The sequence below is a fragment of the Lichenostomus cassidix genome, chromosome 9 (genome assembly GCF_008360975.1).
Source record: "Lichenostomus cassidix isolate B80296 chromosome 9, HeHo_3.0, whole genome shotgun sequence".
NCBI classification, from domain to species: domain Eukaryota; kingdom Metazoa; phylum Chordata; class Aves; order Passeriformes; family Meliphagidae; genus Lichenostomus; species Lichenostomus cassidix.
The window spans coordinates 14,933,362-15,077,540 of record NC_139490.1 but is presented as its reverse complement, the minus strand read 5'-3'; the positions used below and the strand labels follow the sequence as shown (position 1 = coordinate 15,077,540).

Below are 144,179 nucleotides of genomic sequence, written 5' to 3'. Positions count from 1 at the left end.
CTAGAAATTCTAAAGGGATTTTCTTTTGCAAGAGGTAGAAAGGTCAAATCAAAGAGGCTCTTTTTGTCATAGAAAGATTCTCAATACAAAGCTTCACTCAGAGAAAATCGTATGGCCATGTACTCATTCCCTAGCAGATCAGATGTATGGAACTGTCTCTATTCAAATAAAAATCCAGTTTCATGGCAAAGGCTGCAATTTACTTCTTCTCACAGCCCAAACGCCATGTGGCCAGAGGGACCCCTGTGGGTAGATGTTGCTGCTGTCCACATACTTTCCAATTATTATTTTACTGCACCTATGTTAAACAACCCCAAAATTTCAACTCTGGTTGTGGTCATCTTTAACAGATAAAGTTTAGGCCTGAAATGTTAAAAGATTTTCAAAGAAAATAAAAGCTGAGATGGTTTTTTTATACCTCTCTTGCTTTACTTTTCAGACAGTGTTAACACTGTTCAGCCACTTCATTGAACCATGGATTAATCTGCAATGCAGCAGCTCAGCAGCAATTCATTTCTGCTTTACTTAAAGTTTAACTTTTTTTTCTTTTGAGCTGGGCAGGACAGAAATAGAGCCTCATTCTATTTGAGAGACAAAACAGAAAAGGCCACTCATTGCACATGCTTCAGACATTGGCTGGTTTTGACTGACACCACTAATATTGTGCAGATCTAGACATTTTATCTCCCCTATTGGAATCATTTCAGATGTACCTTTAGCTGATCCACCACTCTTGGAGTTTAGCTGTGCAGATAATTGTAGCATGTGAGGAAAAATACAAAACAGGGTAAAACTACATAGAAAGCACACCACAATATGAAAGGAAACCTTCAACTTAACCTAACCATCTTTGTAGCACATGAGAATACCTTATCCCTGAAGGGAATGTGACACACACCAGGTGTGAGGTTACACAGTAGGCTCTGAAATGCAAGAGGCACCATATCGCTGCTGATTGCTCATGGTCACTCCACAAAAATCTCTGCTCAATATTATCACTTTTATTTATTTTTATTGTAAGCAAAAGAGAGCACTGAAGAGGGAGCACTCCCAGTATTCCTTCTGGGAAACAGCAGCCCTGTGGATGCTGGGTGCTCATGCTCACCCAGGTCTGAGCCTTTCCAAGTAACCCCTGCCACAAACTTTCCCAATCCTGTTATAGATAGAAATGTTCAGCTCCTTCCCTTCTTTTTAAGCTTCTGTTTTGTTGGGTTTAACAGCCAAGAGCCCTAGCCCAAGTCAGAGTCAGCTGCATTTCACACCGCTAAGAGGGACACAGAGCAGTTGGGTGACAGGAGCAGGGAGAGACCAGCCAGAGCAGATGTGCAGGATTTCTTCGTGTCTGTGCCCTGTGGGAGGCAGGCAGGGCACAGAGGCAGTGAGGCAGCTCTGATTTATCCTAACAGCTGGCCCATGTTTAAGAGTCAACTAAAGCCCTCATACAGAGGAACCCATACCAAGGAGCATGGTGAATTGTTTTTCTTGGTACATGATGCTTGCTTCTTGTGTTTCTTGGGTTCAATACCTACTAATAATCTCTTCAGTAAGTTGTTACAGTGGCCTCTGAAATCTCAAGTGGTTTAGGGCTTTACTTGTTTATCCTCTTACTCACATTGCCTTTTCTCTTTGTCATTCTGTTTTTCAGTGTTTGTTATGGCATCGCAGGCGTCGCCCAGAAATCAGTCTCTCACTCGGGTGTTACATAACAGTTACACCAGATATTGCTGGTGTTTCCCACTGTTTACAAAGCAAACTCGGTTTGCTCTTCATGTTTTCCAGTACACAATTGTCAGTTTACAAATGAGCACTGACTGAGTCATTTTTGCCGAGCCATCGTCTTTCCACTCGCTGTATCCTAGTCCCCAGTGACAGGGAGCACACAGCAAGAACAGCCATAACAGAAAGGGCAGATAAACTGCTGCTGTAGAGGAGGGAAGTTGTTTTAACTTGATGTAAGTGGTTATGAGGTTATTTCAATGCTACTAATAAGTATTTTAATTTGGCAGTGTTGATGTAGGGTTATTTCTTTTAACTGGTTTGTTCTTTAAAAGGTTTGTTCCCTTTCAATTCCCAACATTCATTACTAAGACCTAACTCTTTGGCCACAGTAAACTGTCTCTTCTCTGTCCTCCCTAAAATTACACTGAATTACACATGCTGTGGCCTCCACCCTAAATCTGTGGCCATGTATTTAAAGGGTGCTTGCAATTAAATTTTAAAAGTGAAAAAATAGGTTTGGTTTTGGTTTTACCTCCTGTGTAAAGGTGTCACAGAGCATTTGGGTAGTGATTCTGAGCAAGGCAGAGCTAACTTCTGGGCCAAATCCTGTCTCTTCTCTGAAGATTTACCTCTCTTAGTCTGTCCTCTGCCAGCCCTGGCATGGTCCTTCTATATGCATGTACTCTGGAAAAGGGGCCAGGTGACATGCAGGGAAAGAAATGTGGGCTATGCAGAGCATTATTCTCTTGATGTCACTATTTCCCAGTATTGTGTAGAGCCAAGCAGAGCTGTTTCTCACCTATCACAGCTCTCCCTCTAAAGGTTTAAAGCCATGAGCAATGATTTTCTTATGCAATGCTTTTCCAGGCCATGGTAGAAGAGTCAGTCCAAGGAGCCAGTGTGTGAATCTGCTGTCAGACAGCTCTTCACTCCACTCCTGTGTGTTTCCAATAGGCACAGTAATGATGCAGCATCAGCACCACTAGCCTGCCCTTTGGGTGATGGATGTTAGCAGTCATAAATAATCACTGAATCCATGAGAACCAAGAGGAGCTCATTTCTTTGCAGTCCCAATAGTGTGTCACGCCATGATCCATTGCTGTGTCTCATAGAAATGAATTGGCCTTTTCTCTTTTTGTTCCTCCACATTACCAGCCATTAGCATTTCTCTGCAATGGATTTTATAACCAGGCTGAGTGACTGTTCTTCACAGAACTGGTTTCAGAATTTCCAAGGCACCATGGAGGAGGAAGGTTGTCACACAGAGAGCTTCACTATTGCCTTGATGCCTTCTGGGCTGCAGTGAACTGAAATGTTTTCATTTTAAAGGCTCGGCTTTGAAAGAGCGATTTCACCTTCTGAGTTGCTAATGAAATAACTACATTCATGCCAAATTGAGACTTACTGCACACTAAAAAAGGACAAGGAACAGCTGTGTTTGACATTATGTCTTCCACTTACAAAAGGGTTTCCTTCTTAGCTCCTAGATCTTTGCACGAATAAGCAAAGCTGCAATTGCACAGGTTTGAGAGCCCTGTCTGTTATGCATTTTTCTCAGGGTTTGCCCTGAGGCTGCATGGAGGAAAAGTAAAGAAGTGACAGATAGAAATAGATGTCTTAATTGATACTGGTCTTTACGCTGATGACCAGATGTTTGAAGTTAAATGTGACCAGTCCAGGCACACTGAACATCCACTTCACCTGAGTGCTTTGTTTGGTTAGGGCTTTGCTTTGTTTTCTTTACTTTTCAAGAACCCTTGGATGACTTCATATGATCTTACAAAAAAAAAGCTAACCACAAGTAATAAAACAGCTCCGGTCTACACACACACGCACACACACACACACACACAGAGTGATAACTGCATTAATGACATTGTTCCTTTTTCTATTACAGTGAAAAAGTATTCACCATCATCCTTATCAATTTCCATGTACAGAACTACCATAGAGAGGAAAAAATAATTACACTGAGTATTTTGCCATTAAAAGCAACCAAGTGGGGCTTTAGGTCATAGCAGTGTTTTATCTGGGTGACTCATTTCAATCTTCCTGACACACACTTCACTCTCTTCTCTATTGTGCCTGAGCAGAACTGTTAATGAGTCTTTGCAAAAGGCCTTTAACATTTCCTAAGGTATTTTCCCTGCTCATCAACTCATTACTGTCCATTTTATGCAGTTTCAAATTATTTCTTCTCATACATGCTCAGAATATCCTGTGAACTTTTGGGTTCTGGGTTCATCAGTGACACCCATGGCTGAAATGTACCCTTTTGACACCCTGCCCTGAGCAATGACATCCAATAGTCAGCCATACCATGCTGCACGCAACTGTTGGAAGGTGATTAAATTTCATTATCTAATCTTTTCTCATGACTCATGTTGCAATTTTCTTTGTGATGCAGCCTCCCTCCTGCAGCACCACCTCTGTAGCAATCCACTTTGCATTGCTCCCAAATTGCAGCCATAGCAAAATTTGATTGCTGCCTGAGGTAATGCATTGGGTAATGAAAATCATGCCTGTCCTGAGCACTTCTGCCTCAGTGTCAGCAGTGTATCAAAAATATACACCTTTATGGCTTAATCTAATGCCAGATGGCTTGTACTGAGATATGGTCAGAGGGTTGGTAGATGGTCCACAGATCTTCAGCTGACACAATGCCAGCCTTTTCCTGCTCTCAGGTAGTGAGATACCCCCATCTGTAGATGCAGAAAGAAGGCCCAGCCCTGGTACCCAACTGTGCCACAAACAGCTGCTGTAGAGGATTGGAGGAGGCAACAGGAATTGTTCTCATGTTTCACGAATGTGCTCACGCTGTTTGCTGGATGGAAATGGTGAGCCAGCACTGGGCAATTTCTTTAGGAATACTCAGGAACATGAATAAATTTGGATTAAAGGGTGGCTTGGGTTATGTGACAGCCATTTTGGGCACTTGGTGCAGTTTATCACCCATAACTGAATTTGTGATCTCATAGTAAATTACTTTCAACTTGGTCTTCTCCTTAACACTTATGAAATCATCCACTGATTGTTACCAGTGTTTCCTGAAGATGAAGTAGTTCAGTCCAACAGAGCAGACATTTTTGGCAGGGAAAAATATACTCTTTCTGCAAAAGGTTATTCATCCCTTTACCTGCTTTCTTTACATACAATGGTGGTCTGCAGAGCAAGGAGTGACAACCCCAGGTTTGGCAGAGAAGGCAGGAAATACAACCCCTGGTTTCCTTAGAAAAACCCCATTGGGAGTTGGGCATCAAAGCTGGCTGTCTATTCAGGCTTGCAGGCAGAGCCCACCTCCAGACTGCTCGCTGCATTGAGCCCATGTGGAGCAGCTATTTGATGTATACAAAATGGAAGCCTTTTTCTTAGTTCTGAATCTGATCTGGAAGTCTGCAGTTCTGTAAGTCTACGGTTAAGTCTCTTCCTTTTGCAGACAAAGGAAATTTTTCCTGAAGTTTGTTGGATTTGCTTCATAGTAAAGTGGTTTTCATTTAAGATGTCTTTGTGTGTTGACAACCTTGTCTGAAGGTTATTTCATTGTATTCTCCTTGATCAAGTACTATTCACAATACAGTGGATGTCATGACCCAGTAATCCCATTTAATAAAATTCAATGTCTCCTGACTAGCTAGCAAAAGGAGGTCCTATTCAAATAATTACCAGACCTTAGCATTGAACTTGTGACTAATATCAAATCAGAAATGGCTTTTACTTTTCCCCTTTTTCTCACCTTGAGTGAATTTGGGTTTGATTAATAGATCTAGATATCACCAAAGTCCTGAAAATCTGCACACACACTATAATAAAGGCAAAAAAAATTTCTGATGGGTACATTAATTCACCTCATAAGGCATCCTGTTAATTCCCTTGTCTCTTGAACTATCTAAAGCTGATGATGTTGCATATTTGTCTCCCTAAAATAATTAACTCATCAAAATCCACTATGCTCCATTTACTCAAGCACAACAAGCTTGTTGCTCACAACACAGTTTGTCATTGATATGGAAATAATGTGAAAGAAAGAGGCTCTAGATCCATAATGGGCACAGTTGTTTGGACTGTTATTTCCTACTTCCCAGAGGAATGACTTCAGCTTGTGAATTTGTGCAAGAGCTTGGCTGCTGAAACACCTTAGTGTGGATTGTGCAGCACTAATCTGACTATATTGGGAAAAGTGGAGCAGCTTCTGCAGAAGAATGGGTACCACAAGGTTACCTGCAAGGAAACACTCTTCTCTTGAAGTTGCTGCACTTTTCCCAATATTAAATACTTATGGAGCTGTGGAGAAAAATACAATGACACACGAGCTGGTAGGACTTCTGCTGGGTGGGAAATAGGAGAAACCACTGACCAGCAGGATACTCTCTGGACTTGAGTGTGACTAATATGGCCAGTGTACAGGAGAAATTAAGATGCCCAGATACCCTTTTTTGATGGAAATTTGAGCATTCCAACAGGTGTAGGGTTTTTATGTGAGTTTCATACTTGCCCAGTTAAGCTCTGATATAGGTGAACTACCAAAGGACTATAGGGGGTGAACAGCTCTTTAGCATCACTAAAGCAAGAGAGCCTGAAGGTTGCTCATGTCGCAGCCTCTGAAATTAGCAAAGGCTGCTGACTTTTCCATCAACAAAGGCTCCGAGCATTTCTGGGCAGGCAAGATTAGTAATGATGACAGCACAACATGTGTAATTTAATGCAGCCTGCCTTAAATGCCCTGAAAAGTCAAAAGAAAAGGCATCCTGCACTTCCTGTTCTCAAAGATCACATACAGCTGCTGTGTGTTTCCAAACAGCTGCAACATTTGTCTGAGGAAGATGCAGGAATCTGTTTAGTGTCTGCATATTTGTCTGAAGAGTGCTTAACAAACCATGGGGATGATCAGCACTTTTAAAAAGTACCTTACTATAGGCCAATTCCTCCATGTCACACACTGAAGAGACCTCAAACCCATATATACTGTGATTTAAACCTATATATGCATGAAGGATAACATATACAAATACCCAGCAACACCCAGAAAAACACTCACCACTGTGGTAAAAGGTGGCAAAGCAATAAAGTTACCATGGGTTTCAATGTACAGAGGTCACAAATACCAGCAAAATAAAACATTCTTTCAAAAGTTAAATAAATATAATGTGAGAGAATTGAATACTTAAATGAAGACTTCTAAGCACTTGGTGGTTTACCCTTTGGGTTATGTAATGGACATCTATTTTTTACAGCTTTAACAAACTTTATAATGTGGTTGTGCATGTTGTCGTTGGCCTGGTGAGGAAGGGATGGGACAAACTGACTGGTATGGAAACCAAGGGAGTCAGCCAGAACCAAGCCACTCCTTTTGGCTCAGTCCTAAATCCTGGCACCGAGCTAAGGGAGCAGTGCAGCACACAGGATCCCATGGCACAATCCTTGGACATCCATTGTCACCATTTAAGGATGTACTGAGAGATCAGCTGGGTGGGAGTGGGGAAAAGCCAGGAGTGAGCATTTGTCCAGGCCAGCAAACTGTTCCTTGAGCTGCTCTAGCTGAAGCCAACCCCACAGACAGAGGAAAGCATCCCAACTATCCCAGCTGGCACACATTATTTTTTTCCTTTTGAGGAAAAAGTAAAGTACCATCAATTAAAGAATATTTAAAATATCATTCAACATTTGTTTGGGTTCATTGTTATAGCAGCACCGCGTGGCTGATGGATCCCTGGAGTAAATGAGTCGTTGCTGCTGTAGAAAGGTATTTCTGCCTGGCCATGACTTCCTGCTCTCTTGACTGTGCTGACAGATCTAATCAGATACTTAATTGTGTTCTTTCAAAAGTGAACAGGAAAGGCATTCAATGACCAGTGAAGACATTTCCAAAGGAAAACACTCACTTTCTCCTGAAAAAAAAATATAAAGGATTAGCTCTCTTTGGAAGTATGTTATTGAGAATGAATGGCTGTAAATGTGGATTGCAGATGATTTACTCTATATCCCAGGATTTGGGGGATGAGTCATATTACTGTACCAGACAATGGCTGGACAAATGAAAAAAAATTCTGCTTCTATTGGGAGAAAGAAATATATAGTGGGGGAAAAAAGTGTTCTCCAGAACAAAGATAAAAATAAATATATATTCAGAAGAATTGTAGGACTGCATTTATTTACAGCTGAAAAAGAAAAAAAGGAAATGCTGTCATATCTGGATTTTTCATACTTGTTTATGTAACAACTACATAACATATACACACTATGTTTGCATTTTATATGTCTGTATGCATATATAAAAACAGCACATTTTTGAAAACTTATGTATTGTCTGGCACGTCCTCAATCCCTGGATCACTTCTGGACAGAAAGAAGGCAAACCCCAGAAATCTGCTTACTTTGGATATGGCCTCTGATACTCTTTGACAGATAACAGATAAGAGTGTCATTTTTAAGAGGCCTTCAGCTGAGATAAAAACCTGTAGATTAACCGCCATATTTCTGTGCTACATCACAGAAAAAAAATTACCCCCTTGGCATGTGCTGATATAAAGGAATATTAAGTATTTTCTTCCAGCTCACTGAGCCTTCCTAGATTTAAGGCAGACCAGTATAGCTGTCCACAGCAAGGTAATACATAGTACAGCCCTTTCTGGATGAAGTGAAGGAGACAGCCAGCCTGAGGAAAAATGCTGAGCTAAATTCAACACAATATTATTGTTCATTTCTCTGCTCATTGAAACAGACTTGGAAAGGAAAGTGAATTTAAGCTCTACAGTGTGTGAAGTGTATATTAAAGAAGAAGTTGAATCAAATTTCTATTTATTAGAAAGTACAGCAGATCCTGAGTAACACTATGTATCCTAAAACCAGTCTGAGTTGTAGGAATGCCAGTTCAGACAGCCACTAAAAGCAAAACCTGGGAGCTGTGTTTCAAAGCATGAAATTCAGGGGGGAAAGAAGGAGATTAAGATGCTTATAAAAGTAGGGTCCTTAGTATGCAACTACTTGATTTATTCTTCCCCAGTGTGAAAACTGCCGTGTCATTAGAAGTAATATGAATTTGTGGACAACTGCCAACAATGCTTTGCTCAGGGTAAAGAAAAGCAATGCAGAATTCTACTCCATCTCTCACCAGATTGCTTCAACTCTTTTACGCAAATAAAAGTCCATCATAATATTACAGAATATTTTTAAAATATTCTTTAATTAATTTCCAGAAATAATTTAGCTAACAGTGAATGAATTACAGACTTTTTTTCCTGAACATACCAGGGCGATCAATCCTCAGAGATATTTGAAGCTGGAAAAGTCAAAACTGAAAGCAGTGTTAGAGCCTTGCCAGCCCTGTACAACTTTCTCATAATCAGGTCCTGGCTTTCATTCCTTCTTCTTGCTGTCTCCAAAGAGATACACTCCCACTGGCATGATACTTGTCCTGCTTTTTCAGGAGTGATGTGGAAGTATAGCAGAGTTGTGCATGGTTGAGCTGAGCTTCCAGCTCCCTTTGAAGTCAGGAGAACAGCAGACTGTGTATGTTAGAGTATTTCTTTTATTGCATTTCCCAAACCAGTGCTGCCTGTGAGCTTGCCAACACTAAGGAGTTGTTAGTTTGGTGTACAGGAGAGCAGCAGCTGCTGGGCACATGCCAGTTCTTTTAAATATCAACAATACTGCCACATGAACCAACCAAAACACAGCAGAACCAAGGAGAAAAATGCCACAAACTCATCTATACATTTATATCCTGTGCTGCTGTGGGCAGGCTGCAATAATCACATACTCAGCCTTTCAAAACAGGGCTAAAACGAAAGTGACTACAAACACAACATAGCCAGGAGCAGGGCGAGTGTAAACTTCCAAGTGATGGTGCCCCTTTGGGGTTTGCTGCCAGTTTTCTGCTTTACTTCTCAAATAACTTTACTGTTGCTTTGAAAACCTCTGTGCTGTTACAGCCGAAGTAGTAACCAGCAGTTCACTTGTTAATGTCACAGTTTGGGCTAGCAGCAGAAGCACCAGCTGGTTTGCTTCTGACAAAGGCTGTAAAAAAGGGCTCTGGGCTGGGAGCACACAGCACTTCAGCTTTGCTGTGGAGAGCAGTGAATATTGCCTTCTGATGTACAACTGCTTCCATCACACAGTACAGGGCCTCCTGCATTCAAAACTGTATCCATGATTAGGGAAGTAAAACCATAGGACTTTGGCAACACATCTGAATGTGTAAAAGTTGTCTCACCTCCATTACTGCCCAGTGGTTGCAGAGTTCTGCATTTGCTGTTTACCTTGACACATATTGGGGCAATTAATACTGAGTTATCACAAGACATTCTGCAAGATCTGCAGGAAGTAGTTGTATACTTTCTTTTCTTCATTCCACCTAGAGTAATGAATTCATGAAATGGTTATTTTAATCCCTCTCTCATTTTGTCCCATCTCACAAAACAAAGTGAATGGGAGATCTCACACTAGAGCACATTTCCTGCACCTTGCACCACTGCTGTCAGACATCCTCCTCAACACAGTGCCCACCACCGTTTCTCATGAAGTATGAAGTGCTCCAGTCCTCCTGTCTAAAGCCAGTCCTTCACACCCAGAGAAACGGAAGGAATTTAGCATTATCTTCCTGCAAGCAGACATGAAGCCAGTGCTGAGGGTGGAGGGGCAGGGCCAGCGTTCAAGGCAGTGTCCTCTCCAGTTCCTAAATGTCTCCACAAGACCTTTCTACCAGCAGGTGCTCCTGAACAAAAGCAAACAGCTGTTTGCAGTACCAGGGTCTCCTTCACACTGCAAGAACTTCCCATAGGAAATCCCTGCACATGCTGACACCTGAGAATAGGCACCAGCCTGGGGGACACCAGAGCCTCCATGAGCTGCTGGCATGGGCAAGATGTTTCTGACAGGCCGATCTCTGGGGAGCAAAGCTGCCTGCTGGAGTCTGCAGAAATTCCTCCTCATAGCAGGAAACGGAGTGTCCTTTTGGATAAACACTGGCAGCAGTGCAGTTAAAGATAGCTCCGAAAAGCCAAGCACAAGTATTTCAATGGCAACCTTTTTTCCTGGGGTGCTGGCAGCGGCTGTTGTACCAGCACAGCTGCACTCAGAAACAAGGCATTTCAGATTTAGGTGCTAAACAGAAAACTTGAAAGCATAAACATTGCTGGGGCAGGGAGAGGAGCCAAGAGAGATTTTGGAAAGCATTTATGTGCTCGAACTTAAAGATAGGAAAATGCTACTCATCTGGGATATGCAATTTTTAGGAAAATCCAGACCTAGTTGTCTGGGTTTTACTAAGTTTGAGGATGTCGTTCTGACTATTTTGGTTTGGTTTTTTTAGAAATAAGGTCATATATTCTATAAGAATTTAAATTACCTGTGTGCCTAATTTGTTTTGATTATCTCTGTTAGGCTATGAAAAATGGATTACACATTCAAATCTCTCTAGAGTGGCTGCAGAGTTTTATGAAGGTATAACTGATATGATGCTGCAAAGGCCAGCTGGTTTCCACAATAAAAGATTATTTGAGATTAAAAAATATATTAGTTTTCCTGAGCTCATGCCTATTCCGAAATGATTTTTAAAAGGCAGCTCCAACACTGGTTAGAAAAGGGGGTGGATGAGTATCAAAGACATTCTCCTGCCTTTATGAAGGTCCGTTAATGAAAGGAAAAATTTTAAAAGTGAAATATACTTCAACCTAAATAATATTACCCTCCTCCCCCCCCCCCAAAAAAAAATGGTAGTTCAAACTTACAGACAGGCACTGAGGTGAGGTTGGCTTTATATGTGGATGTCATGATAGTACAAAAGAAATGCTATACAGGGTAGGTGACCCACACCACAGGTTAAGTAGGCCATTCCTTGAATGGTATTAAAACTTGAAATGGAGTTGAAGAAGATATAGGAAATAAAAAGGGTGATGGGGGTAGAGATGCCATAAGATAAGTGAAGGTAGCAAAGCAATAAGAACAGAGCCTTGACTGCACTGTTGACAGCAGCAGGGACAGAAGATTAAAGTCCTCACCTGGGACATAATGGTCCATATCTCTCATGCAGAACTCTGATGGGAGTGAGGTGTTAGGCCAATAACAATAAAATGTAAGAGAGCAGGGAAGAAAGAGCCTTTGGACAGGTGGGGTGCAAGGGTGGGCAGTGTGGTGTGTGTCCATCCATGGCTGCACCCCCTTCCTCCAGCCCCTGCCAGGATGGGTGAGTGGGTGCTGGGAGACCCCAGCCACAGCCCCAGGCTGCACAGACACAGCTGCTGACCCAGCCAACATGCTCATCTCATTCCCAGATGGGCAGTGAAAGGCTTCATGGAGTCACTAACCCAGGGCAGAGAAGGAAAATCTGTGTTTGCATTCCATACTCCAGCATTTTCCATCCCATTCTAGGTCATTTCCAGCCATGAATGTTCAACTAATTAAGAGAAAACAAGACATTATTTAAACTCCCAAGTTGAAACTGCAGCCTTTTCAAATTTCTTCTGCTGTCATTAATTTCTGTTTTCTTTTGGGGTTTTTTATTCCTTTATCTGGTTTGAGCTGTCTGCAGAAGGGAAAACAAGTCCACTTGGAGGTTGTTTCTAAGGTATTGCCTCTCACAGTCCAGTTTCAAGTCTGCTTGTTTACACTAAAATGCACCTGCTCTAGTAAAAAAGGCTAACACATGCTACAGATAAAATCCTAACTAAAGCACTTAACTCTTTGGGAGTTTATCTACTGTGATGTTGAATTTACTGTGTAGAGTCTGAGGTGTGCTGCCAATGATGGATCCAGGTTGTAATCTCAGCAGGGGAGGCAGCTGAGGTTTTGACTGTATGTAAATTGCTGACAATGTTAATGGCCATCAGCAAGGAACAAATAATCCTACTCATAATGCCAGCACCAGTTTCCTGTCTTTATCACAATCCATTCTTAGGAAAGAGTTGTAAACTGAATATAACAGCTGCCTCTCTCCCCACCATTTGTGTAGAAACATTCTTCTTGAAGGCTTTAATCTAATTAAAAGTTGGGGTTTTTCTCTTTGCAGAGAAAAGATGTTCTTCCTAGGGATGCATGTGCATTATCACACTTGTATATTTGAATGTCTTTGTTCTTAACTTCTTTTATTAAAAAAAAAAAATCCATTTGAATAGGAATTTTAGGCACCAGAAATACAATTTGCACATATAGTTGAACTGCAGAAATACTGGCCATGTGGTTAGATACACAGCTGGACAGATTTTTGTCTCACAGCATTCACCCTGCTCACAAGCTGGGAATGCCAAAATCCCTGCCCATCACTAACACTCCTGAGTTTGTGTCACTGATCTGTTGTAATACAAAGTCTCACTGTCTCTCTTCATGGTCTGTCAAATTTGAAGGTACCATACTGATACTATTGGAAGAATAACACCCTGCACTAATCCTGCTCACACAGAGAAGAAAGTTGCTCTCTGGGAGAGAGACTATTGGCATCGGGATTATGCAGCTAAATGGGTAAGACCATCTGCTGTCATTAAGTTGGTAATATTTACAATAAATATTTTCCAACAAAAAAATAAAATGTCTGAAATTTGCTCTACTTTACTACATTTTCTATGAAATGTTCACAAAAGATTGCCCATTTCAGGTAATTATATAGTGATTTGCTGAGAAATGGATTGAAAAAGTTGAGTTTCATGGCATCAGGCTGAGTTGTAGTGATCTGATTTCTCTGTGTGCTTTTCAGCACTGCAGCAGCAGCTGAAGTATAGACTGAATTCTTAGGTGGTTGTTTTGATACCAATAGCAAGGCAGAATTTATTGCCTGCTGTCATCCATTAAACCATACACATTTGAATAATAGAAAGTAGCTGAAGATGATTAGCAGAGTAAATTACCTAAAGTAATGTAGTTAAAATAGTTCTGTAGTAGCACTACAGCATGTCAGTGTCACTGAGGAGAGTGCTCTGAAAAGGAGTGGAGTTAATGAAATGCCACTTCACTGTCAAGTGCTGAAGCACCACAAGTGGAGGATTTGTCAGAACAAGCTGTGGTGGTGGTGAATGGGGAAACAGATGGAATGGCACTGGCAAACAGGGCCTAACTCTGGCTGCAATCTGTGCCACCAGGTCAGATACCACTGCAGTTTCTTGTGGTGGTCTCCAGTACATCCTAGCAAAGCACTCCAGGTGACTCTCAGAGCCCTATTTAGCACCAGTGATGGCCAGAAAACAGGGCTATGCATGGAGAAAGAGTCATCCATGTCTGCAGTGGGCTTCCGTGTCTCTCTGGCAGAGTTTTTGGCCAGGATTTCTGGCCATATGGGCCCCATGGAATCCCACAGGCTCCCATCTGCAAGTCTGGCAGCATCATTTTCTTGATAATATTTGCACTGGCTACTTTGTGAAATAAAGTCCATGAAATCAGGTTTCTGGGTTTACATTGTCAGTGAAATACTGAATAACAACAGAAACTTCTCCCTGTGTAACAACCTCAGGCTTCTCCAACCCAGAAGTCAGTGACTTCTGCTCAAAGCTGACTTGCTTGTCTGGCAGGTAGCAGAAAATTCCCAGTGTGGTAAAGAATTATTTCAGTGCTACCCCCAAGGGGCTCTCTGAGACTCAGGGAAAACAACAAGACAACCAGACCTCTGAATGCTGGACCTTGTTATCACAGGTCCCAGGAGTGGCTCAAAAATCTCTCAAGGAATCTCCCTGTTTAAGCATCTAAAATATTTCAACAGCCTGTCCCCTTCCAGAATAAAACTCCCCATCAACTAATTTTTTAGGCACACACTTATAAAATGTGCACCACATTCCATCAGGGAGCTGACATAACCTTGCTTTTAGCATGAGAAAATTATTTATACTAACCCAGTGTGGTGCAGCACCAGCAAGAAGGATGAATTCTGCAGGCTGGGAAGGAACCTTCCTGAGCTGGGCTTCAGCAGATCATTCATTCTACAGATCATTCAAACAATAAATTATCACAGCTGTAACACTGGCTGTGCTATGCAGCCACATTCCTCAGAGCAGAATGGTGTCACTTTAAGACATAAAACTGCATAATTGTGTGCTTACTGTTCTAGCTGCAACATTGACAAGCACTGTATTTTATCTCCAAAGAAAAGAACAAATGAGAGAAGTGTTCATAAATGACCCCATCAATGAGCAGCAGGAGACATAGCAAAGAGTCTGTTTTATGTAACATAATGAATGACAAGCCAGAATTCCCATGACCACCTAACTGCTATTGATGATGAATGCAGGTGATTCTGGGGCAGGTACCCAACAAACCAGGCACAGGGGTAAAAAGGGCATTCCAAGATAATGAATGTAGGGTTTCATTTCTGCCATATACATTTTTTCTTCATGTTTCAGTCTTTTATCATTTTACTTTTTTTTTTTTACTTTTTTTAACCTTTTTTTATTTTATTTTGTTTTTATTGAGACTTTCTGCTCTTTCTATGCCTTGATGGACAGCTGAGAGTGAAAAGTGAATTTCTTGACCACCCTGAAAAACTCACATTAGTTGAGTAAATTATGGACACATATTCTGTGTAGGGTCTGGGGACTTCCAGCTTGCTGTAAATATCAATTTGTGCTTTATTCCTTTAAAAGCTTCACTATGCCTTGAAGCAGGAGTGCTTTTGTTGTACAAGACCAAAGCCACTCCTTGAGAAGCTGTTAGGAAACAATAATATTAAACTACAAACCAAACAACATGTTGCCTTCCTGTTTTTAATGAGGGCTTCATTTTTCTTACCTTGCCAAGCTTGGCAAAATGCTTTAGAAATTAAATGTCATTCCTGAGGCCTAGAGATGTTCAGGTTGGATTAGAGCCAGACCTAAGTGAATCAGAAATTAAAAAATGTATTGAGTTGTAGAATTAGAAGTAGAAATATACAAATTCTTCCAAGACCATCAAAAGTCTTTCCAAAGAGAGCATCAGACTGTAGCAGTCAGAGGCAGAATATGGCCAGAGTGTATTTAAACAAAATGGAGAAAAAGCCATAGAGAAAAAAATCAAAGCTTTCCTTGAAATAGACCTTGTTTAATTAAATGCACAGCATGGTTTTTTTGGCTTTAATTCATTGTGATGTTGAGATCTGAGTGGTTTAAATCTTAGTGCAGGCTTTCCACTGCTGTGTGTTTACAGAGTTATTCACGCCTTTGAGAAGTATTTTCAGGGAGATGGCAAAGTGGCCCCAAATTCAAATGTTTTTCTTACTTCACCTACTCTGTTCGCAAGTGCAAATATATGATCATAGAGTCACAGAATCACAGAATCTCAGAACGGTTTGGGTTGAAATGGACCTTAAAGGTAACTCGTTCCAACCCCCTGCCATGGGCAGGGACACCTCCCACCAGGCCTGGTTGTTCAGAGCCCCACCCAGCCTGGCCTTGCCTACAGCTTCTCTGGGCAGCCTGCTCCACCACCTCGTAGTAAAGAATTATTTCTCAATGTGTGATCTAAACCCACTCTGTTTCAGTTTAAAGCCATTGCCCCTTGTCCTATGCCAAGGTGATCAGCACAGGCATGGCGTTCTCTGTGCTTTGCTGAGCAGGCCTGGCTGGGAGCACAGTCCAGAGACCAAGCCCCATTGCCATCTCTGCTGTGGGACTGGGGTCAGGATCAGGGTGTGCTCGGGTGTGAGTGTGCATCTCCCCAGACAGGAGAGGGAGTCAGCACGCTCTGCTGTGGAGCAGCAGAATGAAGAGCAGCAGGAAATGAAACATGAAGGAGGCCAGAAGCAGCTGGGAACACTCGTCTTTGTTCGTGTCTTTTCACTGCACTGTGAACAAAAGCATGGCTACAAGAGAAGGCAGAACTCACCAATGAGATGCAAAAACAGAGATGTTTTCTGAGGGTAAAACCATTTCTACAATCATCTGGAGTCCTGCAGAGGACACTGCTGGCACTGGCCCAGGGCTTAGTGGCTCTGTGGGCACTGCTGCCAGGTGAGGCACTGGCACCCAGAGTTGCCTCCTCCAGCTCCGAGAGGAACCTTGGCTGTACAGACACCTTGGAGGCTTTCATCTCATATCTGTCCCTGCTTGGGCTGAAATTATTTTGAATCATTTTACAAGTTCTGGAAGCCTCTGTCTAACCTTTATCCACAAAGGAAGCTGCAAACTTCCTGCAATCCAGCAAACCCATATTTAATATTCAGCAGCAGTCAGCTGGAGGCCCTGTCCCTGCTCTCTGCTGTGCAGGTCGCTTGATGCTCTCAGCACCACGCAGCTTCTTGACACTGCCCTGCACGGCAACACAAATCCATGGGTTCTGCTTGAAACACATAAATCTAGAGAGAAAAGAGACATTATTGAACACCGTGTAGTGCAGGAGTTTCAACTCTCTGCTCTCACACCCCACGTCTCCCAGGCTGTCCTGATTCTGTGGCAGCACTTGAGGAAGAACAGTCTGCAGCAGCTGCAAAGCATCAGCAGATATGGAGCTGCCAGAGCTCTTTCCCCTTGCAGTTTTATGGAGGGATACATAGCTGTGCAGTGAGAAAGCAGGACATTCATCCAGCTACTTCTGCAGAAGAATGAAGACAGCTCTCAGAAAAACACTGTAACATTCAAATATCAGCAACTACCACATAACCACTACTCAGGCAAGTGTCTCAGAAATGCTGGCTTAATATTAATGTTTTAAAAGAAAATCTGAGGGTCTTTCTGTCACAGAAACAACATTTTTCAGAAGCATGCAGCATCCAGAAATGTGCGCTGGAACACGCAAGGGGGCTCCCCAGTGCTGCTGGCCAGGGCTGGAGGGTGCTCAGGCTCTGCTGAGTTATGGATAACACATTAACCTCATCAAGTTCAAGGCAGTGCTCCAAAGCCCCAGGTGAAATCAAGAGCCAGTGCACCAGACATAATGCAAGCCAAGGGCTAGGCAGTTCCTACCCTGGATGCTGCCAGATTAGGTAGCAGTGGAAGCATCACTTTCCTTGACCAGCCCCTGAGGAACCATGACAGGAAGAAGGGCATGGCAAACTCTGTTTTTGTACATGGAAAATTAAAGCAGACTGAGTTACTGAGGCTTACAGGGGAGAAATCTGTGAAAGAGCTCAAAATCGCCATCCCATCCCAACTCTCCATCCTGAGACTGAAGCAGACAGCCACAAGGTCTGACTGTCATACAAGCACACAGGGACACAAACCACAGCTCTCCTTCTGAGTTGCCAATTGGTTTGATACAACACTTCATTTATTTTCAGAAACTGAATTTCCTAGGGAGAAATAAGCTATTGAATAGAGAGAATGGATGATGTTCCCTCCAATACCTTCTGGAAGCTGGAGAACATTTTCTTTTTTATTTTCAGGGGTTTTTTTCTTATTTTTTTAAAGTACCCTGTCATTGTAACTCCTTGAAGACTTACTGCTAAATGTTCAAAAATCAAGAGCTGATCCTTAGACCAGACTCAAATATCTTGTTTGTGCAAGACTGTGAATTACATTGGCCAAATTCCCTCTTTCTGATATAATTCAGCTGACTTAGAGTTACTCACACTTTATAGCAGTATGAATGAGAGGAGATTCAGGTTCAATGCTTCATTTTCTGTCCACATCAGAAGTTAACTACCACCTTTATTCCCTGATCCTGCTGAAAGAGCTGATGATGGTGGTACACAAACAAAGGCGCCTTGACATGCAAAGAGTTGAGTATGTTGTTGCTAAACAAACATGCCCATGTTAACTTCAGCCTCATTAAAAATACAAGACAAACATTCATCCTGGGATCCCAGACAGGCAATTGGTAATAAAGGATGTGTTCTAAGCATCAAAAAACACACAAAACACTCCAAAACAAACAGGAAAAAAAACCCACAGTAAATCCATGGTAGGTAAACATTCAAAATTATAAACCTTAAAAAAGAAAACATCTTTTCGATGTCCTGTCTAGCATGTCTCGAATGTTGGATAAAAAGATTTAACATTCTTTTTACTCTATCCACTTTTAATAGGAAAATCCAGGTGCAGATGTGGGCGTGATTCCAATGCCAAGATCCCTGCTCTCTTCAATGAAGAGTTTAATGCAATTTAATCCAGAGAAGCAAAGAGCCCTAAGATACCAGCACTAGAGATTCAGAATCCTAATTAATCTTCTATTGGTCACAGTTTTCACAGAGATTCCCTCACTTGTGCTTTTGCTAATATGGTTTAAAAATATTAAATCTAACAAATTGTAGATAACTGTGGATAAATCAGTTGCAATTCTTGGTGAAATAATTAATATTTATATAAGAAAATAGAATATAACCAACCAGAATTATTCTGTTTATATATTCTTTATAACCAACCAGAATTATCTCCTCACTCCCCTTGGTTCATCTCTGCCCACGACATTGTTCTATCATTAATAAAGGGATAACCATAAATGCATGCAAACACCACTGGCTGAGCCTCTCTCATCACACACTGGTGCTTAGGAACAGAAAGCAGAAACAGATGTTCTCACCCCTGCCAGCAAATCCAGGGGGAGACATGACACAGGGACCTTTCCACCACACGAGGAGGAACAATTTTGGGTCGCTTATGATGATGAGCAGTTGATTTGAATTTCATAGAATCACAGAATGGCCTGGATTGGAAGGGACCTTAAAGATCACCCAGTTCCAACCCCCCTGCCATGGGCAGGGACACCTTCCACTGGACCAGGTTGCTCAGAGCCCCATCCAGCCCGGCCTTGAACACTTCCTGGGATGAGCTAGTGGCACTATTTCACAGCAAGCAATTACAAACCATGCTCCCCTTGGCCTGGAAGGAGTCATTGGCAGAAAAGCCACTGATTTATTGTACATGCAGCAGCCTCAGCCCTCCCATCAGGGCCACACCAGGGCCACACAGCCAGGCTGGCCAGTGTCTGAGGGAAACAGCAGCAAAACGGCCTCAGTGGGACATGCAGTGAAGGCATCAAGAAATTCAGCAGCCTAAGATGAGGAAAAGTTAACTGGCACATTAACCATTGTAGCTGGAAGGAGGTCTGAGGTTTTTATAGCCAAATTCTAAGCACGAGGAGAAACAGCCTGTCCTGAGTGGCTGTGCCAGAGGCTCTCCCAAGGTGATGAACACATCTGTAATGCCCACAGGTCGTGTCTCTCACCCGTTTGGAGGCGAGCAGCAGCTGCCTGCCTTTATGAGACTCCAGGCAGGGTCCCAGGAGAGGCAGGGGCTGGCCCTGTGCTCAGCACACCCGCAGCAACTCCCGTGTCCTGGACCCACCCACGGTGATATCAACAATTTCAGCAGCCCTTTGTTTCTAGGAGCACAGACCACACACTGATTGCATTTCCTTCTGGACTAGGGTGAAATTCTGATTGAGAAAAGCACTGACAGGAACTCAAATAATGCATCACAAATTCAATATATTCAATACAAATGAACAAACACCAGAATTTCTGACCTCTAGCCACAATATCACTTTTGTAATATGATGACACCATACCAAGCTATTTCCTCCTGGTTCATGAGCCAAATGCTATTTGCTGAAAGCCAGTTCAGTTTGTCTGAACTTAATAAAATATCCTCCTGCAACAAAGCATAAGGATTTTCTTCTGAAAGAAATTAATAAACATTTGACAACTTAAACAAACTGAACCCTGCTGAAACCCTTTGAGGCTCAAACATATTGCTTTTTTTTTCTTACCCCCAAATCACAGATTTTAATAAATTGCAGAAGTAGACCATGTTATTCAAGGGATTGTTATTAAGTGGATTTGGGAGAATACTAAATGTGCAGTGTCTGCCTGCTCACTAAAACTGTTCCATTGCATTGATGGGTTTCACGAATATCATTTTCACTCTCATTTCAAGATACCTGACACAAAATGAGTTCCAGTGAAGGGACAAGCACTGACAGTGATTATATGGTATTCCAAGCCATGAGCAAAGCAAGAGAAAGAGATTTTATGCACAGGATGCCTTCAGAGCTGGAGAAAACAGCTGAGACAGTGGCAGTCTCACTTGCCCATTCCTGCAGCCATTCTCTGTCATGGAGGTTTGGATCTTCAGATGACCTTCATTTGAAAATGTTCAGCTCTTGAATTTGCTCCATCCTCTGCTCTCTATCTTCCTCAGTAGGCTGAAGATCTCAAAGATCAAGAGACTACCAATAGTATCATAGGAAATATGGCAATAATATTAAAACTATGGCAACGTGGTTTTAAAAGAAGGTTTTTATAACAGTTTTCTATGTGAAAACAGCCAGTAGCCAAGCACAAGGCAATTATTATACAAGCTGATTTCCACTGCTGCAGCAAAGAAGCTTAGCAAAAGAGATCGCCTTCTCCTTATTTATGTACAGTAAATCACACAGTCAAAAACAATAATAATTAAAAAATCAAAAAGCCCATTACATAACTAATTTCAGGAATTTCAGGTGCTGGGCTGTGAGGGGTTTTTTTAATAATGTAGTCTTTTGCAAAGATAAGTTTTAACCCAGCATCATGCAAATGCTGAGCTGTTCTTAATGACCACAGTAGTGGGTCAGCCCCTGAAGGAGGTGACACCTGAGTGCAGTTGAGCTACCCAGGAGTGACTCTAATCACTCAGGAAAATGCCTTTGGGACTTCCTTTTCCCAAAAAGGATGGTACCTCTACAGACCATGAACTTCGCTTCTCTCCCTGTCAAAGGGAAAAATTATTCTGTTGGCGACAGAAATAAATGTTTTGAGATTACTGAGACGATTATACACAAGGAGAAAATAATTTATTTTGAGGTTTTACTTTAGAGACAAAACCCATTAAAATACAGTCTTTTCCCCACTGATGTCTGCAGCCTTTTGCCAGAGCTTTCAATGTCAGCAGGACTGTGCCTATCTTTCTTGTAAGAAAAGACTCGCTCTGTGATGATTACAAATGGAAAGACTGAATAATACATGCTGCTGAGAAAATCCCGTGACTGGGAAGAATTCCTCCCATCTCCTGCTGCTGCTTTCCCCATCATCTTCGGGGCTGTTTGATGCTGCAGTGGTGCTTGCAGGGCAGCTGATGCCACAGGGACCAATGCTGGAATTAGAAAGAGAGGAGGAGGTTAACACAAACACATCAGAATGGAGGGCTAAAGGCAGCAAGAGACAAACCCTTGCAGTGATGGAGTTATCACAGCTTGGCTCTTTCCCCGTTGTAATTTCCTGAGGACATACAGGGACAGTGGGAAAAATCAACTTGTCTGTGTTTCAGTTAAAACCACTGTTGTGGTCTTCATGCCGTTCAAGAAAAAAAAATAAATCTCAGAGTATCAGTATCTGAATCCAGGAATGCATTTTCCACCTAATTGCACACAATCTCCAGAGCTGCAATTAGCTGCTGAGTGTGTCTGTTTTCTTGGTCCCACCTAAGGTTTCAGCAGCATTCAATATCAGTGCACACTGAGCACCTCACCATGTTCCGTTTGGGCTCGGTGACAGCATCCCCCAGATGTCAGTGGGAACTGGGATAGGCTCTCAAAGGAGTTGTAGTTCTCTGTTAAGCTAACTTCCTTCTCAAATAATCACTGTTTTAAACATGACATTTCACCAAGAGCTCTTTGTAGCAATCTAGTGCACTAAAACATATCACCAGATGAGAATTATCAGCAAAATGCACTGAAGTGCAAGAACCAGCCCACTAAGCTTCTTTGAGAGCTGACAGGGGAGGAAAGTGAAGATGCAGATGAGTGAGTGACTTGCCAGGCTCTCAGGGGCCAGAGGTGAAAGCATGAGAAATCAGGTGCTGGGGGAATAAAAGAAAGCGCTGAAAATGCCAATGCCTTGACATGTGGGCGAGGATGACTGAAATGTCTTCTTTCATTTTGATGTCACTTTTCTGGGCAACTGATGTTTATATGTTTAGGAACAGAAGAGTCATAAGAGATAAAATACTGTTTTTTCTCAGGAGGAAACAAGTCTAACCCACAACAGAAATCTTTCTCTATATTTTCACCACAGTGACAAAGTAACTCCTATCTTTTCATTAACAATATTGTACTTGTCAGACAAAAGTCAAGTCAATAACTAATAACTTCTTGAAGCATAAGGTCTTGACATGTGAGGTATTTGCTTTCAGCAAATGGAAACAGACCATCCTGAGAGAACTTGACTGTACCCTCCTGGTCTCACTCACCTCAGAAATTGTTGAAAGACAGCAATCAGGGTGAATGGGAATTCTGTATGGCAGGCTGGGGCAAGCTCGGTCCCTATGGTCTTGCATGACAGAAGACAGCGTATCCTTGCAAATTTATTTGCAACATTTTGCCTGCTTCCCATAAATCTACATTCACACTCATCCACTAGTAGCCTACTCAGCCCTCAACCCCAAAAATTACCACCACATTTTATGTAAAGGTTTGCCATAAAAAAGTAAAGGCACACATGAAAAAGGTGTAAAAAGCTATTTTCCCATTGCTATAGATATTCTATTCCAGTGCTTCCTAACAAGAGCCACTTTCAGACTTATCAAAATGGGATAGAAATGGTTTCATCAGCGTGCTACTGCTCCCCCAGTCACACTCTGACCTTGGGCAGGTAATTTATCTGCTCTGTGCATCAGTTTTTCCTTCTACAGAAAGGGGGAATTGAATTTTACCTTATAGGGGCATGCTGTGGAGCTGCAGAGTTTTAAGACTGACAGGAGAAGACCTAATAAAGGGAGAAGATGCAAGACCCTGAGATAGATCCAGCTCGTGGGTTCATTTCCCAGGACTTTGCCCTTACAGTGCATTTTACAAACAAGACCTAAAGAAATAAATAATTTATTTTTAAAAAAAACAAAAAACAAAAAACAAACCAAAACCAACCAAACAACAACAAAAAAAAATAGAGAAGACTTCATGAAGTTAAACATGAGATTAGCTGCCTCTCAAAGTCATAACGTTAATTTGAAAACTTCTAAATTAAGAGAGCTTTCAGATCAAAGTGCTACACAGTAGCTCAAATGGAACAGAAATAAAAAGGCATTTGTATATAACTGCCCTCCTACCAACCACTCCTTTACAGGCTGGGCTCAGCTTCCAGTCAGCAGCTGCAGTGAATACAGTGATTTTCTAAGCAGCAGCAAGCTCTGCTCTGGAGCCTCCCAGCATCTGAGGAGGTCCCCGTGGTATCACCCTCATGCAATTGCCACCCCAGCAGAGCTGCACTCCCTGCCCCACGTGTGGCATGGCCAGAGCACTCACAGCCAGCAGGGACAGCAGCTGGAGACTGCCAGCACATAAAAACCAACTGCATTGCTCTGGCCAGGCTGCTCTGTCTGCTCAGTGATGGACAAGGGCAGATCAATGCACTCCCCACAGCAAGGGAGAGAGGCAAGAAACATGAACTGGGCTCAATCCACAGAGACCTTGCAGCTGCTGATTTGGGTCCATACCTGCAGCAGGACCCTCTGAAACACCTTGTCCCCAAAGGCTCATTCATGGCAGTTTCTCAAGCAGTACTGCTTGCTAGATGTCATTTCTGTTAATTAGGCCTTTTGGCTGCTTGATATGCTGAAAATTCACGTTTTTCTACTCTTTTTCTCCTGCTTTTGAGTTCTGTTTATTCAAGATGAAAGCCAGATGTTATATTAATAAGAGAACCGCCTTTCCTAAAGGGAAACATTCATCAGGGCAGAAGCAGACATTGTAGCTTTGCTGTGAATTATTTAAATTCCTCTTTTTTTTTTTTCTTCTAAACAGGAAATCCAAGAAGATGTATTTGAAAGCAATAGTATTGTGACTGCAGAATAAAAGCCATTTACCCTAATCCCTTTAAAAGCTGGTAATAGGGATTTAAATGTACTGAAGTTTAAAAATGTTTAAGTTTGAAGGAAAGACAAATATAAACCCAAAATATTGGGGGAAAAAGAATGTTTGGATAATTTACATAGCAAATACTTTACAAATCCAACAACAGATAATTACTATCAAACCAGCTGGATTTTTTTTATACCCAGTGGCAATTGTTTTTCCTACAGCAGCTCTTCTCCCAAAGCCAGTGTTTTAGCACAAATGGACCTATATGACATTTTCGTTTATGCCGAAAAAAGAGACTTTCCACAGAACATCTCCTCTGATATTGTGCTGGAGGGGTACACTGTGATTATTTTCATGGGCAGGGTGAGATGGGAGGACTTGGGAACAAATTTGTGCAAAGATGAACTTCCCCATGGCACTGCCCAGGCGGATTCTCGGGGTGTTTCTGACACCTGGGTTTGGCACTGGTCAGCTGTGCTGGCTGTGACTCCTGGTCCAGTGCTGGAGGTGGGAAATGCTCAGTGGATGCCTATTTTTGCTCTCCTCCTCTCTAATTTCTTTTTACAGGGGCTGGAATGACACCCATTGGAAGAATAGCACAGAAGAAAAATGCCGTGTTTTCTCCACATGAAAATTCAACAGCAAATAAAAAACACTTTCCACGAAGAAAACAAATAGACTTTGCAACTGACTGATGGCCACAGCATCTCCCTGTGAGATGGGGCAAGAGCAGCCTTCAGGCATTGCTCCACCCCTTGATCCTGCTCTCATGGGCATGTTGCTCACCCTTACCTGTGATCTGCATCCTTCCTAATGCCAAACAGGGCTTTGAAATCTAACTTTAGGAGCATAACTTTTTAAACAAAGATCCAAGCTTCTCACATATCCAAATGAACACTTTGAAAATATCCCTCCCATGTATAAGCTATAGTCTTTAATATTTACATAAACAATATATTCATAAATATAATCATAATCCTGAAACCTCACTTACCTAGTTTTGGAAAAATTGTTAAAGTTGTAATGAAATTATCTACTGGTATAGAATGTTATATCTGTGTTATTAAATATTTCCATTATGCCATTTCTGGAATATTTTTAGAATTAATATAATGTCTTGTAATAAAGAGTACTGGCATAGCTATTTGACAGAATGTGTTCCAGTTGAACGAGCTAATTAGCTTTTAATAATGAGATCCAGCCAATGGACTTACAAAGCAAGTTACTGGAGCCTAATGATTTCAAAAGCTATCACATTTACAAGTTAATGTAGTATAAATTATTCATGAGCATCTTATAAATAAGTGTAATAAGTTATTTGCAGGGCTAGCATTGCCTTAAAAAGAGATTCTTCTGAAAAGCGCCTTTAGAGACAGAGCTTTTTGTGTTGCCATATCCACCCTGTTTTTTGGTATTTTCACATGAAGTTGCAGAAGTTTGGAAGTTGAAGGCCATTTACCAGCTCACATTTCCTTCAGCCCACATGTCTGCTCAGCCCTGACAATCCCCATGGATTAGGATCCAACAGAGGCATCAGAGGCATTTGGGGCAACATTTAGCTTTTCTGATGCCATCCCTTAATGGCGTATAATTATTGCCCATACCTTCCTCCATACAGAAACCAATTCCAGGGAAACTTCCCAGTGTTGGAGACAAGAAAGCTGCACGGGCGCATCAGCAAGATACTTCTCTGTCACTCAGCCCTTTCTTTCATGGGCAGGTTCTGGCTCATCCAGCAGATGAGAAATCCTCCCCTGGGTGAAAAGCACCTGGGAAAAGCCTGTAAATTTTACAAATGGAAGAAACTCTTTCTGACCCAGGATTTGTCACTCTTGACCTGAAAAATAGGCAGAGTTTCAGTAGCAAAAGGTGAATCAAGCTTAGAAAATATTTTAAAAAATGAGTGAGGAGGTGGTTCAGGAGATATTCTACAGGTAATTACGAGTTTTGAGCCTAAAGGAGGAACACTAATTTAGAGGGAAGGATCTCTAGGGATCTGGGGACTAAGGGCAGGAGGAGGGAAGGGTTGGCTTGGTTTTGAGGTATTTAAGGTATTCATACTGTTTTGCTATTGCCATGCTTGGCCTGGTTCAATGAATTCCAATTGTCGCCTGAAACAGCTGCAGCTGTTCAGGTCAGGTCTTCAGTTTGTATCACCTGGGGATGCTTTTCTTCAGTGTTCAGAATAGTAAAACCAGTTCATCAAGAGATTGCTTTAATTTGTGAGGATATTTGAAAGCCAAATCTTCTAGTGCACAATCATCTCTGTCAAACATCACTTTTTATGCAAAAAGAATCTCTCTTCTAGCAGGGATTTTTTATTTATTTTATGTACAGGTCATAAATCTGCAAGTTCTAATTCTAATTTAAGACCAACAAACAAACACACAGTAAGATTAAGGCAGGAATGCTTTCCCTGTTTAATTGCCTGTCTGAGTTATATCTTGGGAGAGTTCCCTGTGATTTATTTGTTTCCTTATGGATGGTATTCTAGACATTTTCTCCATTTTGTTATTTTGCTTACCAATAGGGGATCTTGGATAACTCAGAAACATCAGTTTCTGTAGAACTTCAAACTTTCGGAACAATCCCTGCCATTCCATTCAGCTGTCATCATTTGGGATTGTTTGGGTTTGGATTTTACTGAGTTTTTAAAGCCACAGAACGATCTCTTCAGGCCTCAGAAGGAACTATGTGGTCCTCATATTTCTTGTTTGATTAGCTACAACTGGTATTTTTAAAGAACAGAGGAAACAATTTATTTCACAATTGCTCATTGAAAGCCCCAGAGTATTGCATTTTCTCTCAAAAAAGTAACTTGGCAATATTTATTTATCTTACCAGGAAATAGCATGAGGGAAGATACTTGAACTATGTTCCTCTTACTCACTGAAAACATGGTTCAGTACAAATTTGAAGGAGCAGAAGTTCATTAGATGCATCAAACTTAAAAATCACAACTGCTTCATTATTAAAGCCCGTTTGCATGACAGGAAGCGACAAACTTGACTCAGGGGATTTCTAGCAAACCGTGTGCCATTTATCTTGGGGGTCAGCTTAGGAACATGGAGTCACTCTTCAGGAGATGCTGATTATTACCAGCAGGCTCTCCAGCTTCCTGTATCCCTTCAAGCTGCATTTCAGCCCTGCTTTCTCCATCATGAGTATGTAGCAACCATAGCAATCTGTGACAGGAAGGCAGATTTGTAGGCACAAATATCCACATGTGCACAACTTGCCCTCCCAACACAGAAAATGTTATAGAAGTCCAAAATATCTCCTCTCAGGGAAAGGAAATAAGAGCAAACATCAGCCCACTATTATTTATGAAAAATTATACTGTTTTTAAAATGGGACGAAACAGCACATGAATCTGTGAGGTGATGACTTCCACTTGGGTATCTTCCCTATGCCCACCTCAAAGTTCGTTCATGAAGTTAAACCCCAATTTTGCAGCAATAGCAAGCAAAGCAGATAGATCAGATGGCTGGCAGGAGGCTGAGAGGGATGACAGCTGTTAAAATACTTCTTTATATTTTTGTTAGAGGTATGAAAAGATATTCAATGCATACTCCTCAAAAAAAACATTATGGATATTTAATACTTCATGAATATTGTATTTGCTATTAGCTGGGCTTTAGGAGGGCACCCCCATGAAGCTGTGATTCAAAAAACAATTTGGTGTGATTCATTTGCAGGTGTCAGAGAAATCTGTCTGCACAAGCTATGGCAAAGTCCTTGAGGAAGAGACAAGGAGCATCATCAGTATTTGGGCACAGCTATCAAAGTCATTTCCATAAACATCCCAAAGGCACATTAAAAATAAAAAAAAACAAGGGAAACAGTTTTTGTCAATCAATTTAAATTACCTAATTCCCAAGATGTTGAAAAGCAACAACGCCCATGTTTGCAGACATTTCTGAGCTCTGTTTTTTCTCCTCCTTTAATTAGTAATTTATTAAAGCTCTTAAAACCATTAGGGTTTGCCAAGCAGCTCCATCAAGCTGCATTGGTCAATGAGTCTGAGTTTTCAGTCGAGTGAAGAGCAAATGAGCAATGTCAATAAGACATTCAGCTAACAGGAACCAGGTGGGGTTTGACACAGTATTTTCAAGTCATGCGTCATCATGTTGCATTCTTGAGCCTGGTGTGACTTCCTGGGAGCAGTGCCAAGGACAGGCAGATCATTATTTATGATTGATGACATCTTGAATATCGTATACATTTAAATTCCTCTTGTCCTTGTTTCTTTTGAACTGCCTCTGTCTTCTTTTGATTCTGACTGCAAGCTCTTTGGAACAAGGATTTACAACGATTTGCAGTATTTGGTAAGAGGCTGGAGTCTCCAGAGATCAGCCACCAAACCTGCACTCATCAGGAGACAAGTGCTGGCTTCACAGACACGTGAAACAGTGCTTTCCTCTCCTCAGGGAGGGGTTTGTTGTTCCCGAGCTGTCACCCAGCACAAGGTCACAAAGTTAAGGAGGGATTCCTCATCCTACATCCTACAACTGTGAGGGATTCATTCCTAGGGCACAACTCACCTCCCACCTGCCTTTCTGCTGTTCCCCAGCTGTTGCATTTCTGCCCAAATTAACTGTCAGCCACTCGGGCAGCTCCTAGAGCATTCTCCTCCCTACAGGCAGAGCCCTCCCAAGTGCTCCTTCCAGCCCCTTTCCAGACCTCCCTCAGCTACCTCAGTCTCCACTGCAAGTAGCATGGTCCCCCCAGGCAGACAGAGCCAGGACCTGAGCACAGTCCCATCTCCCTTCTCCAGTGGCAGGGCATGGCTTCATACTGCAGATTCCTGCTGCATGATATCTGCAAGATGCAATTTTCTCATATATTGAGCCATTAAGAAAATTTCACCAGCACTACATCTCCCATCTGATACAATCTTGCCTCAAAAAAAATCTTGTCACTCATCCCCTTTCAGACACCTTCAGGGATCTCTGCATGACACATACCTGCCACCAGCAAGCCCCCACTGCTCATCACTCACCAATTCCCAGCTCCAGGCAGACATTTGGCAGCTTCACAGGCAGAAACCTCTGTCATTTTTTCTCTTCACCTCCTTTGTTGATTTAACATAACAGATAATTTTAAGAGCCTTTTGGACTGCAGGCTTCCCAGGTGCCTGCACCATTACCCATTCACTGTATTTACTCTGAACATCCAAAACCATCAACAAACAAATTAGACTCATAATTACTGCAACAGAAAAATGAGCTTTACTATTAAAATATCACAATGGTCTCTTGCTGGAATAAAATTTAAGAAACGTGCACAACAAGGAAAAGCACCAATTGGACATAGAATCATAGAATAATAAAATGTTTTGGGTTGGAAGGCACCTTAAATATCATCAGTTCCAACCCCCCTGCCATGGCCAGGGACACCTCCCACTAGACATGGTTGGTCAGACTCCATCCAACCTGGCCCTGAACACTTCCCAGTATGCTTCAGTATAATTCCCCTAATGTATCTGGTCAAAGATGGCCTGTTGATACATATTTTCCTTATAAAAAGTACCTCTTAAAATTTTTCTTCTAATTCTTCTTCCAAAAAGTCTTCAACAGTTTACCATTTTGTAATTATTTTGTTATCTCCTGCATTTGTAGCACATCAAATCTCTCATTAGTTGCTTATCCACCAGGAATTGGAGATGATTATCGTTCTGCTGCTTTGAATTTATACTTTGATATGATAATTTGCTGTCTAGATTTTATCAATAAGATCCAGAGGAAGCAGCCTGAACTCCCTGGCTGTAATTGGATGAAGGATTTGTGGCCCTACTTGGCAGTTCTTTAACCATCGATCTGCCTCTGCAGGGGCTTCACCTATCGCTCCCCTCTGCCGTGCAATGAATTAGGTTGTGGTGCAGGTGGAGAACTGATGATTCCAATCCATTACTTCCAAGTCAGAGTGTCTAAACAGTGTCTACAGCCTGTATGGGAAGGGATGGTCATAAAGGACTTGTTTACAGCCCTGAATGCACACTTCTCTTAGGATTTATTAAGTAGGTAAATAGCCCAAGTGGTAGTCAGAGCTTGTGTTTTGTGTCCAGTTGTAATTCAGTTGTAACTCCACTAAAAAGATTGCCAGCGACCTTTGCTAGTTCATTGTGTGTATTTGAGGGAAGAAAAGAGAGCTTGTTTTTCACCACTGTTTATTCAGTTATTTATTTAATAAAAGGCTAATGCCAGACAGGCCTCCCTGCTAGCACTAGAACTACATTTGAGCAGAGGAGGAGCACCAGTTTGCTGGTTGCTCAGTCTTTGAGAAGACAGCCACATTTATTTTCGCAGAAAACTTGAGGAAAATTCAGCCATTCATCTGAACAAACGTTCACCCCAGGGTGATGGTCCCTGCAGGGACCCTGAATCTCATTTTGGGTTAGGAACAAAGGCAGTGTGGGATGTCCCTCTGCACAGCTCATCCCTGCCAGCCCCAGCCTTGGGCACAACGTCCTGGTGACCTGGCACTGCTGCCAGAGAGACATTGTGCCCCAGCCAGCACTGCAGGCACAGGGGGAGTACTCTGGGCTCAGTGCAAGCCTAGACTAAAATAATTAAAGTCCCTTGTCAGCTGCATGGACAGAATGTCACTGTCACCAAAGCCAAATTCCCATAGTTTTACAGCTCCCAGAACAGGCTGCTAGCCTGCACCTGAGGCAACATTTCTGTGACACTTCACCAACATCAACTAACTAAATTCAGAAGGAAGATGATGACAAACACAAAATTTGGAAGCAACCATAAAATTCCACTTGTTTGTATTTTTCAAGACAATTCCTGTTTGTAAAAGTTCCCAGTTCTTGGACTCCTTGGCTCGGCAGCTGCTTGCCTTGTTGCATAGCAACTTTCTCTCTGCTTCTGCTTGCCAGAATCAAAGGGCCACATGTTCCATAAAATAATTAGAGTATTTCTTGGCTCAGCGGGACCAAAGTTCAAGCAGGCTGGCTGGCACCTTGCTGCCTGCACTGCTCTCTGATTCCAAACTCCCATCTTGGCAATAAGTGATATTCATAGCACTGAAATCACAGACATATCATTTGCCTTTTTTTTTAAGGGCACAAGTATGGTCCTTTCTGTCACTGGCAATCTCCTGCCCTGAAACTAAAGATGAAAGGGGTCTCTGCACAAGAAGGTAATTATCCAGCATGAAGTGGGAGCATCACTGTAAAAAAATGGTTTTAGTACCATCTGGATTAGAAGACCAAACGCTCTCTTGGTCTTCTGCAGTAAGATGGCTGATGGCTGTTTAATACTTCATAGAGATGCAAGACCTGACAGTGACAGCATCTCTGTGTGCCAGTCATGAAGGAGATGGCAGGCAGCTCTGGGCACACCATCAGAGCCATGAAATACAGACCAGCCCTGGCTAGAGCCTGGCATGGCCACAGCCAGGTGCCAGCCCATTGAAATATTACTGGCAAAGCTTTGTCTCTTGGGCTGGCTTTAGGACAAGACCAGGGGCATTTTAGCACAGTGAGCTCTCAGGGTGCCTCACCAGCTCCTTGCTCTGTGCTCTGGGAGGTTGCTGAGGGGACACTGTTTTGGTGACACTTCATGTATTTCTGTGTACCTGTGCATTTCCTCCAGGGCTGTACCCCAGAGAACATGGCCTTTCTGAAACAGAGACCCAAGATGTGCCCCTCAGCACTGCTCTGTTTTATGCTTTGTCCATAAAATCAGTAAGGGTAGGCAGTTACCCCAAACTCTTTCCAGCTGCCACAAGCATAACCATCTTTAGGAGCAGTCCAGCTTTCAACAGGGAAAAAACCCAAACCAAACAAAAAAAAAAATCACTCTAAAAAGAGACTTTACAGGATCTTTAGGGCAAAAACCTGCTCAAGCTTAAAATGACAAATGACTGCTTTTGATGGAAATATGTGGATACACACATGCAAGGATCCAGCCCTGCTATCCTGTATTCCTGCTGTTACTGGGTAATGGGTCCATGGATTTAATACAGTCCTTTAATTGACCCTAAACGTTCACCACATATTTTTTTTTGACATCTCATAATTTGCAGAGCCCAATGTCAGCAGGAAAGAATCCCAGTGAACAGTCCCTCCATCCCTGTGGAGCAGCTCTGGCTCACGTGAGCAGTCCAGCATGGTCCTTGCTGTGCTTTTGGGCCAGACCACCCCTCAGCAGTGCCAGGCTTTGCTGACAAGTGACAGAAAAAGGCTCTGCCCTGGCAACAGCCAGAAGAGCTCCCAGCAGCCATGGTCAATCCCCAGCACTCAGTGTGGGGTCAGCTGGCAAACACAGCCTCCTGAGCTGTGGACATGAGCAACACACAAAACCTCAGTGGCTCAGGGGAAAATGCTCAGTGGATCAGCCAAAGGGTCCAGCAAGCAGCTTCTGAACATCCCACCACTCCCTAACAGCTGAGACACAACGGGCTGCTTTGTTCCTCTTTCCAAAACCCCACACTACCCTGTTCTTCTCTCTGAGTCCAAACTGGTGGCTCAGATGTAAACCACGGGAGGAGAATCAGCCCTACCTTGCATGTACCCATATCCTCTGGTGCAGGTCCTGCTCCAGCTTCAGAGGAGTCACACTTTATCTACATCACCCCGAATCAAAGGACAAAATCTGGCTATTTTCATCATCCATCCCTTTTCCTAGCACATAAAAAGCAGTTTATCTTGCTCAAAATACATTGAAATCTCAGATTTAAAAGACCTAGGAACTTTGAAAGATGTGACCATTTGCGTTAGCTTCATCCTAATTCTGATGCCTTTTCCCCTCAATCACCACAACAAATTCCAGTGAAAAAACCACTCTCAGTTTCCCCAACCCCATAAACATATCTTCAACCCTCAAAAGATTAAATTAGAAGATTGTCAGGGCAGAGACAAATCACCTACTCACCTTCCAGCAGGGTCAAACATTCACCAGGAAAAGTCCAGCTGTGTCTGGACCTAGAACAAATAGTATCCAAGAACATTAATTTGGTATGCCAGGTGATCTGCAAGCAGTTGAGGTACCTCCTCAACTCCTCTAATTTCTAAACCATGTCTGGAGACCAAAGCACATGTTTGTGCAGGGCATCAGAAATATGCAAATTATTTATATGTGTGTGAAGACAAATACACATGCTAATTAGCAAATACTGTTTTCAGGGAGAAGTAGGTATCTAAACATTTTTTTTTAATTTGGCCTCAGCTGCAGGAAGTAGTGTTACTGTGCTCCAAATATTTAGCAATCCATAGAAAGCTGGTTCCTCATTATCCTAAGGACACAGAAATTATTAGAGATTACCCCAGAAAGAATTTGTTTTATTAAAAGCCAATATATTCCAAAATATTCTTTCCACCCACATTTTTTTCCCAGCTGTCTGATGCCTGTAGAGTATAAGTGCACACAGAGTGGGCAGGAGGCTGGCTGCAGCTTCTTGAGAGCTCAGCATTTACGTGAAACATTTCTAAAATTCTTCAGTCATCTTCCTAACTTTAAAAATACAATTCTCTTTCACTATAAAGCTTCCCCTCCCAAAGAATGTCTTGGTGCCCAGGTGCTGATGTGTCCATCTCCATGGCTGCAGTCACCTGCCATCCCCATGTACTTCCAGGCTTCCCAGGCCCTCCAGCCCCCTGTGGAAGCAAGAATTATTCAAAGGAGGAGCACAGTCACAGTCTGCTCTCATTCTCTGTCGCAGAAGGTGCAAGGATGTTTCCTGCATTACTTTGGAAACTGAGTGCTGTCTGCTGGGGACTTACACACAGCCAGGATGCTTCATCCATGTTGTGATTTTACCTTAAATCCCCTTTACTTCCTGTAAATGCCAGCATGATCCAGCCTGAAAGGTGTGCTCAACTCCTGCTGGTCTGGCCAGTGGTGCCCAAAGCAGATGACAGCAGACACAGGTGAGGAGACACCCTTAAGAATCCTAAATTTTTCCTCTTCCACTGGGACAAAAACAACCACCGAGTAATTTGTTGCTCAGGTGAGCAATTCCTCTGTTCACACAATGCATCTGAGGAAGAAAAGGGTTGTTAAAATGAGAAAAACCACTGTATTTTCTGTCTCACCATCCCCCCAGGCTCACACTGCCATGGAGCAGAGGGGTTAAGGCTGCTCAGCACCCACAGCACGAGTTGAGGCTCTGGGCAGTGAGTCAAGCTCCACTCTTCCTCTCTATTTGCAGCCTAGAAACCCCTCAGGTTCAGCCCAGAGCCACCACCCAGCTTTGCCATTCAAACACAGGCAGTGGCTAAATGGGGAGCATCACCTTCGTGCTGCTGAGGCCACCAAGTGCCATGGGCAGCTCTGAGGGCTTTCGTGTCCCTGCCTGACTCCAAGCTCCTAGGCTGGGTGGGATCCCTCAGCAGAAATGGAGCAATGCCTGAGCAATATAATTTCCCTCCTTTTTTCTGTTTTAATGAATGCAACAATGACAGCACAGTTATGATAAAAGATTCCCTCTGGCAACAGGATCATAAAATAGGAATATGATAGGCTCTCTGTCTGCTCAGAGCTGTATATTGGCTCTGGCATTTTTATTTTAAAAAAATTCCACTCCAAAGTACATAAACTTGGGCAAAAGTTTATGGAAGTTGATTTATTGATCCTGAACAGGATTTGCTCCTGTGAAAAGTTTGTCACAGCTCCTCCTACTTTGAGTTGTAGAAATAGACATGAAAATAGCCATAGAAAAAACCATAGATGCTGGGCATTCTTCCTAAAAACGTCCTCTTGGTGACAAATATTGTTGTCCTTCAGGGCTTTTTTACATTGCCTTTAGAAAATCAAGCAGTCCAAAGTTCAAAAATACCAAACCTAAGGCTATTTGGAGGACTTAATGAATGGCAGACACATTGACTGCAGATATGTTTGGTGATATTAGCACTAAACACAAGTGTTTGAACATCACCTCAGTGCTCCTTAAAATCTCCATGGCAGTGGGAAATGGGGAGCCTTTTATCCTCCATGTGGAGTGCTCTGTGGTGGCAGATTTTGGCACACTGGCAACTACAGCTGAGGCCATGGAGCCTTTGGTTGCCCCCAGCTCTGATGTTGGTGTGACCTGCCCAGAATATGTTGTGGAGAGGATATAGGTGAGCATTTTCACCTTTCCATCATGTCAGGTTATGATGGAAAAGATGTGTTAAAGCAAAAGGCCTTAGAGGACAATATAAGAACAGCTGGACCCACCCCTGTTTTTTCTGGTCTTGGTGTTTTCTTCACAAGCTGGATCCTTTCAGCCAGAAATGTCTCATCTTTGGCTTCCATCCAGTTGAGTGGAGCCTTATCAAAGCCATCAGCATTACCTCAGTCCCTGAACTGGACCTGAAGGGGAAGTGAAAAATCCTCCACCCATAGGCCTCAGGAAGTTAGGATTGGCAAATAGATCCTTTCTGTGGAAAAAGACCAATTTACCAACAACAAACCTGGGTACACCTGAGAAACTCATCCCAAAGGCAATATTTCAGCCCTGGTACTAACTGATGGAAATAATGAATATGTGTTGTACTGATAAATCTTGTCTGTGGTGCAGTAAATCTGTCTAAAATTTTGTAAGAGCTCCCATGCAGTGAACTATTTGGCAATAAATTATTTCAAGTCACAGAAACAAGACAAAGCAATGAAGATACTGTCACTGAAATGTAGACAAGAAACCAATTTCGAGCAAGTATTAATTTTATAGAAATATATATGCATAGTGCATATAAAAATACATATATATATATATATTGATATAAAGTCTCACTGCAGGGTATGCCAGGCACACAGGTATATGTGTACAGTACATGTGCTACCCAACTACAGAAATGTTGCACAGTGATTTGTTGCTTTTAACAAGTGTGCTCTTAAAACCACAGTTCATAACCTTGAATATCCACATTTTGAACTGGAATCTTTATAGCAGGTCTTTTATGTGGTAGTTTTCTCACTTATAAAACCGTCTGTATGGTTAACATAACAATGAAAAATATTTTCTTCCACTGCAATAGAAAATGGGTATTTTTTCGCTAATTGGCAAGAACTATTTATCTGAAATATATAATTTAATTGGTTTGGCAATTGTTTGTGATTTTGCACTCTGACAGAATATGCAATTTGCATAAATAAATACTAAACCTCTGTCAACTCAGCTGACAAAAGTATTCTCCCTGGTTTAGTCTTAAATTTCAGCATTTGCATTAAAATGGGGAAGCTTGATAAAAACAAGCCATGAAGAGATAAAATTGCCTTGAAAAAGAAACATGGAATTCACTTAAGCACTTTCTTTGTCTCCAAAGCACTCTTGTGGGGTCTCATGTCGCTTTGGCACGTTGGGTTGCTGGTGTGTGCAGGGCAGTTTGACAAGCACAGAGGGAGCAGAAGGAAAGCTCCTGAATCTCAGTATCACAGACACATTGCCATGGCATGTCTGTTAAGCAAACAAATAGGTTTTTAGTGAAATCTAAAGGAGGCTTATTTGGGAGATTTAGAAACCTGACAGAGGAGTGTCGATATTGCCAATTCATAAGTCTTAACCTTCTGTTGGGGTTTCCAGTTGTCAAGTGTGGTGTTTGGGATAAGAACTCTGGTGAGAGAGGGTGGAAACTTTCCACTCCTTTCTTAGCTCTGTCTTGGGTTTTGCAAAGCATTGAGAAAAGGCAGGGTTGCTGTCAGTGGCAGCACACCATTTGTGAGTGCAGAAAACCCTCCCTTTCTCTGGGAATTAATGCAGGGCATGACATCCCAGCTGGGCCACCTGGGCTTGCTGGGCAGCTGGACAGAGCACTGACCACCAGAGTTGTTAGCCCTGCACAGCCAAGGGACACCTTCACTGCTCCTGCTCCTCCTGCACAAGCATTTACTCTGCAGATCTATTAATTACAAATTGAAAGCATCCACATACTCAGGATAGCTGCAACATTTTCCCCAGGAATGTGGGAGATATTTGACATTACCAACTTCAAAAGGGGGAGAGGGAGAGAAGGAATTTAATTCTGCTTGTGTATGAGGTAATGTCAATTCCTTGCAGTCAGGAGACTGGGGCTTAATTGATATCATATGGCTAACAAATGGACTCCAAAGCCAGCCTCATTTGATTGCTTTTTAATAACTAATAACTCTCGGTGGGAGTCCAAAATATGTATGTATGAAAAAGAGTGCTGGAGCTGCTTCTGCTGCCTGCCAAGATCACTGTAACTGAAGCAAATGTGTACCTTTTGCAGTCCTGGAATAGATACCAGCAGTGGCTGGACACGTACTCTCCCTGCCTGCCCCAGCCAGGAGTGTCTGGAGGAGCTGCAGAGAGCTGGGAGGGCTCAGCCCCGGCGGTGACAGTGGCCATGGCCCTCGCTGGGTGGGTGTGGAGGATTGAATCCCTCCTGGGGTCCTCCCCTGCCTGCCCACACCAGCTCCACATGAGCACACCTGCCCAAAGTGCCACTGGGCAATAATTCTATCAGGAATTATTTTCCCCATGGATTTTTTTGATTTAGTTTTGTTGGAGTTTGATTTTGGTGGGTTTTTTTGGTTGTTGGTTTTGGGGATTTTTGTCCAGAGGACTGAATCTTGAGAAAAACCTGATCCTGTGTGGCTTTCATTCTGCCCATGGTCAAAGACTCTTATTGTGGTTGCATCTGGGTTGGTGTCAAAAGGAATTCAGATGGCTTGTGTCTATAACCAGATGTAAAACTGGGCATATTTTACTTGGGATAATTCATTTGTATTTGATTTCTATTGCTTAACAAGAGGATGCAGGGACAGGCTTATTTAAAATGAGTTTGCAGAAGGGCATCAAAGTCCATACACTGAAAGCAATTAATAAGGGACCTCTCCTGGGATTATTAGAAAGACTACTAGGAAGACAGCAAATTATGAAAAATTAAAGATAATTGATGCAGAGCAGAAAGAGGAAAACAAAACCCAGGCTGGATAATTAACGATGAAAACAAAATGATATCCTACTTGGGAAGAAAACAAACACATTCAGAGAGTCCAGGGGTACTTCTGAGAATTAGAGACTGATGACTGGAGTGCTACCACTGTTTCTGTGAAGCTCTGGCAGTGTATCAAAATTAGTGCAAAAATTATGAGCTTTAAAACTATTCCTCAGAAAAGCAGAGGTGAAATGCTAACAATTGCTCTTTTGTGTTGAAAAGGGGAAGAAAAATTACTGCAGTGTCTTTTCCTCTGCTATTCCTCCACTATTCCCCCATTTCCAAACCAGCAGAGGTAACAGAGCACATCTGCCCACCCCACTTCCTACTGAGAAACAATGGGACCAATTTATAAATGTCATTAATGGAAGCAGTGTCAGGAAAGATTGTGGACTGTTACCATTAAAGTGACCGGTGACTTTGTTTTACACACATGCATGCTGATTTTACATCACCTCTATAAAGCTGCCATTGATTAGATTTTCATGAGGATTCCCACTAAACTGCACAATAGTCACGTTTAAGTGAAGGTCTTTGATTTGGCTTTCCACTTCCCCTGCTTCTCTCTGTCTATCATAGCTCAAAATGATATCTTTCATTTTGGAGTATTAGATAATCAGAAGATGCTGTTATTTCATAAATGTCCAATAAAAAAGCAAAACCAAATCAACTGAAACAACAGAAAGCAACACTTACTGCAATGGAATATTAACATGTTGTTCTGAAAACAGGTACTTCTGGTTTGAACTTCAATAAATACAGTTCATCAAGGCCCACAAGAAGTAACTTACAGCTCTTAAAAACACAAGTGGTGTTATTCAAGTTAGTAATTAATCAGTTATCAGCAATTAGAAGTTGCGTCCTTCACTATTTATTGTAACCTTTCATCCCAAAGGAGCAGCACACCCTAGAAATTTCATTTTTTCCTGTCCTTTCTCTGCACTTTAACATCACCATTAATGCTGCAGACCCAGATCCTCCCCTTGGAAAGCTGAGGTGTTTCCTTAGCCAGTGCCTTGCACCAGCTCCTGGAGCTGCTCCATCAGAGGTCCCCACGGGCAGGGAAAGCCACCTTCCCCCCTGCTGAAAGCCCCCTTCACCTGCAGTGCCAGCCAGGTGTGGCTCCAAGTGCTGATCACAGGGATCCCAGTCAGATCCATGGGAGTTCCCTGCCACAGCCCTCTCCCCAGGGAGACACAGCAGGTGTATGGATGTAGTGCCATCAACATCACTTAATTGTTTCCATTTCACAAGAAGATGATACAAAACTTCTTGTGTCTGGGCATGCAAAGGTGCTCATTTAAAAGCCTGTTATTTTTTATGCCTCATAAATGTAAATCACACTTTAAGTTTGCTGTGAAAACATTCTTTTTAAAATCTGAGTTTATAGGACACGGAACAAACAGGATTTCAGAATAAAAGCCTGGTTTCTATTATCTTGAGAATTCTATTATTGTTAATTAATAATTCTGGTCTGCCTTTCTTTGTTTTCAAGTCTTTTCAAGGCATGTATTTCTGAAGATCTGCTGGTTTACTGCTCTCCTTTGATGAATATTTTATCACATAGTAATGAACATCTTGTAAGGCAATTGTACACTTTACAACTGTTGCACAGTGAAACATAAAGCAAGTGGGGGAAGCAAAAGCAGAATGCTATTAAACACTTAAACTTTTAGAAAAGCTGGAGTGACATAATATTAATTTATTCTAAAGCCATGCAACATGTCGCCATTCTGCTCCTGCCTGCCACTGTGAGTGGTGAGATTTGGCTGCTTGTGTTTGATCATACTGTTGAGGACACTTTTGGGAGCATTGGCACAGGGAGCCATGGTGCCAGCGAGGCCACAGCCACTGTCTGAGCTGGAACACAGAGCTCTGGCACACCCCACACGTGCCTGTGCCTCTCCTGATGGCACTGCAGTGTTCCCCCTCCCTGGCAGTCATGGCAGCTGATCCAGCACTGGATTTCATTTCTGTCTGTGATGAAGAGCTATTTGAAAATCTCGTGGTGTGTTTCTGCTCTGAGCATAAGGCCATTGCCCCTCAGTGGCTGTGCTGGGTGCATCCCACAGATGCCCTCCTGATGAAGAACATCACCACTGGGGGAAAGCATTTTCAGCAGACATGATTTATTTACAGGCCAACAAACTGTAGGCCTTAGGGCTGAATATTAATGTAATAATCCTAACTGTAATAAACCAGCTGCTTCTCAGAAGTGCTGATCTCCCACAGCTTTAATGGCCCTATTTTTTCCCCCATATTCTTCACTGTTCTAAAAATCAGACTGCTTTCATTTCCCTCTCTGAGCAGTCTTGTGTCGAGCAGATTTTGGTGTTACCGTTTTGTTTCAGGATTGATTTTTCTGTTCTGCTAACTGTTTTTGTGTTTTACAAATTGTTTGTGAGACTGTTTTGAAGGGTTTGTGTTTTGGGGGTTTTTTAAACATCCACAAGAGCAGCACTACATGCAGCACTCCCCTGAACAGTGTGCAGGTACCACACGTATGTTGTCACCACCTGTGACCACATGACACCCCCAGGGAAGCTTCACACAGTTCAAATGCAGGAATACTTTCTGGTGGAGGAGCACTGGCACATTTTTGTGGTGAGTGTTGCATGGATGCATTTAGACCATTGCTGACATTTGTATTTCATGTTGTGAGGCACAGATAAAGTGCTAGGAAAGGTTGCGCCCACCTTGACAAAAAAGATTCCTCTTCTCTTGCCTCTCTCCTTCAGCCCCGGTTCCAGGCTGTACAGACACTCCAACCTGTTACCAACAGTACAGAGCAGAACTTGCAGACCCATAGGAAGGAAGTAAAAATCAGCCATGATATGCTAAGTTTTCCATTTGGGGCAGACACAAGCACAAGGATACATATTCAGCTGCATAATACTGCCAGAACAGGAAAGAACTGGGTGATTTTATCCATTGTCACTGTATTAGAGTGAAAAATTTTGCATGGGGGAGCAAACAGATTTTAAACAGCTTTAAAGATTTACTATTGGTTTTTTAAAAAGTTGCACACCATGTGTATAACCTATTAGCTTTGCCACATTATCTTTACATTCAGTTGTTTGGTAGGGTTCACATACAAACTAGGCATAGGGAAATGAGAATATCAGATGCTTCTAATGAGGTAGATAGGTTTAAAAAGATGGAAACACTCAGATTTCCTTGGAGCAAAAGCCATTTCTAAAGACCCATGCACTGCTCTGCCTGCTATGGTAATTCCCAATTACTGTAGAGCCTCATCTTATATTTTACTGTGTCTTCTTACACAGTACATTTACCTCTGAGAAAAAATAGTACTTGCTATCCTTGAAGTGCACACAAGAATTTTTGGCTGCATACTCACATAAATGGAGAACTGCACAATTTGCCTTGGCTTTTGTCCTGGCATTATTCTGCCCTTGCCTGGCACCTCTGAGCTGCTTCCAGACAAGCATTCCTGATTCACTGGACTGAGCTGATGGTGAAGCACCACACACTGAGCCTCGAAGCTGTGGTTAACAGAGAAATGGTTTGGGAAATTGTTGCCAATATCTCAGCACCCAAATGGAATTACTCTTGAGGCCAGCATTATTGCTATTACCTTATCTCTGGAAACATCCAAAATCCAGTGCCTTGAAACCCATTTTTCTCACAGGCTTTCAGTGGGGCTCAGCTATCAACCTGAGCACTGAAAATCAGAGGTGAGACTAACCAAATTAAACCTTTGTCCTGAGCCCTTTTGCAAGTATCCTCTGCCACTTGCATGGCCACCAGCCCATCCAAAGGGGGGGTGAGGCAGGAGGCAGCTCAGCCCTGCTTTGCCTTTGGCTGCTGCAAATGCTGTTGGAATGTGCCTGGCTTCTGGGACCACCTCTCAGGGAAGCACCATGTAAGATGAAGGTGGAAAGAGGAGAGGGGAAAGGGAAAGCAACATCTATTTTTGGATGTTAAAAGAAAATATTTTTAAAAATCACCAATGTTGGCAAGGGAAAATAATTGATTTGAGGTTTGCAAGTGAGGAATTACATTTTTAAAGCTGGCATGAAGCCTGCCCTTTGTCCCACAGGATCTAATCCAACACCAGCTAAAATCATTTGCCCATGGACTTGCATTTGGACTTTCATGTAAGTTAATACTTTGCATAAAAACTCACAGCTCACAATTACCCAATAGAACTGTCTGTAATAACTACCTTTCCATAAAAATAAGCCTCCATATTTTTAGGAGCATTTTAAGTGTTTACTATAAAATTATATTATATATTAAACCTAATTACCCAAATTAAATTCCCAATTATTGTACCTGTGCAAACTGTTTTATTCTTTGCTTCAGTAATGCCAGACAGCATAGTGATTCAATTTCATTTCGAAATGCTGATTGCATTTACTCAGGTATTTCAAGTTGGTGGTAAAGTAATGATAGAACCTGGTTAAGCTTTAGCATTTCTGACAGAACCACACAGGCTCTGTGCTGCCAGTCAGGGCTGGCAACACACCCTGGGAGTTTTTGGAAGAAAGACAGCAGTAATCAAACAAATGGGGCTGTCTGCTAGGTCCTAATGTTGAATCAAAAGCAGATTTCCATTTTCGAGCCAAATCTTTCTCAAAACCAGGTTTTCATAGATGAAAACATTACATCACCTTGGGGGAAAGGGAAAGGATACAATAAGAAATTTTAAGGCAAATAAGCCTTAAAGTTTGCCAAGCACATGACTGCTGACAATTAATTTTATTTATGCACTTATGGAACATCTTTTACATTCTTATATCCAGCATAATAACTTCCCACACACACCCCCTGCATATCCACAGCATTAAACTACCAAAATAAGAAGTTATATTCTTATTATTTTGATTTGAAATCTGAGTTCCCTGTTAGTCTAAATGTTGTAGCAGGCATATATTTTCTGGTAAGCTCACTGATGAGCTCTGCTAGCCATACAAATAATACAAACATAATTCACTCCAAAGATATGCCCCTTTCAGAGACCACTTCATTTATTCCTTGCAGTAGCTGAAATATCCAGGCATGAAATCAAGTTTTCCAGCTATGCTTTTTGTCATATTTATGGTCTCTTTGGTAAAATCAAAGGAATGCACTTCTGTGTAATGGGGCATAGTTTGAATGGGGCACAGTAACCATCACACCATAAAATTTAGAGTTGGGCTGCTTGATTACAAAAGCATGTCCTCACTCCAGCCTTTGCACAATGCAGCTGTTTAAATCACTGGGAGTTTAAATTGGAGTCACTTGAGAACTAAAATTGCATGTGATGGCAAAATGGAAGAAGATATTAAGTTTGGGCTGCCAATTTCAGGGCAATTTCTAGAAGTCTGAGAGCTTACTGATAAAATTATGAGATGAAGAGCATGCAGCAGTCATTAAACTCCTTTTCTTTTGCTTACATCATGAGATTTCCTATCTCAGCACTTATACTGTGGGACTCCTTGGATTTGGGAACAGGTACCAACAAACAAGAACAGGGTAATGAGATTTTTGATGAATGGAGCCTTTAACTCCTGCTGGTTTTCTCCTGAGATTTGCTCTCAGCTACTGCTCACTGAAACATGAATAAATGTTCATTTATTACTGTGTTGGACAAAATCTTGCAATCCCTACTCAGTTTAAAAATGTTCCTGATGTGACAATCCCATGTAAATTTTCAAGTACAGAACAACATGCTAATGCAATGACCACCCTCCTTTTCCTTAAGGGGATGAGCCTGGAGAAGGCTCCTGGGAGACCTCACTGCAGCCTGCCAGGACTTGAAGGGAGCTTATAAAAAATGGGGAGAGAAACTTTTTACACAGGCAGAGAGTGATAGGACGAGGGGGAATGGTTTAAAACTAAAAGAGGAGAGATTTAGATTTGATGTTAGGAAGAAATTCTTCCCTGTGAGGGTGGTGAGGCACTGGCACAGATTCCCTGGAGAAGCTGGGGTGCCCCAACCTTGCAAGTGTTCAAGGCCAGCTTGGATGAGGCTCTGAGCAACCTGGTCTATGGAAGATGTCCCTGCCCATGGCAGGGAGTTGGAGCTGAAATATATTTAAGGTCTCTTCAGCCAAGTCATTTATGATGATTTTATGCTGATGAAGATTTGTACCATGGCTTAGTCTGGACAGCAGAGCCACCCCTGATCTGGAAGGCAGGGGGGGAGCTGGCCATCCCCACCATATTCCTCTCCTCTGGAAGCATGGGACAGAAGAACATGGGGAGGTGACACCTCACCAGACACTGTAAGTTACAGTAATTGCAATTATAATAAAATATAGGGGCTCTTTTTTTTCTTGTATTTTTCATACTCCTCCACAGAAGCACCCAAACCATGTGAGCTGTCAAGAGTACGTAGGATGACATCATGTGACTCATTAAAACTCAATAAATGCAAGTTTAACAGCATGCTTTTGCTGCTTTTCCTAATTTCAAATGCTAAATAACCCTAAATCTTCTTCTCCAGGTAATTCCCAGTTTTCTAAAAAAGAAATAAGACCAGACTTCTCCACCCAAATATTACATACTGAAAACACAATCATTTAGTTTTATCAGAAATCAGTAAGAAAAATGCTGTGATTATCAGAGCTAATGCCAAATCATTGTCTCCTCAGAATGACATCTCAGAGGCCTCCAGGTCTCACGTCAAAGCATCAGTTATCTCCCATGCAGGGAAGTTTCTGCATGGCAAAGGCCAGAGCAGAGTCTGTCCTCCAGTGTTTCTTGAAGCTACTCACACACTTTCCACAGGAAATGCAGTTTAAGTTTACCAGACACCATTGCAAGTCTGCTCCTTCTGGTTTTCCTATACTAATAAACTCTCAGTCCTGTTGCCAACAAAATGTCAGTAAATTCAATTGCTTCCAAACCCCTGTGATAATTGTGTGGCATCTGAAACAGCACAGGGATGAGGAGAGCAATCCTCCTTCTTTGCAACCTCAAAAGTGTTTTATTTGGAAATGAGTGGAAAGCCATTGCTGAACCAAAGCATCACAGGGAAATAAGGGTACAACACTTCTTTCTGTTCAGCTGTTAAAAAGTTGTAGAATATTTTTTCCACATTTGCAGCTATTGTTCTCCTTTCTATTAAATCTGGATGTATAGCACTTCAGATCATTTTGATTTCCACCTGCAGTAAATTTACACACATCTTGCATGGTCTGACATCACTTAATCTGCAAGATTAGAGTTAATTCCCTGTTTTACCTGATTAACTCCACTGAACTGATCACACTTGCTTCTCTCTCTGGCTAAGATGCACACAGCTGCTCATCTAAAGCACACAAATTATCTCATAGCCTAGTTATGCTGCTGACACAAGGTCATGAAAAATGTGCCAACAAAACAGAATCCCCAGCGCTCCACCAGACAACAGCGAACCTCATATTTCACTATAACTTGGCAATTAAGTCGGAAGAAATACCTCAGGAGAGGAGCCATTCTCCAGGATTTCAAGCAGAACAAACCACTGCTGCTGAATTAGCTGAGACCCACTGCAGCGTGCAGGCAAAATGTGAACCATGCTGAAATGCTTTGTTCTTAACCTTTATAATGGAATAAATTAGGATTCCTGTAAGTAAGGCACAGGGAATGCTGAGATCTGCTGCCTTAGGAAAGCTCAGCACCAGCATCACTTCACCCTGCAAAGAGCTGAAGTGCCAGCAGCCCACCAGGCACCCCAGCCCGTGGCTTGGCTGGGCTGTGAGAGCACCCCACAGCCAGGGGTGACAGGGCTGTCCTGGTCCCACGTGTGTCCCCATGTGCCCACTGGTGGCTGATGCCCCAGGCACAGGTGACCCAACTGGGACCTTCATCTGACACCAAGACATTAACGACCTGAGGCAGGAAAGAGGTGGCTGCACACCAGCAGAGAGCTGTAATGAGTCAATTAGCAAACTCTGGGCAATTATTGTCAGCTAAACTTCTGCAGGCTGCGGGAAGGAGCCTTTCCCTCTCTGCTCACACAGCCCAGTGCATTACCATACACACTTCCACAGCACTGGTAGGGAACAATGTATTTTTCTGACAGATCACACAGATTTAATCAGAGCACACTACCTGCAGAAGACACTGCAATGGCCCAGGGAGCAGAGCAGGGCTCATTGGAAGTGACAGCCACCCCCTCACAGGGACACCAGGGACAGGCAGAGCAGGATGGCCAAGCTGGGCAGAGCAGTGGGAGCAGAGATCCTGCAGCTCCTCTCACACAGACCTGCCTCCAGCTCATCCCAGGCCATGCCTTTGCTACCCTATAGCAAAGACTGAGAAACAGGGAAGGGAGGCACAAATGCCTCTATTCTGTGTGGCCAGAGCTGCCTCGAAAAGACACAAAGAAACATACCTGGAAACCCCGGAGAGGATCAGGTCCCAGACCATGTAGGAGTGCCTGGGTCGATGTGAAGCATGGTCTATTAGTCAAACACAGTTTCAGATTTCACCTGTTCCTGCACTGGAAGAGTTCTGACATATTTTATGGACACAAAAATATCCCACAGTTGACTATCATCATTTAACCTCATTTTTCCTTTTTAGAAGAGTTTCCTTTGAAGTTCCTCTGTGTATTTCATTATTGGCTTGGGATCTGGAAAAGCTGTTGTTACTTGAAACCATGAGATCTGGAATCTATTAAAGATGAGACTGAGCCAGGGAGCACTGGCATGGTACTGAGCACTCAGCCACAACAATTTAACCCAACTGTGCAAGAAAACCTTGATTAATCGTATCCTTGGTAATTATGTCTAAAACTATTTCTGTTCTTTAAATGAGAGGTAACTAAACTGAAATAATGAATTTGAAATAGGAATAACTCACTTTTTCACATTCACAGGACCCATAGCAACTATATAGAATTACAATTCACTAAGAATGAAATCCACTCCTGTCCATCATTCTCCGAAAATCTATACTGCCCACAGAAAAACATACCAGCCACATGATGCATTATTCATGGGATTGTAATGTTTCCTATCTTTCCAAGAGCAATAAGATTTACAGAAAAATAACACAGAACGTAAAGAACAATGCAAATCAAACCATAATAGGTAAGAGTTATCACCCAGTACTATCTTCCCCCTCTGATGGTGGAAGTTGGGAAAGATGTTCCAGTCTGCAGTGACAGCCCCTGCTGAAGGGACACACTGATCCTGCACCAGGTGACAGCACAGTGAGTAAGTCACTCCCTTGCCATCCAGAGCTGGGACCTTGCTGTGCCCTCCCTCCCTCTCCCCCAGGATCACCAGTCCATTACCAGTTCATCCCATTTACAGCAGCAGCAGCAAGTGCATCACACCTGTGCTTCCAACACATCTCAGCCCTTTTTTCAGACAAGGCACTGCAGCAGACATGACAACATCTCCCCAAACATACAACTATTTGCAGTAAATCATTGTATCTGCTTTAACAGCCCTGATCAAAATTAATTACAATCCTAACTACAGAAATTCTCATGGCACTTACAAAGAATTGCTGCCACACAAGTGAGCTCTTCCCAAACTTCAAGCTTAGCCTGTGCAACTTTGCTATAAAATCCAAACCAAGCGCTGGACCTAACACTTTAAAATTACATTAGAAGAAAGGTATAATGAGTGTCTCTACTTTCATTAAAGGATATATTCTCTTACTGCAGACTCCGGTCTACAGGATAACAATCATACATTTAAGTTATCACTTCCCAATTACATGCAAATTAATAATTCACTGCCACAGGGAAAAATGAGCCCAATCATATATCATTCTTACAGCAGATAATTGGGCATGGAGTGGGATAGCTCTGGTGGTAAATGGTAAATAATGCATATAGTACATCAAATTTTGCATGTAGATAGACAGGTTAATTTGCTTCCCACTGAAAAAAAAGAAAAAAGAGAAAAAGACATTTTAATAAGTAAACCATTATCTCAAGACTAACATGCAAGATTGCCTTCACACATACACCTGTTACACAGGCCCATCATACGGAAAATATTTAACAAGCATCACATTTCAAGATGTGTGTGTGCAGATATGTATGAATTTATATATCCATTCATATGTGCATACAAACACACAGAGAACCTTACAATTGAAATAAAATTCATTGTGAATTCACTGAGACAGAAGTCTCAAAACTTCTAAGAATGACAAAGTTTTCTAAGACACTAATAAGAGGTTGCCACTGTATCAAAGACTTCTCAATCACATGCCATTTATTTGCAAGTTTTAGAAAAATTAAAGGAAATTCATTGGCAAAATCCAACTGCTTTTTCATGTAAAAATGAAATCATTCACTACTGGAAAGCTAAGGAGTGGAACCAGATGCAGAGGGTTTTGTTTGGCGCTTTTTTTGGTTGTGTTTTCAGTTGTTTCTTTTTCCTTTTTTTTTTTAACAAAACAAAACATTCAGCTGTTCTTAGGGGCCTTTGAGTTTAAAACATGAAAGAAATAATTCTCTGCCTTTCTCCATCCCCCTGGGCTAAAACGCCCATGCACATCTGAGCAATTCTCCTGCAATCTATGCTCACTAGTGCAGAGTGTTGCTCTCCCCCATGGTACAACCACCATTCACTCACAGCTCCACAGATGACCTGGTAGGAACAGAAGATATTTCGATTTCAGAGCTGGCAAGCTGAATAAACTTACTCTACACAGAGTAACACTTTCTTAAGGTAGTTAGAAAAACTGTGACAATTGCCTTGACATAACCCTGGTGATGTTACGTCGTGATGTTGAGCTGTAATGGCCTAGATGCTCTCTACTTTTTCCATGTTCCTAATAACACAGATACTTGAACCCTTTCCACTCTCCCCTAGAAGCAGAAGAGGGAAAGAAATCCTTTACATGTTTTCCTGGCTGACACTGAAGGAACTCATGAACCCACAGCGGGACGCAGTGAGATCCAAAACTGGGCTCTTTGTAGTTGAACAGGAAAGCCTTTAGCCAACTGGAAGTGACTCCTGAAGGAAAATTTATGATTTTTCTTTTCCAACAGATTAATTGAAGGAAAAGTTTAACTTGATGTTTCATTCCAGTATCTACTGGCAACTGATAATCAGTGATAACTGCTACGCTAGCAATTCAGGATTGAAAGCATTTCCCCTTCTTGCAAATGGCATCACACATTTGGTATTGATAATGCAGAGAGATTTGGCCTGAATTCCAAATTATCTAAGGATCCAAACTCATGATACTGATTATTTTTCAAATCTCGTGTTTTCAAAGACAAACTGCAGTTCACATTCCCTCATATTTCCTTGCATGCTTGAACTATTAGAAAATAGCTGGTTCATGTTTCAAAGGGCCTGATTTTCTAATAAAAAGAACTAGAATTTTCTCCTTTATATTTTATTTTTATCATACAAAATTCTCAAGTAATCATCCTCCAGTCTCTAAGGAATTATCGCAGATGCCACAGTATCAAATGTCTTTGGGAGAATTCCCCAACCCACTGTAAATCAGTACATCTGTAAAACAGAAATGCAGTCTGTCTGTATGAGAAAATAAAAATGAAAAGACAACAGCAAAAATCCCAACAAAGGTATTCTTTGCTCAACCCACACTGGCAGGTGACTTAGGGAGACTGTATTTTCAGCAGGTCCCAGCATGTTAGAGAAAAGATCATAATTTTAAAAAATATCATAGAATAATAGAATTGTTAAGGTTGGAAAAGATCTTTAAGATCACTGAGCCCAAATGTTAACTCAGCACTTCCAAGCCCACCCCTAAATCATGTCCCCAAGTGCCAAACCTGCACATCCTTTAAATACTTCCAGGTATGGTGGCTTCACCACTTCCTTGGGCAGGCTGTTCCAGTGCTTCACAACCCTTTCTCAATAGCCAATCTAAACCTCTCCTGGCATAACCTGAGGCCATTGCCTCTTGTCCTGTTGCTTCTTACCTGGGAGAAGAATCCAGTTTTAAAATGTTAATAGCAATTCTAATGAAGACGGATGTAATAATTAAAAGGAAATAAATTAACATTTTTGTTCCACTAAAGGAAATGAACACAGACCCCACACACATAAAATCAAAGATTTTACATTGGAATAAAGCTAACAAGGTTTAACTCAAAACTTTTTTTTATTAAAGTATGAATGCATTATGCTGGAGAACAGTTTACATACATTGTAAAGCAACAAGCATATTTTCAAGAGGTGTGGGCCCTCCTCAATACATCTCCATGCTCATCTACATGCTTTACCACTGGACTCGCACATACACTCTCACATACAAACACAGAGACACAAAACACAGACACAGTGCTATCTGCTTGGATTAGCTTTCTTTTAAGGCTTCTGTAAGGTGCCCTAGTGCCCCTAACATTACCATAATTACAAACAAAATTGTACAAACGAGCAGCATTACTTGCAAACTATTGATCTGCTCTCAGCCTTAAAAAATATCAAGTGAAACAAGTTTTTCCTTTATTTGAGTTTTATTAAACATCTGCATTTAAGAAAGGCATGACTGTATATCTGTGAACAAGGAAAGATACAGGAATCTTAACATGAGGTTCTCAACCAGAACAGATGTTCACACCTGACTCCTAAGGGACCATTTCCTTTGATCTTTGCAGTGAGGCAGCCCTGTGTGGTGAGACACTGCCAGCTCCATCCCAGCAGGGCTGCTCGCCCAGCACTGCAGAGAGCAGGGACACAGAGCCGTGCCCACCGCGCTCACATCACGGCACACCTGAGGTTGATGAGAAGTCACAGTTCAAACACTGACACACCCAAGTGTCCCTCAACTCTTCCAGTGACCCCCCTCCTGTGGAGCTCATCAGGGTAGGGCAATGCACACACAGCAGTGCTGGCTCGCTGAGCCCCCAGCCACTGGGGAGTGGTTTTGCCCACCCCTTTTTGGTATCCTGCAGTACATAGTCTGGAACTGCAACTACTGGTGTTGGGTGAAAGACGTGGCAGCAGGTATATTAAGAAAATAGGTACAATGAATAAAATAAAGGATAGCATATGATATAATGTGTACATACAAGCATCTTTCATTTTTTTATCTGTGAAATGTGAATTAACTGCAGAATGCCAGGCCATTAGTCTAAAAGGCTATGTATGGCTGTCTTAGCCTATGTACGGTCAAAGGACTTGTGTGATGGATCATGGAGAAAGATTCTTCAGGAACCATTAGAGCTTTTCAGGTCTACTTGCTCTTGTGCATCAGCATCAGCCCGCAGCTAGGAATGCCAGAGAAGCAACTAATAAAATTGTCTGACCAGTCTCATAAGACAAACAGGAATGACAGCACTTCATGGTATGCACCTGAACTACAGAGACAAGAAAGGGACAGTGATGGGTGGGTAACAGAGACAGGGGAGGGAGATTTTTTTCTCACTTTTACAACAGCAGCAGATCTCAATGTAATGCAATTACTTTAATGATGCATATATGTAGGTACCAAATTGCTCTTTTGATTTAAAAAGCTGGTCAGACAAATGTTTGGCAGTCCTTTCATTCCCCAGTATCAATTGTTGCTTATTCATCTATCAGCTCTCATTCCCTAAGCCGTTTCTGCCTTTGCTGAACCGTGAGTGAGTTCAGTCAGCCATCATCAGACTCAAACTCGTGAGACACTTCCTCCGACGAGCTGTTCCTGTGGATCCGGCCATCGCTTTTCATGCTGTGAAAAGTCTTCTTAAAGGCCTCCATCATGGCATGGGCCAGCTTCTTGGCCTCCAGCTTGCTCTCACACTCCACAGCATGGCAGTCCATCTGGTAGGACAGGTCGTCGTTGATCTCCCGATAGACCCAAGCGAAGATGTTTGGGCTGACGTTGTGGTCAGCAGTGCAGTAGGCGATGCGTGCGACCTGAAAGGTATCCATGTGGACTGTCGCCTCGCCTTTGAGGTCCAGATGATGCAGCCAGACTTGGAAAGGGCGAATTTCCAGAAGGGCATTAGCTGGGTAAACATCCTCCCTGGTGAGCGTGTGCTTCTTCCACAATTCAATGACTGGTTTTTCTGTGCAGCCTGACAAAAATTGCATCCCTGTTGTGGAAACCTTACCCAAATATGTAACCTGCAAAGAAGAGCAAAGATATGTGAAAAAACAGAGGGCAGGCTCCTGTGTAACCTTCAGCCATCCCAGGGAGTTTCATCTGGAAATTAAAGCACACACCTCCCCCCACAAACTCCCTGGTTTCCCCATCACTTTCAGTAAAACAGTTTTCAAACTGCTTTTCAAATATTTGCTTTTTCGGATGCTGACTTCACCATTCACACCCAGAGATTAAAAACACCCAGTGTCTGACTTTCATGGCATTCCACTTTCTTCACCTCCCCTAGAAAGCCCAGCTTCAGAGTCCATGACTACCCCTAAGCTCATTTTTAGCAACTGCAAGAGCCACTGGAGCAGGTCCCAGGTAGCTGTGATGCAAACCCCTTTTTCTCCTTCCTACTTTATTCAGATGATTTATTTGTATCATATTTCAAACATTTGCATTAGGGAGATGGGAGACATTCTCAGTTTGATAATGCAAGGCTGCAAGGGGTCAAAAAAGCATGATCACAGCAGAGAATTTTAAACAGTTTGAATGTTTCTTGTCCAAAATGATCCTGGTTTTCCACCACTTCTGCTATTTCTACTTAAGTTTTAAACCAGGAATAGCTCAAAGCTGTTCCAAACTTTGCAGGGCTGAGACATTTATTACATCAATTTAAGAAAGTATGCTGTTAAAAAATCTAGTAATAAATCTACCTTAGTTTAATCACATCATCTCTCTGCTTTTCTGCCTAGTCCTTTTGAGTAAATAGCCTGTTATCCTTCAGCACAGGAAAACAAGGTGGTTTTAGTGCCTTTACTGTATTTTTTTCACCAAATATCAAATTCACTAGGAGGTCCAAATCAAAATTCTGTATTAAACCTGTGCAGAAACATCCCCTTAAATCTGTGCAGCTACTAATGAGGCTTCCTTCCACTTACAGCTGAATGGGAGATTATTTTATCTGGGAAAAGGGATTTTCTCTAGAAAAGACAGGTCAATGCCACACAAATACAATTATGCAGATTATTCTATTTATTGCTGTTGTCAGGATGGTGCATTTAAGAACAACTATATGAAAGCAAAACTGCTTCTCATTTATCTGTTGCAGCAGTAACTGCTTGAGACAGACTTTGTAACCTCTTGCTTGATGTCTTATAACCTCCTCTACATTTTACTCAAGGCATTTGGAGGAAAAAGTAATCACATGCACTTTTCAAACTAATTTCTTCAAAATTCTGATTTAAACACACTGTGTATGTTATTTTTATGTTGTAAATGTGTTAAGAAATGTAAAGAAAAAACATGGAATTTCCACTTTTAAGCACATTTAAAAAATCCTAACCACAAGAAATACAGGATTTGTAATCCATGCAAACAAAATTTTCCACAAGAAAAATATTTTGCTGCAAGCTTCATACATTTTGTTAAACTCAGAGACCTAAATTAAGCCATAATTAAGGAAAAAGCTTACAAAACTTTATTGGAAGTCTGTGTGGCTTAATCATGCCTGCCAAAAAAGCAATTTCATAGCACTGACATTTCAAAATGGGAAGTCTTATTCTTTGCCTATAAATATTCATGATTTGCACTGGGAATATGTTGAATCTTATAAAGCTTTATATTTTTTTTGGAACAGTGGGAAGCACAACAGCTACAACAGTTAACAAGGCACGACCTACCAGTGTTTTGCCTTATTTTATTTTATTAGTGATGAGAGTTGAGTTCCCTAAAGTACTGTAGAAAAACTTAAAAGAAAACCTCAGAGCTCACAGTGCCAACTAAACACATACAAACAGCACATACAGGACCAAAGAGGAATGTGTCTGCAGCATCCTGGGGGGTATTTCAACATATAGCCACAGTCATACTGCTTTGAACAGAGCAACATCATTGTGCAAATTTGCACATTCAATGCATTCTCCAAAGGTTCACTCAGCACTGTTTCATACTCAGAAGTCAGCTAACAAAAGACAAACACTGTAAACTGACATCTGGGGTCAAATTCAAAGTCCATTGGAGCACCAGAAGTTCTTCAATAACTTCAAAGAGATTTGCACAAAGACTTTAAACCCTGAGAAACAGCGAAATAGCCTCTTGCTTATGCACTTTGTCACTGCCCAAATACAGATTTGAAGCCCTGGCTGCACGGGAGAGTTGCCACCACTGTAATATTTTGTCCCCCAGTTGCTGTTAGGAGACCCGAGTCACCTGGAGACCACAGAAATCAGCATCTCCCATGAGTGCACAATGGGAGATGTGGGGAATTGCTTCATTCCCAGCTTGTCCTACAGAGGAAGCTGCTGACAGCTCATGAGCTGCCCTGAGCAGCAGCAGGAGGATGGGGAGAGGGGAGGAAAGCAAAGGTTACTACATCCCAGGCAGCCAGTGTTGCTGAGCTCTGTGCTCACAGCACACAGCATCAGCTTCTGAGCATCAGCAATTCCCAAGTGATGCTCAGACACCTCCAGCAGCTGAGGAGCAAGATCAGAGTAAGCTGTCACATGGCAGCATAAATTAAATTTAATGTTCTCCTCTGCTCCTCCACAGCCACTAACTGCAACCCCCTGTTGGCCATCAGTCCATGTGTGGCCTGCCCAAGAGTGAAGTTACAAATAATAATGGAGTTCCTTAAAATAACATAGTTGTATTTTAGGAAGAAAAGCAGTGAATTACTCTGTAAGCAGCCAATGCAAAATAACTAATAAGGATGGGATACTGGCTTGTTTACCAAAATGGGATGTACTGGTCTGATTTAGTGTCCCAGTTCTGTCAGGTTATAACTGTGTAGGAACCTTTGGAAAGTTGATTCTTTTAACATCGCTTTGAACCTCCGTTATATAAATTTCATTTTCCTTTGAGGACACATATATAAATATTTATAAGGTGCTTAGACATTACAATAAGGAGTCCACAGGAGAGAATAAACAAAGCCTCTACTTTAGCATCTCTCCAGCACTGTGCTGTTATTTTTTGCTTTTTTAAATCCATGATCATTTTTCTTCCCAGTTGAGATACAAGCATTTCACAAGAGTAGCATCACTGAAGCTCTTGGGGAAGACAGATGTCTAACATTTCTTCACATCATGGTCCCCTGCTAAAACAGAACAGGGATACAGAGCTGGTGAGACACCTCCACTGTTTGACCCACAAAAAGGCACTTCTCCCTGAGCTCAGAGTTACAAGGTTATTCCACAAGCACTGCTCCCTGCATTTCAGCTCCTACCTCAACACATCTCACAGCATACCCAGCTTTGTTTAAATGCCCAGAAATCGCTGATCACACACATCATTACAGTGAAGCTATTATAGTACAACCATCTTCCTTTTCAATTTCCAAGTCTGAGAACCAAAGCTCAAAGAACAGATCATTCATTTCATTATCAGAAGGAAAAGAAAGCTATTTTGAAGCAAAAATTCCTGCTGGTAGTCATTCCCATTAAAATCATTGATATCTCATCCGTGTGAAGCCAGCAGGTATTATTAAAAAAAAACAAAAAAAAAAACCAAAACCAGAACAGAATTTCATCATTAATACTCATAAGAACCAGATGTGAAGGGCACAGAAAGACAGTAGTAGTAGTAGTAGCAGTGGTGATGTTGTTACAGGTATTGTTGCAAGTGAAGCAATGCCTGAACAGAATCAGCTGCACAGCTTCACTGACTAGAGAGTGATGGTTGACAAGGACAGGCAAAGCCACAGTGCAGGCTAAAAGCCACATCTGTGATATTACAGCTCTGACCACCAGCAAGAGTTCACCAGGACTGAATAATGTTTTTGCTTCCTCTGAAACTCTGCAAGTCACTTGACAGCAAACACCAGTCCAGGCAAATTACTTATTTGTGCAACTGTGGCATGTCCTATAGCAAATGTCACCCTACACACAGTGAGGCCAGGAGCTTTATTCCCTTCCCTCTAGGGTTGTCTAGCACTGGAACGAGCTGCCCAGGGAAGCTGCAGAGTCACCATGCCTGGAGCTCTAACAGCTGGTTGTGGCACGTAATGCTATGGTTTAGTTGACAAGGTGGTGTTTGGTCAAAGGTTGGATTCAATGATCTTGGAGGCCTTTTCCAACCTTAATGATTCTCTGATTCCATGATTCTATGATTCTAGCCTCATTACAAGGCAGAGTAGCTACAGGTTGGTTGTAACAAGTAAATTATGGTCAAGCCATTGCAGCCTTTACACTGTATTTGACACTGTATTTTAAGTGAGAAAAGTAATGCAAATGCAGCTCAATGCCACTTTGTTAACCTTAAGCAGTGAAGGCATTTCCTATCATATCTTCTACTGGGGTAAGAGTATATCTATTTATGGTACTTTCAGTCCTTTGGTTATTGTGTTCTATCTGTCCCCCCAATTTTTGGAAGATACATACACCTCACAAAAATTTCTTGTGCATGTTAAAAATTATCCACGTTTGTTCCAGCCTTTCTCTTTCAGAGGGGCAAATTTCACCCTCTGGCAAGCCACTGTCACCAACCATGACATAAAATATACTTGAGGCTTCAGCACTTCTATGCTTGCAAACATTCAAACCTTTCATAAAAGCTGAGATGTTCTGAAGAGCTCCTTATTTCACCCCAGAGATTTGCCAACACCAGTGTCAGTATCTGACAAAGCTGTTCTGAACTGAAAAATGCTGTGCCTTTGCCCTTTTGTAATGCAGCTACACCCATGTGACACATGGAGACATCTCATGTCAAAGGACATGAAGAATAATTGATGTCATTTTTCATGCACTCTCCTGGAAACACAGAAACATCTGAGTATTTTGACATTGTTGTTTTCAGCCCCTTCAGAAAAACAATGTATAGTGAAAATGTCTTTAAATAACTATGTTCAACAGCTTGGCAACTTCGAAAAGACCAGTAGAGCAGCTGCCATAGACATTTACACTTCTAGCACAGCATCAGTTGTCAGAAGTAATAAGGGGTTTTTCCTTTCCATACCCAGCTCCTTTATCATTGACCTCATATTTCCCACTTGCAGTTCTCAGGAGATAAAGAGCAGCTCAGCTCCTGCATGTGTCAATCTGCCCTCATATGACTCCCCAATGGACCAGATGTCCATACTGCTCCTACCTCACAAGCCTCACCTGGGCACCTAAAGTTAGGCAGTCAAATGACTTTTTCTCCTTCTGTTCCCTATCCCCAGGCCATAGACTATCATTGCTCCAAGAAAGCAGATCCAAGCTGTAAAGACCCATAATTACTACATTAGAGGAGGACAGATGCTCTCTTGGCACAGGAGCTTGGCACAGGAACACATATGCTCACAGGACTCTGGGCTCTCTCGCTGTTCAAGACCATGATCAAAAGACCATATGTAAAATTAACTCCTTGGTTATTTCTTTACATAAGTATTTCTTCTGTACCAGATAAGGAGGGTCTTAGTCAACAAAATTAACACAGAAAATGAAAAAATTTTCAAAATAGAGCACTGACCTTGAGCCAGCAGGTATTTACTCTGCATATTTGCAGTCACCAGAGCATGCCCTGGAGGATCTTGAATCTTGTTCAAATCTTAGTAGTAGATGACTGTCTCTTTTGTTGATCGGTGTTTTAAAATAAACATTCCTTCAGCCTCAAATTTGGTCTAGTTGCAAGTAATTATATTTGATCAAGACAGTAAGGCATTTCTCTCTTAAAGGTGAGGCACACAGAGGTAGTGAGACATTTTCTTCCTGAAAACAGAATTTCTCCTGTGGCACCTTCAGGATACGTGGCAAAGAAGAAAGTGACCAGAAGGGTCTGTGTTAAGATGCACAAGTATAGACCCTCCAGTCAGCAAGTAAACCATCATAGAATAATGGAAACATCAGGGTTAGAAGAGACCTTTAAGATCATTCAGTCCAACCATCCACTCAGCACCACCACTGTAACCTCTGAGCCACTGAACCACATCACCCAGCCCCAGATCCAGACACTTCTCAAACACCACCAGGGATGGTGACTCCTCCACCTCCCTGGAAAACCTGTTCCAGTGCCTGGATTTTGTCAGTTTGTCCCAGCCAAGCAAGAGCCAGCAGCCTAAAGATCAAGTAAACTTGCACAAGTGTTTAAGAGGAATACAGAGGAGATTTGAAGAAGAGCAGCCAAAGCAGGTTTGGGAGGACGTGTGCATGTCTTGTTTAAAATTTCTGCAGGAACACATACAGGGAGATGCTCCTTGGGTCTGCAATACAAAAGCAGATGCAGGATGAGAAAGTTCAAGTTTCATCTAGACTCCAGACACATATTGTTGAGGCCAGGGCACAGCAAGCTTCATCTCCACATCATTACAAGGTCTGTAAAACTCTGCAAGAAGCTGCTACTCAGGAAACCTGTGCTCAACTTCACTGCAATGACAGTGTGCACAAAGCCCACAGTGGCACCTCCAAGCTGAGTGGGTGGGGGAGTCAGGGCTCACCAAAGGGCCACAGATTTGAGTGCTGAAATGGTTTTTTTTAGTCCACAGCAGAGCTGGGATACGAGTGGGACAAGCCTGCAGCATGCTGCCCGACAGCTTGGTAAATTCTGGCATAGCTTTCATGTCAGTAAAAGCAGATTCAGCTGTGGAGTAATTTTCCACATCTTTAATTAACACATCCAGCTCCAGGCACAGTGGGAGTGCTCTGTGCTGGACAGGGTGCCTGTCTCACCACACCAGCTCAGCTCTCCTCGCCCTAAAGCACAGTGACTCAGCCTCAGGCTGGCAACTTGAGATTTAGAGCCAAAAGCTGCTTTTTGGCTCTGAAGTAAAAACAAAAATATCCCAGACATTCCACTGGATCACTGAGCAAATACCATGAACTGCATTCAAGCAACATTTGCTTAAGACTCAAAAAAATAACTCAGTCAAGTAAAAAGGCTGCACAGTTTCCTTCTGCCTGTCACTGCTTCCTCACCCAGACTGCCTGTGTCCAGCCAAAGCCTCGCAGCACAAACACGAGGGTCTTTGTGGGAATGGCAGGGCTCATCAGCACACAGAAATACCCTGTAAATCCAGTAATGTGGCTTACAGAAATATGTGAAGAACTGTTTTATTTTTGAGACAAAATTCAGAGGGAGAACAGACTGCACTAGGCTAATGCTTAATGGAAAATAACCATCAACTCTGCTGGCTCCCCACTGTATTCGGAGGTGTTGTGGTTTGACACTGGCCAAACTCCAGGCACCCACAACAGCTGCTCATTCCCTCTCCCCTGCCACAGCTAGGCAGAGGAGAAGAAAAAAAATTAAACAAAGGGGTCATGGGTCAAGATAAGGACCAGGTGAAAAACACTCCAAGGGCAACACAGGCTCAACTTAGAGTTACAAAGTGAATTTATTACTAACAGAATCAGAGGAGGATAATGAGACCTAAAATAAATCCTTAAAACACTGTTCTTTGCCCCAACCCCTCCCTCCTTCCCACTGACAGCGCAGGGAATGGGGCATGTGGGGTTTGGTCAGTTCGTCCCCAAGATCTTCTTCCCCTGCTCAGGGAGAGGAGTCCTTCCCCTGCTGCACTGTGGTGTCCCTTCCACAGGAGACAGTTTTCCATGAATTTCTCCAGCGTGGGTTCACTCTCTTGAGCAGCAGTCCTCCCAGAACTGCTACAGCATGAGTTCCTCCCAGGGGCAGACAGTCCTCCCAAAACTGCTGTGGCGTGGGTCACTCATCCACAGGGTGCAGGAAGGCCAGGCTGCTCCAGCCTGGAAGCAGGGTGCCCTCTCTCCATGGGGTCCCCCATGGGATCACAGCCTCCTCCAGGCATCCACCCGCTCTGGCGTGAGCACCTCCCCACAGGCTGTGGGTGATCTCTGCATTCCCTGTGGACCCCATGGGCTGCAGGGGCACAGCTGCTCCACCATGGTCATCACCACAGCCTGCAGAGGAAATTCAGCTCTGGCACCTGGAGCACCTCCTGCCCCTCCTTCTCCACTGACCTTGGTGTCTCCATGTTGTTTCCCCCACATGTTCTTACCTCCTCCTCTTCTCTGGCTAGGAAAAAACTGTCTCCTCCTTTATTTTGCTTTCTTTTTAAATGTGTTATCACAGAGGCATAACCAACATTGCTAATTGGCCCAGCCTTGACCAGCAGCATGTCCATCAGTTTCAGAGCCATAAGGGATTGGCTCTGCTGGACATGGTGGAAGCTTCTAGAAGCTTCTCACAGAAGATATCTTTGTGGCCCCCCACCACTACCAAAAACCAGGCTAAGTAAAACCAACACAGGAGGGCAAAAAAAAGAGATCAGGAGTTAATGTCTGATTTATTCCAAGGAATCAAAGAGTAGCTCCAGAAAAAGCTGGAAGCATCAGCACCTCTTCAGCAGTTAAGTCAACAGCCAGCATATGACTCCTTTTGTGGGACCGAAGCTGAACTTAAGTCTTAAAACAATGCTGCAATTCCCCCTTGAAAACAAAAATAATAAACAAGCCCAGCAAGAAATGCATTTGACTCTTTACATCTTTGGAACTCCTAAGGAAAAACAACTGCTGGGCAGCAGCTGCTCTGTCCATCTGTCTCCACAGCCATGCTCACAGCAGCCCTTTGCAGGTGCCTTTATTTTCCCATGTGTTTCTCAGCTGTGACCATGCAGCAGGTCCTGCCTTAGCTTCCCCCAGGAAGGGTTCACCACACAAGTAAGGCATTAAGTAATAGCACAGAATAGTCACTTTGGATATAATTCCCCAACTAAATGCCTTTGAAGGACACAAGAGTTCTGATTATTTTAGTCCATCATTGTTCTTCCAGGTTATACAGCCTCCATGCTTCTCAGTAGCTGTAGCAAGTGACGGAGAAGGAAACGTTGGGGCACTTTGAAAATACCTTTTCTTGAAAAATGCTCTTCGCCAGTAGAAAGAAAAACATAATACCAATTTCAGTGCTGCTGCTTTTGAGGTAGCCTAGGAAAGCCCTTTATCATGGCAGCAGGTAGCACAGGTGAGTTACTGTGGTCCAGGGTGGGTGTCCCAATGTCCAGTTCAGGGCAGCATCTTGGAAATGGGGCTTTTCTGAGGGCAGAGCTCACCCATGAAGAACCTCTCACTTTCTCAAATGCTATGCAAGACAAACACTCCAGGAACTGCAGATGATGGGCATCAAAGTGCAGGGCACATCCCTGAGATCCTGTCCAAGCTCTGAGTGAGACACCCAAAAGCACACAGAAATCCCAGAGCCCTTCTTCATTGCCAAATAAACCTCTCATCTTCCCTGAGTAGAGCTCTGCCAGCCTCTCACTGATGGCACTTGGGAAGAGGAGCAGAAGACAAAAACCTCTGCAGAAAGCCCACGGGAGTGGAACTCTCCTTCCCCCATGGGATCAGCCCCATCACCAGCCCTAACACACCCTGCCTGAGGAGGACACAGGGAAACACATCAGCAATTGGCAAGTTCAAGATTTAGTAAATAAATGTATTGGAAGAGAAAAAAATTTCACTTGATGGCTTAATTTATAAGCTCTGAGAGGAACAAAAGCCAACAAGAAAAAGCCTGCTGAGTCCACAGGCCAAACAGCCAGTGTGGGGTAAATAAGGCAGCAAGCCAACCTCTCCTTCAGGACAACAGCCCTGGGAAACACAATGATCCAAGCTTTTCACCTCTCATTACATCAGGCTGCTGCTCAGCAAGCCTCTTTATAAATTACCCCAGGTATTAAACTCCTGCTCTCAGTTAGACCTAAGAGCATCTAACCCACATCCAGTGACCAGGAGTCTCTGCCTCACTGGTAAAATTGTTAACCAAGCCCAAACACAACCTCAGCAAGAGCCAGCTCTGCTCCCTGCAGCCTCCCATTAGCAACAAAAGGATCACCTCTTGCATTTCATTCCCCACTGGACAGGAAGCTCTTTTTGTGGTTTGGCTTGCAGGGATGAATCTGAAATGAAATCAAGTGGAACTGGCAAACTGCAGTGAGCTTGCAGTCAGAGACTCTTCGGTCCTGGTGTGAGTGGAAGATTTAAGCTGCACTATTTAAAACTGAAGAAATCAATTTCATTCTAGTAGCAATTTAAAAATGTTGTAGTGCAAGACATAACTGAATGAATAAATACATCCATCACACACAACCTCAGCAGGGCTGCTGGACACCCCATTGTACAAGTCGATGATTACTTTTATTCCCAAATATTTTCTTTATGTTGCTATTTAGATCACTTCCCTCCTTTGTCTCCTTCCATTGCCTCACATAATATCCTCTCTCTGTACCCAGTTACCACTGGGTTGAAATTAATTCTTGAATAAGCCAGTTCATTTCCCATTGTCCTTCAGGAGTCTTCACAGGGCAAGGAGAGATGTGGAGGCAGCCAGGAAAGTGAGGAGAAACCCAACCCACTCTGGTAGCCACTACTGCAATTACTTGAAGTTTCCTTCACACAAAGTCCCTCCAAAACCTTTCCCCTGCTACCTCAAAACCTTCACACTGGGAACCTCTCTTCTGCCAGGAGAATGTGGCATAAGTTTGCATGACCACAATCTCCCTGCAAATAGACACCTACCTTTATGTTTATGTTTAAAGCACACACAAACCTTTTTCACTACACATCCTTTATTTACATGAGGTTGAAACCTAACATGGAAATCTGACTGAGCACCTCATCATGTTTCAGAAAGCTTTTTAGTCCTGGGCTTCTCACAGCTGTTGTCTCACAGCAGAAGGAAGGAGCCCATGGACACACAGGGGAGCAGACTGTTTGCTTTTACTTTGTTCCCCTTCCTTTGCAACCCACAGAAAGTTCACTTTGGCACTAGTCCTACAAAAACTTCAGTTGTACCTCATGGAGCACTGCAAAGAGGGAGTAGGGAAACAGTTACATACTTTGGCCACCTTTTCCACTGAGGCACATGAATTTTACATACTCTCCCAAGACTTTGGACACTGAAGTACTCCCAGAAAGCCATGCAGAATGTATGTTTTTCACTATCTTTTATGGGTATCCATCCTCAAGGTTCCCTTCTTTGTGCATTCCCCAGGAGATCCTGGTGCTTCCCCTTTAGTTCTTCCTTTCAAAAGAAGATGCCAAGTAATAAAATTGAACAAAGCCTCTGTTACTAAGACATTCAGTTCTGGAGACCAAAAATCTCAACTGCACTTGTTTCCTGGCACAGCTTGACAACACCTGAAATTAAGAGCAAAAGGGAACGGGGCCAGCGTCAGGAACCACTGAAGATGACTACAAATTTGGGCTGTATTTCAAGGGATGTGTCAGGTCTGCATAGCAGGAAGAACAGAAGTAATGATAATAAAATTGCTTCAATTCTTCCTCCCCCAAGTGCTGTAAGACCAGTACCATTCAAAAAAGAGAAAAAAATTACAAAACAAACCACAGAGACTCCCAGAAATGGCAGTACTTGCTCCTTCTGCTATCATTCACACACTGAAAATGAAACACATTCCCTGAAGAGTACAGGGAAACACAGAAATATCACCCCCATATAAATGTAACTGTACCCACATCCCACAAAGTCTCTGATTAAAATACTCTGTTATTACTTTTACATCTCCTTCATGAATCATTATGAGAAATGAGTTCCATGACTTAGCAAAACCCTTCGAGATTTTTCCAGCTCTCTCAAGTTTTAGCATCTCCAGGAAAAGTCTTATTTGAAGGCTGGAGAAGAAGAAATACAGTGCCTGTACTGGGATGGAGCTCTTACAGTGCAGCAATGAAAAACAGACCTTGCATATTGCAACTTAATAAAAAGCACTAAACACATTATGAAAAAGAAAATATAGTTAAACAACTCTTTTTATTGCTAAATGAGCCCTTAGATAAATATGCCTGATTTATAATTTGTTTGTGTTATCAAATTCTGCATCTAGGCCACAGCAACACAGCTTCTACACAGACAAGAAAGAATACAACCTCACTGCCTCTGAGGTTTATGACACTGTATTACAACTAAACCAGAAATTTCCCACTGAACAATACAACAGGATGCTAGCAGACTAAACAAAAGACTTTAAAGGAACAAATATGTCCCAAAGAGTGTAATGATGGAAGACAACAGTGCCATACAGATTTTAATTCATTTCCAAAGCCATGGTTCACAGTGCCTCCAAGGTCTTGTTTTCACAATGGATTTAGTACTTGCCTGTGTCTTCAATACAATCACTTTCCATTTAGATAGTGTTTTTCCAACCAGCACAGAAGGACCTGAAAGCAATCCTTAGCCCCTGTGAGTGGATTGGGTATTACTCAGGCTATCTGGGTTCCAGAGATGCTCATCTCCTGGGAATTTCTCTCAGCATCAGGAGGTTTTTTACAGTGTCCCAGAGGGAGCCTCTTTCCTCTTCTGCTTAATTTAATCACAGTACCTCCCAGAAAAGCTGCACTGCCTCCAACCCATTTTCTTAGCATTTATTTCACCTCTAAGGTGATGAGCCTACAAAGCAGCCAGCAATACAACCCTTAACCACCTGAAGCAAAAAGCAAGACATGGAGATTTCTATAGTGCTAATTTCAGCCAAGATGAAAGGAAAGATCAAACCTAGGATGGGAGAGCCTGGAAAGCAGCACTCCAAAGCAGAGGACTGTCTGGAGGAAAGAAGGGGATAGGGGCAAAGGTCCTCTTCTCTGGGGACAGCTCTGCTTATCACTGCTGCAATTTATGTCATCTATTACAGCAGCTTGCCCCAGTCCCATTCAGATGGCTGCAGGTCAGACTGATCACTATTCACACCAGTTGTACAGCAAGCTCCTAGGAGCTCCCTTCATAGCCACAGTTCGTCTCTCTGTACTGCAGAGGTCATGGCGTTTACAAAGGGCAGAAAATTCATTTTCCTAGTTTCCACTGGCCCTGAAGCTGACTTTGCAGGGACAAAATCTGTAGCGAATAGCCCTGCTGAGCTGTGTGACAAAGGACAAACTGGAGTAAATTTTAGAGATCTAAGGAAAAAAGAAACTGCTTAGGAAAATAAAGAAACCCTTCACTGTTTTTCTTCACATTCACAATCGTTATGCAATAATGAATACTAGCAGCTAAAAATATCATAATCCTATTGTCTACCTTCCATGTTGCAGTCTGGCAGTCCCTGGGATTACAATGTCAAGCTGTAGGGAGCAGAGAGCCCACCAGGGGCTTTGCCACTGACACTAAGACACCTTTACTCCAGCTGCTGCTTAGCCTAACCAGGAACAGAGGGCCAGTTCTGGATAAAGCAGCTAACTCTGAAATGGCTGTGCAGCATGACAACAGAATACAGCTTCCTAAAGAGACAAACATCACAGGATGCCTATGACATTCTCTTGAACAAAATACATGCTATGAAGCACTGGCCATTCTGTAGCAAAACAAGCTCAAGGAGGTCTCACCAACAAAAATCAACATATGTCTAACTATGGCTGCAATATATAGATGGTACTATATCAGAACTACATCTCAGAACTCTGATGATTGTTTTCTATATAAACAATTACTCTAACATTTTCTATTAACAAGGGGTTTTACAGCTCTGCAACAAGCAAAAACTCAGTTTCATTTATCATCATCCTAGAGTTAAAATTTTCCACACAGTTATTAAAATTATTTAATAGAATAAGCAGATCTTTTAGGACCTTAATAGTTCTTGATTATATCAAACTAAGTGTCCAACTAGTGCATAATGCTTTCTCCAGCACTTTCCAGAATCAGACATAAAGGATGAATAAAGGAGAAGAGTAAAGAAGCAGTGTCCAAACTGACAAAGCAGTGGCCAGGACAGGAATAAACTGCTCACAGGGGAAGATTTCTCTTCCCCAGAGAATAGGAACCAAATATTTCCAGGCATTTCAAGAAAGCCCATGGGTTTTAAGTGCTCTCTCCTTTTGCTCTGAGATATTGACAGACAGATTTTCAATAGAGCACAGACAGTGACACGTGTCAAGCATTTTAAGAAAAGCTGACCATTCTTTCAGTATCTAAAAATGCAGGCAGAAATTTGGCAAGAGAAATTGGTGTGTGCATTACCAAATAAAGAATTAATCATCCTTTAAAATTCTGTGGCTTTCCCCATGTAGCCCAAAGCAGGCAGAAGCTCCAGTTCCCAGGGGGCCTGATACAGCCCAGGTATGAGACATGGCTGTACTTTTGCTCAAGGATTAGAGCCTTTGCTAAGCCCCTCCTAACACTCTCATTTCCTACCAAAGCTGTTATTATTTTGGTTAAATAGTTTTAAATAGAAAATGACATATATTTTAGGTTTAATTATGCATGGGCTTAAATATGATAGCACAGTAGAAAGCAAACAGCATTTTGGGTAAGAAAGAATTTACTTTATGCTGAAAACATAGGTATTTACAGTACAACCACACACTATATTGTTTGTTTCGTATTATCTGCCTCTAGCCTTCCACTCTTTTCCTCTGCTGCCTCCTCATCAAAACAAATTGGTATCTCTTGTTGGGCTGAAACCAAGCAGAAGATTCTTTAATTACAGTGCAAATGCACAAACAGCATTAAAGTTCAAGCCATGTATGCAAAAATCAAACCTGAACAGACCAACCTAGCTATTCCTGGGAGGGAATCTTATTTACAAGAAAGCATACTGCATCTACAACAAACTCATGGGGGGAAAAAGACCCCAACAACAAAAAAAACCCTGCACTGTTTCTTACTCCAGGCAAGGGCAGCCAGCACATGATTTTTTTTGGAGGATCTTGTTTACCTTTTCTTTTCAATGGAGAAAAAGCTAAAATAAAGGTTATTCCCCTCCTGAAAAACCAAGTACTGAAGCAGACAATATAGATCATAATTTTCCTCATATTTTGTCACTAGCAAGGCCATATATTTAATTTATAAAAAGTAGATGTAAAACGATTGCCTCTCCCCTTCTCACAAAAGCACTGGAGAGATGATAAAAATCTCCACATTTAAATCAACTACAGCAAAAACAAGGCAGCCCCTCCCATGGCAGCAAGATCATGCAATATGCACTGGTGAACTGCAGCACAGCCCTTCTGGGGATGAACTCATAACACCCAGAAATGGCATTAATGCATCATATCGTAATGCCTGTCACAGCCTTAGGTTCCTAAAGTCCAAAATTGTTCAGCAGTGCAAACAGACAGCTTCCTGTCTGCATGCTTAAAGTGACACTATGCTATTCTAACAGGCTATAACATACACATATATGTACTACAAAATAACTCCATTGAATTATTTATAACTCTTTCCTTCTTAAAGAAGCATTTAGCAAGCTGTATCATTAAAATATAACCAGCAGCTGCCTACATGTCCCTGTATATGCCAGATTCAGGGTTTAAAAGAGGTGATGGATAGTATTACTGAGGGAAACTGCAAGGGCAATTTAGGAGGGAGCAGTGCAATTAACAGAAGCAGAAATTGAGCTCCAGCAGCCACACTCAGAGTGCTACTCCTGCAGAAAGAGACACAGCTTTCCAATAATTGCAGCACTTGGGACACTGCCTCATGCACAGCACAGTGTCATTAGAGAGGTGTCTCCCAGCATGGCAGGGGACAGGGCAGCAGTGGCTTTGCACAGTTTACACACCCAGGCCCTTTGCAGAGCAGCTTCTGGCTATGTAAACACCCAAGAACAAGCAAACACAAAGGACAGGCATACATGAAGCGAGAAAACTTCACTACTTTCTTGCATCTGCTTTCTTTCCTGCCTGCCATTTGCTCTGCTTCCTTTCTTTGCTCCCAGAAAAGTGCAGTCCTGGCAATGGACAAGTGTCCCCCCAGCACTGCACTGGCCAGGTGATGGAAGGAGGTGTGAGCAGCACCTGCTTGGGACAGAGCCAAGGCAGATTGTGGGACCTATGGAAACTGCAGCAAGGGGGAACTTTATCTAGGGAAGACTGGAAATCTGTGGAACAGAGAAAGAGCCATGACATGACCTGGAGAAAGCTCTGGAGGGATATGCAGCTGTTTCAAGGGTGGACTGCAAACCAGAGTACACCCATCACAGGGAAGTGTGTGGATGTCCCTGGATGATCCATAAAGATACTCCTGTGCTCCTTACAGTCACTCAAATGTAGTTCATGCGATCATAAACCAATGACTAGAAGGAACATTGTAAGGTTTACCCAGACATTTTTAATTTAAGATATTGGGATGAAATTTTAGAAGGTGAACAGAAGAAATTCCATTGAGTGATCCAAAAAACCAGTGCATCTCAAGGGTGGGTCATACAGTAGAGGATACCAGCCAGAAAGGCTAATAAAAACAGAGAAGCTGTGAGTTCCCAGCTGAACTGCCACCTGTGCTCTCCTGGAGATGGTCCAAGAAGATGACGGCATGGTACCACAGGCCAAAGCAAAATCTACTCTCCATTATAGCAGACTGTTGCCCTTTGGAAAAATACATAACCAGCACAGCTAGCTTTAGCTAGAGGGAACTTAAGAGAAGGCAAAAATCACTTTGGCTACTACTTATAGATTGGGTTTGGACTTGTATTAAAAACTGTCTGGAAGAGATCAGGAAACCAAACATTGCTCTTTGATGTAGAGTCCAAACTGCTCTGGAGTTTCTTGTTCTTTTCCTTTTATGCTTTAGGCAAAGGAGACATAATGTCCTTCACACTTTCCAGCTAACACTTAAAACTTATACACAACATAATGTCAGGTATAACCAAAATCTAATTAAATCAAGGATGCAATGGCAAGAGCTGCCTTCATCTTGCTTGTGTTTTTCTCCAGTTCCAGAAACTAAGCTGCCACCTTCAGGCACCTACTTTTTTTCTGAAAGGAAATTAAGTAAACACACACTATCAAAGAAGAGAAATTTGTATCCAAGACTGTTCAGCAAGTGTGGAAAAGGAGATAAAGCTCTGGACATTGCCAAATGGCAGAATCATCTAAGGCCTGAAAAATTCTGAAAGAAGCAACAAAAGAATAACACAAATCCTTCCACATAAATGGGTAAAGACACACAGAGCAGCCTTCATAACACTCAAAGACCTTGACTTAGGTACATGAACAGTCATTCTCCTTTATCACTACATAACCTCATACGGCATGCAAACTCATGCAATCACAGTTTCTGCCACTTACATATGCACTTCTCAGCAGATGATTCTCAGATGAACAAAGCTGTAATCACTCCTGAAGGACATTATCACATGCAAAGCACTGCCAAAACACCAAACACTTCGTATTCTGAAGTCACAGAGAACTCCTGGTTGAAAGGAACTATAGCTCTTTTCCAACAGATGAGCAGCTTGAAGTTACTAAGAAAATAGTGAGATTTGTGGTGGGTTTTTTAAACCAAAAAAGGTGGACTGGTGTCCAACTGTTTAACAGGAAAGCAACAGAGCACAGGAACTCAGCAAGGTCACAGAGCAGAACTGACCTTGGGGTTCCCAGTGCTCCATGTCAGCCCATGGATTCACTGGGTGCTTTGGCAGCAGAGCACAGCAGTGGTCTTCCCTGCTCCCCCCGAGTGACTTCATGCAAAACAGCAACAGCTTAAAGGGGGATGGAATTTTGACACCCTTGAACAAGGGAAGGCATAAAAGCCAGTCAGAAGAAAATCAAGCACAGAACTGAGGGCCCTGGAAACTCTCATGAGGAAAGACACACTCCTGCTAGCAAACGACATAGAGGGAAACAAAAACTCTTCTAGCAACAGCAGTAGTAATACCTTTCCAAAAACTTCGAGTCCTGTGATATGGTCTTGTTTGATCTGTCATAACCAAGATAAGCCAGCCAGTTAAAGGACTTGAAGCAACTGCAAAGCCTGGGCTCTGGTTCATGGCTGGAATACCAAGTAATTATATGAATTCGTATCTGAGGTATTTCACCCTGCCCCAAGTTATTCCTAGCCACTGCCTAACAGGAAGGTTGTTTTGAGTTGGACCTGCTCTGCACCTGATCACCAGCATTTGTGAAGTGGAAAAGCCAGACACAATTTGAACCTCTGCCACAGAGCACAGGAAGCAGAAATATAGTGGCCAGCACAGTCTCCTGTACACTGATGTCTGTCATTTGAAGCAACCCGTGGTATTTAATGATGAAGCCTTTTAGATATTTACTCCCTCACCTCTGTCTTCAGCAGCACTGTCCATGGTCACTCACATTAAAGGACTCTGACTGAAATGGTAATCTGGGAAGCTCACAGAGATCTGACAAAAAACTAAAAAAGGCCTTATAAACTGTGTTTTCAGTGAGCAAATCTGTGTTTAGGACATAGAACTAGATGCCTGATACACCCCATTGATGCACAGTGCAGTAATACATCAAGGTCACGTAGGGAAATGTGGGGTACTAGTACAGCATCTCCCATAAGAGATGAAAGCAAAGTCATGGTGCCATAGGGTGAGTAAGAACCAGAACCAAGATAAATACTGTGCTTGTCCTTAATGTGGCTCAGGCACCATTGTAATGGGTGTAATTGCACCAAAACTGAATGGGATCAAAATTCATTCTGCTGGCTCATAAAGCCTTCCAGCATGATCAAGTCCACTGGAAAGGAAAGCCCACGGTCACGAGGAGATGACACACTTGTTTGGGCAAGCTAGATTAGTGAGCTAAGTTCAGAGAAGTTATTGTGCAAGGCATGTGAGATCCCCAGGCTGAGAGAGGAGGTGAAAGAAGGGAAAAAGACATTGTATACTAAGACAGCAAACAATATCTGAAAATTCCAAGAAGTCAGATAAAGTGCCTACCATCAGTAGAGCACTGGCACTGCTGTGGTGTGAATGTGACCTTCCCAGTTCCCAGCCACATCCCAGACAACATCCTAACTACCATGGGTTGGCCTGTCAAGGAGGATGACATGGGTCAGTGAGCACCACTCAGGAAGAGATGGCTGCAGGGAGCCAACCCCACCCACCCACACCCTCCCTTGCGCCCCATTCTGCTGCCAGCTTCACCCAAACTGGACTGGAGTCAGAGCATCCCCACAGCCACCCTGGGGTGGTGCTCCCCCTGCCAGAAAGAGATGGGGTTCACACACAGCTGTCCCATCTTTCTGCACCAGCTGGCTGAGCTCCTCAGTCACCAGGACATGGCATGGAGCAGCACCTGAGCCTTCAGAGGTGATTATGGGGTCTGAGCACCTCTTCCAGGTCATGGGCAGAGAATCAGACCTTTTGCTTGTTTCTTTCTTAAGTAGACCCAGAGTGATCAAAGTCTGTAATAGTTCAGCATTTTGTAACCAACCTATGCTGAATGTTCAAATGTAAATATACATTTCTCTGTGTGACTATCAGACACTAGCAATGAAAACTAAAGATAAAGTAGTAAAGGAATCCACCAAGTTATATGGACAGAGTCTTAAAGGCTCTAAAATGTTTGGCTTAACTTCCTGAATGCCTCTTTCAACCCCTAAATCATCACTGGAAATCAGTTTCTAGAACAGAAACTTAGGAGAAGTTAGTCATACATTTTCCCTGACAATCCATTGCTACTTAGAAGGAAAATATAGTGTTTTCTTCATTTGTTAAGATAAAAACAAAGAATGGTTTCCCATCCCAAGCCTTTAGAGGATAGTCTATTTGTGCTGCACTGCTGTCAAACCAGTCTTACAGTCCCACTACCAAGAAAAAGGAACATCACACTTACAAAATTATTGCTAGTATCAGCCATTAAGGAGGCAGCTTATAATGTAGTACAAATCCCTTATAAAATGTTATAACTTCAGATGACGTTTAATTTTATCTCTATTAAGTAACAGCCTAGAAAGTTATGGCTTTCTTTGCAATTTGAGTACAAACCAGAAAGGATATGAAGATATTTTTCTTGCAGTCTTTGCATAGTAATCCCTGGAGTATTTAATGTCACCCATTGGGTATCAATATACAGACACAGTCACATGCAAGGTGAACTTACATAACTTGAAAAGAATCAAAGATTCCTGAAAATATCAAGTCAACAGAAAATACAATTGACATTTGCAGGAAAAAAAAAAAAGAAATAAAAAGGTAAAAAGGCTGAAACTCTGAAATTTCAGTCCTGGTCTGATGTGGCCTCCCATCACAAGAAGCTGACATTTAAAAGGCTGTTTAGAGAAAGCTGGCTGATGTCTGTGCCCAATGCCAATCTGCAGCCACACAATGTCACTGAAACCACAGTGATTTATCCCTCCTGGGGCTGTTTGAGCACTAGCAGACACCATGTGAAACAGGAAAACGATCTGCAGTGCATCAGATCAACTTTTCCCACTTGTTCAAATACAGTCGTTAAACTTAACAATGCTCTGTGACAGACACAGCTCCAGAGGGAATCATAATTCTTTCTCAGTTGCAGAGATATCTCATCTTCATTAGGAACTAGAGCTCTATCAAGTGCTTTTATTCAGAAATATTGCTAAAGTTCTAACAGCTGCCTTCACAGTCACATATGCAAAACAGTAGGCTGGAATTACCCATTAATCTCACAAAAGAGAATTAGGTTGATGTCACGTAGTTTGAATAGTAATTATAGCATGAACTAGAAACTGTTCACAGTAATAAAAATTGTTATAAACAGTTCTAGATCCACAGAGTATGATGGATGACTTGTTATGACACTGAATAATGTTTTAAATATTGCATTGCTTAAATTCCAGTAAAAAGCACCATATTCAAATTCAGGGTGACTCAAATTTGATTCACACCAAAGGTCTGCCTGGCCTGTAGTATCTTAATTTAGAAATATGGGTACAGCCAGTTATCCACAAATAGTTTTGCCAAGAAGGTCAATGTGACGTTTTATTTGAATTCTGCATGATTAAAAAACAAATCTTAGTCAAACTACTGGGAGGTTTTGGCCCTGTAAACACAGTGAAATCTCAAAGTCTTGGAATGAACCATTGAAATATCACTAAAGCTGGATGAAAAAGCTACCACTGCCCAAGCCAAATTAGGTTATATCCAGCAATGTATGCGGTAGCTTGAACACCTGCCTTCAACACCAACACTCTTCATAATGGCACCTTCTGGGGACAAAAATATTCTAGCTACCCAACCAAATACCACTTTCAATGGATATTTTTAAACTTTAATCTACCTTTGGCAACCCAGTGTTTTTAATGATTCCCCCTACTATTTTTCTGGAGTAAAAATGATGGAAATATTTTGGTTTATTTTTCTTGCCGCTTGACAGCTAATCAAATTTGATATTTATATTGTACTGGGATAATGAAATGTCAAGATGGATATTATAACAACATTTCTGAAGATAGTAATTTAACCTTCAGCAATCCAATTTGATTCAATGGCGTCTACACGCTTGCAGATAATTGTATTTTCGATCCCTGAGCCCTGATGGCAGAAATAAACCCTTCCCCTCTTAGACTGCTGGGTCTGGAGTGCCACTCGGTGGCCAAATACAAACACTCTTCCTGTAGCAGACACCTCCCTAACACCAGTCAAGCCATGTGGCAGAGTCTAAGTTGGGGACACACTGCATTTGGAAACAGTCATTCTGCCTTTACTGACATGACAGCCTCACACAATAAGAACGTTTTTATTCCTCATAGAAACTGGGGTCATGAAACTCTGGTGACAGTCAACACATCCTTGGTGAGGCAGAGAACCTCCAACTCTACAAGCTGAATCTCTCACCTCTCACTTCAAAAAAAATGCAGCTGCAACAAACATGTCCTCTGTGCATGACACACGGAGAAGGACCTGCAGCCCATCCTCACCAGTGGGTAACTTTGAATCCTTAGCACTAGGAAGCTTGTATGTATTTAAATTTTAAACCTAAATAATCAAGTTTCTTTACATAAACAGTTATGCCTATTTTAAATGAAGAAGGAATCCGAAGCTAGGGTGGGGCAGGCAAACAGCACTTTATAAAGCTGGGAGCATCTGTACCACTTGTACACCACCACAGCAGAACAAATTGCTATTTATTTATTTATTCACAATACATCATAACTCCAGGCCAGTCCTGAACTTGCATCACTCTAACCTGGCCAGTTTCAAGGGCAAAGCACTTCCTGTACCATCGGAAAATCTCCACTTCCTCTTACTCAGCTGCCTCCCAGATATCGAGATGGAACAGAGATTTTTGTGTTCCTACTAGTTTTTATTACAGCAGCTACAGAAGCAACAGCCAGCAACAGAACTCACATTCAGCATAAGCACCACACAGTCAGCAGGTGGTTAAGAAAAGATAGAGAAAATTAGTTTATGCATGAACAACATCTTTCATCCTTCAAAGAAAAGAAAAATCACTCATAAATTTAAGAAGTTCGTCACAATCATCAGCTGAGTTAGTTGCACTGCTCCTTTTCCTGTTGGATAGTAGAGTATATGGAAATGGAGAGCAGAAGTGAATATCTTGAATGAAGAATCTTAACTATAGAAATGAGATTTCATTAAATCAAAAAATGTCAAACATCCTTTATTATTAATACTTTTACCATAAGCTTTCCAAATTGCTAGCCAGCCTCCAGAACATTTTTACGTCTTGTTTTCTCTCAAGGGTAAATGACACACAGTACATTTAAGAAAATTAATCAGAGTCCACTTTTATATTGATATCTGAATAAATCCCAAATAGATCAAATAAGTATTCAGTGTTCTTTAATAACCCATCCACACTGGTTTAAAGAGATGAAAAAATACTGTCTTATAACTTGATATCACACCGGAAACAACTGTCAAATATAACACAAGGCAGGAAAAGACAATGCATTCTTAATTCAACAAGACATTAACTCATCCAGCATCAGTCCACACCACTGGGCAAGGCTCCTGCTGTGACATGGCTCATCCATGGGCATCAGTTGATGGGAACAAGAAACTGCCTGTAAAGCCAACAGTTACTGCATGGCTGAATTGTACCATGTGGGAAAACCTCAGAGGCTCCGGGTCTGCTGGAAGGTGTGTTTACACTGCTCACTTCAGCAGAGCCTGGGATGCTGGAAATATTCACAGTGATACAAGGTAAGGTCACTACAACTGTGCCTGTTTTGTGGCACCAAAACCCTGTTTCTTGCGAGGGAGAAAAATAAAAGGAACAAGGTGAAGTCATCACAAAAAACAAAAACCCAACATGATTTTTGTAAGAAATCTGTGAGCTCACTGTTCCCTATGATTTCATCACAAGAGGTGCAACGAGAAGCAGCTCTGGCACGCAAAAGGTTCTTTGTAGCATCATTTTCTTAAACCAGAAGGTAACAAATAGTGACAGTGTGCTGAAACCACATCATCCTTACACAGAGGAGGTGCTGGTAGGGTCCGAAAGCATCCCAACATTTCCATCAAATCAGCTACAAAGCCATCATCTGGTTCTGCCCTCAAACTTAATAAAACCAGTACATTCCAAATACCTTTAAATCCCCGTGTTGTAAAACAAAATGTGGTCCAACCAGTGAACATCTGCAGCAGATGCATTTTGTGTTATTCAGCACTTGAAAATGAAAAATAGGGATATGATTTGCTGAGAAACACCTGAGAAATGAGTTACACACCTGAGATGTGAACTACACGCCTGAGATATGTGCCACAGATAGATTTCAGGGAGGCTGAAGTCTGACCTGTTCAAACTGGAGAGGGTCAGTGGTGGGCTGGGCCAGTGCCACAGAGCTCCCTGCCATGGGAACAAAAAGCTGTGCCAAACTGGCCAGAGCCTGATGAGGAGCAGCAAGCTGAGCTCACCAGCTCCTCACACTTTTCATGCGACTTCAGTGAAGTGCTTAAGCACAGGAACCTACCACATGCTCTCTGTGTAATAGGAAACATTTACTTTTGTGAATGATTATAAACAGAAGGCTCTTGAAAGGGCTTCAGTCTCCAGCAGAACCCCTTAAATATTTACATTCTGAGGGCTGATGTGCAGTAAAGGCTGTTCACTGCCGAGGCAGCTCAGAGTGTGCCCACAGACCATGGCTGTGCCACAGCTGTCACAGCAGCAGCTCAGCTTGAGAAAACAGGATGCCATGGTGAAACTTCTGCCTCATCTGCCCCTCAAGTCCATTTGCAAATAAGCCACCTGTATTTTCCGTGCCCAGGACACAGCTCAGCCATCATCTCAAATGTCTCTGAGCAGCCCCCACCAGAGACTGGATGCAACTCTGCCCTCCACACTGCAGCCTCTGGAAGCAGCAGAAATAATTCACTGCAACCAACAGATCCTAAGTGGGGTTTTGCTTTCTTTTTTTCTCTAGGAACCAAAGATGGCTCTCAAAAGAAGCTGCTAATACAGCCCTTATGCCCCTCCCAAATGCAATTCATATCTTGGTAGGCAAGAAACCTAAGACGAATGAAATGAAAATAGGGAAGGAATAAAATAAAGGACATTTGAGTCACTACTGTGACATCATCAAAGCTTTTACTAATTGCAAAAGTGTGCTGTGTCCATTCACCAGCTCATTTTTCAGCTCTTCATTTAGACAGAGGAGGAGACATTTATCATAAGTAAACAAAAACCCTGAAAATTCACAATAGGTGGCTCCTGTTCTGAGACAGCTCTAGTTTATCACTTTTTTTCTTTATTGCTATTTAATGACTCATATCATGCAACTCTTTCCTCATTCCTAATGTCTGCTGCCGAAGTCTCCTCTAGAAAGATAATACTTGAATGCCTGAGGAAAAGTCAGAGAGAAAGATAACTGCAAAGAAACCACAGGAGTCATCATTTCCCAAGTCTGCACTGAAACAGATAAAACTTCCATTGCCAAGATTAGTTCATATAGTACAATATATGGGGAGATAGACAGATCTCTTTACATGGGATGATAGGATGAATCTTTCCATCAGATATATATGCAGATGCATATGAAATAGGCTCTTTGAAATCAGCTGAGTTACTTTTGATTCACAGCCAGAAATCTAAGATCTGAAATGAGTTTGCACTCTGACTTGGCAACTGGAAAATCCAGCTGATTGTCATAGGGAAGGTGCATCTTCTTTTGGGATAAAGCCAAGAACTGTAAGCATAAAAAAATAAACCAGATGTTATCGTAGCATATTGTAGCATCCAGACCCATTAGTTACTGACTAATTTCATGCACAATAACCTGCTAAACTAAACCTGTAACTGTCACAAATGGTTCTATCCCTATTTCATCAGTACAGGTGATTTGATTCACCTTGGCTAAATATGAACCATACTGTAATTACTGAACAAAGTTGTTAAGCCCAGATCTTTCCCTTCCATACTGTGTAAAGAAAGCACAGCAGTCCTAAACATTTTAATATGGGCAGGTTTTATATCATAGCAACTAATACAGCTGCCTCCTGCTCTCAAAACTCTTAAGTAATAAATCTGTTTCCACAAGTGTGTATTATCTCATTGCTGGCCAACATGCCTGACAGCACAGGTAAGTGAAGATGTTTTATAGAGCACATAATGGGAAATCAGAGATCTATCCTGTGAAAATCAATAAAACCCACATGATTTCACAACTAGGTTTGCAGAGATTCCTCAGGGATTTCCCTGGAGAATCATGGCTAAGAAAACTGAGGATATTGTAAAACCAATACTAGGGTATCTTCCAAGTGGGCAGATGACTTAATTTAGACCATAACATTGGTATGATTTAGTAACACATACATTTAAGTAAAAATAGGAAGTCATTTTTAAATGAGCCTGTACCAGCTCCACACAGCTTTTGACACCCAGCCATGAACACTGCCATGCCCAGGTGACATCCTCCCCTCGTGCCCCCAGCCCTCCAGGTGCCTCAGTGCTCAGGCACTCACTGGTGGATCAATCAGTGTGGACACATCCTCTGTGCTCCCCCTGCCTTGTGCCACAGGGCAGAGGGGCATTTCCCAGATAGCAGCCTGCAGGAAAACTGGAAGGGGAGCTCCCTACAAGCAACTGCACACTGAAAGAAACCCTACAGAAAGTAGAAAATATTTTCCATGTCTTCTGTCTTCCTCATGAGACTGCAGAAGTCACACACAAAAACCACTGGCTCCTACTGAAAGAAACTAACTGTGCTCAGTAGATAATGCCTTTAGAAAGAATTACAGGGAAATAGGAATACACTCTGCCATGGGCTGTGGCGGCAGCAGCAGACTGCCAGCCTGTTCATATTGAGGCTTGATGAAGTGTCATTGCAGAGGTGAGCCCCAGGCTTCCCCCCTCTTCTTGCTGGGAACAGTCAGCATGCAAGGACCACAGCCAGACCACATGCACTGCATTCCTGATGCTCCATTCACAACCTACTCCCTACACAGTATGGAAGGCAGCACAGCAACCTGCTAGGATTAAGATTTTTCCTACAGTCTACTTCCCAACATATTAAAATCCACCTTGGTTTGACTGTAGTTGCCTACTTCCCCACCGCCTGCTGTGACTCCCTACCCAGAGCAGTGACTGCACAGAGCTACACATGCACAGAGAAGAAAGTGCATCCTTTCCTCCTCCAAGCACCAGTTGATGCTGTCGGTCCTAAGCAGCCAATTTAAGCTCTACCCATGCAAAGCCTCCAACAGCATAATTAAAGGATTCCTCAGCTAAGCAGGAAAGCAATTTATCCTTGCAATTACCCGAATGCCTCACAAATCTTCCAAGTGCCCTTCAAACAGCACTGGATTTGCACTGACAGAAAGAGGAATTGATTCCACGCTGGCAAAGGTGGAAAATTCAGGGACACGTTAGACTGCAGTTAATACAGCAGAGACAAGGTGCCCTCAGGAACACCGTGGTCCTCTCTAGCTCCAGGGACAAAACCATCAATGCTTCCAAGCTAAGCTGCTGGAGATGAGCTCCTTGAAGTCCAGGTCTTTCATCGTGGATGCCTATTTGATAACTGCCAGCCCCTAAGGTAAATAACGGATTTCCATTTCAATTGATAAGCATCATTTACTGTGCATCAAAAGGACTTCTGTAAGAAGAAGGGATTAGAAAACCAGGAGGTGCCTCAAGAAGGCCTTGAAGCTTTTCCCTGATGAATTTCTTTCCCCAAATCTCCATTTTTTCTCATTTCCATCTCCATAAACAACATTATCTTATCCATCAAGAGCTGCAAATTCAGGTAACTGCTAGCAACTCTCCTTAGGTGGGGGAACCCTGGTCCAGGGTTAAATAATGTTTTGCCAGTTTTGTAATCTCATTAAAAACCAAGGAAAACATTTGTGTTTGCTGTGACTTTGATGTGAAATGCATTTAAATGAAGTCATTTAGGCTGAGCTTGGGGCAAAATTAAAAACCCCACATGAGACAGAACCACATAGGAAAGCAAATTCACTGAGCTTTGCTGAAATATTACAGAGATCCAAGGAGGAAAAGCCATTGTTAACTTACTGTAAGAATGGCTAAATTACAAAGACAACACTGAAACATTATAGTCAAAACACGTAATCATGAAACAATTTAGGATTTTTCCTTGAGGCTGCTGCAGCCCAGGCCCCCAGTGGGTCTGTGCACAGAATTTCTATTGTCTTCAGCTGGAGACTTTTGTATGGAAGAATCACTAACCAAAACATTATTTCATGCCATTGAAACAGGTTTTAAATGTTTATATTTACATATAGACATATACACAAAGACGCACATATTTTCAAAAAAATTTTCAAAATCAGGCATTGTAACGAATTTTCTCAATCATGAGAATTGGAAAGGGTTCCCTAAATTTTTATCAAAAGAGAAAACAATAAGTGAATATATTTTTTTAATTACTTCAAGACTTCTTCCAGAATTCTGCTCATCTGTTAAAACTCCTACTTCCACTACTTTTCTTGTTTCTAAATCTTTTGAAAGAAAGATAGCCTACCTCCTTTCTAACCCAGTGAGCCAGAAAAAACATCTGTGGCATATGTGGCAACATCTATCTTGATATCAGAAACCATATTCCTCTTCATCTTGAAGGGCAACAACAAAAATATAAGTTGGCATTCCCTTCCTGTTCACTGCAGGACAGCACCTCGGACAAACAGACCCTCCTCCAGCAGTGCAGGCAGTAGTGGCCAGTGGGCTGAGCACAGTTACTTGTCACCTTAGCAAAGAGTGACCCAAAGAAGGGACTAATCTGCCTTTCCCACCATTGCAAAGATCCCAGGAAAAAGGGCTCATCTCAGCCTGCACCAAGAGTGAAGAGATCTGTATCATTCTAGTTACAGTAGTTTTTAAGCTGTGGAGGGGTTTTAATACTTTCTGAGACTAGGAGGATGTCAAAATTAAATATTAATTAGTCTCAGTATTTTGTTTAGGAACAGCTCCTTAAAGAAGGCAAAATTACAGTCAAGCCAATCAGTTTGTTCTTTTGGATAATGCAATAGCATCATTCCAGTGATTTGGGATGAAGCAATTCCACCACTGTGATCCATGGCCATGCTTAAGCCACAACAAGGGGAAATGAAACAAGAAGAAAGGAAAGAAAAGGGAAAAAAAGTACAAAAAGGAGAGTTCTAAATGTGGTTGCAGTTGGTTAGTTACCATGATCCAAAACTGAATGCCAAAGAACATAGAGAACTGACAGCTCATGTTTGCAACCTGCATCTTCCAGCAGCCAGAACATGTTGAAATAGAAATAATATAGGGTACCTAAAAGAAGTTATTCTTCAGGTTTGCATTACCATACATTCATGCAGCCTGCAAACACTGCCTCTTCTGGGTATGTGGTGGCCACTTATCCTGCAAACCAAATATCTAGAGCAAGAGAAAATGGAAGAAAATGCCTACAAATAGGCACAGATGCTCTTTGCGTGGGCAGCTCTCACCATGGGCACAGTGCCATGGCCATACTCCTGTCCTTGGTTATATGCAGGAGCAGCATGGAGAAAGTACCACATATGTAACACAGACCTAAATGTAAAAATAGTTAGGCAAAGTCATAACTCTTCCAAAAATACTCACTGTAAAAACTAATCTGTTTTATTCTGGGCATTGTTATAACATAACACAACACAGTGCAAGATAAAGCAAATTAGAACAAAATCATGCAAAGGATCTAGAAATAGCAGTGTAATTCCATTTCAGATTTTGATTCAGTTACTGTGCTGGGACAATTCCAGGTTTATGCCATCCTGTCAGACTATAATTTGCTACCACATATACGAAATCTTCCTCTGAGTCAGTGCAAAGAAACTCGACAAAAAGCCTGAAGAAGTCCAAGAATCTCTGTACAACACGAGAGGCTCAAAGGGGACTCCAAGAATCCTAAGTAAAAATATTTTGCTTTTTCCAAGTATGCACATGTGGAAAAAGTGCCTCTGAAACAATGGCAGTTTGCAAAACATCAGCACACAGAAGTGCTGAAATTACCTCTCCACCCGACAGCGAAGCGTTTGCAGCTGCCATACTGTGCTGTGATCAGTTGGAAACCTGTGTGCTGCATTCCCTCCTCTCCTGAACCTGGAGACGAGGGAGAAGACAGAGTCATGACCCTTCTGTTTCCTTTTGGTTTGTCAGAGCACAGTACATCAGTCCTTCTTTAAAAAAAAAAACAAAAACAAGCTGCATGTTAAGAAGCAAAACCTCCTCTTCTTGACAAACAATTGCTTCCACTGAGTGGCACAAAGACTGCCTCCTCCTTACTAAAGTAGCTCCATAAAGCAAGCTGTATTTCAATCAGCATTTCCTGCCCAGACAGTATTTTTCATTGAGCACTTCTCTCCCCTAAAAGGCTGTCGAGCAAGAACTACCAAAAATTTAGTGTTTTAAAAAGAGAGGTTTTCAGGACCATGAGATATGATCTTAAAAACCTCCAGCTTCTGCCTCCGCAGTCTGCTTGGGTGCCAACCTTGGCAAGAGCAGTATTCAGCAGGGACAGGCATGGAGACAAACAGCTCAGTCCTCCCAGCTGGTGGAGCCAGGAAGAAATACCATAAAGTTCTCTGCAAAGCCCACACCAACAGCCAGCCTTGGCCATGGACTGGGCAGGCAGCCCCAGCTCTCCAAGCTGTGTCACTGCAAGATGCTTTCTCCTCTGGTACCACAGGCCTGCAATTCTGAAGCAAATGGATGACCTTCAAAACAAATTTGGAAGGTCATGATGTTTCTCTTGCTTCTCGTATGCATGTCAAGAAGCAGTAAAGGGCACTTTCACATCTCTGCTCTCAATCTGAAAGCAACATGGGCAGTCTCCAAAGCAGAGGAGAAGGAACAGCCTAGCAGCCATTTTGATCAAGTAGAAGTTTGTTAGAATACAGGAGCCAACCAAAACACAGGAGACATCAGACATGAAGGGCATATTCTGCTCAGCTCCAGCCCCTCCTGGCCTTACCCAACCCAATACCAGGAAAGCCAACTCAGGAAAAAAAATGAAGCAATGTGACAGTGTGGATGCCTTTGCTATCCATCCCTTGTTATTCCATTCATGAAAGCCATCTATAATTTAACACACCCAGATGACAGCAAATCAAGAAACACAGCACAAGAGAAAAGCGAAGCACATTGTCTCAAATGAGACAGATGTGTGTAATAATAGCAGTAACAAGAAGAGACTCTGTATACGTGCTCCAGGTTAACAGACCTCTCTGTGAACTTCCTGCCACTATTTATATTTCTGTAGGACAGGAATATTAAATTATCCTGAAGGAACAGTCATTTCAAAATTATGATGTCCTATCAGTCCCCACATAGCTGCAGAGCCCTTTCCCTCCATGTGGGCACTCAGTAGCTACACTCCTGTTCTGCATTGTGTCTTGCACAACAGATTCATACTTACGTAGAAAAAATTGCTTTTTGCTTCTATAAATCCTACACGTTTTACAGTTTCCCTTGTTCTTTCACTCTTCATCATCAGCTTGATTCCTTGCTTTGCTGCTTCAGCTAAGGAACAGGGAAGAGGGTGGAGGAGAAGGGTCTAGGTTTGGCTCCCATTCACCCTTTCCAGAGCAAAGAGCCTGAAAACAGCAAAGTTAGGGTCCTTCTGCAATAGGTGCTGTGGGGCTGATGTTGCAGGACTCCTAGGGAAACAAGTCCTTTCCAGGTCAGCTTGGCAACTTAGCAGCAACACACATCATTAAAGTCCCCACAGCTTTCCACTTCGTAGAGATGTGTGTACCTGTATGACACCCCTCTGGGATCTCATGTTAGGAAGTGTATTATTGTCTGAGTGACTGGGGGAAAAACATGCTATCCTCTGGACTACTTACTTAAAACTCCAGTAATTATTCCTGCTGCAACCCACTAAAAGAACATGCAGCACTGACTGCAAAAGTGAGTGAATTACACAGTGGTGTCCCTCGATCACAAGCATTACACACTGAAGTCTACAGCTGACATCCATGAAGGATCTTCTTCCCTCACCTAATTCGCACAGACTTCTTGAAACTGCGTTACTGAGCTCATACCCTGAACAAAAATGCCCTGCCTGAATGTGCAAAATAAAACCTTATTAAATCGTTAGTCACACAGAGCCTTAGGACACGGCAGAACAACTTAGCTTATTTGTAGCTGTTTCATAATTGGACGCTGCCTGTGATCCAAAGATGACACTTTGGGTCAGTGCTGGATGGCCAATTTCTTCCATGCAAGCACAGGGGCCACTACCTTGGTGAACAGAGCCCATGGCAAAGCAGAACCATCCCACCATGTTCCCTTTGAGGGGCTGAGACAGCACCCCCTGACACACTTGCCCATATGACATTGACTGGGGTAAAAGCTACAAGGACAGTTTTTAAATGTATTTGTTATTCGTGGTCAGTGTATCTTTACTTCTCTCATCTGCATGGAATTATTGCCCCTTTCAAAATTGAAACTTGGTACATTTTATTTCAAGATGACTTTACAAGGCCTTCTATGTGATACTCATTTCAACAGCCCTCTAATATTGCACAACAGTCATATGATCCAGTGTGTGTGTTTTATGAGACCGACATGACACATGAAAATTAAAAACAGGCTCCTTGTCTGGAATACCGAGAGGAACTGCAGGGGAAAAAGGAAAAAACAATGAGAGTGTGCGCCCAGAGATCAGGGTGGAGGGAAAAGGGGAGGAAAAACAGGATGAGACGTCAGAGTTGTGTCATCCTGCTCAGAGTGAAAACAGCTTTCATCAGTATGAATGACAATTAATTTGCATAAATTTACTGCAAAATACAATTGAACGGTGCTGCTGTATTTCAGGACTGGCAGTAAGGATTGCAATGCCTATAGCCTATATGCCTACAGTCATTCATCAATAATTTACAATATTCCCTTCTGCAAGCAAGACTTTGTAATCACCCTTGCATTTCAAATGACATTTTCTGTAGGTATTACATTCAGGGAGAGATACAGAGAATCAGGTCTTAAATGCACAGGATGTAAAGTTTATTTTGTAATCCATAATCTAAGCACTCAGTAAGAACAAGGAGGTATTTCCTATGGTCCAGATTGTCCTTCTATGTGTTCTGCTAATCGCAGAGGACTCAGAGGTATTTCAAATATCTCAGCCCTGATCTGAGTGCACCTCTCATTCAGACTCACCCTCCAGACTGCATGACTGAACAATTTACAAGATCACCAGCAGTTGCAGTCATTTTGGTCTGTTTAACTTTGAACATATTTATATTGCCAAGTATGCATCATATACTATACTGGGAACAGCACAGGCAGAACAGAACACCTCTGCCTCAGGAAGAGTGCATAGCAGATGTAGTCTCTGAGCTCTTGCAGAGGTCACAGCAGGAAAAATCACTTTTACTTTGTCTGGCCTGATGTTACTGGTTGAGACAAAGAGGCTCCCTCTTTTAACCAAGTATACTTCCTTGGTCAAAGGGTTATAAAATGGGTAATTTCACAAAGTTAGGTAACACAGCAGGTGTTATATTTACAGCTATGTGAGCATGAACAGAAAGACCTGAGGTAATCAAATCTCATGCTTGAAGGATAAGAGGATTCATAAGATGATCACCAGCTGAGATCAGGATTTATCCCACACCCCTTAGACCCTGAGCAATCGCCAGGTGCAGGCAAATGTCTTTTTGTTTACTTTTCAGTTTCGCCTTCTTCAAGGCATCCACTGCTGGAGGTCAAACAGAAAACAAGATGATGATCCAAGTCCACTTGTTTTACTCCATGTAAGCAAAGTGCAGATGAGACACAAATATCTGAGCACATACAGATACTGGGGAGGCAAGCCTGGACAAGCCAAAACATTTGTACTTCTCCATGTATCTCAAACACATACCACAGGCTTACACAAAACCAAAAGCACTCCTCCAAACATGAATGATCCTTCACTTTTCCTGCCTCTCTCATAGGTAATATCCCTAGAGATTGTTTGCAACATTCTTGAGGTAAACATATGTTCCATTGTATGGAGATAGACTATTTCTCAAATGAGTTCACCTCTGGGGATCTTTTGGAACATGTAATTTTAAATAAATACCATCACAACCATGTGTGTTTTATGACAACCTCTCTTGAAACAAATATTTTTAAACATAGATGTTGATTTTATGGGGAGCTGAATGCCAAGAAGCAAATAAGTATAAAAATATATAGCAAAAGAACAAAACCATTTCCTTTGAGCGAGAAAAGCTGTTGGAAACAAACACCTAAGAGGCCATTTTTGTAACTTCTGTTCAACAGACCACTCAGGACATGCCATACATGAACATCAGCTGGCTCTGCCTGTACATGCAGTTACCCCATCTGTGCTTGCAAGGGACTATTCCCACCAGTAAACAACCACTACTGTGCCTGTTGAGACTCCCTCCACAGACAAATATCAAAAATAAACAAGTTCTGCAAGAAGTATCTGATCACTGCAAATTTTCAAACTGCCTCTCTCTGCTTTGCAGTTTTTTCTTTTAACAGCTTTAATGAGCGATCTATCTTTGTTTCTTTTAATATTAAAAAACATGCCAAGGTCAGCAATCTACTTGTCAAAGGTATGCTATTTAATGGACAAAAAAGGAAAAAATAAACGAGAGTCATAAAGTGCAATAGTACCCTTCAGCCAAATCCAACTACTACCAATATCAAAGGAAGAGTCATCATGAACTTCAAATAGGACTAAAAATTGTATCTAAAACTGTGGTTAAAAAAAGCAGCTTTCAGAAAATGAGAGAGCAGGGGAACTGACTGTATGAAGAGAAAACAATATAAATAAATTGACTTAATTGAATCTACATTCATTGACAACCAAGATCAGGACTAAACTGATTGTTTCATACTCTCCACTGCTGCTAGTGTAGAATATCAGAGAAGAGCAATCAATCTTGGTTCAATCTAAAGTAAATGCCAGTGAAATGAGGGCAATAACTGATTTTCTTCTTGGTACTCTGCAAAGAGGAGCAAAAGAGCCCCAAGACAGTACTAATTCTGTGGGCTTAAAAAAAAAAGGGAAAATTATCCTTACAGGTTTGGAATTTATTTTGGTTTTTTAACACAAAATAATTTGGAACATTTTTTGTTTGAGCCAATCTTTTGGAGAATTTGTTAAAGGACTTGAAAGGAACATTTCTAGCCAATGCTACTTGCATTTCATATTGCTCACAGCCCTGCGAAAAAAAGTCTTGATTTGAGACAGGTTCCCATTTTAGCTGTCTTGAAGGATGCTAAAAATATCACCCAGTAAACTGGACTTTTTCTTGTGTGCACACAACCTTTCATGTTTATATCTGACCCCCAGAAAAATAATGAAATATGAAAATACATGCTTAAATGTAGGCAAAGGTAAACATAATGTTGTCTGTCCTACCAAAAAAAATGAAAAAGGGGTGGGAGGGAAGGACAAGGGGCACTTCTGTCACCCCTACATGTTGAAGTGAACCAGGTAAATCCATTCTGATTCACCAAAACTTTGGTGAAATGAAATAACTTCATTTCTCACCACAAGAAAACCAAGAGGATTTACTGATGGTATCAATACCAGAGTGTTCTGCTATCTATCTAGTACAGCCAAGCACAATCACTCTCCTAGTTTTTTTTGTATAGAGTCTACAAAATAATTCAGAGACAGCCAGGGTCTGTATCCTCAATGCAGAATCTGAATACTAAACGTAAGTGGTTGACAAAGAAGATTTGTAAGGACACATTTTTAACATTGGGAAACCTTCAATCACCTTCACATCCATCTCCTGCCCTAACCATTGATGGGTGCACAAGGTAACTGGACCCAGAAAAAAGGCAAGGATACAGGCATTATTCACACTTCATAAGAGGATCAAAACAGCAATGGCCAATGCTATCTTACCTTTCTTTTATGTTTAGAAGGGAGAGAATGAAACACTGAATAAAGTTGATATATATTAACTGTGAGGAATGCATGGTGTTTTGGGAGGTTTCATTTTCTACTAAGATCCCTGAATTTTACAACTGGGAATAGCAGCCTGAGCCATAGCTTTTTTTATATGCTGAACAAGCATCTTAAATATCTTATATACATTTTGATTATGTTGAACTGTTCCAGACATGAAAAGACCATGGCTTGCTTTGTGCTATACAGCAATGGCCACAATCATTTATATGATCTGGACCCTCAGCAAAAGAAATCCAAAACAGATTTCACTTGGTAGAATATGAACAATATGTTTCCTATATTACACAAAATGTAGTTGGCTTTATATGCAACACTCCTCTCATCTTAGAGGAACTTACAACTGTGCTTTATATTGCAGTGGTGGGATATCAGAGCAATTCTACATGTTTAGTGCAGTTGCTGTGGAGTTACACTGCTCTAAAATGAATAGGGAATTTGCTTATGAATATACAGCAGTCTATAAAAAATATCTTTTAATATCTGTACAATCAGGCAGCACTTTCACCATCACCTGATATATGCCCCCTAATACATTTCACTTTATTCAGCTCATCAGCTCTGGAAGAATTAATTGAAAAGATAGCCCAGAGATGTGAACCAACACACCAGCTTAACCAAATGCAGGGTTAAACCACAGGGCATCTCCGGCTCATTCACAGTGATGATCCTCATTTATACCTCCTGTCAGCTGGAAATAAAGAAACACTTCATATCTTGAGGCTACAGTCAGGCATGACTACAGGATAATTTGTCTATATACTGTCTGATTTCAAGAGCAGCATGAGATACTAGGGAACTAGGCAGTTTTTTTCTATTTATTCCCTGCTTCCTTTTTAACAACCTTCCTGGGGTGGGGAAAAAAAATTAAAACCCCTCATCACCCTGGAACCTCATAGAGAAAGATGCAGTGCTTTAGGGATGACATTTGTGACACCTTCCTCTCAAGTACAGCCTGCAGTCTCTCACAGCTCCTCCCCACCCCACATGTGACAGGGACTGACAACCCACGCACAGTAAAGTCATAAAAAAGGTACCAAGCTCACAGCCAAGGGTCCTATCATGCCACTGAGGAACTATGGGTTAGCCACATATTTGCATGTTTTAATTGCACTTTCTTGACCTTTAAAGACTACTATGGAAAACAGACAGCAGCTTGTTTCAAGTGGGTGCAAACTTCAGAGAAAATAGTGAAAGACATTTGCTCATTTCACACACGGGGTCGAATTTAGCATGTCTGCATTTTTGCATAGTCATGCTCTTAGAAGAAGAAAGTATTTATTTTTTTAAAAATCTGGTCTCATTCTTGGAAAGACAGCAAGGCTTTCTCTCATGTACTGGCAAATGTCATTCTTTGTCTATGCAGTTATACAAGAATATAAACTTGAAGTCAAGAATTCAATTATTGTACAAATTACTTGATCCTTTGTGGTTGTCCTTCATGTAATAAACAAATCTTATTTCTATCCTATACATTGTTTAAAGGCATTGCTTTATGGAGGATGTTCCAAAACATACCACATAGCCATTGCTGTAACTTGTATGTTTTATTTTGGTTTCCCTTCTGAGAAAAGGTGATGCTGCCTTGCAAAGAGAGATAAGATGGGACAGAACTGATTCACTCTGCAGCTATGGATTAGTCACTTAAACCTCCCCAATTTCCAGTCTGCCCATGTGTATAATGGGGCAGCTCTGCTCAGGATTGTTAGGAGGATTAACTGACACTGAAAGGCTTTGAGATTTGCTCAGTAAAAATTATTTCTATGAAAGTGCATATGCATAAAGTGCTAATTGATGCCAGCTGGCCTTTCATCCTGGGCAGCAAAAACAGCTTCTTACCGCACACATTTCCTTTAGTGGGCACCAGCTGCATATTTTTTTAATTCTAAATTCCTGGGGTTTGCCTTAAAACACACAAACCATTTGATTTTCAGGAATAGTCCATTAGGAAATTGATACAGCAATGTATTTCACAAATTACCTTGATTAACCTTGCGCAGGCAGTAAGTGTAAACATTTTAACACCCTTCAAACTGAGAAATTAGCCCTATTTGCAGTGCATAATTCTAGATTCAGCAATTTGCATCTTAAGAGTCTGCTGTGTCCTGTTCATTTCCTAGAAAAACCTGACAATCAATTTACAATGGCCCTTGAAATGAAGCAGAAAGCTGCTGTTCCTGAACTGGTCTTACATGACAAGGCAGCATCAAATGAAGATATATAAGTAATTATTTTTAATTTCCTTTTCCCTCTGCGCTGCAAAAAACCGTGTTTTCTGGAGCCCCTCCCTCAGCTACAGAAACTTGGAAATGCTCCACCTGCTTATGTTTGCTGATAGACGCCAGAGGAATTTTCACTTCATCTGTTTCACAGATGCTCAGACTCTTTCCTCAAGACACGTCACACAAAAATGTCTCCAAAATAATTAGCAGGATTTTAGACGGCATGACTGTGTGGCTGCACGTAAAGGGAAGCTCAGACAGCTCTTAAGAAATTGAAGCTCTGGAATGAGTGTCTGGGACCTTAAGAGCACTTACTTAAATCTTCCTGCTTGACACATTTATAGTTTTTCATGTAGTCAAAAGGGCAAAGGCGTTGGTATGCAGAAAGATTCTACAATGTGACAAACATCATGAACTTCTATAACTTCTTGTACTTATACTGACATGAAGGTAATTGCTAACGGAGAGCAAACATGCAATCTAATTCAAAGAGGGGGAGAAAATTACAGAAGGATCTCTGTAATCATTGTTTCAATGTCTCACTTGAAAATAAAATTCACTACCTTACAGAGGAGCTAACAGAATAAAAACAATCCTATGAAATGTGTTGCAATATTCTCATATTCAACTGAAAGATGCCCCTCCTTTGGCCATTTGGCTGGCAGTGCAAGCATCAAGCAGGGCTCTTGACCATCCCAAGCTCTTCACCATGCCCAGCAAGGCCCCCATCAGGCAGCCGAGCCACAGGCACAACATGAGGACTCGACTGCAAAATGAGGGCATGCTAACAAATCTAAAGAGACAGCAAGAGTGCCTCGTGATAGTTCACAAGGCTCACGCTACCGAGTCCAGGGGATAAATTACCTGAACTTCTCTGGTTGCACACCAGACTCTCTGAGAATCCTCTAGTGAAGGACTCAAATTGCAACCCTTTTGTCCAAAATTATAGGAATTTAATTCCCGCTGCTTAAACTTTTGTTGAGAATATGTGGTGCTGTCACAAGCAAGGGAGCCTGGGTTAAGTAAATGAATAATAAATAGCAATGGAACAGGCCACAGATTTGAGCTGGGGCTGGGCAGGCCAGCAAGTTCCTTGGGGGCTGCAACCACTCAGAGAAGCTCCACGAGAGACACCATCCTGCCCAGCAATGCTCAGCAGTGCCATGCAGGGCCCTCGAGCACACTGGTGGCAGTGCCAGGAGCTGGGATGCACAGGCATGCACAGCCACCATGGCATGGAGCTGTCTCTAGAGATGTGCCTCCCACTGCAGCCAGCACCTGGTGCCCAATGTTAAACCCCCTTCAGAGCACAGCCACAGCAACAGCCAGACACCAGTCCCTTGGGACAAGGCCACCCTGAAGACACACACTGTCTGCATAAAACTGATAACATTGAACAAAACACGATATGTGCAGATAAGGAAAGTCTTGCAGAACAAAAACCTTAGAGCAGTTCATCAGTTAATCACTGGTAATTAAAGTCACTCAGTTTATCCTCAGTATAAGGGAGAGCTGTAAACTGTTCCAAACTTAAATGACATATACAATATCATTTTTCCCATTTGGGAATGCAGAGTGACACAATTTATTTGGCCTTGTATGAAGGCCTTCAAATACAACTCAAGGCAAAGCTCTGGGGTGAAAACACACCTTTCTTTAAATTACTATTACACTCTTTTCAAAAATCATTTCAAGAATTACTTAATATTTTTTATGTTTCTGCCTAATAACAAATGACAAACAGCACTGGTTCCCACAGGCTGTATTCAATTACTTTGATTTTATTAACATACTGCTTTCAATCAATAGGAACTCCAAGCCACATGTCAAACTAGAACGCCAGATTCTTAAATGATATAACTTAGCATGGCAGTTCAGTCAAAGGAAGTATGCCAATTTATACCATAGCAAAGCCAACCCAAAAACTGCATCCCATTAATGATAATTCCCGTGGGGATTCTGACCATTGTGGTTACAAACAGCTGACAAAGCTGAAGTGTATTACTGCACTATTTGTAAGAATAAGTCAGACAAGAGCACAGGGGAATTAGTCCCAGCCTACAGATAATTCAGTCAAAAAAGCAGCTTCCACAAAGAACTCAAACCAGTTTGTTTTCTACTCATTCTGCTCCAGAGAACACTCAGAATCAACTTCAATGACATTCTCAAAATAATCACAACATACCTATATTATCTTACCTTATTTAATTTTTTATTTTCCTTATTCTCTCTCCCAGTTTACTACTCAACTGTACCAGTCTTTAGGAAGATCCTTCCCTAATCTTGGAGATATTAATTAAAGTTGTTTCTGACTTGAAGCCTGCTTTCCCCCTCCCATTTTAAAAAATAAACTGGGGGATGGAGAACCCACAACAAACACTGAAATAAAACACTTCCCCAAGGAGGACAAAAATCCCATCAAATAACTACTCATTGACAAATCTTTCTCAGCAAACAGTTCAATGAACCTTCAGTGAATTTTATAAAATACAGTCATAAGGACACTTTACTCTTGCTCTTCTTCCAAAATTTGCTCATTTAAGTTGAAGTAGTTTCCTTCTACTTTAAATGTTTATGTATGGACATCTATTAAATGTAAGGTTATCTACATCTCAGGTTTGGGATTATAAAGTGCAGGTCACTGCCATGCCATTTAAATCCTTAGAGCACTTTAATCAAAAGATCATGTCATCATGGTCTAGCTGATTAACTCAGTAATTCTTTTTCCTCAGTGTGCTATACTCCAGCACTCAGAAAGCAACCCTAATATCTAACAGGCAATAAACATCAGCTTTCAAAAAGGGATGGACTAGATCCTCATTGGGTATTCTGTTCCGTCAAAGCTAACAGGGCACTACCAATTCAACATTAGTTTTTCATTCACTGATAAAACATGATAAACTTAATTCCAAATTTACATTGCTGTGAAATTCAGTACCTTACTTTCTGTGGCACTATGTATCATTTAATAGGATCTTGCTGTGAAATGACTATAGGTGAATACCAGGGATTCTTGGGTTAGTAATACAAGGCAAGTTCTTAACCTAGGAGTACTTACTCATTTTTCACACCAGACGAAATTTTGATCTGTCTTCTTTCTCAGAGAAAAAATAAACAAACAAACAAAACACCCTCATACTTCTGTTGCACCTGTTATTCCTATACAACCTAGACTCTCAAAGAAGAAAGCTTACTGAATTACCACAAGCCTTAAGTCAATTATTCACAATAGTTTAAATAAAGGTAGTTAATCATCAATAGATAACATGCATCAGGTCTTCAAGTTGCCCAGAAGTATTGTGATGGTTATTGTTATGAACTTCTAAATAACTATGCAAAAAAAAAATCTTTTAATGAAATTAAAAGGTATTATTCCCAGACACTGACATCCAAATCCTGGAATGGAAAAATGTCTTTCTCTTCTGAGCTAATGTATTTACACATCACACTGCATTGCAGACTATATTGCAAAACTACAAGGAGAACAGGATTACTTCTGGAACTAACAGAAACAGAGACGGCACAAAGGACCTTCCTTTCTCTTATGACATAAAGCATTTTGGATTGTAACATTAATCCACATTCCAGCAGCCTGTGCACCTACAGACATGGCCACTGGTACCTCATCTATGGGAGAACAGATCTGTAATCCAATTTCAGCCCGCTTGCTTGCCAGGGTCACTTGCTCAAGTGGGAAGCTTTCAGTACACAGAACTGGCCCCAAAATAAGTACTGCTGGGTTTGGGCATAGTACAGCTGTAAACAGAGATTACAAATTCCCAAGAAGGCTCATGTTGGCTCAAACTAGTGTGAGCAGTGGGTACCCAGTGCCAAATGCAAATTTTGCAGTATTCTAATGGAAATCAAAGAAACAATATCCATGGCTTCAGGGGAAGAGCCACACAGAATACCTTCACAGAATAAGCACACATGCCTTTGTTGTGAAAAAGCACATCTGAAAAGATCTGCCAACACCTCTCCCAGCACATTCATGCTGGCAGCTGGGGAGGTGCCCATTGCAGCGACAACCGCAGAACCAAAGTTTTTTGATTTTGTTAAAGAATAAGTCCATGTGCTGTGAAGGAAGGGTGCCTCCTCCCCCTGAGAGCCAGCTCACAGCAGGGTCCCTAACGCCCCCAGGGCCAAGGAGAAGCAGCAGCTTCCTGCGTTCTCCAGCAACACAAACCACAGCTCCATCCTTACTTTGCCACAGCCGCACAAAGATGGAAACATTTCTCAAGGACACACTAGAACAAAACAATTGACAGTGACTGCAGCATCTGTTCGGTGTAACCAACATAGTAAATTTCAATCTCATTTTAATTTTTATATGTCTAAAGCTATTAGGTCTTAGATATTTGAACTTTAATTATTATGGAAGCAATTAGCTCCTATGACCAGAAGGCTTTGCCTGAACAATTGCGATGAGCACAATATTTTCTACAGCAGAAAAATAAGTACCCTGACACATCTGTAGCTATCTAGGACCTTGCAATTGCCACTATGCTTCACACTGGTGTCCTGGCTTTGTGCCAGACTGCAAAAGCTGAAACTTATTGGCATAAGCTATACAAAATTGTATCTATGTGTAATTGAAGATTATCTCCTAAGGTATTCTGTAAATTTAGAATTTCAAAATTTAAGTATTTCCTGCCATAGAGAGATTAAATTGGTTTTGAATATTTAAATATTCTTTCAGAGAAAACTATTTTGGTATGTTATCTCCTACAAAGACAGCTATAATTAAACAACAGCTCCAAGTACTCTGAAAAGTGGTATTTCTAAAACTGACGAAAAAACTTACATTTGTGTTTCAAGATACAGAAATATTCTGTGGAGCCTTGTGCATCAAAGGAATTTCATTAATATATATTGCTTTTTAGTACCTTCATTCAATGCCTTACTACTTAATAGAAGTATGCATTCTAATTCTCATCATCTTTTTTAGCTTTCCCCTTGTGTATTTTATCCACAGTACAGTGTGCCCACACAGCCTTCCCCTGAGCTCTGGTGAGCTGATCTGACCTCTGCAAACAGGGCTGCTGGCAGAGAAGGGCAGCTGAACAGCAGGGGACAACAAAGCTGTTTTAGAAGCAGTTTGGGCATCTTTCTGGTTCAGAAATACTACAGAAGTACAAATCATACCCATAAACAGTGACTGAGCATTCACCTGCACACAGTGTCTGGCCTTCTCTGTACCTCAGAGCTTTCCCAGTTGCTTTTGCAAGCAAGGATGGAAATTCAGGAATAGACAGTGCTTGTTCTCATCCAAGTCACAGAGAGCATTTTTAATTCCTATATGTTGGCATTTTACACAGTGCTCTTTGAAGGCCAATCACTATCTCTTCCATAGCTAAATGAAATATAAACTGTTTAGTGCCTTGTTTTACACTAAGACATTTGATTTAGATAACTTCTGCTGATAAATACCATTTGCTAACAAAACCAAGTGCCAATGACTTCCAATTCAAGCTTTTGTTGAATCAAAAGCAACTAATAATGTCAAAGCTCTGACTCCAAAGGAAGTGCAAGATCCCAACCAGAGGGATTTCTGTTTAAGTTAAAAACATTTTCCCAGGCTCCATATCATGCATTGTCACCCACTTTCTTCACTGGGACCCAATGCATCCACTACAAGGGCAGAACTACAGCAGTGAGAAGAAATGTACACAATGGTTGTGCAAGTGATAAACTACATGCATCAAGGGAAGGAGTAAAGCACAGCATGCCAATGGATGCTGTGACTTTTTATACCCTTGCATTCTCAAGGGGGTTTTGTTGTTAGGGATTATTTTCTGTGCACACACACACAGAACTATTTTCAGCATATTTTCACACATTTCTATGAAATCCAACCTACTCCCTAATTTTCCTAACAATATTCCCAACCTTGAGCTCACTCCCTCTGGAAGCAAACCCAAGGGGAACCACAGGGAAAAGGCTCTGCACCCAAGGTATTTCCAGCCCTTTGTTGGCCACAAACATGCAGGGCAGCTCCTAGAAATCCTTCTGAACTCCCTATCACCAGCACTCTCCTCCCAAGCTGGTGGTCTTATTCTTTTTATAGAGCTCTTTAAAATTATTTGAGACACACTTTCTTAATGAAAATCCAAAAGGAAACAGAAATAGGCAAAACTGATTTTCTTTAATTAATATACATATATTCAGAGCAAGGTTGCTCCATTGTATGCAGAAAACAGACATACACTTTCTCTGTGAAGGTAGTTCGAGCAGAAATATGAAGCTGAGTGCAATATATGACCATTTTTAGATGGGATGTAGGAACTTTCTGAATAACAAGATGCCCTTTGCCTGAACCACGGCTTGAAAAATGTCACCAGTGCAAATGCTAAGGAAAAAACAAATACCACCAACATATCTGACAAGACAGAAGACATAACTTCTGCCGCTCTCAGTATACATTATTCTTAAAATGCCACTTTATCAGTAAGCAAATAAAGTTATGCAAAAATACATCCAACACAGCAAAACTGAACACTGCAGAGGATACTATTTAAAGCAGGCTCGGTTAAAGATTAATTCAATTGCTTTACCCAATTTAAATTCTCCACCTAAGACTCCTGGACATCAGGAAATGAAGCATTACGATGCTTTAACAACCTTCTGCACTTCCATCTACCCTTCATGTTTCTATTAGATCCTCTGCACTCCTTTAAAGCATAAATTCTCACTGACATAAATGGGTTTTCCATGCATGTAATTAAAAAAATCATATGCAAGAGAGACTCTTTCTGAAGCTGAGAGCAGCCAGTGTCAAACACCCTGCAGTGAGGGCTGCCTGAGGGCTGCTGCCATCCTGCACAGCTCATCCCACCTTGCTCACAGTGGAGCCCATGGCAAAGATCTCAGCAGCTTCATAGGCACCAAGGCAGGACCTCACCATATGGGCATGTTTTGGAACAGAAATGACCACATGCAATTCTCCATTTTCAATGTTAGAACAAGATTCAGCCAGTAAAGTCATGTGGAAAGTTTCTACAAGCGATTTGCTCTTTCACAGCTCCAGGATTCATCTTTTTCTCTTTTTTTTCTTTCATTTCCGCAACACTAAACAAATAAAGATGTTATTGTTATTTTATATATATATAAAAAAAAAAACTTCATTTTTATACAGCATACTTTTTGGGTTATTAGTTTATTTGATGCACTTCACCTTTGGAAAACATGTCATTACAGCCTCTGCATCTCTCACCAACCAGCACTATATCTAAATATAGTGAAGCTACTAAGTTTTGCCCCATGCAAGAGTTCATGCATGTCATTTGGTTCATTTTAAGAGGAGACAAAGGAGCATGAAAACAAACTCTCAGTTCCCAATACAAAATAAATAATGCTTAAAGATAACAGTAGAAGGCCTTCAATAAAGCAGGAAGAAAATAAGCTCTGTGCTTCTGACCCAAATTAAACACAGTGGAAAACAGCAGGCTGGGGAGTGATGGTACAATTAGCTTTCCTCACTTGTTTAATTTGTTTCTTTATTGAAGTTAATGGTCATCTTAATATTACAGGCCTACAAAATGGTAATGAAGACCAGGCAGCTAGTGGGACTTGTATTTACAGCTGCACTCAAAATAATCATCCTTGACCATTCTACAGATGCAAAGAGAGCACTTTTGTTAAGTTTTATAAGGATAAAGTGAGGTGGTTTCAAGAATATGTGCAGCTTCCAATCAGCTATGGTTTCAGTAGCCAAAAGAGCAATAAATGTCCAACGGGAGTAGGCTTTTTTAATTATTTGTGGAAATTTAAGTAAACACAAGATTGTTAACTACCCATTTATGTCATCTGGGTTTTACCATCCCAGCAAGACTATGGACATATTTTCAGCCATTTCCAGTCAACAGGACATAAAACCAGTAAAGAGGACCTTGGTCTCTGGGTACTGAAAGGAGAGACAGTGTTCTTGCTGCCTTTTGTCCAATTCAGAATGAAGACAATATCAGCCCATAACAGTAACACAATTACAGGGCAGCAGAGGGAAGCCATTCGCCTACACTTCAGCAGCCCAGAGCAAAAACTTAGGGGCTGGGGAGCAATGAAGGGGAAGAAGAATGAGGCTGGAATTACCACCACCAAAACTATGCTGTATGGGCTACTTGAAGCTGGGAGGGTGGCTCACCAATTTGGACAGTTTCAGAATGTTGAAGAGCCCCAGACCCAGCAGATGGGGAGCATGCTGTCCTCCTGAATGCTGAAGTGGTATTATATAAGCTATATAACACCACCAAGGCTGAGCTGATTAGGGTAGGACACCACTGGAAGAGGTTACACAGGCCAGAAATGGTGGGGAAAACAGCTTGGGAAAGTCTGGTCTAGAAGGAAAAAAGTAACAACATTCTTTAAAATGCAATGACCAATAAGAGCAACAGCACATCATTACTAAATTTGCTATAGAGGCACATAGGGTAGAGTAAAAATGGGGTATTTTGCAAGTATGTGGTAAGAGACAGCCCTGCTGCAAGGCCTTTGCCATCAAAATTAAAAGGCAGCAAACCAAAAATAGGCACTAATAGGCAGAAGATATTATTCCTAAATTACTCTGTTACACAAGGCATTAGAAGCAGGCCTAACAGAGCAATTTTAAGACAATGTTTCATTTCTTTAATACGTATTCCAATGAGAAACATTGTAATTGTACAGATTGTAATTAAATCACAATCAATACCACTCTCTATTCATCCTATAAGCTTATTATGAGCTTTTCCCTTGCAGACCAAACTTCCAGTCTCTGCTACACTGCTGTACCTTCTGTTGCTCAAAGCATGTGAGACAATTTCACGTGCATGGAGATTGATTAGCAGGGCCCACAGGTGATGGAACTGTCTCTAATGGTGAAAGCTATTTTGAGAAAAGCAGAAAAATGGGAGAAAGACAGAGAGACAAAGGGAAAATGGAAACTGTTGGCAGCAGCCAGCAAAGCCAGGGGAAGAGCAGGTACAAGGGCGACAGGCTATGGCTTTGCTGAAGGGGCCAGAGCTGCTGCTGGAGGGAAGGCACAGGTCAGAGCCCCTCAGGCACCGTGCAGCTGTCCCAGAAAACACCCCAAATCCAGTTCATAGGTTGACATATGTGTACCAGCATCAGGTGTGCCCCAGAGTTACACCAGCCGAGCTCAGTGTCCAGCTGCTGACACTGCACTGGTGCCAAGGAAGCCCAGCTGTGGCTTTGGCCTCACCATCATCACCAGCCTGCAGCCAGCTTAGTATACCACTTTCAACTTAGAACCACTTTCTTTTTGCCTTGGGAGTGAAGCTATTAAGCTATTCTGAAAGACCAAACTCCATTTATTTATGTTACTTCTAGTCTACTTTTAAATCTCTATTAGTATGTGCAAGACTTGGTTTTAAAACGCCATTACTATACAAATACCATTTATACAAACTGTTAAATCAGACTTTAATCCATCTTTAATTAAGATACTCCATCACAGAAGTTTGCACATCATACCTTCCACAAAGTCTGAATTAATAAGCTCACCAAGTTGATCCAATAAGACAGGCAAGCAACAAGTATCTAAAATATATTTTCCCATTTCACAAAAGCATACTCTTAAGAATACAATTATTTGCACTGTTTATGCTCCTCTCAGCCTCCCAGGCTGCTGAGAAAAGCTTGTCCACTGGTGGGAACTGGAGAAATAAGATTGCGTGACCCAGGCAAGCTACTGATTATTCAGCACTGACTTCACTTTGAAGAGCCTTCCAATAAAAAAGAGGAAAAAAAATTTAAACCTACTGCACCACTTTAAAAATTGCAGACAGCATTTTTAACCTCTGTCCTTTTGCATTACTGCAGCAGTGCCTGGAAAAGCTACAGCAGAAGAGAGAGTCATGGAGGCAGCTCCCTTCGTGCCACCATCATGGCTCAAAGGGACAGAAATCAAGAAACATTAGAATCAATATGAGCCGATTAGGACATTAGGGAAGAATAAACCACACAGAACTTAAACAAAATCTGTTAAAAGGCAAGGAGAAAGCAGGCATTTCTGTGTAGAAAGTAGCTTATTTTCAGGAGATACTTCAAATTTTGCATTTCCATCTGGTGGTACTTAGTGTTGTGATAAGCAACAAGGAGGTTTCCAGCTGAAACACAAGAGTGCACATTTGACAAGCAGGACATTTACAAGCAGGACAGCCACAGTCTAATTGAAATCCTTAGGATCTGAACAAAAATGGATGCTTTTTTATATACACACATCTAAATCACACTTATACTCGAATGGACAACATGCTCTACTAAAATAAAATCAAACTGGGAACCTGAGATTGAAAATATGTTTCAGCTAATAACAGAAGATTTATTCTCACTCTTTTTTGTCTTTCCCCAGCAATGGGTGGTTTAGCTTAAGCTGAGACTTGCCATTTACAGGTATACAATAAGGCAGTGGGTTTTTTCATTCTTTGGAGCAGCTGTCATACCTGGCACTTGGTGACACAAATGCCACACCCATGGCAGGGAAGAGGCAGGATGTACACAGGTCCTCAGCTGTGTCTCCCAGAGAAATTGCCACTCTCTGGGCACTTCAGCTGAAGGAGAACAAGAAGTTGCAGCTCTTCTGGGACCTGCCTCTCACCTACCCTACACCATGGTTCAAATAAAAGCAAATGATCCCCCAGGAAAAGCAGAGTCTGAGTACTTAATTGTACCCAGAAATCCTGCTCAGGTTTAGGCTGTCTGCTGCATGGGGCTGCACCAGTCCAACCCCAGCTGTCACTCCCCATCTGCGAACAGGACTGGAGGGGAAAGAAGAGCAAGGGGGACAAGAGCTGCCCTTTGGGAGTCACAGCTTCGGAGTCAACCCATCTGACAGAGCAAACTCCCAGATGTGTGCACCTAAAGCTCTTTGCTGCAAAGCAATGCTAACACTAGTCATTTCTGCTGCTTGGGGAAATCATGCCCATGAGCCTAGAAGGGTGGGAAGGACAAGAAGAACATCCAACTCAAGCAGGCATGTGTAGACATGCAGTTACAGAAGGAATAACTCTTAAGCCTTCTGCTACAAGTAAAAAATGTATTTTAGGAACCTCAATGGCAGCAAAGTTGCATCAGATGTGGAACAGGACAAGAAAGAAAAGCTCTCTGAATTTGTTCAATTAACTTTCTGTATTTGGTGGGGGTTCCCCCTAGATTACTTCAAAGACATTTCCCTACTATTCTTAAAACCATCCCATTCAATTAGTAAATGAGATTAGATCTCAGAAAAAAAGTTTTGTTTCTTCAAGATTCAGCAGCTAAGTGCAAATGAAAAGAGAAGCCTGCCCTGTGATGAAAGGACAAGTGAAACAGCAATCACATCAGAAAACCAATGCCCAGACCTCTGAACAGCAAGGCAATTGCATGTGTCAAGTTCCCATAACAAGATGGTGCCAGCTGAGGCTTATGTTAAAACTGTGCAATAAAATTAGATGTCTGGAGCCTCTGTCAGAAGAATGATGCTATCTCATTAATGGGATTACATAGAAAAGTTGGAGGGATTTCAGTCAAGAGGAATAAAATGATTAAGGATCAAAAGAGCATGACTCATGAAAGCAAGTAGAAAGTGGATGCTGTGCTCTTGCCTGAAAAGCCCAAGTCTCAGAACCAGACAGGCCTGATGGTACCAGCAACACCACAGCATCTCTTCCCTTACACCCAGAATAACAGGGATAGATCAGACCCACCCCCAGAGCAAACTTATAAAATTCTAGCTTTTTTATGGCAACACTGTTATTGTATCACTCAGCAAAAAACTAATAATCAAAGTGGCAAGAGGAGAGGAAAGTTAATTACCTACAGCCGGCAGGAAGAACACATAGTCAGGAAAAAAGAGAAGAGTAAAAGAAAGAGGTTGTGACCACAGAGGCTGGGTAAAATCGAAGCCTTTCAGTTAGTAACAGGAGCAGATTTCTTAGCCACAGGAACAACATACCTGTGGAATCATCTTCCCAAAGTGGGAACTGAAAAGCACAACAGCTGAATCACCTGAAGAGGGCCTGGCCACTACCCCAAACCCACCATCATAAAACTCCAGCACTGACAGGAGGTAAACTAGCTATAGGGGAAGGGGAGGAGGAGAAACAGTGTAAGCAGGAAAAGGGGCATGTTGTGGTAGCAGATGTTCCCTAGTCAGCACTACTATTGCTGTACTGCAGGAAAAATAAATGAATAAATAAAAGAGATCTAAACATAGAATGAGATTCTCTTCACCGAGGGGTTCAACATCTCTCTGCAATTCATCTTTTCCAATTGAAGGACTGCAGGTTGAATAAAAAGGTTCATTAAAATTCTATACACATTCACAAAGATAAACTGATTTCAGAAATCCTTATTATGTCTGACCTCTCTCACTAGGGGTGAAAGCCAGATACTTTGGGAATCATTTCGATCACAGCTAATATTCTCTAAAAATTCATTAGATGTCAACATAAAGGACAAAAAGCATCACCATGGAAGAGCAGATGCTGTGAGCTACCATATAAAGAGTATTAGGGTCACTTCCCATGCATTCCTCTGCATCAGCATGCAGCAGCTCTGCTTCAACACCCAGCAGTGGTCCTGTTCTTGGCTATTGTGACAGGCAAAGAGTCACAAAAAGTCACAGTTCCTGAGAAGGAACTTTGCTGAGGAAGTGTCAGACCTGGAGGTGCCCAAGTATAGTATAGAATGCCAAAAGAAGCAGGGGAACTCACAGGAAAGCAATGTTTTCCAACCCCACCTCACTCACATCAGATCCCCAAATAAGGAGGAGCATGTGTGCACGTTTGTTTATACATACTGGCAGGGAAGGGGTTTAGGACATTTAATTGCACTTTAGATCTTATCCAGTACATACAGCATCAGGTGACAGCTCTTCTGGAGTTAACACTTCACAGAGCAGGGGAGTCTGAAGGCCAGTTCTCTCCATTTTCACTAAGGGCAGGTGGATACTGCCTGCAGCCAGGCTGGGTGAAGGGGAATCAGTGGCTAAGCCCCAGCTGGCAGCCCAGGCCAAACTGGTCCCCCACTCAGTCTGCAAGACTGCCAATGGCTCTACAAGGCCAGGCGAGCTCTGTGATCAAGGAAAAGGACTCCAAGAGAAGATGCAAACAGAGCAGATTTGTTTCCTATTTTTATATGGTTTCTTACCACAGAAGAACACACTCAAGGTTCTCAAGCCATTAAACTTTTAGAAAGAGGAAGAGCTTTTGCAGAAGCTGTGCTTTGATGTAACTGGGGAAATTGATCTTTTTGCTTAACCAAATCAAGACATAAGTCTCCCATCCTGTTTTTTTCCTTTTTTATCTTTAAGAACACAAACAAACAAACAAAAAAACAAAAAAAAACCCCAACCAAACTAATCTCGAGTTTTAAACTGCAACACTAACCCTTACACAACTAATGTCAGTGTTTACAACAAGCAGTGTTCATCACAGTCTATTAGAAATCCTCCACAATTTGCATCATGACATGCAACCAAAACCTTTTCCTCCTGAAGCCCAAAATTTCTGGTCAGAAATGTTCAATTACTTTTTTGATCCACTTTAAACTTTATAGCAATAGTAGCAGTTAATAGAATTTTCAGAACAACAGCAATGACCATGTTGATTGCTTTGGGCTCTTTAGAGTCCTCACAAACACATGGGACAGCTCCACAGTGGTCTCATTCCTTAAGTTTATATTTCTGAGTACCTTGCATCCAGTGTGAGTCCGGGTCTTCATGAGGGGAGTTGTGGTGCACAGCTCAATGGCTTCTGGTTCATGGAAGATCACTGTCGGGAGAGGTTCTTTACGAAGAGTTAGGACATTCAACTTGGTCTTTAACATGGTCTGAAAGTGCTAAACAGAAAAAGAAAAGAAATTACCTCCAGTTCTAGTGCAGAAAAATGAGAGTTAACATTTGGACGTGTTTGCAGGTTTCATTTGCTGTTCAATGCCTTGCAAGTTTTCCTGGGGAGGGTTAACAAGTTTTATAACTTGAGAGCTTTCATTATTAGTATCAGTGGTGTGGACACTGTTTTTAATTAAAAAAGATATACACATGCAAAGTGAGAGGATTCATTACAATTCACATATGTTCCACGAGGGGTCTAAATTCAACCTCTGATCACTTGCAAGTATATTATAAAACTGCTCATGGACCCAGTTCCTCTACTGATGTCCACAGGGAGGGAAGAACACGGGATCAAAGACCATTTAAAGAACTGTGGATTCATCCATACTTGCTCTCCTTCCTCTGTACTCTCCCATTGACCTTTGTAGATGCTACCATTCCCTCTGAGCTGAATCCCTCATTGGTTTGCCTTTGTCTTTTATATTCTCTTCCTTTGTAAGCAATAGTTCCTGTAGTCTCCAAGGTAAATATCACTCGCAGTACTAATGAATAGCTGTCACTCAAAACTTGTCACTTTCTGTAACAGACCCCCCAGGCTTAGGTGAAGTGCCCACTTATCCAAGTGGACAGTAAAGTCATCAAATTAAAAGTTTCTCAGCGATTGCTTAGAGTGAGGAAAGTCAATCCCTGAAAAGATTTCCAAATCAACTTTGTGGAATCAGGGGAGTCAGAGAAATTTTTTAACGTTTAGATGTTTCATTGAACTGACTATCACTTAAAAGACTGAACATTTTCACTTGGTACTACTTATCTAAGGGGGGGAAAATGTAGATATGAATCAAATCAAGGTAGTAACATACCACAGCACTGTCCAATGAAATGTGATTTTATCAAAGCTTCATACCTTGACTCTTATCAAGCAGCAGTTATTAGACATATGTGCAATGACTCCAGATTACTTTCATCAAAACTAAACCGTTTGTTCTGACTTTTGATAGGACATTCTTAACTTGTATTGCAGCAAGTCCTTTTCTCAGTCTCCCCTTTACCTCTGCAAGTCAAGTATTACAGGGTCTGGCTTGCAGAGAAAGAGATGCTGAGTGATTTCCCAGAACCTGAAGTTGCACTGTTCCACTAGTGGGCCAATTTTGGATCAATCCAGAGATAATGGTTGCAAAACATCAGGTTGAAGAACCTGTCCTAGCATTTAACTTTTCCCTCCCTTGAGTGCTGAAAGAGCTCTATTTCCATAAATTATTTGTTTACAGGGCTTCTCCAATAAAAAATGGTGCTTCCATTAGACAGTAGATTAAAAAAATCCATTTAGCCCTTCTGAGTAGTGAGCTTGGACCTGCAAAATCATTGTTCTCCTCTGCTGAGATCTCTATAAACTTCAGTGGGACTATTGACAGAAAGGGCACAATTTGACCAAAATGAAAAAAACTGTGGCAATGATCTATCTTTTTTTTCATGTCATAACAACCACATATACAATATTAAAAAAGGAAAAGCCTACTCTGTGCCTTACAAAGGCAATTCAGTACTTGGATGAGCAGCAAGTTGGAGCAGTTGGGTGCCAAAAACACTAGAGCACAATTGGCAGCAGACAGCTGATTAGTTGCCAGAGAAGTGCAGAATGAATTGGGGGTGGACACAGAAATAGCCTTTTGCTTTGGCCCACAGGGCTAATGCAGCCCATGCTGTGCTCCTGCACAGCTCATGTGATGGCTGCCATAAGAAAATCAAATCTCTGCCAGGAGACATCACGCAGGGAGCCCCCAAATAAGCACGTTATTTCAACACAGGCCTAACTTTCACTATGTGAGCAGTCCCAGTGAAGCACACGTGGGTAGTCAATGGGATTATTCAAGTGCTTTAAGCCAAGAACAGGATAGAGTGCTTTGCTGAGCCCATTTCTTGGGTTTCCACTCCAAACTGGCATCTCCTGCAGAAACTGTTGGCAAAATCTGACCTATAACAGTAGCCAATGTATTTTTTGAGAAGAGGCATTCACTCTCCACTGCTGTGAACCCAAAATATTTCTTTAAAGTGCTTTCAGTTCACAAAGTTCTTGAAAAGCATGACTTTGGCAATCCAGTGAATAAAGTTTCAGGGAACATTATACCATTCACATTTCCTGTGCCAGAACCACTTGGTTCATTTGGTGGCTCAAATACTGAAAATCACCATCAGAAGATATTCTTAACTGGCATGATTATACCAACTGCTCAAAAATACACATCACTTATTCTTTACCCATTTAGATGGTGCTACTGATATGACTTTATATTTGAAAGAAATGCAAGGAGCAACATAACAGTAAGAAATTGGCAGTAAGTTTGGAAATACCTTGAGAAAATGAAAATACTTTAAATGCCAAAGAAAGCATCAGACCTGTAATTAGCATTGTATTTTCCTAGCTGCTGAACATTATATTATTCAGAGCAAAATTTAAGTAATGCTGCCAATAACACTGGACAATTACCTAATTCAAAACCATAGTTTTGCTTATTCAAGGATTCAAGTTCCATCAGCTTATTTTGCTTAGTTTACCCATCTTAATGGCATCCTTTCCCCCTGCAGAAGAAAACCAAGTGGTGTATAACTGGCAGCCCAAACCCATAGCAGGCTAAGACTGTCACTGCAGAGGTACTGCCTCTTGCCTCCTTGGTGACCCTATCTCAATCCTACCCTGCCATCACTAACTCCCTTAGCTACTGCTTAATTGAACATATGAATCATGAACTTCTAAATTGTTTAACATATATTTTGTTATCAGCTCAACAGTCACACATTAGCTCTAGACTAACTATTTCACAGCATTCAATTTGCAAATTTTAGGTGCTGCGTATTTAGTTCAAGAACAATTTCTGTTGCTGTTAAAACTAAAAATTAACAGCATTTGGATTTTGGTTTAGTTTGTCAGCAAAAATACAGTCACTTCCACAACTCAGGCCAAATGTCTTGGAGAAAACAACTATTATTCCATGCAATGAGACATGACTTGGAGGAGAAAATTATGCACTGAAATTTGTAATAATAATGCTCTTTATCTTCAGGTCTTGACAAAACAGTCACTGCTGTTCATAATATTGAGTATTCAGCAGCCAAGCCTAGTGGATCTTTTAATTTTCATGATGGAAATAAAGGTCTAAATTCAAAAATCTAATAAAGGGTTATATATTGGATAGGAATGTAAAAATAAATGTCAAGAAAGAGGGGACTGGAACTCATTGTAATCTGTAATCCAGCCACAGGAGATGAGCAAAATAAATACATTTCACAGGCTAATTGGGTTGCAACATGGTGATTGTAAGAAAAGTCTTCAGCACCTTAGCCCACATCCCACACTCTCTTTGAACATAAGCATTCCAATCAACATGACTGCATAAACTGGCATCCCATTTCCAGATGACCTGTACTAGGCCAATTTTGCCAAAGATGCACATTCAATTCAAACCCAGAGATGACAGGATGTTAACTTATGAAAAAGAACTATTCTGAAAGTTCAAAGACTCTGAAAGAGGGATCTGCCAGAACAAGCAGCAGTCCTCTGGGCAATTCATCCTTTTACAGCACCTACAAAGGAATTCCCAGATGAAATCCATGTTAGTGCATCAGCAAAAGATCAGTCCCAGGGAAATTCAAAAATAATCTCTATAATTTACTATTTCAGCACAAGTACCTCTCTACCTCTGAAACCCATTTAGTTCTGGAATAAACCCAGAACTTTTCAACAGCATCCTACAGCAAGGCAAAGCAGCCTGGGAGAGGAAAGGCACAACCAAGTGAATTGAACTGCAAGAGAATTTTAGAAAGTCCAAATGTTCCTGTTTGCCTGTTCCCTGTGGAATTTGGCTACTGGCATATCCAGTGTGCAGGTACAAGAGGAGATGACAACACAACAGACCTTTAACACTATGGTTACCCCATCAGTGACATGAGCACAGCTGTGAGCTGAGGACCACCCAACCCTGAGCCTCTAGCTTTTCAGCAAGGAAAGAATTCTGATCTATATGAAAACTGATCCATTTCAAGGCTTTGTTTTGTTTAAAGCCAATCTGCCCAGTACAGATAAATGTCATATCTGATCCATTTCTTGTTAAATAAATACTGTTTAATACAGTTTAAATGCTTTCCCTCCCCCACGTTAAACTATATCATGCTTTATTTATTTATCCTTTACTAGCAGTTCATATAAACATTTTACTGAGGACTACAATAAAACCCTCTACAGAAGGGATGGAAGCAATTTATCATGTTAAAGTCAGAAATCATCTCATCAGCAGCCTGCTCGGTGAAACAAAACTGACTGGCATGCACAAACCCAAGACCATGTCACAACTATACTCAAGCAGATCCATCCCAAATAACCCTCTTGAAACCAATCCAGTTCCAGAAATCTGATTATTAAAAGTGTATCTCATCTAGCATCTCAAGACCTATATTTTGCCAGCCTATTAAAACACATACATTCAATCTCTTTCAGGTAACAGATGCTATTTATGTGAAAAATCAGATAATTATGTCTGAATTTACATCTCTCAATCACAAAGAAATGGCAACATGCAGAAGTGGTAACACAGACTTGTCTGCAGGCACTCTGTGACAAATTCTGGAGATCTTGGGACAAAGCATCTGGGAAATGTTGATCCAAAAAAGACCCAAACCAAACAAATGAACATCCTCCCCCCAATGCCCAATGACCTTGGCATGATTGCACATTGGAGACTGAACCAGTGCCTGCCAACACTTACCCCCTTCATGTTCTTGTGCTCCTTCCACCCTGCCCAGCAGTCAGCATAGGAGAGAGCTGGGATGGCAGGGAGACTTTGGGCACAGGAAGGAGTAATCTGCATTTGACAGGATAAGCTCTGCTCTGTATGACAGGACAGCAAGGAGGAGATGGCATCAAAGCAAGCTGGGTGTGAGACTGAGGAAAGGAAAGAGCCAGGAGAGGCAGCACTACAAGCAATGCTGCCAGGTAGGGCCCCTCCTGGACTTCTCCTGCCATTACTGAGTGTAATAAGGGAGTCAAGGATAAAGCTCAGATGGAAAAAACTATAATATACAGAAACAAGAGATACATGAAGGGAAGAGGGGCACAAGACTGCAGATAGAAAAGCATGGCAAAGTACATAGGAAACCAAAATCAGCTAAGTGTCAAAAAACCTGCCTGCAAAGATGCTACTGGATCTTTGCACGCAAGCACCAAAAACTATTCCATCTCACTGTAATACCAGCTTCTTGGGAATAGTCTTCCTGTAGTGACAAGACATAGCTCTTAAAAACACACAACTATCAAGATTTCATAAATAAAACCTGCACTCCCTATCAATAGCTGTGATCACACAGCTGCCTGTGTGATGATGCTCACATTGCCTTGTTTGCCTACAAGTTTAAAGAATTTCTGTTTCCTCACAATTTAATTCATGTGAAACGTTTTGTTCTCAGCCCCTGTGTACTGTGAGTTTGCTCTGGCTGAATGCCCCCGTTCTGTTGCCAAGCTTATGTGATTCCGATCAGCAGGATTGCTGCCCAAACAAAACACAGCCCCAGATACAAACACCCTCCAAACTGCAGGGAACTTCAGAGCCAGATGAGAATTTCATGACTGATCCTCTAACATCTTTCTATCATCAGTCAAACTAAACCCCAACCTAAACAAATCTAAATATACAGGGTATTTAGAGACCAAGTTCCCAGCTTAGTCATAACTGCTCAGAACCTAAAGCTCCACTCTAGAGATTCACATCAGAGTAGAAAGAGTCAATATTTCAGGACACTCAAAATCAGGAAAATAAAGTAAGACCTCCCTAAGATATGAGTGGAGGAGGAAAAAAGTCACAGTACCACAATAAAAAGTTCTTTCATCAGTTTTTACATTACAGTGTTTCAATTCCCAGGCTATTATTTCAGTAAAAGTTAGGCATGTTGGATGGAAGATGAACATCTAAATACATTTGTTTGGATTTGGGCTTTTACAGTCTTTTATCTGCTGAGAGCTGTTAAATATATTTTGAAATAAGCAGTAGTTTCCAAAGCCTGGTGTTTATGGCATATATCTTTTAGAACATTTTTTTTAGTATCAGTAGAAACAAAGCACAGTAACTTTTACCAATATATCAAAAGAGCTGCTCTCATAAATAACTGTGACCAAAGTTTTGGCCCCAGAAATCACTGTTAACCCTCAAATTCTAGTAACTTAGTCACAACTGAACTAGTTCTTATGCCATCCAAACCAATCAACATATAGCTTTGTTATATATTATATTAAATGTAAGTGTTTTAAATAACATTTACAATTGCAGTAACAAGTCTGCCTTTTCCTTCCATCCTATTCCTGATGTTGTGGGTCTTCAAACTGTGTGAAGTCCTGGAAAAAAGACCAATGTGGGAAGCACAGCTCTGTTACATGGCTCTGAAAGAAAATATCATCCCCATTACGTGCTGTTCATTGTCTCAGCACAAGAGCTGATGTACTTTCCCAAAAGCACCACATCTGTGTGCAAGCCTGGAATTTTAAACTAGATTACAGTTTCAAAGATACCAGGATTTCTCAGCTCAAGCAGAAGAATTTATCAGCTCAAGCATTTTTCAGGACAAATGGCAGTCAAAATACAAGTCCAAGAAAAGGCAATTTTTTTTTTTTTTAAAAAGAAAAAGTAGAAATAAATTAAGAAATAGGAGCTGACAAGAAAAGAAAGAACAGAATTGAACACGCAGCAGCAAAGATATGTCAAGTTCATTCACTTTGATTTTGAGCTGACCCCTTAGCTGCTTTCCAACATATTTTTCTCCCAACATGAGTTTCCAGTGCATTTATTATTTGGTATAGTTGGCCCAATATTAAAACAATGGAATCCTGCAGCATGAAGGCGGCTGTTGCTTTTTCAATTTGCTCTTGGAGGCTTTCCAATAATTTCTGTGTCAGAGGATGCTTTAAAAAGTTCTCTCTCCTCACTCTGTGCCTGGCACAACAAGCCCATCTCAAACAATACCTGCCAGACAGCCACTGTATTCTCCAGCACAACCCTTTCAAAACAAGCATTTCACCCTGTCATTCTTCTCCTTCATTTTTTCAAATAAATCAATAACTTGGTAAGCAGTTATGTAGTTCACTGACCTCTTGCCTTGCTAAAACTTGTTTTCTGAGACAGGACTGGGTGACAAAGCCACCTGCTACAAACGAGGAGTCTGCCCTGATTATTTGCTAGAAGTAACATTGTGCCCAGTACTATGGAAACACAAAGGATACAAATTTCACAGAAAAGGTTATGTATTGCTTAAATATAAATCAAATTAATTTGTGGTCTAATGAATGATTGTATTTACAGCTGCAAAATAATGAGTCCATTCCCTCCTCTAAAGTTATTTCATCACTGAGTCCTTTGATGCTAATTTACAGCCCTGCCTTTTCCAGGTCAAAACCATCCCAAGAGTTAAGCCCAGCATTCCTGAGGATCGCTGAGAAGGGCTCCTCCTATTTCCCACGGACACAAGCCATTTCCAAGGGAATGGACCTGCATCTCTAGCTGGTCAGCCTTTTTGGAAAGCCTCCATCAGGCTGTACCCCCTCAGCCCCTGCAAGCCTGGGGGCTTCAGCCTTCTCTCCCTCCACACATCCCCCCAGCACCAGCAGTACCTGCCCAGAGCACCCCAGCACTACTGTCCCATCACAGGAGACTCCCCAGCCCTGACTACACTCACAGCCATTTCATCTCCTGCAGTAATACTCCTTTCCCACCTCCAACAGCAAAGTATTCATCACGGGGGAGCTCTGCCAGGATTCATAGCTGCACAAACCTTTGAGCAGACGATGCAGAATATAGACAAAAATTGGGTCCCACTGCAGTGCAGATACATAGCCACTACCCCAGGGCAGCTTCACACAGCAGGTCTTTCCACTTCTTTAAGCCATGAATAAAAGTAGTACGCTAGAGAGCCTACATCAGAAATAAGGGAGTCTACGGAAAGTGATCAAAAATACCTTCCTACAAAGTGTCTCATTAATTCAGCAAAACTTTACAGTTGGATGATTGACAGGATTTGCACCAAGAAACCTTTACAAAAGAAAAATCAAACCAACTCATTTACATTCCTGTTTCTCCTGAAACTACCTTACTTGTTAAGCTGAGCTGAAATAGCCAGATGCAAAATTACTCTGCTTTGTCCCATTCAGAATGAGTCAAGTAAAATGGCTGAGGATGGTGCTCCCCTTTTTTGAGGCCAGCAGGGCCCATGGGCAGGACAGCCCTCCAATATCCACATCTTCCAGATATAAAGGTTAAATCTGCATAGTGTTTTCAAGGTTTTTCCAAAAGTAATTAATCTTTTCTGATGCTTCCATTTTTCTGGTTTTCAAAGGACAATTCCTTAGCACTTGGCAAGAGGGAGATTAAGCTTCAGGCTTCTTGCAATTTAGTTGTTCAAACTCGGAGATACTCAGAAACTCCAGCTTCTCTGTAAAACCTCAGTTTCTTCCTCTTTACTTGTCAGCAAAGTTCAGATAATTTTGCAGAAGCTTAACTAATCCCTTGGCTGAGTATTAAGTTTCAAAATGCTAGTGGTTATACATATATATACATATCTACAGTTCTTAGAACAAAGAGGGGGGAAAAAACCAAGGGAAAAACAGCAAATCCCTCCAGAAAAGAAATAAAATATGCACCATGAGATTCAACCAGATGCCCTTATCCCCTCAAGGCATGGTTAATATACTATCTGCCAGTACATATGGGACCAATTAAAAAGAGCTAACTCCTCACACAGACGCTGCAGCGTCACTCTGGAGGAACCACAATCCATTAAACAAACTCATTCCAAGTAATTCCATTCTGGAAACACGTGCTCATTCATAACCAAATCCCAGTCTTTAGGAATCTCATATGCTATGAAAAAAACAACCCTCCTTCCACAAAAATCTCTGGCAAAACAATCTGAAGTTCAACAGGAACAGAACTACCCTCATCTTTAGTTCTGCTTTACATGTGCTACTACATGCACCTACATGAAGAATTACTACCACTTCTTAGAGAAGTAACTGTCTTGCTCTTACAATTCAACATTGCCAAAGAAATTTAGTGCACTGAATGATGGAAATATTGAATTGTTTAAAGGGAACAGAAGAGTTCAAAACTATCCAAATGTTCCCTTCCAGCAAGACCAGCAGAATTGGAAGACTTCAGGCCTGTACAAGGATCATGATTCAACCTCTAGATTGTGAAAGCTACTTCCTCTGTCTCCAGTAATTCTACTCTCACTTGTGTCCAATCTGCTACAAACTTTGTTCAACACAGCAATGACTTACAAGTTTCTACACACAAAAGAGCTACAGAATAAAGAATTCCACTCAGCAACGGAGAACATCCTTACTCTCAGTACAGCTTCAACTTTCTTCTCCCCTCCATTGATTGCACACCACCACAAACACCATCCATTCTCAGCCACTTTTCAACCTAAATAATATTGCATTTTAAAACACCCGTGTTTTCAAATTTGAGCTCAATTTCGAGAAATGAAGTTGCAAAAGAAACAGGAATGTAGATGTGAGGGTTGTTTGGGGTGGGGGAGGAGGATTATTATTATTAAATGTTTGTTAATGCAAACCCTGTCAATTATTGCAAGCAATATTTTAACATGTTTCGAGCTTAGGGCAAATGAAGTAATACAGAACATCAAGATCCAAGGAAAGGGACCTGGGATGTTAAAGCCCTGAGCTTCTCTAGATGCAGATCTAATATACATTCCTGTAATACAAGATGGAAGTATTCTGAATATCCACCTCATTTACAGTCTCCTATCTGCCTGTGTTGGAAGCTAGTTAAACAGATGTGAAAGAACCAACAAAATTAAAATAAATTAAATGCCTGCCCAGCATTTCCCCACTGTCCTCCTCCTTTGCCCCATTCAATTTAACTTCGAAGCATTACTGATGCAGTTATTCCAGCAACCCTCAAAGCACACAGAGCTGTAATTCTGCAGGAGATGTTAACAAGGTGGCTTTTATCAAACTTGATGTAGCTGAAATGTAAATTATTTACCCTGAAAGAGAAGGGAATAAAAGAATTTAGGGGCCTCTGATAAAATATTAAAGTATTGCATCCTGTGAATACCTATTAGTCATTCCTCTGGGGAGAAAAGTATCAAGACAAATATTTCTTTTAATAAAAAAAGGCATGTATTTGGCTGAAAGAAAATACTCAACTCTGATGCAAAATGTTTGAGCAGCTTTACAAATTCAGTCCTCTATAATTATACTGAGACTGCTAAAAATTCCACTTTCATAACCACCACCACCACAAATAAATAAGTGTCAAAATAAATCCAGTAGATTATCATGCAAAAATATGTCTTCTACAGCTTAATCTTGAGATAATGCTTTTTATAGCATGCCTTTCTGCCCAGATTTGCAGCTCTTGTTATTTGCATTCTGACCACTAAGCACAAGGGTCATCAATCTTATAATTCTTTTTTTTCAATAAATTCTTCATGCTGCAGCCCTGCTGATGGCTTCTCACCTCTGCTTATCTAAGATATTTGCATATAGAATGGCCATACAGTTCTTTAAAAGATCTCCAAGCCATACTAAGTGATGTCAAGGACAGTAATTTAGCCAAAAGAAAAGAAAAAAAAACCCAAAACATTTAGAGGTACACTGTAAATATGAGGCAGATGAATGAATGTACACAGAGGTTCAATATGAATCTCCAGGGACATTTCTTCATGGGTCAGCCCCAATTTTGCAATGAAGAAGAATTCACAGAAGACTTTTCAAGGGAATCTATCAAGCTTCCTGGTCTTTTCCACAAATACTTTTAGGAAAAGTAACTCTCTAGCTCCAAGCGTTCATTGCAGTTTCTTACATTTGGAGAGCAAGGCTCATTTAGAAAGTCATTAAAGTGAACACCAGTCCATGGCTGGGATGATCAAGATGAACTACTCTGATGGAGCACCATCCTCAGAAGGGAACCACTGAGGAGAGCATTTATCAGCAGAGCTCCCCAGCACCCAGGGCACAACGTGACAGCTCCACAAGGCTTGTGCCTCACCACCACACACTTCCATCAGAGCTTCACTGCAGCTGCTGAGATCCCAAACACTGCCCACTGCAAAGCTGCTCTGCCTACGCCCTAATCAGGAACGTTCAGCACAAAACGTTCCACGTGGGCACAAAATAAGGCACAAAATAAGACCTTTCTAGGTCTCCACTTGGGAAGTCAAAAGCCAGTCAGAGCTGAACACTCAAAATGAACATTTCTCTTGCTGAAGGGCAATTTTGAGCTCGATGACAGACGGCAGTTTTCCTGCTTTCCAAGCATTACCATTATTTAAAGGAAAGTCTGTAAAAATGTTTGTACTGTTGGTAAGTTTCTTGGGAGATGACCACAAGTAAAATATTTTCATTTTTACAAAAAGTATGTCATTTCAGTCCAGAAGCAAAGCTTGAAACAGATAACCTCAAAAGTGGAAAGTCTTGGGCAAGTTGTTAACTGAAGTCACGGATTTTCAGAGAGGACTTTTACTCCAAGTCAATTAATCACCACGAGCTCCCCTCCTACAGACCAACCTTTAATCCAACTATACTATTTTTAGTGTGAGATGGCTTGAGGAACAGAAGGTATCCTTGTTTGATTTTTTTCAGTTTTGGATCCCAGGTTGTCTGACTGGAACAGATTTTCAGATTACATTAGAAAAGCCTCTGAAATAACATCAGTCAAGTTTTGCATGCACAGCTATTTGCACAAGCCAATTCTACAGTTTTACAAGACAATCGGCTGCATAAACATCTGTCTGCTCCATTCCCAGCAGCTGATGAGCGAAGGGGACCTTTGATCATTCAACAAAGCCAGTTCCCTCCTGGGTGCAATCCAGCAACCACCACAATTCAAGGCTTCCAAGTTTTGCTTTTTCCCTGTCCTGAAGCTGGTTGGCTGTCATGTGCATCTCAGTGTCATCCACGGCGCAACAGAGAAAATCAAAGATTGGAGCTACAGCAACTCCCCGCAGAAACAGGAACCCAAACTATCACCACTGGCTGTTGCTCAAGCCAGGGCAGTGTATGCAGTAGTCATCCACACAGCATGACCATCAGTTTTGACTGTCACACAATGAAAAAATCTAAACCACAGATTTTTTAAAAGAATTATTTTTTTTTAAATACAGCTTAGAAATCATTTGAAAACCATAATATTCCACACGGTGCTCCTTCGCTAGTATAAGGATTAAAAGAGGAACAGTTTCAACCAGTGCATGAAACAGGGCTATGTGCTATGATCTATTTTCCCTGTAGCATCTGTAGAAAGCTGATTAGTTCCAACTCATGCTCTACAACATGAGCACTTCCACTTTCATGTTTTATCACCATTAGAGTCAGAAATTAAAATACTCTGGTGGCTATCACTGATGTTCCAAACCTGGCAGAGCAAAGCCATTCCTGAAGGAGATTTGGGATTGCCTTTTCTGCTTCCACAGTAGAGAAACCACAAATGGAGTTTACTGTGAAGCTGCCAATATTTAATAGTGTTTAATGATGCGGTATCTGAGTGGAAAAAGGGTGCAAGCATCTATCTAGAGAACAAATTAGTTCATCAGCTACCATCTAGTTTCTCTCTTTGCCTTCCTCCCTGAATGTGTGCTGTGTTGGACTAACGTGCAGCCTGGGGGCTATTTATTTGCTGAAATACCATCTCAGAGATTATTCTGGGGAAGAAACGGGAGGTAATTCTGAAAACAGAGGCAGCAACATGCACGCCATTGAAGAAATAACATAGGCAGGACACAGGGGTAAATCTCAGTGATAACTTGGCAGAGCTACCTATGGCAAGACCTGCCACCTGCCACCTGCCTGAGGTTGCATGAAACACCCCAGGGTGTTGCTGCCCTGTAGCAGGTTAGGCTGTAGCCAGCCCAACTGAACCCCACAGCTGCTTCCTCATCCATTGTCACAGAGAGTGGCCACCTGGCCATTTCTTTATCTCTAAGTGCACATGCACAGCAGAAGAAATGAGCAATGCAAGGTTCATTTTGGCCCAGCCCATTTGGTTTGGAAGATATTCTTCTCCAGTTCGGCACATGAAGTGCTCTGGCTTCAGCCTCTTTTCTGTTTGGCACGCAATCAAACCATATTTAGACGAAATTCAATTCTTCTACAAAAGTTGCATCTCAATACATTGTGATTTACCTCTCTTCCCTATCCCCACTCAAAGGGAGAGAGCACTACACAGCTTCCAAAGCTATTCCCATTTAAACATTACTTTCCATCTTTACATTTTTCAACTTCCAAAACTGCACTTGGTATGAAAAAAAAGAACAGCAAAGAAGCAAGGTTGTCTTACCATATTATATTCACTTAATAATCATAAGCAATTTCTCAGAGAAGTCCTCCAGGCACAGTTTTAATGTTAAAGCAATTCTTGCTTCATTTTAACCATCCACTGATGCAGAGCTGATAGCCCAGCTCATTAAAAAGTACAGGGCACTATTTCAAGAAATGTCATAATTTATCAGGCAGAGTTTAGTCACGCTGCGCACAGCAGCCTGGATGCACAACACCAACTGCCTCTGACACTTTCTGAACCCAGCTCTGAGGTCCCTCTGCTTTGGGCTCAGCTGCCCGTGTTGTGTGAAGTCACACAGCAAAGCTTCCTGCTACAATGTCATCTTCTACCACAGTTTTTCAAGAGGCTTAGCAACAGTTAAAAATGCATGAATCTCACTTGAGTGACAACCCATTTAGCCACCTATAAAATTCATTACAAGAAGGATGGTTGGAGAGGAGAGAAATATTGCATTCATTCTTTTAAAACTTTAGTGTGGAAGGTCCCACATTAGTTTGTCTACAGAGTCTGAAACAGTGACAGAGATCTCACTTTGTCCTGTTGGACATTGGTTGTTGGTCAGTTGATTTGTCATATCAGTGATTAGACCCAACACCTTTACTGTGCAAATTGTAACAGGCAGTGCGAGGAATCATTACCGGGGATGAGGTTCAATTTAACCCCCAAAGTATTCTTTTGAGGGACTATGTATCAATTCTCACAAGTACTCCCAGCTCACAGGAGATAATTATCGATCTTTGGACTCATGTAAGATGTTGATGAACCACCTCCCCTGCCCATCAGGAGGTATTCTTCCAAGAAAATGGGCATTAGAAGAAAGCAATAAACCCTTCCCAAGCCCTCATCAGCAAGGTGTGTATTTGGGACATTACAACATATTGGAAACCAAGTGATGACTTTATCAATTCATGTGAAATTCAAGTGGCTGTTTGTTGAACTAGGTGCTACACCCAAGTGAAACACTGCAAAGCTAGAGTACCTTCCTGATCCACTCTGACTCTGCAAACATCACACTGCTCTGCTTAAAGATTTGTGTTGCTTTCTGGAAGGAAACCTTATTTTTAAATTAAAGCCCACTAGAAGAAGATTAACTGCCCTTAAAAAGTACTTAACCACCTCTTTGCTTGTTATCAAGTGGCCCATACATATCTGTCAGATGAGCACTGTTGATAATAATGTATTAAATAAACACTACTGCTTAAGATACATAAGTTTACTTATGAGTAGTTTGAGACACACAAATATGTACAGCTTATTCAGTTTAAGAATCCTCTGCTCTCAAAATGTCCATTCAGCAGCCCTGCCAGATATTGTTTCACAATACTACAGGCTCACTTATTCATAAACAAATCATTAACATTCTTGACATAAATCCATAGTGTACAACAAATCCCAGCTATGATAGTGTTTTACTACATTTGCTGTGCCCATCATGAATGGGAGTTCTGTTTTCACTAAAAAAACCACTCTCAACAAATAAAAGGCAAATTATTCTCTGCCAGAAAACCACCAGGATGAAATGCCTATGCACAGATTACAAACTAATTATCAAGTTCATACAGTAATAAACCTGGTATTCAGTTAGCGAAAAAGGCTGCCAAAATTTATGCAAGTAATTTTCTTGCTAGAACTCTAATAACTAAGAAACTCTGATGGTAAAACAGACTATTACAGGCTTTTATAGTTTCCTCAGCTACTCAGGAACCTTTTGTACATCCCCATTTCTCCAGACATGGGCACAAGAATCATCTGAGAAGATGTTTCAAAAGCCCTTCGGCTTTCACTCACTGCCAGGGGTTTGTTGACAGCCTTGGATCAGAGCGTTTGAGCCAAGCCCAAAATGATCAAGGCCCATTTTCACATACCTACACCACAACTTAAATTAGACTAATTAAAATTAATGGAATAGCTTAATGAATGCATCAAGACAAGGCTTCTTGTTCTCTCTGAATATACTCCACATAGATGACAGCGCAGGGCAGTATTTCCCAAAACAGTCCACAGGTGAATCCTCAGCAGGTACCCCAAAAAGACTCCACCATGCAAGTAGCATCTCCCTGTGCTGAGGGGCACAGAGGACATGGCATGATGGGATTCCCTGCTCGGAGCTGGTCCACACAAGGAGGGATACTCCCACAGCACCTCCCAGGACAGATCACACATTGGCACACAGCATCAGCAATGGCTGACCATCAGCAAAGCCTTGGATATCACGAGGTTAAACCCTCTACCCTCAATTCACTAATACCTTCCTTGCCATATTTAAAGAATTAAACGCCTCTCTGAATGGCCATATTTAAGTAATTAAAAAAAAAAAAAAGAGAGTGGAAGATAGTTAGGTTACTCTTGATGCTCTTGGCAGATGAGAAATATGCTCACAAGAGCTGGACTTCTCCCCGCACTGATAAACATAAAGCAGACTGCCTTCTGTGCCGGCTGCCAGCTCAGCCCGGGGAATAAAAGATGTTTTCAATTCCGGAAAAGATACATGTGCGTTGAAACACTGAACACTCAGCAAGGCCTCAGTCCCTTACTTACAGTGCACAGACCTGTGGGCGCTGGGGGCTGCTCACAGTATGTAAAAATAGGCATATGGCAAAGTTTTGCAGAAATTAGACCTTTGTTATTGTAAATACATGCAGACTTTCACAGCAATTACACTGCAGCATTTTTAAGGGGCATGACTCCTCTTTTTATTATTTCCATTGGCATGGCTTTTCCATTTCAGCTTGCTTTAGTTCCAGTTCTGTGGTAATTTCATGGGAGTATACTCATGTGTGAGTATATACTCACGGTTTTTAGGTCTGACTGCTGAGGGCTGTTCTGCAATTCAGGAGAGCAGGTTTACAGGAACTATTTATGGGTCTCACTCTGTACCCAGCCTCTGAAAACATTTCGGATCTATTTTTGCCAGAGAACACAGCTACCAAGAAACAACTCGGGTTGTCTAATCTGGCTTTTGGTACCATGGAGCTCACCATCCCTAAAGTTCCTGCTATCACCCCTGATCTCATAAAGTTGAAACATATCCTTTAATATGGAAACACTCACAGCTGAGAGTTCCAGGGATGAATAAAATTAGGAATCTTCTCATTTGCCTCCAGGTTTTCTGAGCATCTCAATCACAGTTTTAGATGTTGTCCGCAACAGTAACAGACAAAACCTAACTCTAAAAAAGCAACAATTTAAGACAGAAAATCACATGTAATCACACGTCTTTAGTAAAGGAGGCACCACAGAAATCCCAGACTGTGAAGGTCAGACTGAAGTGATACATGATTTGAAGGAAGGCAAGCAGCTCTGCCGGGAATCAGCAAGGAAACCAGACAAGTTAAGCAGTCATTTGCAGTATGACACAACAGCCAAAGGACACCAAAACCTCAGTGTCAGGTCACCCAGGGAAATGTCCAAGCTGCAGAGCAGCCTGGGAAGCCCCTGCTTAGGAAACACACAGCACACAACTTTACTGAGTGGTGCTGGGAAATGTCAGGAATGGAAACAGCTAAGTAATACCACAAAACTCAGAGAATACTCATGATCTGGAATGATTTCATCCTCCTGAGTTACAGGTAGCTCAGAAAGCTTTCAGGGCAACTTGCTAAGAGGGAGTGATGCAATGGAAATGCCACTCTCAGAGTCTCAAAAGCCCCTGTGCTGACTTGTGGAGAACTGCAACAGGCAAATCCAGGAGCCAACAGCAAAAAACCTGAATTAACAGGGAGGCTGAGCAGAAATCCTGAGGACGTAAGTGTTTACCAGCCTTGACTGTCAATTTTCTGGAAATATCAGTATCTCCAACCCCAACTTTCCTTTGCTGACCAGTAACAGCATAAACAACAGTAAGCTCTGCAAACGAACAGCTGCACAGCACCTGGTACTGCTAACAGCTCTTCACTAACCTGGTTTAGAAGCCGAAATAAACACTACACTTTTGTTTCTAAAGGCAAAAGCTGGTCATCAAAACCCATCTGTCACTGGCTGTGCTCCGAAACACATCTCATGCTAAACCCCAGCTTGCAATCACACAAAGCACACCCCACTCCCAGGGCTCCAGGAGGCACACTGACCAACCACTTGTCTCCTTCAATACACTACTGCTGTATTTTGCCCACTGATCCAGTTCCTGAAAAAGAAAAAGGAAAAAAAAGGCAGGATCCCTTGGCCCCTGATCCAGCAGCGAAGTTGTCAGTATTTCAACAGTGATTTCAAACAGGAGCAAAGCCAAGTTTGAATCCTCAGATTATCCTTTGCAAAACCCCAGCATCAGCATTAGCAAACGAAAAGATCAAATCAGTTGGCTCAGACAGACTGTAATTTCTGTACCTATATTTATTAACACTAGGTACACAAAACTGAGGAAAAGAAGTGCTAGAAAAACACACAGTGATGTTAACCACAATGGCAAACTGAATGTACTGATCCTTTCCTCCAGCCAGGAAACATTTTCAAGCTGTTTCTTTTACAGCTAGTCACTGGGTAGGAAATGCTTTTTAGACAGAAAAATATTTTCTTTTCCAGAAGACACCATAAAACCCAAGCACAAAGCACAGTATATGTTTTGATGAGAATTAATTACTTGTTTACTGTGCTAGTTCATTACATAGCTAATCCCCACACATTATCTAAACAACTTATTTCCTCCGGTGAGTGAGGAAAGGCCAACAGAAACATAACAGTTTGATTTTTATTTAAAGAAGAAGATGCAGAACACTGGCAACACATCTGCAGGGTGTAAAAAGCTGAAGAGCAACATTAGAGGATATCCTTTGAGCACCTTCCAGTTTTTTCTAAGTGAAGGTATTCCAGAATGAAATGTTACCAAATATAATGGAATTGAGATGTTCCAGTATACAAAATATTGTTCTAAACCAAGAGCTATTAATTCTTAAGAGCTGTGGGCTGTAGTTTATCATTAGCATCTAGAAGTGAAGGATGGTTATAACAGTCAATTCCATTTTTCCCCAATGACTAAATCATATACTAGCTAAATCATTTATTAATGTCAAAGGGTGACAGTTTTCAATTAAGATAATGAGATTCTAGAGGCTCTGGCCATCTGAACCACGTTTGTGAATTTTCTTGCCAATTAAAAAAAAAACAAAACAAAACAACAAAACACAAAAGGAAGCAGTCTGACAAACTGATTTTACTTAAACTGGGAGCTAACAATTTAGCATTAATCCTACCACATGTCTGCTAGCTACATACCAAGAATAAATATTTATGCTGGTAACCACATGCTGTTAGGCATTAACACAGGGTTAAGAAGATGTTAATTGAGTCATGGACATTGGAAACTGAAATCATCTTGCTCCCCTTGAAACTCTTCAGCTCCTCAGGCAAGGACAGAGCCTTTGTCCATACAGCATCTCAGCAAATGGACACACATCCAAGGTCTGGCTGTTCCAGGAGAAGAGGGCAAAACAGTCAAGGGAGAAAATCAAGAAACTGCTCACTCGCACAGTAGGAGTGGGCAGCCTCCCCAACATCCAAAGTGCCCTGCTGATCCTGGGTCAGGTCCAAACGAGGACACACCCCTCCAGTAGCAAACACTGCCCAACAGTGCAGATGTATATTCCAGATATTTGTAAATATGACCCCTGTAAGTGAGCATCCTACCCCTTATACCCTTCCTTTACTGTTAACTTCCATGGAGTATCTATAATATAGATGTTGCTGGTAGCAACAACCATTATTCTTTTTAGCCATCTCACACCCACTGTTCAAAGCATTTATTTATATTGACCCACTAATTCTCAGAAAAACAAACAAACAAAGAAACAAAACCAAAAGAAACCATAAAGAACAACAACTACACAGTGAAAGTTACGATAAGTTTCTCAGGGTAAAACTTCAAACTCCCACAGAAGTTCAGTAAAGGCAAGTCAGAAAAGTAACACTGCATTAGACTTGTTGGTTCAGACGTTACTAAGCGCTGGCCAGACTCCATGCTTTCTCTTTTTATTTTACTTACAATTAGCTGGCAAGAGACGATGATTAGCTAGAAAAACCACATTCCCTTTTGACCTCCAGGTGTACAAAGCAGAACAGCATTAAGTATTTCCTAAAGCAAGCCCTGGATCTGCAGGCAGTGTACAGTAAGGCATTAAGCACCCCCAGCAGCAAGTCACCACGCAGTGCTCATGGCACGAACTCTCACTATGGAGCCCCTTAGCTCCTGGTCAGATCTATCAAGGCAGGCAGTCTCAGGCAGGCACCTGACTCCAAACTCTTTTCCAAAGCCTTGTTCCAAGGCTGGACTTGTATAAACTACCACATCCATGAGAATTTTACAGAGGATAAGTCTACAGCGTATTTCTGCAGAATGGTGCACGCTGCCAAATCAACTCCCTGCTCCACTGGAGATCTGAACTTTACCATCCCTGCTCCCAGTTCATAGCCATACTCAGGGACAATTAGAAGGGCCAAAGAGTGCAAGGACAATGCCAAGTACTGTGACTCACCCAGGCAAAGCAAGGGGTGTTACCCTGTGCAGGCAGCTCTGCTCACCAGGGGAATGTCACCGTACAGCACACAGGATCCAGTCACCTTGGCATTGCTGGCACTACAATCATCTCCTTCCCAATGAAAAACTCATTACATTTAGGAGGTGATGATAAGCTTGAAAGTCATTCCTCCCCACCGCCAATGGATGGACAAATTTTGCTGTGTCAGTTTGTTCCTGTTACAAAATAGTCCCCAGTTCCCTGGAGAGCTCCCAATAGCCCTGTTCCCTCCCTAGCCAGTCCATCCCACTGGCATTGCACAGGGAGCCTTCACCAGCTCCTCTAGCCAGAGAGCTCCAGTTAAAGGCCTCTAATAAAACTCTACCTTAAAGGAAACTACTGCTGCCTGATTAGACCTACTAACTGGGCTATTTCAGACTAACTTTTCTGGAAACTGTGTTGCACAGCCAAAACCACTCTGGATTGAGGGCTCTGCAGCACAACTGCAATTCTTAGTAGCAACTAGCATGGTTATCTAGAACTCAAATTTACATTACTTTACAACCAATATGGGAAGTCACATGTGGCACTGGCATGGCAGTGGAAGGACTCAGTCATTTTAAAGCAAATAGCAAGTAACAGAGCTCAGTGGAGACCTGATTTTAAAACCTCCCAGAAAAATACTTAAAAATTAAGAAAAAAAATTAAAAATCACCAGATAGATTTTTGGGAAATGAAGAAGAATATGACTGCACTTTCCTATTGTACATGTATGGATTTGAGAGTAAGAAAATATTGGGAACAATGTTTTTTCCCCCAGGATGAGGCAGACTGCTCTCTAACTTCAGCTCCATAATGACAGCTGCTGGAGAAGAAACATTTGTTTGTTCTTGAGAAATGTTGAAAAAAAATAAAAATCAAAGTGGGCTTTTTTACACTCTTTGAAGAAACAAATACACGACGTTTTCACAAGAAAATGTAAAAATAAGAAAATATCTCAGAAACAGAGTGGCTTCACAAATAAGAACTATGAGGTTTGGCTGAAAACACAAAGTATTTTCTGAGGCTCTGGAGGTGTGTCAGGCTGCTGGCTGTGCCGGCAGTGGCTGCAGCCACCATAGAGCACTGGGGCTGGTGATGCTCTGAGCCTGCTGCCGTGCAGCTGCCCCAGCCCTGCTCCCACCCTCCTGTGAGGGACCCACACTCCCTTTCTCCCCACACAGAGGGGAGGAACTGGCTGACTGTGAGGCTTATTAACACTTCCATAAGTATTCTGCAGAGTGGTTTTCCCCCAGCCCAAAGCAGTGCACTCAGTGCGTGACAGACGTTCCTCTGGCGGATACAGAGCAGCCCCTTATCCAAACAGCATTAGGGCCTGGTCCAGGATGACCTCAATAGCACATGCTTTCCAAAAAGAGTCATAAAGAAACATTTAATTCAGCTCTCTTAGACATCGAGTCTTGTCTCATATAGCTACTCTTAAAAAAAATTTTAAAATCAAGAAAAATTTGGACTTTTAAAAACACATGAAGTTTTTTGTCAATCATAATGAAAGAAACATAGGGTAACTCCACTGGCATTAGTATTGGCACTTAGATTCATAACAACGTTCTCAAGAATTTGGATCAAAAGCAAGACCCACATACAGGCAGTGGCGAAGTTTAGCCCCAAGTGAACAAAATGACATCCCTGGTAGACAGTAATGGCTTCTGAAACTCTCTAGCTTGATACAACATTAGTGATTTAAATGCCAAACCACATTCACTCTGTTTATCTTGGGAAGCTCCACATCCATGTAAGAACACCCTCAGACCATAACAGAGGAATGAAAGGTCAGACTGTTACTTCCAGCACCAGCGCAGTAAACTCAAAGTGTGGGCATTTTCCTGGTCAGTGCTGCCCACTGTGGCTGGCTATTTTTCAAAAATCATGTGAGGAGCATGAGTAACTTCTGATACAGAGAAATAAAAAACTCAACTTGAAAAACACAGTATCAATACCCCCTGAAAGTAATTTAAACCAACCAGAAGTGAGCTAATTTCAGTGCAAGATTTCTGCAGACATGGCTCCTGGGCCATGCCAGATGGCTCATGAACCTCTCAGGACTCCAGTTGAGGACCTGCTCCTCCTAGCCCCAGAAGGTCTGCATCACTATAAAGCACTAAACTTCATCCAAAGCCTCCTTACATTCTGTCTTTCTGACAAACACATGTAAATACCTTAACCTATACAGGCCTCCCTGCCCCACACAGCTCTGCCCTCCTGGAGCACAGTCCCGGGCTCAGAAAACCTGTCAAGCTCGTCCAACCACAGGGGTGAAAACCCTTAGCTGCAGCTCTGAATGTCTCTTTCCAGGTGAAGATCTGATCATGGCTCATTTCTGCTCACACTTGCAGCTCAGCATCTCTTCAAATGTGACTTCTCCTTAAGGGAGATGAGCTCTGCCACTTCTGCAGCCTGAAACTTGTCAGCATTTTAAACATGAGCAGGACAGGGAAGAATGGCTTCAGGAAAGGAATTATTAAGCACTGACTAACTATAATTTATAACTAGAATAAGTGAATATTTTTCACTGTCTTGAAGTGCCAGGGCTACCCTTGATTATGAAAGGCAGTCATCTCATTCATTTAGAAATGGGTTTCAGGCTGGCCATAATGCCCAGAAAGGCTACCCTGTGCCTTTGCAGACCCTGAAGCAAGCCTGGCATTTCTGACAGGGCTATTTCCTACACCAGGCAGCCCCACTTCCCACTGGACACCCCCAAGGAAATGATCTGAACTCCATGCATGATGGCCATGGGGGAAAACAAAACCCCAAGGCTTTGCAGTGAGTTAACTCTTGGGAACTGTGTGTCATGTTCCCAAGCAAGAAGCTGCAGGGCTGTGAAGGGCAGGTGCAAGGAGTCACATGTGACCTCAAAGCTACAAGACAAAGAACTGACTATTGTAACATCATCCGTGGGAAAAGGCAACAGCAGAACCTGCCTATGCTCCTGTAACCTTTCACACTGTTCAATTCGGCCTTCCGTAGCAACTCGAGGTACCAGATTACAACATTACCCTTTGAAAATGTTACATGTCCCAGCACCAAGCTGCAGGCTCTTTAATGAAAATGAGCCTCTAACCACCAAATCAAAACAAAAGTCAGTGACAAACAAATGCTTCCTAACATTCCTTATAAACCACGGAAAAGTTACATTGCCATCTCAAATGGCAACACAAAAGTTAATGGATTCAAAGGCCTGTCCCTACGCACTGAGATAAAGCTTCATGCCTAAATCTGAGTGATTTAACACCCATTTATCAAAGTGAACTGTCCAACCTCATAGAAAGTAACATCCTTTCTGCAGGCTTCAGCACTGATGCTCCATCAACAAGAATGTGACAGAGAGGGCTCCACTTCGCCCACCCTCCCAGCCACGCATCCCAACAGGCAGTGTAGGTGATAGCAGCACTGAGAGGAGCCAGGGTCACAAACCCACTGTCACCAGGGCACCTGAACCCACCTCATGGCCTGGCTAATGCCTTGTCCTTGGCTGGAGGATCAGGGTGCCTCAGAAATCACTGATGGGTTTTCTCTTTGTTACCTACCAGAAAAAACAAGCACACAGCACCCTTTAGCAGCACTGCACATCCCTCCAGCAGTTTGTTTTAGCAGGAGGCACCAAAGCTGTCTTTACTATCAGGATTTTCTCAAACACACAGCACCAAGCTCAATAGGCCCTTTCAGCCACACTATCAAGAGGGCCGACATAAAATTTTCAAAATATCCTTCCTTCTAATTCTAATCCAAACAACAGAGCACAGCTGTGAAAACTGAAGCCTCTACAGATCTGCACTGTACAGGCTCCTTCTCAAAAACACTGGGACAGGATTCAAGCTTCTACATTTTCTGATTCAAATTTATAGTCAGGCACAGAAAATTCCCATGGACTAGGGAAAAAAGAAAAATGCTTAATCTGACAATTTTTTGAAAGATGAAAAAAATTCACTGCTTTCTTCTGCTGACACATTGTGCAGTGAGCTAGGACAGAGGTGCACACTATGCCCTGACAACCAAGCAGCTCAGGGAGCTGCCAGTTGGTGTTTGCTTAAATTCCAAAAGGTACTTTTCTGGTCAAAAACTAGAAAAAATATAATAAATTCCATATGGAAAAGCTAAAATTGGGCAAAAGTTTCTGTTAAATAAATAGCCTCAAATGAGGGGAAAAAGGATTAAAACCCTGTTTTTGAAGTCTGATTTCTTTTAACAATTTTGCTGCTTGTCTTTACGCTCTCCAGCTCAGAGCCAAAGCCAGAACAATCAGCACACCATAACACAACTCATAGTGTTCCTCTCCCCAGCAGAAGGGAATACTAGAAAATCAAAGACAAAATTCCTTAGTATGACACTAGAAACCAAGTTCAGCATGCTAATTTGGATGGGACAGTTTTGATGAATAATAACAGAAATTTGGGTTGCCTGGTTTTTTTAACCAGAATGACAGGGAAAGAGGGAAGGTGATTGCTCTCCCCAAGAAACTACAATTTTCAGGTCAATGTCACCATGATCAGCTCAGAAAGCACAGATTAATCCTGACAGCAGGAAAGCTGGTCCCCAGCTACAGGAAAGCCACAGAGCAGTTGAGACTCACCCTGGAGAGCCTCTCCCTGTAGCTATTCAGAGAAGGAATGTTGCATCCAAGCCTCCCTCCTGTCCCTCAACACCCAGGCTCAGGGAGTTGAGTAGAAACTTGCAGGCTCAGATGATGTATTTGATGTTACCACCATTGCCATGGAGGTCCCATGCCCTTGCTCCTCCTCAGACCCCAAACTCCTCTTATCCTGCCTTCCAGCCAGCAGACTTTCTCAGGAAGCTGCATAGCAGGGAGAGTTGTTCATTTTAAATGAAACTATACAAACCCTCTGGGGTTTTCTGCCTTGCCCTACAGTCACCAGGCTCAAGGTTGGTACTGACCCCAGTGAAGCTTGGATCAGATGCCACTGCAAGATCTCCAGAGCAGCTACTTCACCAGTGGGACCAGACTGAACATCAGTTCTCCTCTCCAGACACTCAGTGGGTGGGTGAGTTTTCAGAAGAGCACAATCCACCAGGTAAAACACTCTCTGAAAAAGACTGGCCCTAAACAGAGCTGAATACAGCCAGCTGAATACTTGTAAAATTACTCTGGGGTCATTCTGAAAGCTTCACATGGGACGTATGGAATAACCATCTCTCAAACCCAGACGGAGCTTGGCACAGGAAGAAAGAGGTGGACACAAATCTGAGCTTCAGGACACTTAATTACATTTCTATCTGTTCTCAGTGTTCTTGGCAGTTCCCATCAAATGCATCTGGAGAAAATGGTTTCACGTGAGGAGACATTTGAAATTGTCTGGCATAACACAGACCCAAGGCCACAAAGGACGATGGTGCAAGGACTCTGACTGCCCCAGTGCTATCCCAAACCCAGCAGCACTGTGCTGGCAGCAAAACTCCATCACTAAAACTCACCAGCAGCAACTCAGGTTAGAAAGGTACCTGCTCACATTGCCTGGAAGCAAAACCAGCCATTAAGCTGTGAGAGGAATATTTATTTAAATGGTCCCAATACCAACCATGTATGGAGGTTTTTCAAAGACCAACACTCCAGAAGTCATCACCTAAATGGTGAAGGTGTCAGTGCAACGACACCAACTTAATCATTCTGAGGCTGTGTATAATTTTGCTGAAGCAACGTCATTAAAAGAATATTAAATACTGGGAATACACAACTTTTTACTTTTCCTTCAGATTCTATGAAAATATTTATATTTGCCACTCCATATTTTCAGTATTTCAGCAAGAAAAACAAATCATGAAATGTTATATTAGGTCTTCTCAGGACACTTGTACAATCACCCACATTTAATGTTTTTGCTGAAAGAGCTCTGATGCACTTATTCAGAAACATCTCAGAAGACTTAACACTGTCATCTGTAACTTTCCAGTTATTATTTGAAGTGCAAATAACTTCAATTACTATACATGAAAGCACTACATGGGAAAAAAATTGTAAGTATGAAAGATTGTTTAAAGGGACTTTTCAGCTACACATTTATGTGTCTCTGGGCCAGACTCTCATCTTCCCTCACAGAGCCACATCAAAAGCACAGTAGTGCTGGAAGGGTGAGGACCCTTAGCCCAACACCTCAGCACCAACCCAAGGTGTGTCTGCTGAGAACACAGCCACACTTGGAAGGAAATGGTAACATCTGGGCACACCACTGCTGACTGTCCTGCTGGATGACACCAGGGACACAGAAGATCTGAAACAGGCACTTAGAGTTCTGAGCTACTTAGACTGAATGCTTTAGTTTGCCTTTCTTGACGGAAATCACTCTTTTATTTTTTTTTCCCTGGTCATCAAACAGGCTGGCAGTTTCATAAACAGAAACTAGTAGTACACTATAAATGAACCCTGAAGATCATTTCCCAGGGGGGCTTTTCATAAGGCACTCACTGATTTTGATTTTCTTTTGGTCATAGAAAGCTTCTCAAAATTAACATTTTTCCAGAGCCATTCATTTTCTACGAAGAATAAATAATGTAGAAAAAAAGGAACTGACTGAGCTAAGTGGTGCCAGATGAGCCTGCTGGAATCACAGGGCTTTGTTTTAAAGATTCCTGACTGCTGTAAAGTCATAGCAGCAAACTAGTGCAAAAACTCTGATGCCTTGAAAGATATCCTGAAGCTATATAGTGCCAAAACACCGGGCTGTAAGACTTCAGATGTTTGCAGCCACATGACTCAGGCTTATATTTCAAATACTTTTCACTTTTTCCTTCTGACATAATATTTAATGAAAACAGAGTTCAGTGCTAGTATCAGTCCTGCTATACATGTCTTGCAGCAGTTTCTGCCTAGACAGCTGTTTGTGTGCTTACAACTCATTTGTGTTTGGTTTAGAAAGGTTTTCCATATGCTTTTAAAAATTGGATAACTATTGTTTCAACTGACTGTACACTGCATTTTTTAACACACACATGCATCTGAACACTGAAAAGGATAAGAAGATCATTTTGAAAGCACCAATAGCACCTAAAACCACATTACATCTGAGCACATGCAAACATTTGTCACAAACCACAGTGGCTGTGATCACCTTGAAGCCATCACTCATGTAAGTCTACCCAGAGCTGACTTTTCTTTAGTGAAAGATCTTTTCAATGCTCCTGATATGGGAAAGGCATTTGATGTGTATACCAGTGGTAGTGGATGCATGTCATATACATGAATTTAGCAACAGATTCTATAATCACAAAATTGAAAAGTATAAAAGTAGATTGAAGGTGAAAAGTTACAGGGTACAACAACAAATTCCTGTAAAACAAGCAATACGTTTATGAAGCCTTTGAAAACAGTGCTTACAGGCCAGCGTGAAGATGAGCAGCAACACCCTAATACTGCTGCTTTCACTTTTTTCACTTCCATTAAAACTGCTATATCTTAATAATGTGGAGGTACATAACATCAGCAATTCAAAGACTGGTAAAGCAACCTGACACAATCTTATTTCTCATGGACTTCAGAGGAGCTGAACAAGTTACATTATGGCAGAATTAAGCCTTGGGGTTCAGGAAATCAAACTTGCCCCAGTAAAAGACTTGGAGCTTCCTGCCCTTCATCACCCACTTCATCTCATCTTGCCCACCCGCAGCTCTCCTGCACAGTATTTCACAGCACATTAGGAGAGACGTGGAACTCTATGAAAGAAATAAATTCTAACAATATGAGAACACGCTACAGCCATCCATTATTAAATCCTTGCCCAAAAATAGCCCCAAACTGTGGGTTTCAATAAGAACATTGAATTTCCAGATGAGCAGAGCATCACTGAAGTGCTACAGTGAACACTTGGCTATTTGCACACCCACATGAAGCCAAGCAGTGTCCAGCCCAAAGCTCCATGACTCGGCATCCCTGCTTGCTGTTCCCCTCTGCCTGACCCCACTCATGTGAGCCCCCCACTTCCACCACCCACAGAAGCAGAGTGAGACCTCCAAAAACAGGGCCCATGAGCATGGTTCAGCTCAGGAACGCCTGGCAACACAAGAGGAGGCTGGGCAGCACCAGCACTGCTGCACCTCTGCTCCAGGGGAAAAGCTATTTGAACACAGTGATCTCTATTACGCACATGTGTCAAGAGAAGCAGGGAAACTTATAAACAGGGCTTATAAACAGCATGACCCCGAAAACTATGCACCCACTGGGATTTATTATCCAGAAACAACGTCTGGCATCAAGGTTCCAGGAAAATTTAGGTTACAAAGCAAATAGCAGCCACTCTCAGGCAGGCACACAAAACTGTGAGAACACCTTGCTTGTTTGCAAACACCACTTCAGAGTCCTCACGGGAGCATCACTGAGACCATCAGCTCCAAATCCCAGCTGTGCTGCCAAGGGTTGCTGAACCAGGCACAGAGAATACATTTGGAAATAGTTTTAAAGAAACATGTCAAAATGTGTTTGGCCTCATTTCAACAAGAGCCACTGCCACAAACATCAAACCACAAATGAGTGCACACTGCTTATAACCATTGATAAGGTCTGCTGCAAACACTGCAATGAAAACCATACCAGGCAGGTACAGTGCACCCTGGGCTGGAGTCTCCTCATTCCCAGCAGGGAGAACGACCTTTAAATACCTAAAACAACCTTGGTTGCTGCTCCAGAGAAGACGACGAGGTACACACATGTTCCATATGCTCACCTGCATTTAACGGAACAGAAGCCAGAAATGCCGCCACAGAAATTAGAAGGAAAAGTCTCCCAAACAGAGTCCCAGATCATCTCTTTTACATTAAGTGTGAATAATGCTAATCCTGTATTACCTGCAAAATCATTATCTTCTTTGCCATACCAGAGACTCGCTGATCCCTGTGGTATATTCCTGTAACATTCCAGCAGTATGATTTCACATGTAACTGCCTGTCCCACTAACTTTGGAGAAAACAGATTAAACTTCAACGTTGCTATAGGTGAAAAAAATCACAAAAGGTGAAGGGAAAGGAACAACAAAAGAAAAAGCAGGCTCCACTGTATTATATTTTCAAGAAGAAACCTTAATATTTACATTTTTCTCGCTTATTCTTCTAATCCATTTAATTCAATTCAACATATCTTCCAGAAACAGAGAGGCTTCTTCATTAAGCAGCAGGATAACAGGAAAAGCTCCCATCAGAGGGAAGCAGAGAAGAGGCTGACTTAAGAAAAAAAACCCAAAAACAACAACAACCACCAAACCCAGACCAAAAAAACAAGCGATCACATCTTATTCCAGCAAAGCCAGAAACCAAAGCTCTGGGAAGGGGAGCCCATTTTAGCAGCAGATGAAGCTTTCAGCAGCAAGTGGCCACAACTTTCAGCAATGGGGACAAGTCCAGCTCATGCCCCAGCTCACTGTGCTCTGTAACCCAGCTGCTGATGACACTTCATTCCTATTCCTATTGCGTACGCGTGAGCTTTGCTGCTGACCTCACTACTGGAATGGTACCCATCCAGTAATGCCAAAAACTCCAGCACAAACTATGAAACTTGACAGGACTGAGCACATTTGGAACAGAAGCAGATTTTGCGTGAATGGCAACAGACCAGGAATGTGCAGTCTTGTCATGCATTGTGTGGGACTGGGAAAGGAGATCTGTGAGCAATAGAGGACCATGGCACACTTTGTCAGAACATGACAGGAGCCTTCACACCGCAATGTTTGCTGCCATTTGAGTTAAACATACACAGCTTGCCTTAGCACTGAGGGCAGGACTGACCCATACCAACAGGCATCCACTTCCAAAGGCAGCTCATACTTTCCCTTACTGAACCAGGCCAAAAGAAATATTCTGAGAGATGAAAATATTTTCTTTGCCATTTTACTCAGTACAGAGCTACACCGTGGACTAACAACAGACCTGCACTTCACCACAGCTGGGTACTGACACAAGATACATCTGGGTCAAAATAAAGCCACATACCATGCACACACTAGAACATCAAGAAAGCTGGGCCAGCTCCACACTTTCTGCACCCATACATCAGCCTGATGTGAAAAACAGGGCTGCATCTGCCATTATACATCCCTCAAATACGCCACTGTAGTGATCTGGCACAGCCTGTAATCCCAGAATACATTAATAGAGACCATAAGACGCCATCTACTCTACCCAGTGACCACATACCACCCTGCTACAACCAAAATCCCATGCCCAGCACCCTCACAACACTTGTTTGTCAGCCAGGGTGAGAGCTTGTGCTGCCAGGGAAAGCAGACAGCCCCCTTCAACACCCCGACTGCACCAACATTTGTTTCACAGCAGCTACGTGCCAGGAGAGAGGGAACCTGGGACAAAGAGAGCAACGTGGGACACCTGAAACTAAATTAAGATGTTCAGGGGTGGAAGAAGGGAAAAAAGATGCATTTATACCTTGCACAAGCTCTCCTCAGGGGGCCAGGCAGTGCTGCCAGCAATTCTGGCCTGGCTGGTGATTCACAACATGTCAAGGGGAGATCAGACTACTTGAAAGGACCAGGCTTCAAGGGTTTCTTGGAGAAAAAATTACAGAGGGATTGAGGATATTAGATAGTCTATTGCCCATGTAACTCTAGCTCATATATATATGGATTAGGATTGATCTTTGAGTTACAGGATCTCATCCTAGCTACCCCAGCATCCTTGCCCTCACTGCATTCCTTTTGTCCACAATTCACTATATTGTTATTCAACCCCTTGTGTGAACACAGAATTATTATGGGCTTCTTGTCACTTTTCCAAGGCTTTCTCCCTGTTTCAGGAGCTGGCACAAGTCCAAAGCATCATTTAATTCTGCAATTTTTTATTCCCCCGATTTCTTTCTTTTTTAGAGCACCTACAGCAATTTCTGTACTTCCCCAAAAACTCGTGTTGGCAAAAAGTGCATTTACAGGCACTCAGCATTTTGATCAGCTCGGGATGCCTGGAGCCTCCAGCCAGAGGCAACCAACAGCAGGTTTGCACAAAGTCAATGGCCACTGCTGAGAACTTTGGGGCTTGTGACTCCCCTTTAAGAACAGGCTCGGGTTCTGCTGCAACAGGTAAGTGAGAGGCCCCTGCAGGCAGCCCTGGTTCCCCACAGCACACAGCCATTCCCACCCGCTCCCTAAGACGAGACCCCTGACATGCTCAGGACACAGCTGAACAACGCTAAACAAGGTTACACTCACAAGCTTATTCTGCAAAACACAAGCATTTTGTTCTCTTTAGCCTTGCATGCTCTTGTAGGCAGTATCAGGTATTTGTCGCAATAGTACCTGGTTATTTTAACACCTCCCTGATTCCACAAAGAGGACACAAAGCCATTCTGTACAATCCAGACCAGCACGACACTACTAACTTTGGCTTTCTCTTTCTCCTTCCCTTCCTTCACCTTCTCCCTTGTCACCAATCTCTGGGTGCAGCCTCACCTGAGGTCTGTCCCCTGCAGCAGCATCTCCCCAGGGAACACCTCTGCCTCCACAGTGCACCCAAGACCATTAACTCCTTCACACAGGGCATCCTGCCACTTGTGTTTAGCAGAGAGGGTTCTGACTAACACAGGGAAATAAATAACTAATGATATGCTCACATAGTTTTACCCCGGAATCCATCAACTATGTATGTGGTACATCATTCCTACTCGCTAAAAATCAAGCTTCTTATTGTAGAGAAAAGCACAGCTTTTTCAGACCAGGAATTATTCTCATTACTGGCTGGTGCAGATTAAAGCTCATGGATCTCTCAGCTTGGCTCTACTATCAACTCCAATCAAACCGCCGAATTTTCTGCTTGATGATATCAAAGCAAATACTCAAACTGAATTGCAAAAGTAGTAATAACCTTTTCTTGTCATCTCCTGTGCCCATTGATTCTTCTTTAAATGCCCAATTCTCTCTCACTAGGCACTCGCTCTGGAAAACTACATGAAACCGACGCAGCAGAACTACAAAGTGAGTTTTATTTCATCTCGCTCTTTGCGTGTCTCGCATTCCGCCGGACCGTGCAACACGCACACAAGCCACGCGAACAACGGCAGAGCCGACACCGCACAGCCCACCGCCGCCGGAGGGTGCGGCAAGGGGCACCCCGGTGACCCCGGCACAGCCCGACCGCCGGCCAAGGGGGCGGCCAAGGGGGATCGCTCATCCCCCGCGCCGCGCCGCTCCGCGGGTCAGGCGGGGCCGGGCCGGGGGCTTCCCTCAGCCAGGGGGCGGCGGAGTAGCCCCTGAGCAGCGCGTCTCCCGCCCAGCCCCGCCGAGCCCCGCCGCCGGCAGCGAACCCGCCGGGAGCTCCGGAGCCGCGGGCGGTGACACCCGGGATGCACCGTGCGCGTCCCGCGTCCCCGCGCGCCCACCCTCCGCGCCGGCGGGGGGACAAGTTGCCGCAAACTCCCGGTACGGGGGTGATGCTCCGCCGGTCCCGCTGCCACCCCGGAGCCCCCCGAGGCTCGCACCCCGGCCGGCCCCCCCTACCTGCAGCCGCTCCGTGGCCGGCTGCCACATGGTGCCGCGGCGGCGGGAGGCGCTGCCGAGCGGGGCCGCGCGCGGCTCTCTGCGGGCGCGCGCCCCGCCCCGCCCCGCCCCGTCCCGCCCACGCGTGGGGGCCACGCGCGGACCCGCCCGGCAGCGCCGGTACCGGCACGGCATCCATCTCCCGGCACGGCACCCACCGCCCGGCAGCGCCGGTACCGGCACGGCACCCGCCGCCCGGCAGCGCCGGTACCGGCACGGCATCCATCTCCCGGCACGGCACCCACCGCCCGGCAGCGCCGGTACCGGCACGGCACTCACCGCCCGGCACGGCATCCACCGCCCGGGTACGGCATCCATCCCCCGGGCACGGCATCCGTCCCCCCGGGTACGGCAAACATCCCACCTGGACACCTGCGGGGACCGGGACAGCTCCTGGTCCCAAGCGCCGGCACAGCCCGGCGTGTCCCGCCCCGCATGGCGCTCTCGGGCAGCGGTGCCGGCCTCCCCACTGGCTGAAACTTTTTCCTTCTGTACTGCAGGTGGTTCGAGCTGCGGCCAAGCACGTAGGAAGTGTCATGGCTCTGTAAGGCCGCTGCGGCTGGCAGTGCAGGGTCATGGAGCACATGGAGCCACCAAATGGGGGCAGGATCCCCCTTGCCTGGGCAGTCCCGGGGTGGTCCCCCGAGGGGCCAGCATAGAACCAGCATCAAGGCCACATTCTGCTGTTTCCCAGTGTCAGGCATCCCAGCTGTGCCCTGGCACTCACAAGGACAGACACACCCATTGTGCAGAGGTGTGCAGGCACTGCTCTTCCCTGTGGAGCCCAGAAATGCCACAGAAAAGCAAAGTCTCTGCAGGTTCCAAAGCTGCACCAAGGGACATTTCTTCCAGACACAAAAGCTGGCCCTGGCCCTCCCTGCTCACCTGAGGCTGCCTGGGCAATGCCTCGTGCTTGGTTGCAGGAGGATTTGTTAAAAACCCAGAAGAGCCTGTGTCACACTTGTCCCAAGCATTGACCAACACATCCCGCAGCCTGCAAGCCAGGCTCCAATACATTGTGGGAGTGTGACCCCAGGGACACAGGGTATCCTTTCAGAGTCAGTGTTTTAAATAGCAAAGAAAAGCAATACTGAAGGGAATCTTCTTTAAAAAACAGGCATCAGGCATTTGGCAGGGCAGCTCTGCCACAGGATCTGTCTCGAGGATCTCCACCTTGAGACACATGGCAGGATCCAGGTGAGGCTGGATGTGATCAGAGTGAGACCTCAATGAACATGAACTTTTAGATTGTTTCTGAAAAGGCTCCACCAGTACCTCCCCGGGCAGTGATGCCCTAATTAAAGCGATTCAAGTCTTTCAGCTCCATTCACTGATGCATTGCCCACCTCTCTCCAGGAGGGAAGCACTAATTCTGCACCAGCTCTTGCCTGAGATGCCCACCAAAGCTCTTTCCAAACACCATGTCCCTGTCACACTGTTGTTTCTTCCAACTGGTGCCTACACTCCTGCATGAGGGCCTTTTCTAAAAGCCTCACTCTTACTCAAGTGAACTCTGGAGCAGTTTCATCGATCCTGCCCACATGGGTAAATCCACCCGCCACCATTTCCTGAACCAGCTGGGAGCTGGCATAACCCAGGCTGTCAGCAGCAGGGCACACAAAGGAAGTTCAGGATCTGCAATTAGCAGGAGGAGACCAACCCTGGGGCTGGAGGCTGCTTCCCTCTTAGTTTACACGACTTTTATACAAACTAAAACAATTGGGGAGGGAAATCTGCATTTGCTACGAAATGGGTGGCATGTTATGAGAACAAACTAATCACTTAATTTCCAAAAGGATATGAAAACAAGAGAAAAATTTCCAAAAGGATATGAAAACAAGAGAAAATGAATGCTGTAGGCTTCTGGCTTTAGTTGTGTGAGAGGAAAGTAGGAATATGCTCACACATTGGGAGGAGCAGCTCAGTTGCAGATTTTTGAAATCCAACTGGTTGATTAGAAAGCAATCTGTGAGCCCCTGAGCCTCACCAGCATCCTCCCCAAGCCTTACCCCTCACCAAGGCAGCAAGTGGCACTGTGGGCACAAGAGAGCTACTGAGCCCTTCTGCTCATTTTTGCTTAGCTCCAGGTGTGCTCAGCATCAAGGGCTGTCTCAGGAAATCCAGCTGTTTTGCCCTTTTGGATGTGCCCCATGACACCTCTGCAGGAAACTCAGTTTTCAGCCAGGCCAGGTGCTGCTGAGGTGGTCAGGCACCAGCCAGAGCCCAGCTCAGGAAATGATTCATTAAACTTGGGTGAGTTCATGTCACAATCTCACTAAGATGAGGTCATTTCTACCTAGACTTTCTAATACTTTAATCCAAGCATGACTTTCTTTTTGGTATTTAAGCTGTTCTGCATTAGTAAGTCCTGCTCCAAGACAGTCAGGGATCTTTCACTTAAATAAATAGTGTGAATTCCTATTTCCAGGATGTACTGTGTTCCAGAATGTTTCTGTAAGAAGATAGTGATTTTTTTTCTATTAATTTTCCTTTTACTGTGCCAAATTGTAGAGTTTCTCTTCTCAGAATGAGTTAAGACAATTTTTTCCAAAGACTGCAATGCATTACACAGGTTGGTCCCACTTCTCCCAATCTCCTTCATTTCAGTGCTCACAGGACAGAAATACTGGAGCTAGGGGAGATCTTGCATTTCAGAAGGGAGTATTGGATGCAATAGACCAATTTCACTTCTAATCATATAGTAAATCTGAAGCATTTCCAGTGACTCCAGGATATTTTGTCTCTTTAATTGGCTTCTAGCTATTGAGTTTGTCTTCCTTTTGCACCATCTCATCCCCTAATGTAAGCTCTTTATAGCAACGTAGCTCCTCTGCATTTGAAAACAAAAATAAACTTCTTTGGTTTTAACTATAGCATTGCCTTTTTAATTAACTAAACTTATCCAGTTGCTGATCCCATTGAATTATTTGACTTCAAAAGCTCCATTTAGCTTTAGGAGCCCTATTTCAGTTTTTCACTGAAACATGACTAGAAGACTCATTCAGTTATTTAAATGCTTCCCCAAATATTTTGCAGACTTCGCAAGTCCTGTTTCCAAGATCCTCTTTTTGATTACACAAGTTTACAAAGCATACAGAAGTCATTAAACACATATCTTTTTTTTAATCCTTAATTCCGTTTACCTTGTATTTGCTTTTGTAGAGTAAGTTTGCCTAATTAACAAATTTAATGTTCTGTAAAGTGCTGTAATTAATAGCATATGTCCAAAATCTAAAGATACTTGTTACTCTTAAACACTTTGTCAAATCATTTGAATCAAATGCAGCTTTCCTGCATAGATGGACACCACACACAGTCTGAGCTTCCCAATATCTTTCTGAAAAAAATGTTTAGTGTCTAAGCAGCCCAAAATACACCATCCAAGTAATCCAAAGTGTTTTCTTTGACAACTATTACATTTTAACATTCAAGGTAACAAAAAAATGCACATTTATGTAGAACTTCAAGTTAGAGATCTGCAGTTCCCACAGCAGGGTGCATACTTTGGAGTCTTGGTGTGGGGGAGCTGCAGTGAAGGCATTTTGTGGGGAGGACACAGTCAGGCTGGGGCTCCAGCACCAGGGCCAGCCATGGGGTGCAGGCAGGGGTAGCCAGGGGCAGCATCAGAGCACTGGCACTTTGCAAACACTGACAGCAGAAACCTGAGTTTTGAGGGGACTCAGTCATTTGCAGAGTTCAGAGGCTATTGAGAAGCAACTTCAATGCACACATAGTGACAGACACACCCCTTTTCCTGGGAAAAGTGGCATCTAAAGGGCTGGCTCTGATTCCTTACCTGGGATCTCATCAGGCATGGTCACTGTTAAACCAGCAGCAATTCAACAGTAAGAATATGTCATTAAAATAATGGCAAAATGCAGATCACGTTATCTTCAAAGGCCCTTGATTTCCTTTCACTATTGTGTTTCGGTAATTTGAAAGGGAAATTTATTTACATCCCTGCTTACTGCATGATCCCTAATGTTATTTAAGTAATCATTTTCATTCTGATTGTGCAGACGCACTGAGATGATTGTGCAGACATGGGAGTACAGCTCCACCAAAGGTGGTTCAGCTGAGGGCTCTTCTGCTCACAATGCATCTGGCTCATCATCCCCTTCACAGGTATTTTAAAATGGCATCAGGAGATGCTATAACCTGAAGCAATGTGGTGTTAATGATTTGTGAAATTGAGGCAGCAGTAAGTATCCCAGTCAAGGGAGATAATTCAGGTTTGGATATGCCATATTCTCATTCTCCCACCCATCTAGGCTGTGTTTGCCAGGGATAATGAGGTCCTGATTTCCAATTTGTTGGAAGAGAAGCTCTTGCTGGGGTTCCCATAGCGACCAGGTGTCTTTAATTACCTGTGCTGGTGCCAGAAAAGGGTGTATTTCTGATTCCCTCTTGAGCTGTAATGACTCCACCACCTTCCCAAAGTACCAGGACTGCTACTTCTCTTCCTCTTCCAAAAGTAAGTTAGATTTTGGAGGTGGCTGGACTAAATAAAGGCATGAAATGCATAGGTAGTGACTTATTTGGCCATATTTGTATGATATCCCTTCTTGCTTCTCACCTCTGGAGGTCTCATCTTTAGAAAGGCAGATATTTGGTCTTACATCTCCTTCCTTCACGTTGGCACTGTGCCGGTCCTGCTCACAGCAACAGTGAAAATAAAGCACCAAAGCCGTGGCAGGTCAAAAAATGCAGAAGGAAGGTTGCTGCAAAGGTCTTGCATACGTTCAAAAGGGCACATCACTTCTGTAAAGGACAAAGTATATGACACTGAAAGGGTGAGCAAGTTTTATTTTTAATGCTCCCATCACCTCTGCCAGGCAGCCCCTCCATCACCCCCTCAGGAGCCCGGGTCAGCGAGGGAAGAAGGTTGAGAGCCTCCCAGCAAACACAGAGTTGATCTTTCGGAGATGCCACCCCCTCGGGTCAGCAGCACCATGCCCGCTTTCCCTGCCCAGGCCGAGGGAAGAAGGGCCGAGTGTTGGCTGCTGGCAGTGGTGCTGGCAAAGCCGCGCTGCAGGTCTGAGGGCCTGCCGGCCCGGGCACATCGGCCCCTTGGCTCCGTGCCCCTTGGCTCGGCCAGCGGGCAGCACAGCCCTGCGGGGAATTCAGGACACCGAATCTGGGCCGCACAGGCGGCGAGAAAAGCGGCTGGAGAGAGCAGGAGGGGTGGATGTGCTCACAGCCCCCAGGAGAGACACAGCAGCACCCGGCGTGGGGATGGGGGACAGGCAGGGCGGGCACGGGCACGAATTTTGTCAGTCCCATGTCCAGCTGCGGGGCCAGGGAGGGTGAGCGACCCGGGGCACAGGGCCCGAGGGCAGGATGCCCCGAGAGGAGACGGCAGAGAGGCAGCGAGGATGCACAGGGGGAAAACGCGAGGCTCAGAGCCTGAGGAGGGCAAAGCACAGAGAAAGGGGTGAGGGGGTAGTGATGACATGTCGGGCAGAGGAAAGGACAGGGAGATGGCACAGGAGGATAAGCTGTCACTTCCCCAGGGAATGCTCTCGCTCCGTCACCACTGACACAGCCGCTGGCCAGACACCTCCCTGCAGCAACAGGATATTTCCCAGGCAGCCTCCAACAGCAAATCTTGCACTAACAAACCTAAAGAAGCTCAAGTCCAGCTCTTAATGCACCAATTAATCTTGTAAGCAGCAGAAAATAAAGGCCAGAAAATCTTTGGGTTGACATGCGCCAGATGCTTACACATTTGCTCTCTCCTAGTCCAGGAAAACTTGAAACAAGACCTCTTAATACCCCTGACAACCTTGTGCACCTTTGACTGCATTGTCTTTGTTAATTACCCCTAATGATTATTAATATTTATTTGTCTGTGTCAAAAAGAAATATGTACCTCCACAAAGCTGTACAGAGATCCTGATAACCCTTAAAACCAGTTTTACACTAAGCTAAATCCATGGCATCTGCATAGCTCCTGATCATGACACGAATCTGAGTTGCACAGATGTGATTCAGTGAATTTAATTTAAATTACTTCTGAATTTTAACAACATAAACGAGAGAAGAATCATGTCTATATAGATCAGCTGGTTTTAGAGTGAGCACTGAAGAGAATGAAATTTAAAAAATAAATGAAGAATTATAGATGATGAATAATACTGGTGGGCAATTTCATATGCACTGGATATTCCCTCAGAATAAGAAAATTTACCAAGAAAAGAGACTTTCAACAGTCTCAAATCAAATATTTTGTTTGCAGAGCATCACTATAGCAAGAAGATTTGGCAATCTGTCATCTAGATTTCACCATCCCAGCTACTCAATTTATCTGTGAAAATAGGAAGTTACTAGAGGCCACACTTCCTATTTCAGTGACACGTCCCCAGCAGTTATTCATAGGCTTAGGGACACTGTGTGGTCAGCTATGTGGCAATCCAGGAAATGTTTCTGCTTTCCCCACTTGAGCATGGGAATGTAGAGAGCTGCTGCAACAAACCCAATTCTCCTGGACGCAACTGTGCACACAAATTCCTTAAGAGCTAAATGCAGTTAATTTTAAAATTACACTGCTGAGATATTCACAGCAGAGTGTGCAACAGCACTGTGTCTTTTGAATGCACTCACTGTCCCCTCAGCCAACAAATGGTACCAGTGAAACCCTAATGGCTGAGTATGGCTGAGCACACAAAGGTGCAGAGAACCAAGACCAGTGTAGGATGAGGGATACACATTCCCTGCTCTGCAGTGTCATAGACTATAAAATGTGTGAGACAGGAAACAGAGCAGAGTTCAAGGATGAAACCATACTCCAATTCACCCCAGTCCCAATTAAGACAATGCAGACAGGTAAGTTAAAAAAGGCTGCTTTCTTGGTTCCTAACCTGGGCTCATTATCAGGAAGAATTTTAACCCATGTGTTGCTGGGTGGATGTGAACTGATTTTCTGGCAAATACCCATAAAGGTTGTAAATAGAGATTTGCAAATCATCCAGAAAAGCACACAAATTACCCGCTTGTGTACAGTAATTTAGTGGACTTGAGTCCTTTCTAAGTTTCTGGGAACCAGAGTGAATGTAGAGCCCTCACTGAAGGTATAAGGCTGGAGCCATCAACATTTCACACAAGATTTTATCAAGTCTTGCAACTCAATGAGCTCTATAAATGTAAAATTACTTCAATCCCAGAAGAAGCAAAAATATATAACAGAAAGTTAACAAACCTCCAGAGTCTTTCATTAAGCTCATGCTTAAATTTCATCACAAGCAGTCCCCAGCGCTGCAATGCAGCTGGATTCCCAGGCTTTGCTCAGCGCCATGCAGGAGCTTATTCCAAACAAAGTGCAAGAGATTGGTTACACAGCTGGACCTGAGACAGTCAGAGGGACTCCCAATGGATCCATCACATGAAATGCCAATGCCATGTGGCCAGAGCAGTTTTTGTACATGTAACATATCTATATGTAATTATGAGATTAATTATTATGAGATGGGAATTTCATTTGTCCTTTCAAAAAGAATTGTCTTTTTACGGAAATTCAAGGGTTGTGTGCCTCTTTGGTGTCTAACAAAGAAGAATACATCCCCATGCTGAGGGAAGGGATTTGCCAACTATTGCTACATAATATTGCACAGAAAATTGCACTCATAAATCACCCTTGACACTAGAGTCTGAAGAAGAGGGATGTAAGTCAGAGACAACACATAAATGAAAGAGAGAGAGACAATGAATTCTCAGAAATCTCAAGGCTGAGCTGCTTTTGAATGAAGAGTACATTTAACTGTTACTTTGAAGTCTGATATTTCCCTGCCCACAATTTCTGTCCTTCTTGAGAGGTACTGTCTTATGGGGAAAGAGAAGATGACTTTATTGCTTATGCAAAATCAGAGCTTCTCAAAAAACAATTGGAAAACAATGGATAGTGCCAGCCCTAATGCCAGGGTAGGGTAGTAGTCTTGTTGGGAATTTTGGTTTTCTCTGCAGATAGCAGTCCCCTAAAGTGAGGGAAAATTAGATAGCATTAAGCATTTTTACAGAAATTTTGTAGTTCATTGCATGAAACCCTAAAATGTTATCAAAGCACCACCATATTTACCATGCAATAATCTATTCCATTGAATAATGTATTCCAAATGAAATCTTTCAAAATTCAGCAACACGTATCACTCAGTAAATCACAGATGTGAGACATTTTGATTTAAACCTGACATGTCTGTCAATACTGCTGGCTTACTACCTTATTTTAAATATTGAATGCATTAAAGTAAAATAACCCTTCAAAGCTCTCAGGGATTAAAGCATCTCCATGGAATTGTAAAATATTCTCTCCATGGAAATGAAATGAATGAAAGAGGAAAACTGATAAACTCCACACCTAATTCAGTGCTCTAAAAAAAAAAATCTCCTCCTGTCTTTGTCCTTATCACACGCAGGCACCACAGAGCACAGGGAAAGAGGGGAAGCAACGTGATGAGTACTGGATATAAAAATAACTGGTCATCATCTTTTTATGTAGAACAATCTCAAGTCCAAATTCATGCAAGATGAAAGTGAAATGGCATAAGAGGCACATGCAAAAGCAGATCTGTCATTAGTTACATGACATTCTGACAGTTTTGTTTTGACAGACCTTCGTAGCAAATGC

The 144,179-nt window shown here is 42.3% G+C and overlaps 1 protein-coding gene across 1 annotated transcript; it reads right to left on the bottom strand.

Moving 5' to 3' along the window:
• Positions 1 to 50,283: 50,283 nt before the first annotated feature.
• PID1 (phosphotyrosine interaction domain containing 1) lies at positions 50,284 to 135,621 on the bottom strand. Its single transcript, XM_085069564.1, has 3 exons — positions 135,521 to 135,621; positions 103,093 to 103,239; positions 50,284 to 52,251 (listed from the first exon to the last, which is right to left on the bottom strand). Exons 1-3 carry the CDS (start codon positions 135,548 to 135,550, stop codon positions 51,775 to 51,777), a joined length of 654 nt encoding a protein of 217 aa, XP_084925690.1. The 5' UTR covers positions 135,551 to 135,621; the 3' UTR covers positions 50,284 to 51,774.
• Positions 135,622 to 144,179: the final 8,558 nt, after the last annotated feature.

Excerpts from the sequence above, each read along its gene's own strand:
- PID1 (XM_085069564.1), bottom strand. The coding sequence starts at position 135,550 with ATGTGGCAGCCGGCCACGGAGCGGCTGCAG. Across the intron at positions 103,240-135,520 it reads CGGCCACGGAGCGGCTGCAG|CACTTTCAGACCATGTTAAA; the intron begins GTAGGGGGGGCC and ends TTTTCTGTTTAG. Across the intron at positions 52,252-103,092 it reads GGACTCACACTGGATGCAAG|GTTACATATTTGGGTAAGGT; the intron begins GTACTCAGAAAT and ends TCTTCTTTGCAG.